The 144179-nt window shown below is 41.0% G+C and overlaps 3 protein-coding genes across 7 annotated transcripts; 2 read left to right on the top strand and 1 right to left on the bottom strand.

The window, feature by feature from the left end:
- Positions 1 to 23502: 23502 nt before the first annotated feature.
- On the top strand, positions 23503 to 42501 carry NUDT4 (nudix hydrolase 4). 4 transcript variants are annotated; one of them, XM_054718799.1, is made up of 6 exons: positions 24185 to 24393; positions 30326 to 30452; positions 35290 to 35400; positions 36559 to 36603; positions 39105 to 39192; positions 39719 to 42501. In XM_054718799.1, exons 2-6 carry the CDS (start codon positions 30432 to 30434, stop codon positions 39916 to 39918), a joined length of 465 nt encoding a protein of 154 aa, XP_054574774.1. In that variant the 5' UTR covers positions 24185 to 24393; positions 30326 to 30431; the 3' UTR covers positions 39919 to 42501. The 4 variants fall into 4 exon arrangements, with proteins under 4 accessions (XP_008141984.1, XP_008141985.1, XP_054574774.1 ...); XM_008143762.3 differs by lacking the exons at positions 24185 to 24393; positions 30326 to 30452 and adding an exon at positions 23503 to 24018; XM_008143763.3 differs by lacking the exons at positions 24185 to 24393; positions 30326 to 30452 and adding an exon at positions 23504 to 24018 and having other exon boundaries at positions 39108 to 39192.
- Positions 42502 to 50245: 7744 nt separating this feature from the next.
- Positions 50246 to 100549, bottom strand: UBE2N (ubiquitin conjugating enzyme E2 N). The gene is made up of 4 exons (XM_028148558.2): positions 100186 to 100549; positions 51996 to 52242; positions 51668 to 51808; positions 50246 to 50965 (listed from the first exon to the last, which is right to left on the bottom strand). The coding sequence occupies exons 1-4, from the start codon at positions 100213 to 100215 to the stop codon at positions 50925 to 50927; spliced, it is 459 nt and encodes a 152-aa protein (XP_028004359.1). The 5' UTR covers positions 100216 to 100549; the 3' UTR covers positions 50246 to 50924.
- Positions 100550 to 120981: 20432 nt separating this feature from the next.
- MRPL42 (mitochondrial ribosomal protein L42) lies at positions 120982 to 142417 on the top strand. 2 transcript variants are annotated; one of them, XM_054718798.1, is made up of 6 exons: positions 120982 to 121060; positions 123049 to 123209; positions 127234 to 127297; positions 130555 to 130639; positions 134608 to 134771; positions 135050 to 135133. In XM_054718798.1, exons 2-6 carry the CDS (start codon positions 123140 to 123142, stop codon positions 135111 to 135113), a joined length of 447 nt encoding a protein of 148 aa, XP_054574773.1. In that variant the 5' UTR covers positions 120982 to 121060; positions 123049 to 123139; the 3' UTR covers positions 135114 to 135133. The 2 variants fall into 2 exon arrangements, with proteins under 2 accessions (XP_054574773.1, XP_008141983.2); XM_008143761.3 differs by lacking the exon at positions 135050 to 135133 and adding an exon at positions 142303 to 142417 and having other exon boundaries at positions 120983 to 121060.
- The last annotated feature ends 1762 nt before the right edge of the window (positions 142418 to 144179 follow it).

Genomic DNA, 144179 nt, shown 5'->3' with positions numbered 1-144179 from the left:
TATAGATCTCTCAAATCATTATGTTGTACATATAAAACTAATAATTTGCCCCAACCGGTTTGGCTCAATGAATGGAGCGCTGGCCTGAGGACTGGGGGGTCCCGGGTTCGGTTCCGGTCAGGGGCATGTGCCTTGATTGTGGGCACATCCCCGGTGGGGAGTGCGCAGGAGGCATTTCTCTCTCATGGATGTTTCTGGCTCTCTGTCCCTCTCCCTTCCTCTCTGTAAAAAATCAATAAAAAATATATTTTAAAAAAACTAATAATTGTTATATGTCAATTATATCTCAATTTTTTAAAATGGATGGAATGGAATGAAATCTATAACAGGTAGTCATATATTAAGGAATATCAGTCCCATTGATATTTTTCCCAGACTTATCGCAACACAGCCAAATGCCTGGCACATAATAGACAAAAAGTAGTTGTTAAATGAATTAATGTATGCATGAATGAACACACTTCTCTGTCATTTATATCTTGTTTAGTCCATTTTTCCCCAAGAAAGACTCTTTTCTTTCCCTCTAATCTATCAATATTGTCTTCATTTATAAAAACGCACTAATCTCACAGAACCACTTTTTGATAATTAAAATCTAATATAATGGTATCCAGAGATCTATGTTCAAAAATATATTTTAACTACTTCTTTTGTTAGTTGTGGTTCTAGGAAGTAGGTCCCTAATACAAAAATTAAAACAACCAATTAAGCTCAGAGCAAATAGTTCTGTTCTCCTATCCTTGGGTTTATAGCTGAACTCCATACAAAACATTTTCATCGTCATTCCCCTAAATCCTTTGAATGTTACTCTAAGTCTTATAGTTTCCCCATTTACTCCCACTTGCCAATCCCATGCACTATTCATAAAAGGAAGAAGTAGTAAAGAGGTGCTGCTTCAAAATGAGGGCATACTGAATTTTCCCCAAATTCATTTCACCCAGACATAAACATCCAAACACTGACAAAAAGACATGAGAAAATGCAGTATGATTGAGAACTACATCTTATAACGTTTGTGTGGCAAAGTGCCTTATATCTGTGTTTCTGTGCTTTTTGGAAACACAGCCTTAGGAAATGTGAAATATAATTATGTCTTCTAAATTCAATAAGCCTTGCTGTGGCAAATGGCTAAAACTAAACCCAAAATGTGATTGAAAGCCAATTTTTTCTGTTTTTAAAAATGTAACATTCAATCAAATTAGAGGTTGGTTTCAAAAGAAATGTAATTTTTCTTCTTTGAATTTCATAAAACACACTCCATGGAGAATACTTAACAAGAACTAACCTCTAAATTTAAGAATCTGTAGAAAATACAATGATGCACCTAAAAATAGTTTTCATGCTCTCCTTTGTGTGAAATTCAATTACATAAAAGCAAACAAATGGAGCAAACAATGAAAATGGCACAAGGGCTTTGTCCCCCCAATTACTATAAACTGCACTCTCTAAAACAAAAGGACCATTTACATAGCCATTGCATCTAATGATGTGCATTGTTATCCTGTATTTCTGATAGCAGATGCTTTCTCTTGGAGCCTCACACCACTAAACCCAGTCATTAACTCCTTTATAACTCTCTCCCCCTCAGTGCAAATTTAATAATAATCTTTCCTTTTTTTCCACTTTATTTTATATAATCTTGCTCTTGATATTTTTATTTTTTTTAATTTTTTAAATTTTGACAATACTAAGAAAGACTCAATATGGTATTTAAATTTTCTGGAAATACTGCATTGAGTCCGCTAAGCATTGTAAAGCAGGAAAAATGAAAGTGTATATCATCTCATTGCTTTAATACTGATATATTGTTTTAGGATATATTTTAAAAGCTGCTCTAATATGCACATGCAGCCTTCAAAAAATTACCAAAACATATCGCTACCAGATTAATCTTTTAGAAAATTCAAATACTAAAATTCTTCTTTGGATTCCTGTAAATAGCAATCTCTTCTCATATTTAAAAGATGACTCATGAATAATTACAATTTTGCTACAAAAGACAAAGCAAAGAAACAAAAAACCAAACACCTAATTTAACAGATCTCCGAATAACACATGTCCAGGAGAATGCCACCAAGAGAGATAGTCTTACTTTAAAAGATTAAATTAGATAGATAGATAGATAGACAGACAGATAGATAGATAGATAGATGTAAGTGAAAGGATTTTAAACTGAAGTGGAATCAGAGGATACGAAATGGAGAATCTTACACATGCACCCTCAGAAGAACAGAACTTCACCCTAGCCGTTTGGCTCAGTGGATAGAGTGTTGGCCTGTTTACCAAAGGGTCCTGGCTTTGATTCTGGTCAAGGGCATATACCTTGGTTACAGACTCCTCCCTGGCCTGGGGCCCTGGTAGGACTTGTGCAGGAGGCAACCAATCGATGTGTTTCACATCGATGTTTCTGTCTTTCTCTCTCTCCCACTCTCCCTAAAAATCAATGGAAAAATATCCTCAGGTGAGGATTAAAAAAAAGAAGAAGAAGAAGAACAGAACTTAAGAACCAAGAAATTGGACTCAAAAATAGTGGTGGAGTAAGTGGAAGCTACACTGACATGCTTCTAGGACCAAACTGGAATTACAATTAAAATATAGAAAACCATCCTAATAATCAACTGAAGACTAGCTGGAGAGAACACTGATAAGCAAGGGTGGAAAGTGGAGACTGCATAGAGACTGGTAGGAAGGGCAGAGGCACGAAAGGGCTGGCCAGAGATATCTCAGCTGTGGGGTGGGGGGTAGGGGGGGATTGTCGCTGAGAACTCTGGAGTCTAATCCCCAAGCTGCCTCCCCCCACCCCAATAGAGAGCACCAGAACTGAGAAAGGTGCCCACATAACACCTGGCTGTAAAAAGCATCAGAGTTACTGTCTGCCAGGGAGAGATGGCTAGAAATTCAGGCACCCTCTTAAAGGGCCACACACAAAATTTCGTGTGCAGCCACTCACCTTGGGCTCCGACAGAGGGAGGGCAGAGTGGACTGGAGCTGTGTGAGCAGAAGCCAGAGTAGGGGGGGGGGGGGTTAGATTAGACCTAGGAAGGCAGACACCCAGGTTTCCTGTGCTGAGTCATTCCCTCATGCTGAGGAGGACATCTTTGTCTGGCCTATCTTTGCAATCCAGGCAGTTTTTACCTCAAAGAAGGCAGTTGCCCCACCCCCTTGTCCCACCCTATAGAGTTTCTGAGGTTAATTAAGAGATTGAGAATAATAATCAGCATCAGCCTACAGGCAGAAGCAATTGCCCAATCCTGGTGGAAAACCTCTCACCCCACCCTGTGATTGATAGCCTGAGGCTAATCAGACTGCAGGCAGAGGCAGGTCTCTGGAGATTTTGAGTTTTGGCCAGATCCAATTCAGAGCCAGGGGCTAAGAAAAACAGACCTTGGTGCACATCTTGGTCCTTTCCAAAGGCACCCAGCCTAAGCAGAGGGAGCCACAAGCTATAGATTGCTGATAGTTCCAAACAGGGGATTCAGGGCCAGTTAGAAACAGAGTCTGACACTGTTCTGCATTAGGGATTGGAAGGCAAAGCAGATCTACCTAATACACAGTCACAAACTCAAACAGGCAGCCAAAATGGGGAGGAAAAAAAAAAAAAAAAAGCCCCAAAGGAAAGAACAAGAGAATTCTCCAGAAAAAGAGCTAAATGAAACAGAGATAAGAAATTTATCAGATATAGAGTTCAAAATAATGATGGAAAAGATGCTCAACAGCGTGAGAGAAAATATAGTAACTATGAAGAATCACATAGTACTAATAAAGAACACAGTGGAAGGAATACACAGCAGATTAGGGGAAGCCAAGAATCAGATCAATGAATTAGAAGACAGGGTAGAGCCCAGCTGGCATGGCTCAGTGGTTGAGCATTGAACTATGAACCAGGAGGTCACGGTTTGATTCCTGGTCAGGATACATACCTGGATTGTGAGCTAGAGGCAACCAATCGATGATTCTCTCTCATCATTGATGTTTTCATCTCTCTCTCTTCCTCTGTCTGAAACCAATATATATATATATGAAAATAGGGTAGAAAAAAAAATCACTCAATCAGAGAACCAAAAAGAAAAAACAATTAAAAAACAGCACAGCTTAAGGGCGCTGTGGGACAACATGAAACGTAACAATATTTGCATAATAAGAGTGCCAAAAGGAGAAGAAAGTGACAAGGGATAGAGGACATGTTTGAAGAAATAATGGCAGAAAACTTCCCTAACCTGGTGAAGGAAAAAGTCACACAAGTTCAGGAGGCACAGAGAGTCCCAAGCCAGAAGAACCCAAACAGGCCCATGGCCAGACACATCATAATTAAAATGCCAAAAATTAAAGACAAAGAGAGAATCTTAAAGGCTGCAAGAGAAAAGCAATTTGATACCTACAAAGGAGCTCCCATAAGGCTATCAGCTGACTTATCATCAGAAATCTACAGACCAGATGGGAATGGCATGAAGTATTCAAAGAAATGAAAAGCCAGGATCTGAAACCAAGATTACTATATCCAGCAAGGCTATCCTTTAAAATAGATAGTGAAACAAAGAGCTTCCCAGACCAAAAAAAAAAAAAAAAAAAAAGCTAAAGGAGTTTGTTACCACCATACCAGCCAGCACTGCAAGAAATGCTAAAAGATTGCTGTAATGAGAAAAAACAGAAAGAGAAACAAATGGGACTACATTAAAATAAAAAGCTGTGCAGCAAAAGAAACCATTAACAAAATGAAAATGGAGCCCACTGTATGAGAGAACATATTTGGCAATGATACATCTGATAAAGGGTTAATATCCAAAATATATAAGGAACTCATACAACTTAACAAAAGGAAGACAAATAATCCAACTAAAAAACAGGCAAAGGACCTAAATAGATACTTCTCTTAAAGTGGATATACAGATGGCCAAGAGACATATGAAAAAATTCTCAAAGTCACTGATCATCAAAGAGATGCAAATTAAACCAAAAATGAGTTATCACATCACACCGATCAGAATGGCTACCATCAACAAGCAACAAATGACAAGTGCTGGTGAGGATGTGGAGAAAAGAGAACCCTAATACACTGCTGATGGGAATGCAGACTGGTGCAGCCATTATGAAACACAGTATGGAGTTTCCTCAAAAAAATTAAATATGGAACTCCCATTTGATCCAGTGATCCCACATCTAGGACTATATCCTAAGAGACCTGAAACACCAATCAGAAAGAATGTATTCACCCTTGTGTTCATAGCAGCACAATTTACAATAGCTAATATTTGGAAACAGCCTAAGTGCCCATCAGCAGACGAGTGGATAAAAGAGCTGTGGTACATTTATGCCATGGAATACTATGCAGCAGTAAAAAAGAAGGATCTCTTACCCTTTGAGGAAGCATGGAGGGACCTGGAGAGTATTATACTAAGCAAAGTAAGCCAGTCAGAGAAAGACAAGTATCACATGATCTCACTCATATGTGGAATCTAATGAACAAAATAAACTTGAACAAAATAGATCCAGAGACATAGAGCATGGAACAGACTGTGGAATCTCAGAGGGAAGTTACCCCTGAGGCGATAGGACAACTAGATGACAGACCTCACCACGTGTCAGTCCCTCTTTCTGGAGACAGTGTAGTATGATGAAAAGAACATGGGGCTTTAGAGTCAGACAACCCTGGAATTCAATCCATTTGCTAATATTTAGTCTTGGGCTAGTTGCTTCATATCTCTCTGAGCTTGAGGGGAAAATAAAACCAGCCTTTACGGTAATAGTGAAGATAAGATAACACAGACAGAGCTGCAGGCAGAGGGGATCCTCCTGGTGGGGGAAGTAGAGCACATTCCAATGTTTGAAGTAAAAATAAGTATTTATGAAGTCTTTGAAAACTTTTTCTTGGGCAAGTCCTGAACATCACTATGAAGAATGGGAATTGTTTTGTTTGGGCATTCATTTATCATGTTTACTGAGCTTCTTATCTAGGTCAGCAAGGAGACAGACTCATATGTAATTAACTTTAGCTATCAAGTACAGTGCTATTGCTCTGGTGAAAGAATTAAGGGAGGGTTGGAGATAACAGTTAGCAAGGTCCCCAAAACAAAAGGGGTAAGTTCAGGTTGAGTCACATATGGTGTCACAGGATTTAGTAGGACATTGCAGGAGAGTTTCAAGGACATACGAATGGTTCGTACCAGTCTCTCTAGGAATATGTAGTGGGGAGCAATTGCACCCCTCTGGAGACCTGCTGTGGTTTCACCATCATCATCATCATGGCCAGGACTCAGAAGGAAAATGGTCTGGGACAATGGTCGGCAAACTCATTAGTCAACAGAGCCAAATATCAACAGTACAATGATTGAAATTTCTTTTGAGAGCCAAAAACCGACTTCTGCACATGGGCCACAAAGTTTCAATCGCACTGCACGTGCGCGCCCGCATGTGGTATTTTGTGGAAGAGCCACACTCAAGGGGCCAAAGAGCCGCATGTGGCTCGTGAGCCGCAGTTTGCCGACCACTGGTCTGGGAAGTGGGTGCATTCAGGTTACAAGGATTTCCAGGCTTCCTTCCAGAAGGAAGCTGGACCATCACATCATCAATCAGAAGCCACCAACTCAAGAGGGCAATATACTACCTGCAGGGAGTAGAGGAAGTTTCCGGTTAATATATCCTTCCAGATGGGAAGCGGGAGTCAGATTCATTGTATATTAGATAATACAAATAACCAATCTAAAACTTTCAAATATAGAGTAGATTGATGTCATGGTTTCTTCTGTTTGATTCTATACAATCCTGATTGTGGTGGTGATGGTGATGATGATGATCACATCATAGAAGCTACCATATCCCGGGTATTTCCTATGTATCAGACAATTATTTAAATGTTTAGCATTTAATTTTTACAACAACTTACAAAATAGTATTATTATCCCCACTTTACAAATGAGCAAACTGAGAAACTGGGAGGTTAAGTAACTAGCTGAAGGCAAACAGAGAGTAAGGGTGGACCTGAGGTTCAGACCCAGATATGCCTACAACTCCAGAACCTGCATTCTCTCCTACTGCCTACATGCTTATTGCATCTCTAAATAGCTCTGTGGACATTCCAAAAACACAATCTTATTAAAGTGCTATTTATTTATTAATCTCTATTATCACAAAAATATTACCAAAATTTACTATAACAATGATAATTTTCTATATCTAAAGGTTTATATCCCAAAGAGACCTTTTAGTTAAACTTAATTAAGCCCCTCAATTCTACAGATAAGGAACTGAGGTATTTCAAGTTCAATGAGCTTCAAATAAAACACCGATGGTCCTCTTAAAAATATTAAACAAAGCTGGACCTCTTTTTTAAATATTTTTTTATTGATTTCAGAGAGGGAGAGGGAGAGATAGAAACATCAATGATGAGAGAGAATCATTGATTGGCTGCCTCCTGCATGCCCCCTACTAGGGATCAAACCCTCAACCCAGGTATGTGCCCTTGATCGGAATCGAACCAGGGACCCTTCAGTCTGTAGCCAGTGATGGCGAACCTATGACACGCATGTCAGCACTGACACGTGTAGTCATTTCTGATGACACGCAGCCACTGAGGCGGCCGCATGCCAAGGATAAAACATTTGCTGCTCCTGAGGATGAAACATTTGCGAAATAATGTTTTTTCCTCAAAGTGACACACTACCCGAATTATGCTCAGTTTTTTGGTGAAGTTTGACACACCAAGCTCAAAAGGTTGCCCATCACTGCGTAGGCCAATGCTCTACCCACTGAGCCAAACTGGCTAGAGCAAAGGTGGACCTCTTTGTATAGATTTGTTGCTGATGGTGATAATTACAGTTCAAAATAAAATGATGATGTACTAAGAAAATGGTGTCACCCTACCCTGGGATTTGACACAAAACTCACTAACTTGGTTGTTAGGCAATATGACAAAAAGTAAATGCTTCCTGGACACTAGCTATTTGTCTCTTCCGTAATCATTCTTAACATCAAAGGTATGTCCTGGTTTAAAGGGATCCTTAGTGGATTAATTTTTTAAATATTTTTTTTATTGATTCCAGAGAGGAAGGAAGAGATAGAAACATCAATGATGAGACTCATTGATCAGGGCTGCCTCCTGCACGCCCCCCACTGGGGATTGAGCCCACAACCCTGGGCATGTGCCCTGATCGGGAATCAAACCACGACCTCCTGGTTCATAGGTTGACCCTTAACCACTGAGCCATGCCGGCTGGGCTCAGGCTGGGCTGTTTTTATTGATTTTGAGAGAGAGAGAAAGGGAGAGGATAGAGAGATAGAAACATTGATGAGAGAGGAACATCATCAATCAGATGCCTCCTTCACACCCCTTACTGGGGATCAAGCCCACAACCTCAGCATGTGCCCTGACCAGGAATCGATCCGGCAACCTCTTGGTTCCTGGGTCGACACTCAACTGTTGAGCCAGCCACACCAGCCGGGCCTCCCTTGCTCTTAATCCAGATATTCCCTCCCCCTTCCTCAAAGGTTAGTGTGTGGATTACCCAAGCTTCATGGAACCACCCTAGGGTTCAGTGCCATATGTTTCCATAGAGGAATATAACTGGGGTGTGGAGGCTCTCCATGGTATGCACACGTTGGTCATTGGTTTCATCTTCTAGACGTCAAAGTTACACCATGAATTTGGTCATTTTCAGGCATTGCTTTAAGTAGATTTTTTTAAAAATATATTTTATTGATTTTTTACAGAGAGGAAGAGAGAGGGATAGAGAGTTAGAAACGTCGATGAGAGAGAAACATCCATCAGCTGCCTCCTGCACACCTCCTACTAGGATGTGCCCGCAACCAAGGCACATGCCCTTGATCGGAATCGAACCCGGGACCTTTCAGTCCGCAGGCCGACGCTCCATCCACTGAGCCAAACCGGTTAGGGCTAAGTAGATTTTATTTATAGAACCCAAAGCCACCTCAGGTCCAGAGGAGAAAGCTTCAAGTTACTGAAGGCAATGCAAATGCTTATGGCCTGAGCGTTAGCTGTTCGTTTAGGTGTATCACGACAAGTTTCTAAGAATGGTTTTGCCGTTAGTTTCAACCCCATAAGCAGCATAGCCTGAGCCCCACCCATTCAGTAGACCTATTACAGATAAGTCAGCGGGTCTTCATGGGATAGGAAAGCCTGCTGTGCCAGATGTGCTCACAGCCAAGGCTGGGTGTCTGCCACCTCTTGCTAGTAGTAGCTCATATTCATATGCAGCCCCCACAAATCTCGGCAGGGGCTGCTGGGTGGTTAGATATGCAGGCACAATTACCTGCTGACAATAGCGACACAAACAACCAGGGGGCAGTGAGTTGATGGGTAGGAGGGGAAGGGAGCAGTTACAAGAAGATAACACATAATTACACTCCTCCTTAAAACCCCTCAGGATGGTTACAGATTGAGAACTGAGGTAGGTAGGAACAAGTCAGAACAGAAATTTAGCTTTTCCTTGGGATACAGCCAAAGAAGCTGATGAACATAAACAGTGCTAAGAGAAGCTTAACCCAAAAACCTTGCTTGCATCTGGACGAGGGGTGAAGCCAAATGCCCATGGGATCCCTATCTCCAGCCCATTGGGCAGCTTGCCAAAAATGTCTCACAGGACTTAGGAAAGCCCCCATCTCAGAGAGGGACACTCCAATCCACCCCTTTACTGGAGCAAGACCTAGAAGCCTTTTCGACCTCCTCCTTTATTTTCCACATACGATCAGTTACCAGGTCCTGTAGGTTCTACCTTCTAAATATCTTTCTGATCAGCCTTTCCCTCCAGTTCCTGCCACCAGCTGTCACAAAACCTATTCTCCACTTTACTGCCTGACTGACCTTCCTAGACTGCAAATCTGATCATGCCATGAGCCTATTCTAGTCCTTCATTCTCCATTGTCTATCCAGAGGCTTCTTGAGACAATCTCAAATGCCTTCACTACCAGGTATTTAAATATGTGAAGTCACAGGGTTTACTATAGCAACGTAAGAGGCAGTATGGACCTGAAAAAGACCTGTCCCGTTTAAAGGCATTCAAATCTTGAGAAAGAAGAACAAAGTTAGAGGGATCACAATACTGGATATCAAACTATACTACAAAGCTATTGTAATCAAAACAGCTTGGTACTGGCACAAGAACAGGCATGTAGATCAATGGAACAGGAAAGAAGCCCCAAATATTGACCCACACCATTATGGTCAATTAATATTTGACAAAGGAGGTATACAATGGATAAAGATAGTCTCTTTAATAAATGTTGTTGGGAAAAATAGGCCATGTGCCCTGACCAGGAATCAAACCGTCACCTCCTGGTTCATAGGTTGACTCTCAACCACTGAGCTATACCCGCTGGACTCCTCCATAACATTTTAAATGGGATTGAGAAAATATTGTTTGCATCACAGAGAGTGTCCTTTAAGAGCTAATGGAGATTTAGGGAAGCCTTCAAATATGTTACTACTCTATGTCCTTAGACAGTTTCTATCCACTAAACTTTTATTGAATATGATAGTGCAACAATCCTATGCCAGAAAAGCTACTCTGGGCCTTGATCAATTTCACAAAATTGCTAACGGGGTAATATTAATCATTATCATGACTTTTCAGTATTCTAAAGGAAGAAAGGGGGGAGGGGTGGGAAGAAACTGTTACATGCTCCAGTGCCTTTTAAAAAGTCACTCTAAGAAATAAAAGGGAACTCAACTCCACTCTCACAACTGGGTCACAAGCTACATTGGCTGAGGTAGTTGAGTGCTCAGTCACATGAAATAGTTCTTTTTCTCAGAACTTGTCCAAAGGGACCTTTCCTGCCTGCAGAGATAGAAGAAAAAAGGAATCTTTCTTATACCTTTAAGTCTGGACTGCCTCATTTTTTCCTCCCTTCCTGTCCATTGATTTAAGCCTTCGGGAGGTATGGGAAGTAGGAAGGGGAAGAGAGAGTAAAAGATGAAGGGGAGGGCAGTAAAAGGGACTATCAAGGTATCTATGCCTGGAGTGGCTGAGGTTAAATTAAGTCAACCACAAAGTTACAGTAACCTACCACTTCCTATTTTGCACACTAACAGGCCAAACTCTAGGTCTGAATTAAAATTGAGTGGTCCAGAGTCAACTCATTCGTTATACACCAGTTCCTCCTAGAATATTAAATATATATTGTATCATTATTGTTGGAATTATAGGTGCTTATACTCTCATTAACCATTATGAAAGCAATTTACTTGATATTGACTGGGAAAAGCTCACAGAGACTCCATTCTAATTTAAAAATGAACATGCTCATAATAGAAAATTTGAAAAATACAGGAAAATGTAGAGAAAAAACCCCGCAAAAGAAGGAAAAAGAAATTTAAAAAAAAAACACCTACCTATACTCAAAGACCTTTATTTGTGATTGTATTTACTTTTTACACTTAAAAAACTAACTTTGTAACAAACTCTTGCCTTGTTTTTAGAAACTGCTTAAGCCCTGTTTTTACAGCTACAAAGTACTCTTTATGTGGATATATTGTAATTTATGTAACCATCTCTACTCAATACCAGCAAGAAATGAATGAGAACTCTCCAAAGAAGGTGTAGGTAGCAGGAGACAAGTTTAGGAAGCATTTTAGTCATTGGTTTCCTTTAGCCAAGAAAAGCAGGTACAATATCACCAAGGGATGGACAAAAGCAGGAAATACTCTGAAATTTCCTCAAGAATAATGTGTTTCTTTATTTTTCTTTATTTGTTTTCTAATATTGTATTTCTTAAGCTTCTGTTAACTTGATGGTGAGACCAGTTCTAGGAAGGCTTTGGGGGGAAGAGAGTATTCAATAAATGTGAAGGAGCACAAATATATGTGAAGTGGTATAAAGAACCAAAGTTGGGCCCTGGCTGATTTGGCTCAGTGGATAGAGCATTGGCCTGAGAACCAAAGGGTCCCAGGTTCGATTCTGGTTCAATTCCGGTCATCAAGCCCGGGCCCCAGGTGTTTCACATTGATGTTTCTCTGTCTTTCCCTCTCTCTTCCATGCTCCCTAAAAAAAAAAACAATGGAAAAATATCCTCGGGTGAGGATTAACCCAAAAAACAAAACGAACCAAAGTTGGGAAAAGATTAGGATTCTTTGTGGGGTTTTGAGGGAGGTTGGGGTTCTTAACGTGACACCTAGCACAGCAGCTTTTATTGGTGACTAGGCTCTGTCTGATAGGCTTGCTACAAGTTCTTAAATCTCAGAACACTTTCTTTTAATATATATATTTTTTTTATTTTGGAGAGGAAGGGAGAAGGAGAGATAGAAATATCAATGATGAGAGAATCATTGATCGGCTGCATCCTGCACACCCTCTACTGAGGATCAAGTCCACAACCCTGGCATGTGCCCTTGACTGGAGTAGAACCCAGGACCTTCAGTCCGCTGGCCGACCCTCTATCCACTGAGCCAAACCAGCTAGGGCAGAAGAACACTTTCCTAAATAAAGAATTTTAACAACCAGTTGTTAACAGTAATCTCCTATCTACTAAGTGTCATTTCACCAATTCATTCATCTTTAGACTTTACTAGCAACAGAGTAAGTGGCCAGATTTCTTTCACAAAATCCACACGGCTAGAATCCTCACGGTGGGAATGGTATTTTTTGCTGTTGTTAATCCTCACCCAAGGATATTTTATTGATTTTTAGAGAGAGTGGAAGGGACGGGGAGAGACAGAGAGAGAGAAACATCAATGTGAGAGAGACTTATCGATTGGTTGCCTCTCACACACGCCCAGACCAGGGCCAGGGATTGAGCCTGCAGCTGAAGTATGTGCCCTTGAACAGAATCGAACCTGGGGCCCTTCAATCAGAGGGCTGATGCTCTAACCACTGCAAACCAGCTAGGGCGGGAATGCTTTTAAAGTGATAGTTTAGAGTCTTACTAAGATTCAATTTCCCTGGATTTTTATGGCAATCTGGGGAAAACACAATGCCATTTGATTCTCATTTAAGTGAATTTTTTCTTAGAAAGTTACCTTAAAATTTTGAATTCACTCTACATGCTTTGCCCAAAGTGTTTCCAAATATTTATGATCAGAGTTTGTCCTCACAAAACCCTGAGAGATGGGTAGGGCAGCTATTATTATCTTTGTTTCAGAGACAAGAAAACAGATGGAGAGTTCAGGTGTTGCCACCAGCACCCAGATGTCCTGTGTGTCTTCTCCCGCAGATTGTCACAGAGGCTTTGGCAGATGACATTGTTAGAGAGTCTACAGACATTGCTGTACTTCAGACACCTCAAAGCAGTCTTATACTTGTTTTAAATTTTTCATATAAATCCTGAGTGTTTTCCTGAAGCACACATAGATATATTGTCTTAAAACATCTCCAAGTTTCTTCAAATATAAATTTTAAACATTTATTATCTAATTGACCCAAATAGAAGTAAAAATCAAAGATAATTTTAGCATCGATTTTTCCAAATAGTTAGAAGGAATCAAGATGAATGTTTACACACTGTAACGTATTTGAAAAATTACAGTTGACATTTAAATGACAAAACTAAAAAATGCAAGTGTTTCTTCAATGTAGAAAAATCTACACTCACGTGTAGTTTAAATTGAATAAGGTCACATTTATCTTAATACTAGAGGCCCGGTACACGAATTCGTGCACGGGTGGGGTCCGGTCGGCCTGCCCCTTTTGGGGCCAATCGGGGCCAGGCCAGCCAGGGGCAGGGGCCATGGACGGTTGGGAGGGGCTGATCGGGGCCCCGATCGGGCCAGTTGGCTCCCACAGTGTGCATCATAGTGACCAGTCATTCCGGTCATTCCATCGTTCTGGTCGCTTGGCTTTTATATATATAGATTACCAAGCTTTGTCAAATAAAGTAGAAAAATACTTTTCTTGATAATTATATATGTAAGGGCTTATTTTCTACTGAAAAAGTCAGTAGAAAATGCATTGGTATATGGACATTTGCCTTTTTAAATAACGTGACTTCTCTATAAAACTGTATGATCATTACTAGAGGCCCGATGCATGAAGTTCGTGCAAGAGTAGACCTCCCTTCCTCCGGCTGCTGGCACCGGCTTCCTTCTGGCACCCTGGACCTGGGCTTCCCTCGCAGCCCCTGCTTTGTCCAGAAGGTCGCCTGGAAGGACATCTGGTCTAATTAGCATATTATGCTTTTATTATTATAGACTAGAGGCCCAGTGCATGAAATTTGTGCACTCAGGGGGTCCCTCAGCCCAGCCTGCACCCTCTCGCAGTCCAGGAGCCCTCGGGGGATGTCCGACTGATGGCTGTCGGACATCCTTAGCACAGCCATGAGCATGGCTTTTGGCCAAGTAGTGCTACCCCTGTGGGAGCACACTGACCACCAGGGAGCAGCTCCTGCATTGAGCATCTGCACCTGGTGGTCAGTGCACATCATAGCAACCGGTTGTTCCACCATTCGATCAGTTTACATATTAGCCTTTTATGCCAAAACCAGCCCTTTGACATCCCCCGAGGACTCCTGGATTGTGAGAGGGCACAGGCCAGGCTGAGGGACCCCACCAGTGCACAATCAGGGCTGAAGAGGGACGTGGGAGGTCGGACAGTCGGGGAGGGACCACGGGAGGGGTCCAGGGCATGTCCGACCCATCTTGCTCAGTCCCGACTGGCTGGACCCCAGCAGCAAGCTAACCTACTGGTTGGAGCATCTGCCCCCTAATGGTCAGTGCATGTCATAACGAGCGGTTGAACGGTCTTAGCATATCATTAACATATTATGCTTTGATTGGTTGAACCAATGACCGGACGACCGGACACTTAGCATATTAGGCTTTTATTATATAGGATTGTTGTGTAATATAGAAGATATATAAGACTCTTGGAGAACATACAATTGAAAGAGAACACATCTTCTATATATCATACTTTAATGTATTAATTCTTTTTAAAATTAAAGGAAACATGACATTGACAACTACTTTCATTAGGAATGTGTGTATATGTGAATGTGCATGAATATGCATGAGTACACACATGTACACATGTGTTACTCTCATTGAAGAGCAATTTCCAAGAACCTTCAACCAGCCTCTGAATGTGGTTACAATTTGGTACTTCACACACTGAAATTAAAACTTTATATTGTTAACACTGGCATTGTTTTGTTTCCTGAAAAAACCATAAATATCGAGGTTAAGAAGTCTGTTGTCTTGTATTTCTTTTGTATCCTCCACAGTGCTTGCCACAATGTTTATATTGAATTCAAAGAAATTAGTTCATCCAATGTTCCAAGAAAACCAGTTCTACTAACCATCCAATCTTTGAAATAAATTGTTCTCATTCTCTAAAGTGTAAAACAGAATGTTAATATTATTTTGTGGTATATCTTGACCTTACAATAACTTGCCTTTATATGATACAGTTGGGAATATTATTGTGAAAAATAATTGTGGTGGGTTTTTTTGTGCTTGCTCCCTGAAGATTTTTAAAGCCTCAGATATAATTTTATAAATGTAGTGAACAGGGGCAAGTAAGTAATAGAAAGCAAGGAGTCCATCATCCCCAAATCTCCTGTACATCAATTACAGGGTATGGAGAAATCCCTTTGGAAGGAGAGTTGGAGTCGTCATTTAGTTAGTTATCTGGGACCTCAGGCACATTAACTCATACCAGGATACATAACTATTACTAGAACACTTCTTGTCTTACCCAACTCGAAATCAAGCTACTTTCATTAGTGATGGTTGTGCAACAGGTATTTATTAAGACTACCTTTGTTGTTGTTTTCTGTTCTTTCCCAGTTCCAGATAGTTCCTGCACCTGCATCTGGATTCTTACTTACAAGCTTATGATCTGCACTATAACTATAATATCTTATTCTTGAAACTTGCACCTGCATTGTTGACAGTGTCACCTGACCCTAATTTCCGAAAAACAGAGCAGACTCCTATTGGCCTTGTTGAGGATTTATAGGTCAATCCATTTCAGGTAGTGGTTCTTAATCCTTTTGAAGGGTTCCTTGAAAATGTATGAAAGCTATTAACTGATTCCCTCCAAAATTGTATACAGGCACACAAAAACAAAATATTGGCATACAATTTCAAGAAGCTAATGATCCTTTAGAGACTCCTTTTGAGAGTCTTCTGCTAGTAGTAACATAGAGTGTAATTTACAAAACTACAAAAACAATGCACATCTATAAGACTCTAGGATCAATTTTTAAAAATATATTTTTATTGATTTCAAAGAGAAAGGGAGAGGGAGAGAGAGAGAAACATCAATGATGAAAGAGAAACATCAATGATGAGAGAGAATCATTAATTGGCTGCCTTCTGCACGTCCCATACTGAGGATCAAGCCCACAACCCAGGCATGTGCCCTGACTGTGAATCAAACCGTGACCTCCTGGTTTATAGGTCAACACTCAACCACTGAGCCACTCCAGCAGGGCTCCATGTCACTCTTTTAAAAATCCATGCTACTTTGTGTGCTTCTAACTGGTTGCTTCTAATGTTGTCTAGACCTTAGCAGTGAGCACCTATCTCTCTGACCGCTGTATAAAGGCCCTTTTCACTTCTGAATATAGAAGCAAAAATCCTCCTAAGCTACATCTGAAAAAAAAAAAAACACAAAAGGTTAATGCAAGTTCTTTTTCTAATAAGTGGTGCTTTGAGTAATGTTTTATCGCTGGTGCAAAGAAGATGTGATTCTTATAATATTTTAATGGGAACTTAAGCACTTGGGAACAGTCAATACTCTGTCTCTATTTGAATATGTATTGCTTTTTCCTTCTACTTGTGAATCATTTATTGAGGAAAGGGAAAGCTAATTTAATTAACTAGGGAACAGAATCTATAGGAAATAACTAAACTCATTTTACTCATTGGGTAATAAAAATAAGAAATGTAATTATCATTTGCATAAGTTAAAAATACATCCACATAGCCCTGGCCAGTGTTGCTCAGTGGTTAGAGGGTTGGCCTATGCAACAAAGGGTCACAGGTTCCATTCCCTGTCAAGGGCACATACCGGTCGGTTAGTGTGCATTTGGGAGACAGCCTGCGGATGTGTCTCTCTCCCCTTCTCTCCCTTCCACTCCCTCTGAAAAGCAATGGAAAAAAATATTCTCAGGTGAGGATTAAAAAAACAAACATAAAACAATATATAGTTTGCAATCCTATCTAATAAAGATGAAATATGCAAATTGACTATCATGCCTTCACAAAGATGGCGGTGCCCATAGCCACAAGATGGCGGCACCCAGTCCCCTCAGCCCTGCCAGAGTCCCACAGTCCTTTCAGCCCAGCCGGGGGGGAGGGGGAGAAGCGCAGCAGGCACACGGTGCGGCTGGACCCGCCCTTAGACCCCAGCCATCCAAGGCCGGCCCGAGGCACAGGCAAGCCTCAGATGGCGGCTGCCCAGCTGCCCAGGGCCGCCCGAGGCTCAGGTAACCAGGGCCTGCTGAGGCTTGAGCTGCTGGCAGTGGCAGCAGCAGAGGTGTGATGGGGGTGTCACCTTCCCCTGATCGCCGGGTCGCCTCCTGCCCCTGAAGGCTCCTGGACTGTGAGAGGGGGCAGGCTGGGCTGAGGGACCCCCCCTCCAGTGCATGAATTTTCATGCACCGGGCCTCTAGTAATATACACTGAGTGGCCAGATTATTATGATCTCTGAACGCATAATAATCTGGCCATTCAGTGTGTGTGTGTGTGTGTGTGTGTGTGTGTGTGTGTGTGTGTGTATTAGAGGCCCAGTGCATGAATTCATGCATGGGTGGGATCGGCCAGCCTGGCCAGGGGGAGGGGACATAGGCGGTTGGCCAGCCTGCCTGCTGGTTGAACTCCTGGTCGAGGGGACAATTTGCATATTAGCCTTTTATTATATAGGATATGCTGAGTGGCCAGATTATTATGTGTTCAGAGATCATAATAATCTGGCCACTCAGTGTATAAGAAAAAATGTATACATTTACCCTAAGAAATACTAGTATAATCAACTCAATCCTTAGCGCCTGAAGTCCACAAGCCAAAAACAAAACAAGAAGCAAAAATCAAGGAGATTTTAAAATTGTATAAAAACAAAGAGAGGAGAGAGAGGGGGTGGGAGGAGACTGTATTTTGCATTTGCTCTAGAGGAGTAATATGATACATTATATACTATAGTAACTATGTTAGGAGAAGAAATCAGCAACAATGATCTATGGCCTCACAGCCTAAAACACAGTGGGAACACAACAGTGTCACTGGACCACACAGCTCTCTACCCTCCTGGGGCTTGTAGTCTATAATGAAATTTTATTTCACCAGGCAAGGGTGAATGCTGATAACCTAGTCAAACACCATTAACTTTTCACTTAGAAATGACTGTTAGGAAATGTAATAATATTGGTTAAAATTTTAGGAAGGGGTTAGTGTCTTCTAATTTGTCGTATTTTTATATTTTATAAAAAAACATTGTGTAATCGCAAACTGCATTATTTATTATTCCAACCATTCTAGACTCTAATGCTTGTATCATAAGTGTGTACAACTTATATTCTAACAGTGAGGAGATTCATTTCCATGGCCCTATAAAATGTGGCACATTTCTCTTTTCCTTTTTCGCTCCTTTTCCTCTCCAATTCTCCTAATTGCTTACAACTTCATTAACAATCAACATATAGCTATCTAGTTTCCTCCACACTCCCACCCATCTTCACTGCTCTGACAATCCAGATTATTTTGAAGGAAATCTCAGATATCATATTACTTCAGCTCTTAATATGTTAGTAGATATCTCTAAGAGGTAAGGACTCCCCTTTATTATAAACATTATCTCAGCCCCCAAAGGAAGTAACAATTGCTTAATATACAACATTCAGTCAGTGTTCACATTCCATGATTGTCTTATAAATATCCTATTTGTTTAAATCTAGATCAAAATAAGGTCTACACATTGCAATTAACATGTCATATGGACAAACATTCTTTTTTTCTTAGTCTTTATTCTCAAACAAAAAGAAAATGCAGAATTGTTATATAGCAAAAGCAACCCTCTCTGATGAAGCCAAATGCTGTCTTGAAGAAGTGGGTGAAATGTCGAGTCATTGCCTTGACCGAAGAGATAACCACTAAGCACACACCTATCCCGGAATGATAACGAAGGGAAGGAGGCACCGTGCTTCCTGGTAAACATTTTTATTGGCCCCAGAGAACTGCATATAGACATGATGCTTGTGAAACAAAGTGCTCTGCAGTAAGTAGGAATTGAGGAAATGGAAAATGAGTTGTAAACCTGAAAATCACATATTTATTTCAATGAAAGAAAAGTTTGTAAATGACCACATCAATCAGTCTGCTTTTAAAGTTTTGCAAATGCTGGTTGGATTGATGAATCCTGTGTAGGATTTTTTAATCATAAGGCTTTAATTTAAAGCTTTTCCATTTTTCAAACTTTGCTTATTCCATTCTAGTCTATGCCTTTGGTAATAGAAAAGAAAATCACTTTAGGTGATAGGAAATCAGACGCTCACCATAAGGAACATCTCTTAAGGATCACACCTTAAACAAAACATCTTTTCCACTTCAAAACTGAAAACCCAGTGTTAGAATACGACACAATGCAAACAATAATACACTCACAGACATATTACATTGCCACCCAGCAGAGGAAGCGGGGGGGGGGGGGGAGCTCACAGTAACAGGGTAGGAGTTAAGAAGGTGGGTTACACCTGGCCAGTGTGGCTCAGAGACTACAAGTCGACCCACGCACTCCGAGGTCACCAGTAGGATTCCCCGTCAGGGCACATGCCCCGTGTTTCAGGTTCATCCCTGGGAGGGGAGAGGGGCTGTGAAGGAGGCAGCCCGTCATTCTGATGTTTCTCGTTGATGTTTCTCTCTCTCTCCCAGATACTCTGCTACATTGTTAAAAGGAACCTGGGAAAAGCAGTACCTTGCCTGGGCAATGTTCCAGTTTCCCTTGCTGAGGTTCCAAATATTTGAAAAAAGTACAAGAAATGATTGTGTATATTAAGTTCTAGGTAAGACAATACTGTGGTAAATGAACTAAACGGAGATTAACCTGAAACTGGACTCTGATCCCCAAGGGAACCGACTGGTGTAACCCAGTCTTTACCAGCCCCGCAGAAAAAAACAAGCTTCCGTCTGTCTATCTCAACTGTGATCTGGCTGGATCTGATCTAAGCTTTGGACGGTGCCTAAGTGCATTTTTTATGCATGATATGTGCTTGACAATACTATCTGGGAACTTACACAGGAAAATGAAGACCTAGCATTTATAATTCCACCTTTCTCTATTTTCTCTCTTTTTTTAAAAAATATTTTATTGATTTTTTACAGAGAGGAAGGGAGAGGGATAGAAAGCTAGAAACATCGATGAGAGAGACACATCGACCAGCTGCCTCCTGCACACCCCCTACTGGGGATGTGCCCGCAACCAAGGTACATGCCCTTGACTGGAATTGAACCCGGGACCTTTCAGTCCGCAGGCCGACGCTCTATCCACTGAGCCAAACCGGTTTTGGCTATTTTCTCATTTTGGTCAGACAAGTTTCCTTTTCTGTTGGGTCCCTCTTAAATAATAGCAAAAATCTAATAAATTAGTTAATCAACAAAACAGGGGGGAAAGTGGTTATTCAGTTTAAATCATTTGTTGCAGAATTCCTTTTAAATTAAAACCTCCTCCCTCACAGCATGAAAATTCATAGCTCTCCCCAAGCACCTGGTCCTCTCCATTACACCTCTCTGGACTCCTTGAGGAAAGGGAGAAGAGGGAGAGGTCTCCAGTGAAAATATTCTGTTAATAACATCTTATGTTGCCCGGCCAGCATGGCTCAGTGGTTGAGTGTCAGTCTACGAATCAGGAGGTCAAGGTTTGATTCCCAGTCAGGGCACATGCCCAGGTTGCTGGCTCAATCCCCAGTAGGGGGTGTGCAGGAGGCAGCCAATCAATGACTCTCTCTCATCATTGATGTTTCTCTCTCCTACCTTCCTCTCTGAAATCAATGAAAAAATATATATTTTTTAATCTTATGTTCCTTTAAATCAGGGGTGGGGAACCTTTTTCTGCCAAGGGCCATTAGGATATTTATAACATCATTCGCTTAATATAATTCACTTAATAAAAATTTGTTGCTATGAAAAAAAGCTCCTAGATTTATTGAATTTCAAGTCCCACCTGCAGTTGCCTTGGCAGGGCTAGACCAAATGATTTATCCGGCCTTGTATGGGGCTGGATGTTCCCCACCCCTGCTTTAAATGCTTGATCCTTTTAAAGCACTTTCAGACCCACTGTGTTCTTATACCAGATGGTATAAACCACACACCTATTTGAGAGGTGAGAAAAGCTACATATAGTAATTGATACATGTCTTTTGAACTACATCCAATGGTCTGGAACCTGAAGCAAGTGGCCCCTGCTCATGCTCACTGGGATACTGCTGCTTACCGCCCCGCCCCCCTCCCCATCGTGGAGTTGGTTCCAGGCATCTTCCTCTTTCTTCCTCAGTTAATTCTGATTCGTGCCTCACCTCGTGTAAGTACTAAATGGGAAAGACTTGAGTGAACCAACATTTAATCAACTAGTATTTATTAAATGTCCACTAGAAGCCAGACCTTTGAAGAATTTTTTTTGTTTTTTTTTTTTTATGTTTTTATTGATTTCAGAGAGGAAGGGAGAGGGAGAAATAGAAACATCAATGATGAGAGAGAATCATTGATTGGCTGCCTCCTGCATACCCCCCAATGGGGATCGAGCCCACAATCCAGGCATGTGCCCTGACCAGGAATCGAACCGTGATCTCCTGGTTCATAGGTCGATGCTCAACCACTGAGCCACACCGGCCGGGCTGAAGAGTTTTAAGGAGAAACTTAATCTTCTTTGTCACTTACTTCACTCTGTCACTATAGTGAAATTAATTACTTTTATCAGTTGCAACCAATTATCTAAAAAGAATATTTGCACATTAGCCATACTGGAGTGCACAGCTAGACGTGTTGTGTTCCTGTTTGTAAATGTGGAAATAAACTTCAGTGGCTTCTATAAGAAAGCTAAGGCTTAGAAAATGCCTGCACAGAGTTGATAAGATTTCTAAGTGTGTTGTGGTAAAACTTCATTTCTTAAATCACTTAATTCAACATTAACTCATTTTACAAAGTTGCATCTGCTAGGCTCCGGGGGTAAGAAATTGAGTTAGCACGTAAGTCCTGAACTTAAAGGAGGTTGGAGTCTAGAACAGAAAGACAGACCAATGCACTGCTCCAAGCTCTCCAAGAGCCTCCAGGTTCTGAATGGTCAGGCCTCACACCCCTCTGGGACAGAGAGGGACCCCAGCTCTCCCCACCCTGTCTGCTGACTTTTTCTTTCATTTCTACAGGCTCCCCTCACTCCCTCCTCTACTGGACATTGCACAATTCCCCGTTCCCTCAGCCTTGAGAGTTCACCAGGCTCTTCTTGGTCTGCTTAGCTCCTCTTCCTCCTTCAGCACTCGGCCACCACCAGGCTGCCTCAGGAAGCCTTTTCGGACTTGCAGATCTGGTCATATATCCTTAGGACACCCTCTACCACCTTGACCCTTAGGACACTTGTCGTTTAACAGGTACTGGTATGATTGTTTTAATATTTGACTATCTGCTCGCAGGTGCCTACGATCCTGGAAGGGTAGGGGCTGGTTTTGGCAGTCAGTGCTTTGCACAGTAGGCCCTCCAGGAATGAGAAAGGAACATTCAGATGCGCCTGGATCTAAGCGGCCTGGGCCTCCGGGAAAGGGCAGGATGGAGTGGATTAGCTTCATTAACAACAGGCTTGGTGGCGCCTGCCTTAGCCCCCGTGTGACACTCTGAAATCTAAAGGTTGTTTGTCCCAAGGCCCTGGGAGATTTACGCTCTCAAATAGCAGGCATCCCACTATATTTAGTGTTGTGGCCCCAGGATCTAGCTTACCTGTTCCTCAGCATAAGACACACAAGAAAAACCACTTAGTAAATATTAGCCATTGCCAGCATTAAGAAATGCATTCTGGAGAGGGCAGATTATTTGAAGAAATGTTTAAGCTTGAGCCGACGTTTCACAGAATACAAACGACTGCTCAACCACAGATTTAAAAAAAAAAGGGGGGGGTGATGGGAGGGATTTTCCTTCTCCCTTTCTTCTGGAAAACAAACAAAAACAAGAAAACCTCTTCACCTCTCTAGGCCTTCATTCTCCTCTCTCCCCACTTCCCGGGCGAATTCTGGACGCGTCTCCCCAGGCACTGCGGAGCCCGCGTTCGCCGCGGCGCCTCCAGGCCCGTCCTCCCGGGGCGCAGCTCGGCCGAGGCTGAACGTAGTTAGGGTCCCTCTCACGGGGACGGTATTTAAGGTCCTTCCGGGCAAAGCCGCAGCGTTTATACACAGGGAGGAAGGGGTCTTTGCTTCTTTCCATTCACTGGCATTGCAGCGGGCCCTGCCCTCCCGCGCTCGGCGGGAGCGCCTTCGCCGAAGCCGATTCACGAGCGGCGAGGCGGGCCCGCTCCCGTCTCCCCTCCCCCGCCGCTCCGGGCGGCGCGCAGGCGCGTTGCCGCGCGGGGCGGAGCATGCGCGGGCCGCTTAAACAGGGGCGGGGGCGGCGCTGCCGTCGTCCAGTCCGAGCGAGTCTCCGCAACTGTCTCCTCGTGGTGCGACCCTCGAGCGTCGCTCTTCGCGTGGCGGCGGCGGCGGCGGCGACAGGAGGGAGCAGAAGCGAGCGGGCGGCGGGCTCCATGGAGAGCGGCGGACGCCGGAGCAGAGGCGGCGCTTCCTCCCCGGCACCCGGGCTCCAGTGACCCGCGCTCGCGCCTTGCCCCGCGTCGGAGCGGCCGCCGGCTCCGGGACTGACCGGCTTTGCTGCCCACCCCGCGCCGCCGCCTCGCCTCCCGGCACCCCTGCGCCCGACTCGCCTCGGCCCCACTCCCCGGCGGGGTGGCGGCGGCCGGGCCCCCGCCGCGGCGTCTGGAGGAGCAGCGGCCGCCAGAACCCGCCTCTATGATGAAGTTCAAGCCCAACCAGACGCGGACCTACGACCGCGAGGGCTTCAAGAAGCGGGCGGCGTGCCTGTGCTTCCGGAGCGAGCAGGAGGACGAGGTGAGGCCGGCGCGCACCGCCCGCGGGGCGCCGGGCCGGAGGGGGTGCCCCAGCTCTCCCCTCGCCCCGCCCGGCCCTCCGTCTGGCTGCCGGGCTGGGAGGGATTAGCCCCCCTTCCGCCCGCCCGCCCGGCCTCCCTTCCTCCCTCCCTCCCTCCTTCCTTCCTTCCTTCCTTTCTCTGGGCTGATAGAAGAGACAAAGGGGCTCGCCCAGCCTGACCTCCTCCCGCCGGGACGCGGTGCGCACCGGAGGCCGAGCCGCCCCGGCCCCGCCGAGCCCCGCCGTCCGGTCGCGCCTAGCCAGTCACCATCTTAACGTGCGAACCGAGCGTGAAGCCCGGTGAATCTGAGTGCTAATGGAGGGAGTGGAAATGGCGTGAGTGCTGCCGCTCTAGCCTTTCTGCCCCTTACATGTTCCTTCTGCCTGACAACAGTGTGCGGTTTCTCGTGAAATCTAGGCTGGTTTGTGGAATAGCCTAACAGACCCCGAGCTTTCAGATAAAAGCCCATTCGGTCTAGTTCTGTTAGCCTCACGTTTAAGTGGCTCGTTGAACTCCTATGCACTTGTCGTGATTATACTTGAATTTTTTTTTTTAAGTTGTCTGGTTGCAGAAAAACGGTTAGTGAAGTACGTGGAATAACGCCAGAAGGGAGATGGACTAGAGGTGGGGGCAAAGTTGCCATTTTCCAGACAGTCTCTGGCTCTCGGCATATTCATCAAAGCTTTTTTACTTGGCCGTGTTTGGTTTGACGTCTGGAGAGGAGCTGTCTTTCTTGTCCTAAGAGTAAGCAGTCAATCTAGAATTGGTCCAGCTGCGTTGGGTTGATAGTGAGGTCCTTGAGTTTTCCCTCTTGGGCAGTTCTTACTTATTTCAGTTACATCTACTTATTTTAAAAATGGCTCGCTGCTTTAAATTTGCTAAGGGCAATAATATTTTGCTTAGGGCAAGAATTTTTTTAGCATTTCCACTCTAAAATGATTAGAGAGGGGGGGAAATAGCATTCTGAGTTCTGCTCAGAATGTGCACAATAAAATACCAGGCTAAAGCTGGAGATGGGAATCTAATGGCTTCCTTATTGCTAGTCCGTGTAGTTAGGCCGAGTGTGACATTGTGTACACCCAGTTCTTAGCATGTTAACAAAAATCAAAGTGCTTCAAAATGGTTCTCTTCCAAGTCTTGTTTTGTCTTTATTTATTTATTTATTTAAAAAGCAAGCTTTTTAGTGATATCAGTGCTCAGTTGCGGGGTCTTTAAGTGTTAAACCTACATTTTCAGAAGAAATTGGTCTGTGTCTGAGCTGGGCCTACTTAGGAGAGCTCGAAAGTAAAAGGGGAAAGGTGTTTTAACATTTACAAAGTAATAAAATCAAGCATGAAATGTATTCTATTAAAAAAGATAAAAGATTAGAAGGTCCTTGAGGGAAGGACCACATGAGGATAAATAGCCCAAAGTAATCAAAATAGGTTAAGGATCTTGTCTAATCTGCTCACTATTGTGTAGTCACATTCTTAGTTGAGTGATAATATGGAGGCATTGCCTAAAGACTTTTAACTTTGTTACATTTAACCCGCTTAGTGTTGGTTTATAGGTGAGAAGACAGTTGCAGAGCATAAGTACTGACTAATTAAGAAGAGGTAGTCAGATCACTGGGCCCAGCTCATAGCAATTGGGTGCACACTATTTGCTGAATGAGTGAGATTTTGTGAGGCTGAGCTTGGAGGTTTTCCTGAAAGTACTGACTTTGAAGTCTGGTCATAACCTGAACTTGGAATCCAGGTTTTGTAAAACACAAGCTCTAGGGAAAATATGGGAAATGGGAGAAAATTGAAATGGTCTATAGTGTGTGAATGGGTAAAGCAAAGTGTGAGAACTTCAGAAGTTGCCTTAGCAAATAAACAAGGTCTTTTTGTGATGGGGAATTATTTTTATTGTAATAAATGCTAAATTACTAGCCTCTATTTGAGTCAAGAGACTGGTGCCATTAGATAAAATGAAGTGTAAGGAGCAAGATTTGGAGAATTTATTAGATCAATCCATTACATAAAACTTTGTAAATTTGATCATTTCTGAGTTGAGAAGCCAAATGAATCACTTTGTTAGAGAATATAGGAAGGCTCTGAATTCTCTGAAATGCATAGCCACTTTCAATATTTGGTTTAGTACTTCAGGATTATCTTCATTTCTGTAGTTGTGTACAGTTGGGGGATCCTTCTATAATACGATATTTATAGAATGAACCCTGTTAGTTACCTTTCCTGGGCATCTTGGTGCTTTGCTATGAATTTTTCCCATTCTGTTGAAATTACATTGCTAGCTTTCCAAGACTAGAATACAAGCCAGCCTGAACTCCCCTCTCTCCATCTGATAGATGAGATTTCGTTTCCCCCACTGGGTTAAGAACACCTAGATCCTGGGTGGGAGATTTATTTATTTATTTATTTATTTTTTTTTTAATTTATTTATTTTTTTAAATTACTTTATTGATTAAGGTATCACATATTTGTCCTCAACCCCCTCCCCCCATTCCCTTCCCAATCCCCCTCACACGCAAGCCCCCCTCCCCCTGTTGTCCGTGATCATTGGTTAGGCTCATATGCAAGCACACAAGTCCTTTGGTTGATCTATCTCCCTTGTCCCCACCCTCCCCTACTTTCCCTCTGAGGTCTGACAGTCTGATGGATGCTGTTCTTGTTCTTCAGTCTATGTTGTTCATCTTTTCCCCTAGATGAGTGAGCTCATGTGATACTAGGAATACACTTATAGGGACTGAAAATGAGACAAGCAATAATGGTTATGCTGAGAGGCAAATGAATCAGTCTGTAGTGAGTTTCTTTCTGGGCCAACAGTTCTTTTGAGTCCCGGTTTCTATGTCCAACTGTTGTTAATGTGTTCATAACAGCAATGATATTTCAGTTCTGGATGGTGGACAAATGGTGGTATTGCAGGTCTGACCCTCTCTGGTTTGGTCCTGGGCAATCTGCAGTGACGCATATCTGCTGACTGCTAGTATGGCAAGGCATTGTCAGCGTCTTCCATCTCTGGACTGTTTCTCTTCTGACTTCATGGCTGGAGCACTCCTGTCAATTCCTCTCTATTGCAGGAATCCACATGTCTCAGAGTTGTTTTCTGAAAATATACAAACATATTCTCGACCAAAAGTTAATAAAGGAATATTTTCTATGAATTTGATTTGCGATCCTTTTTCATTTTTTTGCCCAAATGATTTTCCTTTGGCTTGTTTTGACACCATGTATGTTTTACCTGGGTGACTTGCTGTTAGCATTACAAATGAAAGTTAATTTTCTAAAGTAAAAATTTTCTAGATGTAATTTATTTGCAGGATATTTTTCCTTACATGATATTCTTCTACTATCCCCCCTTTTTTGGTTTAAATATTGGGAGGCTTTTGGAAATTTTATGCTGTAATCTTGATAGCTTTTAAATTTTACTTTTTTTGCACTAAAATGTGACTGCTTTAGGTTCATTATATGTTATGCAATTTTACCATGAGATGAACTACCAATAAAAATTTTAGTTAACACTTTAGTAACAGCTTTTTTGTCCAGTACAATTGATTTTTCTAGAGTATTTGCTTATTTTGATTGGCCAATTTAAATTAGTCTGAAAACTTGACTACTATTTTACTGTCAAATTTAATATTCTAACAACCATCTTGTTTTACCCTGTAATTATTAGTGGAGAGGATTATTTGCCTTCTTGAGTAGGCCCTGAGCATTCCTGGTGCTAGGCTGGATTTAGATATCCTAGACCCCAGTTCTCTGGATCATGGGTGCAAGACATGTCCATCAAGTCTTGTTGCGGTGAGAGGGCATCTGCTGTCGGCCAAGTCTCTGTTACCTGGGTCCCGATTTGAGCTGGGCATGTGAAGCTGAGCAGCCATGGGGGCAGGAGATCTCCTTCAGCAGGGGTAAGGGTTCAGGCCCCTGCAAACTTGGGGGGGTGAAGGTCTGTGCCCCACCTCTGTTGACCCCCAAGTTCTCTCCTGATGGCCCCTGTGCGACTGTGCCTGTCTTAGGTTGTTCCTTCCCTGAGGAATCTTACCCGTCTCTGGCTAACCAGCCATCCTCCGGGGCCAAGCAGGGTGATGTGAGGTTTAGTTCTGTCTCCTTGGTCGCCTATGCCCCCATGGCCTCCGCGCCCAGCACCTGTCTTGGGATCCCCTCGCCTGCTGGCAGGGTCCCAGCACTGATCACATATCTTGTGGAACCCAGGTTTCTTCTCCAAGGAGGCTGGGTGGGAGATTTAAATGTATGCTGTATTTTATGATATGTTTACAGAATGTAAATTAAAATAGTAATTGCTGTTTGACCCAAAAAAACTATGCAGTGCAATGGTATGGTTGTCCCTATACTGAGGAGTTCTCAAGTAGCCCTTACTTTTGAACAGGTTGTTGTAGGAAAGAAGGTTCTTCTAACAAATCAGTCTTCTTTAGGGTGGTTTTATGTGTTTGTTCATTTTATGTTTTTCTGCTTTGTGAACTAAGTTATAAACATTACATTTTTATAGGAAGAAATTAGGCAGAAGTAATTTATCAAGGTCACAGAAGCTGGCAGATCATTTTGACCTCAGGTTCTTCTAAATCTGTGTTCATTTGATCATCTTCTCTTCAGCTAGTTGCTTGTGTGTGGAATCACCCTAAGTTTTGGCAGTTGGGGTTCTGGACAAGCCCACAAGTACATGTCCCATAGTGTAGTTGGGATACTGTTCTTTTGTGAATACATTCACAAAATGTAAAAAAAAGATTCCTTTGAACATACTGTATTTATATGTTTGGTAGTTTTAACAGGGATGCAAAGATCAAGTGTCTGCTCCTAAGGAACATAGTCTATAGCAGGAGGTTAGATAAATGACTGATAAAAGGGGAGGGTGGTAGAGTGAAAGTGCCGGCAGCTACTCCAGGGTTAAGTGTGAGTCATTTGGAGTTGTATTGCAGCTAGTGGGTAAGGAAGAACCAAGCATCACAGAGCAAGACTTGGGTGTTGCTGTGGTCTGGTTGGACTACAGTTTAGGACAGCATAGGACAAATAGTTGAAAAACAGAGCATCTTAAATGTAAGTCTGAAGAATATCTAGGTAAGAAAAGAACTTTTAGTTTCAAACAAGTAACATTGAGCTTTTAGATGTATTCAAGGTTGAGAATGATCTGGCAGCAAAATAGGATAGAGTGCTAAAGGGAGAAATGACTTGATTCTGGTTGGGATCCAGGCACAGTTGTGAGTGGAAAACATTGAGAAAATAGTCTTAAGAACTGGCTTTTTTTAAAGAGAGGGCAATTTATTGTTGGGAGCAGGCAGAGCTGAGGGAAGGGGAATGCACAGCTACTTCCCCCATGTCCCAGAGACACACTGTACCAGTACTTCCACAGAGTGGGGAGGAGACTCACCTGCCTTCTGGGCTGGCTTCCATTTTTATTTACTGCTCTCAATAGCTTTTAAGCTCCCTAAACCAGGGGCAATGTCTTCCAGAATCCTGAAGGTATATGTCCCAAAATGTCTGAGTTCTATGGAATCATACACTGAAACTAAGGCTTATGGGGAAAGTAGAGTCTAAAACCTATACAACTCTTAATAAAAACAATTATAATAAAAAATATCAGTGCAGTTAAGTCTCTACTAGCATTTTTACGTGTAGAATCTTCAGGTGGTCCACCTTTTTCAGAGGTATATTCTGGGACTCATACTTCCTCAGAGATTTAAGTCTTTGGAAATACCTGATTCAAATGGAGACCACTTCATCAAAATGAAATAAAGATCCAAAAGTAGCATTTTCTAAACACAGGGAAATGTCACTAACCTCTACATCTATGCCTGCAGATAGCAGGTGAAACATAAAGGGCAATTTGGAGCCACTGGCTGGAGAGGACTAGTTATCCCATGTACCTCCAGCCTCTGGAGGCATAACTGAATTGCATAGAATTTGAACTGCACTTAGTTTATACGCTCTTTATTTTTAATCCAAACCCGAGGATATTTTTTCAATTGATTTTTAGAGAATGGGAGAGAGACAGGCGCGGGGAGAGGGGAGAGAAAAACATCTATGTGAGAGAGAGACATCGATTGGTTGCCTCTCACACATGTTCTAATGGGGGGCTGGGGTTCTAATCTGTAACTGAAGCATGTGTTCTTTACTGGGAATCTGAACCCTTGACCCTTTGGTCCTTGGGCCAACCCTCCAACCACTGAGCCAAAGGGGAGTTGACATGCTCTTCTTACATCTCCCCAGTGAGAAGAATTTGTGGGGCAGTGTAAGGCACAGACTCAATAATATAGATCATTTTAATTCACAGACTCGGGGCTGTTTCCAAGTTGACCACTGTCACTACTTAAAATGAGAAATACTTCTATTCCAAATGTTTAAAACATTAGCATCTAAGAAAAAGACAAATGTGAGAAATGTCTTTTCAACAGTGCCAGGTGAGTGGTGTTTTATTCTGATAATCATCGATACATGCAAAGAGGGGTAAGGGCTATTAGTGTAGTAGGAGGAATGCTTATATGGAGGTGGTTAGGTTGGATCGAAGAGGAAGAATGTCTTCACTTTTCACCACTCTACCAGCATTGGCTTTAGAGTTTGAGTGTGATTCAAGTCTTAATTCTGCAGGCTGGTGGGTTGACAAGCCTCTTTTTTATAAACTTTTCTCTGGTCTTGGCTCTGGCTTATCCAGAACATTGAATGCCTACTTTCCTCTGTCTTCTTGTCACTTTAGTGACAAATTGTCATTATTTTGGCTATACAAAGTGTAATATACCCAGAAAGATAGTTGAAAAGAAATTTAAAACCTATGAATTACATGTATGGTTCTGTTAGCTGTTGATATATCCTTACTGAATAACCTTTTATAGCCTTTGTTTCTTCACTAATACCATTTTCAGAGCATTAGTTGGCATGCTAATGTTATATTATAGATCCTAGTAGATTGAGGCTATTCTAGAAAAGTTTAGATGGCTTTGGGGGAGAGACTATTGAATAATAATACTTTGGGATGCAGTTCTATAGGTTTAGATTCTTCCAGTGCATTGGAGGGTTGTTGTTTTTTTCCATTAAACACATTTTTATTGATTTCAGAGAGGAAGGGAAAAGGAAGGAGATTTAGAAACATCAGTGATGAGAGAGAATCATTGATCGGCTGCCCCCTGCATGCCCCACACTGGGAATCAAGCCCACAACCTGGGCATGTGCCCTGACCCAGAACTGTGACCTCCTGGTTCATAGGTCAACGTTCAATCACTGAGCCACACTGGCCAGGTGTGTTAGAGGGGTTTTAATTGTTCTTGACTTTGCTTATGCTGCTCAGATTGATTTCTTCTGCCATGGCAAACCCATGCCATAGTTCTATCTACTCTTGTCTGTGGAGTATATCCCTCAGTTCTTGCTCTTGCATTACCACCCTCCCCTTGCCCTCCTCTGCTCTACAAAACGGTTCTGGCCATGACCTCATTTGAACTCCCAGTACTGAAGATGAGTAGGCAAGTACTTAATGAAACATGCTGGTTTTCAAATCTGTACCATCACCAAAGACTCTTTAGCAAATCTCTTAAGCTAGTAATTCAGACATTGATCATTTCTGTACACAGGTATTATTAATTTAAATTGATTATTTTTTTTAAATTAAAGTTTTTAAAAAATATATTTTATTGTTTTTTTACAGAGAGGGAGAGGGATAGAGAGTTAGAAACATCCATGAGAAACATCGATCAGCTGCCTCCTCCACACCCCCTACTGGGGATGTGCCTGCAACCAAGGTACATGCCCTTGACCAGGATCGAACCTGGGACCCTTCAGTCCGAAGGCCAATGCTCTATCCACTGAGCCAAATTGGTTAGGGAATGATCATTTTTTTTGAAAGATGCTTTTTAAGTTAATAGTTTGATCCAATTTAATCATTTATGGAATGTCCGTGCACAATAAGTTCTTGGTTTCAGCTAAATCATTTGTCCAAAACATATGGGCCTGTTTTCTTGAGGCTTTCTAAACAGTAATTTATGAAGGGAGATGTTGAACCATACAGGGGTTCCATGTCACTGACTTTGGAAGAGAAGTTTAGTCATGTTAATGATGTCCTGTAGATAAAGATTTGGTATTAAATTGGAAGCTTAAGTGTTAGTTTCAGAAAAGCAGATGCAGACTATACTAATGGGGTTTTCCTACATTATTAATCTTATGTAATTTAGCTTTTATCTTAGACAAATCCTATATAATAAAAGCCTAATATGCTAAGTGTCCACCATTCTTTCGCCCTTTCGACCAGTCACTATGACGTGCACTGACCACAAGGGAGCAGATGCTCCAACCTGTATGTTAGCTTGCTGCTTGGGTCTGGCTGATAGGACTGGGCAAGATGGGGCTGGACACGCCCTGGAGCCCTCCCGTGGTCCCTCCCCAGCCCCGATCATGCACCAGTGGGGTCCTTTGGCCTGGCCTGCACCCTCTCCCAATCTGGGACCCCTCGGGGGATGTCTGCAGGCCAGGCTGAGGGACCCCACTGGTGTACACCGGGCCTCTAGTTTGGAATATAACAGTCATTGACATAGATACATGACACTGAATTTTATGTTTTTAGGACTCAAACATGAATATCTATGGTTTTGAAACCATCTATTTACTAAATGAAGATGTACTTTTCTGGTGGCTAGCCACCTGTACAATTCTGTCCCATTATGAAGGTAATCAAGGACGTTGCTTAGACTGCATAGAATTGTGTAGTAAGAATTTCATCCAGGCAATAGAAACCAGATTATCCCTAACCCAGACGAGGAAAAGAGGCCTCCAACTCTGCAGCCAAGACCAGTAATTACCATTTATTTTTCCTTTGTTGCAAGATATAATGCTTGTGTGTACCTTAAACATTTTTGTTTTAACTTAAAAACTTACATTCATTTGCCAGTCTTGATAATAGGGCGAAAGCCTTTTTTGTTGTTGTTAATCCTCACCTGAGGATATTTTTCCATTGAATTTTAGAGTGGAAAGGAGAGCGAGGGAAACATCGACTGGTTGCCTCCCACATTCATAGGGATCGAGCCTGCAACCAAACTATGTGCCCTTGACCAAAATCGAACCTGGGACCCTTCAGTCTGCAGGCCAATGCACTATCCACTGAGCCAAACCGGCTAGTGCTAAGGCCAGAGCCTTTGAATACCATAGGTTCTTGCTCGATTTGCTTATTCTGGCTCTTTAATTCCAATTTTGATATATAAGCCCTATTTGCTAATACTTAAGAAAGCTTAGCCTGGCCAGTGTGGTTCAGTGGTTAAGGGTTGACTTATGAACCAGGAGGTCACGTTTGATTCCTGGTCTGGGTACATGCCTGGTTTCATCTCTATCCCCAGTGGGGGGTGTGCAGGAGGCAGCCAATGATTCTCTCTCATCCTTGATGTTTCTCTTCCTCTCCCTTTCTCTATGAAATAAATTTTTTAAAAATGTTTTGTTTGTTGTTTTTTTTAAGAAAGCTTACATTTAAGACATTTCATTTTATTTCACCAAAATTGCTGTATTTGGACATGGTGGTACCCTCAATGTCAGCCATTAGTATTTTCTGTTTTAGCTAAGGCTTTGTCAACCATTGTGTCAATTTACAGTGCTCTCTCTCTGGATTTGCCACTGTTCTGTCAGTTATTTACTTGAAGGGATGATGCAGGTGGGAGCAATAGAGTCCTATCCAGATCAATGAGAGAAACAATGTTCAGACCCCTTCAGCATTAATTGATCACTGTTCTGCAGTGATGGTGTGTCCATAGGCAAAGTTGTCTGCTTTATTCAAATTGAAGTTATGTGCCTGAGTCGGTATTACCATATCTTCTACTTCAACATTTTAGAGGTTCTAGGGGAAAGCTGGGAGTTGCCGAACTACTGTCAGCCTGGAACTTTACAGTTGGGGCAGGTTGAGTTGCTGGCAGCTTACTCAAGTAGGAGGTGAATATCGTGCTGTCTGTGAACTCTTCAGGCCATCAGTTCCTCTGGTCGGAGGGAGGGAGCTGGGCAGAGAGAGCAACTGGCATGCATGTCAAAATATCAGGACCCACACAGGGGATTAAACTTTGCTCTAAATTGATTTATCTTGTGAGAACTGTTTATATTTACTTGAAGGCAATATACTAAGGTAACATTTTCAGGTCAGTTAAGACATCTGTTATCTTAATAAACGTCATTTGGTTATTTATCATAGACCTTTTTTTTTTTTTTTTTTTGACGGGTGAATTTCAACCTAACTTAGCTCATAAATTTTTCATTTATAACATGGATATGTAATACTTGTTTCAGGTACTACATACTTGAAAATTTAAAAAATAGTGAGCTTCTAAGATACTCTGTGGTAATAGCTATTGTGTGTTTTTTAAGTGTTTGCACATCTCAAGCTTAATGATGTTCTTGACTGGAGTCCACAGACTTTTCCTGTAAAGGGCCAGATAATATTTTCGGCTTTGCAGGCCATATAATCTCTGTCACTACTACTCAATTCAAGTTGTAGCACAAAAACATTCACAGATAATATGTAAAATATGAATGACTGGATTCTCATAAGATTTTATTTATGAACATTTGAAATTTGAATTTCATATAATTTAAAAATGTAAAAATCATTTGTAGTTCACAGACTGTATAAATCAGGCAGTAGGCCATAGCTTGACAACCCTTTGCTAGATCATAAATTAAAACTGCCTGTTATCAAATGGAGCAACTTTTTCTAACTTACATAGATTTAGAATATGAAGGGGGCCTCTGTCTAATCTTAAGCAAAAAAGCATAAAAGGTAATAAAAATTCTTTACCCAGCATTGGCTTTACATGAATTTCCCTATTCCTTTCTCACAGCATCTGTTATCTTATGAATATTCTTACATTTTATAGGTGACCTGCCTATGGTTACATATCCTTACATTTGAAAAAATAGTAAGATAATGTAACTGAAGAATAATAGATCTGACCACAAACCTCAGGGTGTACAGCTCTGGTGCTAAAATACTAAGTCTCTTGCTTTTATCTTTGTTGATATCTAAAAATTGGAGAGTTTTACTAACTGAATCTAACAGCTTACATGATTTAATTAGGTAAGAATTATTTAGTGGTGAGATCTTGTTATTGTTGAATTCTGAATTCAGAGATGGTGTTTACAAAGACTGTCAACTGCTTTTTTGTACTATAATGTGTTCTAATAATTTTAATGAAATTTAAAAGTAGGTTAGTCTAGAAGAGATTTACAATCTTGTAAAGGATTTAGAATGTTGTTTATATATGGTTATGGTGGTTCTTTCAGGTGCTGTTGGTGAGCAGCAGTCGGTACCCAGACCAATGGATTGTCCCAGGAGGAGGAATGGAGCCCGAGGAGGAGCCTGGCGGTGCTGCCGTGAGGGAGGTTTATGAAGAGGTGAACAGTAGTTTGTATTTTCTCTTTTCACGTAAACTATATTTTGGAGTTTTACAGACAGCCTTCTGGTTCACAAACAAGGGACTTTGTTATATACACTGAGGAGAAGTCAAGGAGGCAAGTCACATAGGTGATTTTTGTTGATGTTGCCTAGTTTAACATTTTAAAGCATGTGACTATATCTAGTATTTTACTAAGCATATATTTTTTCTACCTGATAAAATAGAGCTAACATCAATGTGGAACATGGACTTGCATAACAATAAGTCTGATCAGTGATCAATATATAACATGATGGCCTTGCCCAGAGCATAGTTAGTATTACACTGAGCAAAAACATAAAGAGATATTAATCATATGCTATGATTCTTTTTCAAGTAAATAAGTAACAAATTTGTTTTTATTTTACTTGTTTTGTCTGTAAGTTCAATAAAATGGTGCACGCACACGCTCAAAAGCATACATGGCCTGCTTGTCTTCTTACACGTGATGATATACCACTTGCTTTTACTCACAAGCAAAACAGCATAGTAAGTGCCACAAAAAGTTATTGAACAGCAGTTAAGAGTATAAATGGGAAAATAATGTTAAAGCTTTCATTGGGCCTTGGTGTGTACTTGGAGGTTTCATAGAGATGGGTCTTGAAGGATTAGTGGCTTCCTAAGGGAAGAACACATTTGAGATAGAGAAGACAAGCATGTACCAGTCTATTAGTTCACACTGACATTCCAATCACTCCTGGTAACCGTAATAAGGACTCTGCCTGTAGAAGGACTTGTACCTCCTGAGGTGTGTGACTTAAGGAAAATTGGCCTAAATGTAAGAAGGGGGAGGAGTGTTTATCAGTTCCCAGAGAAAAGTCTGTTTTCATTCAGGAAGTTTGTCCAAAATTTGTAGGGAGTTAACTTTTGATCAGCTCTTGCCATTTCTTATTTAATAAGTGGCAATAAGTCTGATCAACAGGAAGTTGCATGTAGAGCAAATGAAGTCAGTGTGTTATAGCAAACCAAGGTCGTGAATCTCAGCACATCAAAAAAGTCACAGAAGCAGGCTTAGTGTGGAAGGGGCTAATGTGTTTAGATTTAAAAGTTGAAAGTAATTTTCATATCAATTTTGTTATAAAAGGTAAAATTTTTACATTTCATCTTTTTTCAATAGGCTGGAGTCAAAGGAAAATTGGGCAGACTCCTAGGCATATTTGAGGTGAGTTATGAAAGTAATTCTGGGGCCGTGGCTGGTGTGGCTCAGTTGGCTGGAGTGTCCTCTTGTGCATCAAAAAGTGGAGGGTTTGATTCCCAGTCAGGGGACTTACCCAGATTGCGTGTTTGATCCCTGGTTGGGGCACATGTGGGAAGGAAGTAATCATTGTTTCTCTATCACATAGATATCTCTCTCTCTTTCTCTCTCTCAAAAAAGTAATCCTTGGTTTGCTGATAAGAGAATTAACAAGTAAGTCATAAGCATTAGGAGGGAGGGAAGTAAAAACTAAACTTGCCTGTACCATTAGTTATATACAGCATATTATGACAATACAGTGGAGTTGATGGAGAAACACTTATCTCTTGGTTCACTGGATACTGTTTAGGTATAGACTTTTCAGGAGGTACAGTATCACCTAAGGGCTTAAGTCTCTTATGAAGAATGTCTGGAAATGTACCCTTACCATCAGCATATAACATTAGATGATATACAGAATGACTATCCTTAAAGGGCTGTGTGAGAATACATAGAACAGGTGCTAAAAGCATAGAATTCTCACCTGTATAATCCTTTATTACTGAATGCAGAATGGAATTATGGGGAGGGAATTTGGAAGTGGTCGTCTGTGGAAAGTAGGGGGAAATGTGGTCAAGTCATGAGGCCCAAGCTATTCTCAAATAGATATTCACCCAAGATTCAAGCCTAGATACATGGTATACCGGATACAGTGTGATTGTTTCCCCCAAGACAGTATTTAAGGGTAGCTTAGTCCTTCTGATAGAACCATAAAATTTTTATTTGTGAGCCTTTTTACAGGAATTTAGAAAAAATTCTGATTATACAGTACTTGGTAGAATAATTGTTGAGTAAAGTTCCATCATGTTGACCAGTGTCACCCCAATCAATTTAATAACAAAAAATAGGAGTAAAGTTCTTAAGATAATGTTCAAACTTTCCCAGAATTCAGCACTTGCTTTGCCCAGTTAAGTAGCACTTTCTCCTGGTTAAACTAAAAAACATTGAGTTTTCTATAATTCTGAATAGCCATGGTATAAAGAGCACATTTGTCAGTATGCTGACAAGATTTTAAAAACTTCTCACATTATGTTTAATTTTATTTTTATTTCATTTTTTTGTTAATCCTCACCCGAGGATATTTTTCCATTGATTTTTAGAGTGGAAGGGAGAGGAAAAGACAGAGAGAAACATCGATGTGAGAGAGACACATGGATTTGGTTGCCTCCTGCACACACCCCAACCATGGCCAGGAAACCTGCAACCAAAGTACATGCCTGACCTGAATTGATCCCAGGACCTTTCATTCTGCAGGCTGATGCTCTATCCATTGAGCCAAACTGGCTAGGGTGAAAACTTCTCACATTATAAACAAATATTTCTATAACATGGGAAGGTAATGGTATTAAATGCTTTTACTGTTTTTATAGAGTACAATTTAAATTTTATAGAATTTGAACAGAAAATGGTAATCAGTATACTTTCCCATTAGGAAATATAACAAAATTAGAATGGCCCTACTCATTCATCCTGGTGATTTCAGTGAATTTGTGATCATAGATTAATAAAGATATTGATTTGCCAGGCACAGAGTTAACAAGTTCTTAAGAATAAGGAACAATAATGTTTGTGAGAGATGCCTCTACTTTATTGCTGTTCTTATTCCTTTCCAAAGACAAAATACATTGTTTGAGTGGATTACTCAGGTTATTTGTGGTAGAAAAAATTAGGGCAATTATCTCTAGTCTTAGACTGTACCAAACAAGGCTAACTTTAGTTGAAATGTGGCCTTGAGCCCCTTTGTCTCAAGGCCAACTTGTGTTTAATTTTGAACCTAGAGACAAGACTAGGTGGCAGTTTTAATATGGGTAAAGTTGAGGTTTAATATAGGACTAAAAATGTTCCATGATTGGGTTGACCCAGGTATTCTCAACCTTAGCTGTCCATAGTTCATCTGGAAGCTTTTAAATACCTAGGCCTGATCTCAAACTAACTGAATTGGTGTCTTAAAAAAACCATTTGCTCTGGGTGATCTAATGGGCGACCAAGATTGAGAAGCCCTAGTCTAAGTTAGTAGAGCTGTGCTCTTGTGTGTCTTGTAAACCTCTGAGGGGAATGCTCTGAACTAACTGGGCATACTGCTCTACAGGTCATGAGGGAAGCAGTTTTCTGTGGTGTGGAAAGGCTATCAGTATTAGCCCCACGGAATAGGACCTTAAAAAAGGATAGGAATGTAGATCTTTTAATTACTTATCTGATGGACAGAAATCAGAGTGCTAAAAGTTTAGTACTGGGAGCTAATTGCACCACTTTAATATTTTGTCTTACATAAACTCACTTCTGTGCTGGATTATACAACTGTGTATACTTTGCCCATGTTGGTGAATAGGCTATGCTAATCAGCAGTGTGCCACAACTGATTTTTCCCCTTAAAAGTATGTACATGACTAGTTCCTGTAGATTAAAATGCTTTTCTTTTTACATTCAAGCAGAACCAAGACCGAAAGCACAGAACATATGTCTACGTTCTTACTGTCACTGAAATATTAGAAGATTGGGAAGATTCTGTTAATATAGGTAAGTTTCCTTTTCCTTCTGCTATCGCAATTCTCTTAATTAAAATACTGCATATATGCCCTAGCTGGTTTGGCTCAGTGGATAGAGCGTGGGCCTGCGGACTGAAAGGTCCCAGGCTCTATTCCAGTCAAGTGCATATGCCTGGATTGTGGGCTCTATCCCTAGTAGGGGCGTGCAGAAGGCAGCCAATCGATAATTCTCTCTCATCATTTTCTCTCTCCCTCTCTCTCTCCCTCCCCCACCCCTCTCTTTCCCTCCTTCTCTGAAATCAATAAAAATATATTTTAAAAAAATACTGCATACTTATATCCAATTTTCATCTTAAATTATTTTTTGTTACCTTTCTTTAAAGAAGGGAAGATCAATACTTGAATTATTTTAGAATTCTTCAACATACTGTTGTCCAAGCCATTCCAAAAAAATAGTCATTTGTGAAGGAAGAGTGAGGAACATTTTTAACAGGGTATGGCTTACTTTTTAAATTTGACTTTATTGTATAGTAACCAATGTCATTACTGTTTTCCAGGAAGGAAGAGAGAGTGGTTCAAAGTAGAAGATGCCATCAAAGTTCTCCAATGTCATAAGCCTGTACATGCAGAGTATCTGGAAAAACTAAAGCTGGGTTGTTCTCCATCCAATGGAAATTCCACAGTCCCTTCTCTTCCAGACAATAACACCTTGTTTGTAACTGCTGCACAGACCTCTGGCTTGCCATCTATAAGATAGAATGTGCAATCTCATGGGGAGAGGCTTCTGTTTTCCTTGGCAAACATCTGAATGACGCTTGCAAACTGTCTGAATTTGCCATACAAGGTTTTCAAACAATTTGCATGTTTTTCAGATGCTTTGAATCTTTTTTTTAATAGTGTAAAATATTTTAATAAGCCAAAGCCATGTGGAGTTTTTTTTTAGATGCCTTAACTGTGCCCCGACCCTCCCACCCTCCGTGTTATTTTGGTTGTCATTTTTTTTTTTTCCGGTTTTTCGTCCATTTGATGTCAGTCTGTGGTTTCTGTCAGATCACCTTACTTGTGGGTATGTTTTACCCCCCCAATTAGTTTTCTCATTCACAGCATTAATGTATTCAACAAATCCTTCTGTTGTGGGAATTTACAAAAATAATTCTTGATATTAAAGGAAAACTTTTTCAGAGTATCACAATTTTAATTCATAAATTTCATATTTGGAATATTTCTGTATGGCCCAATATTTTGACAAAGGACCTAATTTGCTATTTTCAGGAATTTGCCAGCTAATTTGTTTCAATTTTTACAACTGGTATTATGTCACTAACATAATTCCCCTATTGCTCAATAGCCCTTTAACACAAAATTTTAACTCTATAGAGTTGGCAATTTTTAGGGAGGTATTTATTGTAAGCAAAACACATGTAGCAAATACATCATCTTATCATGAAATCTGGATTCATGGCATTTGAGTTAGCACACCCAATTGCCAATTCCCTTTATCCATAATCTCTTTACACCAAATATCTGAGAACCAAATTTCAATGTAAATTGCTTTTTAAAAATATATTTTCAGTTTTTGAATTTAGTGACACCTCTTCAAACTTGTTGATCACCGATAACCAACCCACCTAGGTTTGGAATCTAGAACCTCAAATGCCAGTCAGTGATGACGGCTTCACAATTAAAATGGCCTTCTTACTGTTCAGCTGTTACAGACTTAGATTGCTAGGGTACCTTCAGAATGTCTAATCTTTTATAGGTTGTCAATAGGTACTATTTATCGTATCACATACTTTTGGGGCACTGGAACATACCAGAACTAAGAATTATTTTGTCTTATATTTGTCTTTATATGTATTAAAATCAAGAACCCTATCTAAAATATATAGGTACCTTTTCTGAAACTCCTGTATTTCCCCCAAATAGGCCAGGAATAAGGTGGGAGGGAAAACCTTTGAATAAGATGTGGGGTGGGGGATGAAGGCAAGATCATTCTGTATGTAGACATTAGCCTTTTGTAAATATTGTAACTGGTGAGTATAAAGTAGAAAATAAGTATAGTTATACATTTGTCCTACAAATTATTAACCTTAAAAATATAATTGCTGCTAAAAATAGTGTGCTGTTACACTTGAGGAAAATTGGTGCCACTTTATAAAATGAGATCTTGTGCCATAAATGCAGATGAACTAGATATAAACATTAGTTCACAAGTTAATGCTGTCAAAGGAATGAGTAAATTAACCATTGATACTTCATTCTAAATTATGTGGTGTGGTCAAACACAATCATCCAGAATTTTTGTTTTTCTTTGTACAGAGGTTATATATTCTGGGTGTTTAAATTCCACAGATTGACACTTTCTATCAATCTTCAATGGACTAAGATTTTTGTTCTCAGTAATCTCTGAAGTTTCTTTAAATTACATACTTAACACAGCAGAGAAACTGGATTGTTTTTGTATATAGGACTGTGTTCACCTGAAATGCTGTCACAGTGCTTGTGGGGAGGGGAAGTGGGTATCTTGTACATGACATTCTGAGAGTTAACAATGCATGAAATTATTTTATAAACTCTTAGACTATGTATTTGACCTGTAAAATATGTACAGTATTAATGTCAGCCATCTCTTAAAAGTGAGCCTATAAATATTGTTGTATAATTTTCTTTGGTCAGAAACATTTGGACGAAGTAGTGCCATTCGAGTCAGGATTTCTTCAGTGCCATTTAGCAAACCAGCTGTCTTTAGTCTATGCAACTAGCAGAAATTTGAATGATGCAACAGAAGATTTACAGTTGTCACGCTTTAAATTTCATATGAAATTCTTTGCTATTCTTCTAGAACCCAGTCTAGCAAAATTAAAGGAAGGGCCCTAAGGATTTATTTCTGTTCAGAGAAAAAAACCTACGTTTTCAGGCTCAACAGTTGAATCTACTATGGATAACAAAAAGTGTCTACTTATCTCAACCCTCTAAAGGGAGTGTTGGGATTGTCATTTGTGCTTTCTGTGGGGTACTTGGATAAAATTGGACAGCTAAAATTTTCAGTCCCATGTACCTCCTAATTAAAATAAGTTTGTAAAGTGACTTGTAGACACAAAGTAGCAACTAGCCTGCATGTTGTTGGGTTTTTGGTTTTTGTTACAGGTGACGTTTTCCAACCAGACATCTATTCAGTTTTCCCGTGTTGACCACACAGTTGTATAAAGAAGCAAAACTGAAGGGGGGTGATTGTTGTATACACTTGAATTGCTTTGCATGGTCTCATTGAGATAATTGGTGTAAGAATCTTGACTTTTTTTTATATTTGGAAACATCAAATAAAAATGGAAATAAAGTACCTTTTTTTTTAATTTTTTTTCTTATTTAGACCATCCAAGAAAAAACTTGTCTTGCATCCCACAGTAACATTACTCTTCTCCCACTGATGGTCATATATGTTCTCAGTAAAAGTACATTTATACACTTCCCTTTATGATTAACTGGGTTATAAAAGGAACTGGTCACCAATAAGATGTTGCCATTACTCTCCCAATGGATATTTCCCATCTTCTTAGTAGCCTAATGGTGCAGGGCGGCTATGGCTGTCTTACAGCACTGTTCCCCTGCCCTAAGTAATTATTTCAATGATTTTCAAGAGCTCTTGATGTACTCTATTTTGCTGTAAGGTGTTACAGATGCTTTCTACACAATACCATCATTTTAATTATTTTACTGTTTAAATGGGTAGCTGGCTACAGGTACCCTGTCAGCCTTATTTCCTCAACCAATAACAACTTTAAGAGTCCTTACATAAAAGTTCTGCTCAAATCTCGTTTAAATTGTAGGAAAGGAGCCCAGGAGGTGTGGCTAAGTGGTTGAGCATTGACCTATGAGCCAGGTAAAGATTACGGTTCGATTCCTGGTCAGAGCACATGCCCAGGTTGCAGGCTTGATCCCCAACCGATCAAGGATTCTCATCATTGGTGTTTCTATCCTTTTCTCCTTCTCCCTCTCATAAATTTTTTTAAAAATTGTAGTCAAAGAGAAAGTTTGGCATTTTCCAGTATTGTTTTCACACTGAAATATAAGAATTCTCCACAGATCTCTTTAAGCAGAATTCTGTGGACAATGACAGGGCTAAACAGTTGATTAAAGTATAATCTTTAATGAGTTTGTTATAGCTGGAATGTTTCCATAGTTGGTTTTGTCTCAAAGTTTCCAGCCAACACTTCCATAAATTCTTAACCCATACAATATTCAGGATCTGCTTTATGCCTGGCGTTGATGCTATAGCACAGAACAGTTTCTACCCCCAAGGAACTTCTATTTAGTGGAGTAGAGATTAAGCTAGGTGTTTACCCATCAGAAGTTCTTAAAATGTCTTATTTTTAAAAGACATGCACCATCTTCAAAAGTAATATTTAAAAGTAAGATTTCCCCCACCAAATACTTTGCTCCACAGCTCCATATAAAATGTTGCTATTTGGTAGAAAAGTGATTTTATCCTTGGTGCTGCTTTGCTTTTCAAAACTCTTATTTTCAATACCTTCCTGACTAGTGCCATTGGCTAAGTTATATGAGTAAGATGAGAAGGCCCTCGCCTCTTAGAGCAAAGGCCCAAATTTACTCAAAGGCTCCATGTCTTTTTTGCCAGAAACTAGTCTCAAATTCCTCTATTTGATATAATTTTAACTGTGACCCCAAAAGTTACTCTTCCCAATATGTGGATTACTACCTTCTGGACATCACATTTCCTGGTTATTAAATGCCAGTGCCAGGCACATATATATATAAATATTGTGAATGTTATTTTTTCAACTTTTACTCAAATTCAAATTAGTGAAATAAAAATATTATTTGGCTATCAATGTGTACCAAGAAACTTAAAACATTTGATGAATCAACTACACAAAATCTCCAAAAATCTTAGTTAAGATTTATGTACTAAGGCAACTAAAATGGTAAGGTGTGAAAATAAAATGCTCAGGCCTGCCTAAAGGGATAATGGTTAGTAATATGTCCATATAATGGACTATCCTACCTAATAAAATAGTAATATGCAAATTGACCACACCTTCGCTACACCCAAGCCACGCCCACCAGCCAATCAGATTGAGTATGCAAATTACCCAATAAAGATGGCGGTTAATTTGCATATGCCGAGGGAGGTTGGAGTGAAGACTGAAGACAACTTAGAAGGAAGAGGGAGGGAAAGCGGAAAGCAAGGTGGCTGCCAGAGGGAAAGCCTGGGCGGGGCGGGGCAGAGCAGGCGGAGCAGGGTGGGGTGGGCGGCAGCGGCAGCACACACGGCCGCAGCGGCCGCTTGCAGGATTCTTCCTGCAAATGGGCTACTAGTTACAGACATAAAATGTAACCCCTTCGCCCAAAAATTCCATCTTTGGGAGATACCTCAAGTTGCACAATCAAAATGTGATCAAAGATGTATATAGCAGGATTTATTAAATTCATCAATTTGAATTGCAAATGGAGGGTGTTAAAGTTATGGTCCTCTAGTCGATATCACTATCAAATTATACTGCCACAGGTGGAGGTCCCTTTAGTAACAGTGATTTTAAAAATCACTCCACAGCATTACCTGTTAAAGCTCACTTTTTAAAAAGGAGACTGTACATATTTCAGATTTTATTTTTAAATTAAATGTTGAAACTTTCTATGTGACAATGTTCAATAATCTTACATGAAAAAAATGGGCTTAACGACCTGATCTATACATTTATCAAAAAATCCAAAGGGGAAAGAAGAAACTTATACAAATGTTTCATCTAATTGTTATTGGAGTAACAGTAATGTATCACTTTTTAAAAGGGGAAGTATTGACACATTTGCTTCTAAAACTATAGCAGTGACTTAGCAATCACTGCCAAGGAGGAAGTAAGCTGAACCTATAGGTCAAACCTAGCCCCAACCTGTTTGTAACAGCCCAGAAACTTAGAATGTCAACATTCAGTGATTTAAAAAAAAAACTTTGTGACATGTAAAAATTAAAGTTTTATCAGAGTGCAGAAGCCTCTTTGTTTAAAACTGTCTATGGACATTTTCTCACTACAATAGCAGAGCTGAGTAATTTACTGTAGACATATCCATGGCCTGCAAAGCCCAAAATACTTAGATTTAGAAGGGAAAAGTAGATTGCAAGAATGTGGCTCTTGGTTTCCTGCCAAAACTGAAGGGAAACAGCACAAAATCATAAATTTAGTGCAACCAATCTAACGGATCTAAGCTGCTTTTGACTGGTCTAAGTCTTAAGTAGTCTACTTTGTAAACTTGCTACTTTAGGTTATAATGACATTTAAGCTATTGGAATTTACTAACCTAGATAGTGGAACTATTTCAAAAGGAATCATGTGGCGGGTGAAAATGGCTCAGGAGTGTATAAAAAGTAAATACTTATTCTTGGTAAGAACATGAGGTTATCTTCTAATTTCTAAAACATGTTTTGACCCAATGATTAGAAGAGGTAAAATGTTAAAGCTCCTTAATGAGCACCATAAAATGTACTTTTACAAGATAATAGAATTTCAGTCGCTCTGCCAACTGGAGACCATTAGCAAGGTCCAAATATTCAGGCAATTACTATATGCTTCTACAACCAGAAACTGAAAGAATTCTATCAAGTCAGTAGAGACTCCGCTTGGTAGCAAGTCTACATTCACACACTTTAAGTGTCTCAGGCCCATATGAAATGAGAGCAGCTGAAGGGTGACAAAGGTGAAATTGGGGGCAGGAGGGAGGACCCAAACTCTTCATGTTGAACTCTACACTTAACAGAAAAAACTTTAGTCCAACTCCTAGTTTTGCAGCCAATGGGAACGTGCCCAATTTGTAACAGCTGCAGCAAAGCCAACTCTTGGAACCAATCCTACCAAATTCCAACCTCAATGATAAAATGGAAATTAATGCAGGGGGTATAATTACGAAAACAAAGTATCATCAGTCTTTATATTCTTTCTATTTCTTTCAAGTTATTACATTCAATATGTTTTGCTTTTGTGATCAAGTCTTTTAAAAAGTAAATCCTTGATTTAATTCCTTAAACTAAGCAGCATGCCAAATAGCTAAATGAAATGTTGCCCCCAGGCCCCAAAATACATTATTCCAATGAATTATTACATTTCCTTTAAACAGATTGATTAATTAGCTGTTCTATAAATCGTGGTATTTGGGGGAAAGGGGTAGTTTTTTTAATAAAGACTATTTTTAAACTGTTTGCTACTGCAACAAAAATGGATGTAGCTAGAATAGCCAAAAGATTCCTGGGCTATCAAATCCTATATAATATGCTAATTAGGCTGAACAGCAGAACACCAGACAACCTTCCAGACGAAGCCGGGGCTGTGAGGGCCAACCCCCTTGCACGAATTTCGTGCATCGGGCCTCTAGCAGAAATATAAAGCCAAATCCCTGTCATTCCCATGACATCATTTAGTTCCATTTAGCAAGAATTGTGTTCATAATGTCTTGTAGACTGCCAGCTTTCCTTCCCCCTACCTTACCCTTAAACAGTGCTAAACCATAGCACCACCTGTGCTTTTGTATCGATTTGTATTTAATCTCGGTCTAGAGCAGGGTTTTTCTGTATCAGACAAAGATCTTATTAGGCTATCTCAGAGAACTACTATGGAAGCAAATCACAGCAAAGTAGATTACAACAAAATTTAAAATCAAGTAACACAAAGCTCCTATATCAATACCTCAGAGTTTGGGCAGAGTCAACTCAAGCCACTTATCAATACCAGGTGTACCGGTTAATAATTCAGGTTTTTTTTTCAATAGATGGAGTTACACATATGTTGATATATATGCGATTTGATATGTATGCTATTTTGTATTAACAGTTTTGTATTCAAAACTTCGTGTCTCAACTTTTCTGAAGGTGTTAACATATTTTTACCCTTAAAAATGTCAAATTTCATGTAAAAAAAGAGCATTTGCGAGAAGTTTTAATTCATTATTTTGAAGAAAGGTGCTGCTGAAAGTTATCGTATACTTCAGGAAGCTTATGGTGAACATGCTCCATCTCAAGATACTTGTGAACACTGGTTTAAATGCTTTAAAAGTGATGCATTCGATTCAGGAAAGACAAAGAATGTCGAGGGTCAACCAAAAAAGTTTGAAGACCAACAATTATAAGTATTATTGGATGAAGATGCATGTCAAACTCAGAAACAACTTGCAGAAAGATTAAGCGTTGCTCAGCAAACAATTTCCACTCACTTACAAGCAATGGGAAAGATTTTAAAGGAAGGAAAATGGGAGCCACATCAACTGAATGAAAGACAAATGGAAAACCGAAAAGTCATCAGTAAATTGTTGCTTCAATGGCACGAAAGACGTTTTTGCATCAAATTATGACTGGCGATGAAAAGTGGCTATGAGAATCCCAAATACACAAAATCATGGGTTGATCCAGGTCAACCATCAACACTGACTGCAAGGCCAAATCGCTTCAGAAAGAAGACAATGCTCTGCGTTTGGTGGGATCAGGAAGGTGTGGTGTACTATGAGCTTCTAAAACTAGGTGAAACCGTTAATACTGATCACTACTGACAACAAATAATCAATCTGAACCACGCTTTGCTCGTGAAATGACCAGAATGTTCCAGAAGACACGGCAAAGTAATTTTGCTTCATGATAATGCACCATGACACACTTCAAAACCAGTTAAAGACACGTTAAAAAATCTTGCCTGGGAAGTATTAACCCACCCGCTGTATTCACCAGACCTTGCTCCTTCAGACTGCCACTTGTTCCGATCGATGGCACACACACTTTCTGAGCAGCACTTCAAAACGTACGAAGAAGTGGAAAATTGGGTCTCTGAATGGTTTGCCTCAAAACAAGAAAAGTTCCATTGGGACGGTATCCACAAATTACCCGAAAGATGGGGAAATGTGTATCTAGCAATGGACATTACTGGGAATAAAGCACTTTTGATGTTTCTCTTGAAATTATCGTGTTTTCTTTGATTACAAAATCCGCATTATTAACTGATACACCTGGTATATGCAGATTCTCCTTCTTGCTCCCAGGACTTCGCACATGCTGTTCCCCCTGCCTGGACTCCAGAAGAACAGCCTTCCCAAGTACTTACTTCCCTTCTCCAAGACAGCTGCAACTATGTATCCATTGTCCTCCCTCATTAGATTCAAAAGGCCATGAGGGAAAGAAAGCCCTAATCATCCGCAACAAGTAGTCAGGTCTTGAGCACACATTAAAGACTTTTATTTGTCAAATAAATTGTTTCCTTAAGCTTAGGAGTTACAAAGTCAAAGGCTTATAAGGAAACAGGACTGCATAAAGAAGCAGGTGTGCTGAGAGGCAGGAGAGACTTGAGCCAACTGCAGAGCCACTGGATAAGAGGACAAGGCTGCCACTCGGTTCTTCCCAGCCAGTGACATGCAAAGGTGGGTCATGTCCTCTGTTGCCAGATAGTAAGATCAAGTTACCAAAATTCTGGATTTTCATTAAAATCTCCCAATTCTTATAAATGTTGGCAATGAATTTAAAATGTTTAACCAACCACACTGTGGAGGCCAAGAAAAATAGGCCCAAAATCCAGACAGCTGCAAACCCTGCGTAGGCCTCTCCCTGAAATCCTCTGAAAGCTCAGTGAATACACTGACTCTTGTTTCAATCCGAAGGTTGAGAAAGCAGATTTTACCAAACAGTCCGGACTCATCAAATTTACAAAGGAAAAAAACATGCCATGACATTAGGAATTTATATATTTGAAATGAAAACTGAATTATTCCATTTCATTACTTCTATTACAAACTTAGTAGACATGTCCTATTTTAGACAGATTTTTATAGTGCAATAGATTTAAATGTATAATTTTATAATTATAAATCACTATATGAGACTAGCTATCATCATGAGCAGTGCCACCTTGAATATTCATTTTAGCCCAAGAATAAGATTATTTCCTTAGTTCTAAAACACTCTCTAAATAGCCTAAGAATAGTTTTTAAATTTACAATATTCGGGTTATGAACAATTTTATTCTGAATTAAACTTATATTTGTTTCCAAGCAATGCATTTACTCAGTAGGATACCAGTTACCAGTCATAAAAAACTTTTGTATGTTGAAAATGTAATTTTAATAGATAATTCTTCATCTTACATAGGAGCACAATAAAATACACCACATTCTGAAGAAACTCCAAAAGTTACGAGATTAAAAGTAGGGGCAATTCAGATGGGCTACAATATCCATTACCTTGAAACTGCAAGAGATAAGGGTTCCAACCAATAGGTTAACATATACATACTTAGGACTGGCTACATTGATGACTTCAAAATAACAACAATCAGAATTAGATATGGAGAGGTGTGGGAAAGAACAGTTTTGTGGGGCACAGGACTCTGTCAATGATGAAAAAAATTACTGAATATCAAATTAAAGAATAAAAGGAGCTCCCATATCAAATACTAAAGGGATAAATATAAGAATAAGTAATTGAGAATTTGACACTCTCAAATGAAGCCTTTCTGATGATACTTCTGCAAACTGGTAGCTTAAGATTTGCTCATTGGGTCTATTAGGAAGACTCAAATTTCTCAGCAAATCCCAAATGCTTATCAGATTGGTGTTTCCTAATAATACCCATCAGTGATTACATGAAGTTTTCAGACAAGAACTAAGGAAAGGGTCATAACCCAAATGCCTGTCACAAATGTGGCACAACATGGGAAAGTCCTACACAAAGTCAGTCACACTGCTGATTTGCTGGGACTCTCATGTACAGTAATTTTCAAACATTGTGGCAAGACACCAATGCTCATTTAGCTAATCAGACAACACAAACACATTTATTTCAAATTTCAAGGAGGTAAAAAAATGTTAAGATATGGATGTTTTATGCATGCTCAGGGCCAACTTAAAAATACTCCATTCAGTGATATCATAACACAAGTTTGCATCAGTGGAAAGAAACTGGCATAATCCACCTCTTACCATTCAACTTGTCAGATGGTGAAGACCAAAACAGAATATTTCACTAGTTTTAATTTTTAAATACAATTGTCACATTGGGAAAATGAAATAAACACAGTAAAATAAACTGTACAAAGGCAAAGTAGAATAACAAAAAATATTTTACTAAAACATAAGATTTACAGAAGTTTCCAGACAAGCCATACAAAATGGTCACAAGCTTTTCTTGAAGGGGGGGATTCTACATTTGACAGCAAAGTCACAATGTTATTTGTGAGGGCCATGGTGTTTGTTTAATGTTCCCATTTTGGTTCAAACAATCAAGCTTGTCCACCTACAGCATCTAAATAAAGTTAGACTTGGCTAGAGAGCATATTCTAAAGAACTGGTTAGCTGCATTTAACCAATGCAATTAGATCACCATAAAAAGGGGGAAAGGAGCCCATAAAATTAAAATTAAACTACTTACCCCCTCAAAAAAAAACACCCACACCCCTGCAGCTAACCCTGACAACTACCTTCATTCACAGTGCTTTATACTTAAACCATGATGGGGAGAAGTGAATAAAAGCAGAGAGGGGTCACTGCTTTTAAACGTTTCACAACAGTCCAGATGGTACTTCTAGCCTCTGCTCATGCTTTATAACAGTGAATCAGGACAAGACATAGATTTGCTAATGTGCATTTAATCACCAAAGGACTGAAGATGTCTGGGCTTTTATTCTGTAATGTTTCTAAGACTGTGTCCATTAAATGCAAACAAAAAAGGAAGAAGTCTTGGCAGAACAGGAGAAGTGATGCACACTTGATGATCAGATCGATTTAAATATTATTCATGGCATATAGCCTAGTCCATGCTCTAGCTGTAGACAAAAACAAACATGCAATTATTTTACTTAGTTCAATGTTACTTTCCAAGCTCTATAAAAAGTAAGCAAACACTCTGATATTAATTGTGGAAATATCATGTTATTATCTCTTAAATTCATGCCATTTTTCATAATCGACCAGGGCAGAAAGATTGTCTACTAGTATATGTTTAATTACCAAAAGTTCTACAAAATTCAACAGGATGAAAAGAATTATCTCCTTCTGTCACCTTCATTTCTAGATATATAATGTCCCCCCACTAATTCTGTTATAATCTGTAGAAAAAGCTTATTGATTTCAAAGTCCCTAGCTACATAAACCAATGTAATTTAATCAAATGGCTTGCAAAAACAACTCAAAGAGTTCAAAAGTTTTCCATTACCTTTGTGTATTTGCTAGATGAATGGTAGACACTCAGTATTTGTTAAATTAGGCGTGGTTACACAAGAGTCCAAGATCTCCCAATTACATGTTGTCTTTAAACTTGGGGGTCACGGAGTAAGTAGGTCATAAGATGGAGCGTGAAGATCTTTTGTTAAGAGGTATTTATTTACATATTATAAGCAGGATCTGATTTATTCCCTTTAATATATATTTCCTTTTTCTTGTTAAGACTCTAAAAGAAGTTTTTTTAAAGGTAGCACAGGTATGTTTAAAAAGTGGAGACGGTGTAAAAGAGAATGAATATTAAATACCTGTTTCTATGGCTTGGGCTTCGTTGGTCTTCCATTGCTCCGCTACATCATTTGCTAATGGGTCATCTGGATTGGGAGCACTTAACAAAGCCTGGATCGATAGCAGAACTGTGCGAATCTGCAGTGCTGGGGACCACTTATCTATGAAGGCAATAGGCCCAGAATGATCAAACAGGGAAAACCAGCCCCAGAACTGCTGCACTGCCCTCCCACAGACCTCTGTGGTCTTTGGATAAGGCAAGATTATAATGTACAGATTCTCAACATGGAATGCCTAAGACAATATGAAGAAATCTTAATAGTGCATAATGATAAAGGTAACACTTACCTTTCAAAATATCTAAACATATTCTTCCCAACTTGTCTACATTAGGATGATAAATTTTGGTCATGAAACGTACTTTAGGTGCTGCCATTGGGTATTCTTCTGGAAGGAATAGTTCAAGTTTAAAAGTCCCTCCCTCAAAGGGGGAATCCTGGGGGCCAGCAATGACCACATGAAAATAACGGGCGTTGCTCTCATCTGGTTCTGCTTTAATGCCGGGAACTGGTTCTGCCAGCAAACGCTGGGTTTCCTACAACAGAAAAACAGAACACATTTGTGAAACAAATGTCATTTAGTTAGACACCTATATAAAAATTAGAAAGCTCATCTCTTAAAATTGAACACAACTGAACCTTTCCTATCTCCTGATGGGGTTTTTATATAGCTTATAAAACACAAAGTTCACAGAAAAGGCCATCCAAATAATCAGTCAGCTAATGCAACTACAAGTAAATGCTGGTGACATATACATTCCAGGTACAATGTCTACAAATATGTTGATGATAAATTAAGACTAATGAAACTGATTTTATACTTAGGAGAGGGGAGAAGAAAAAAGGGGAGGGGAGGGGAGGGGAGGGAAATAACACTAGGATTACCACATAGCTAAGGCAACTTGCCCTTTAAAACTCTACCAAAACCAAGTTGTTTAAAAAGTAAAATTAGTTTTAAAGCCACTGAAAATCTCTCCTCCTAATCAGGTCTAGAGAAATATAACATACAACCATGCCAATTAAGTCTCTAAGATTGATGAAACTTAAAGGGACTCTTACTGGTCCCCAACTATCATATTAGTTTTCCATCTTTCTCCCTCGGAAAAAAACTGTAACATTCTTCCTCCTCGCTCCAAACCTCTGACATCTCCATCTTCATCCTCACTTTTGGCTAATGACTCTGCTTTCAATAGTTCATGAGAAAACAAAACTTGCTGAAGTTTCCTCTGTAGCATTTGTACACCTCCCTAAATTTGTGCTCTGCCTTTTCTCCTGTCACTACGGATGGAATGACTATCACTCTGGGCTAAGGCCAACCTCTCCTCTTAAGAACTAGATCTTAACTCCTCCTCTCCTACTCAAGGACATTGCTCTAGCATCTCTTTCCTCTCCTAAATCATGTTTTTCCCCTTTTAGTGGGTCTTTCTCTCTTGTTTCCAATCTCTCCCCTCCTATCTTGAACACAATTCTCCAATCAGGCTTAGCCACTAACCTGCTTCTTAAAGTCACCAATGATTCCCCACATGGTTAAATCAAATGACCAATGTTTTAATCTTCATTTTTCTTGACCTAAATATAACATCTTACCCAGCTGGCTAGGCCTCCTCGCAAGACTTTATCTAGCTTCCTGTAGCCACAACTCTCTGGGCTCCCTTTTCAGATTTGTCTGGCAGCAACCTCCTAGCTGATTCCTCCCTAATCGCCCCAACACCCTAAAGCTGAAGTGTGCCCAGGCTCTATCCTAGGGCTTCTTCCCTGTCTATGCATTTTCGTAGTGATCTCATCTAGCACAATCAATTTATACTAAATACACTCTATACTTGAAGTTTCTCCAAAATCATATCCAGCACAAATCTATCCCGATCTTGCCTCTTCTATCCATAACTGCCTGCTTGACAGCTCCTTTTGAATGTCTAAATAAGCATCCCAAACTTAGCATGACTGTCACCTTCAACCTGTTCCTACTCGAAAAGCCTTCCTCATGTCAGTTAACCACAGACCCATCATTCCAACTGATCCATTTTTTCCCTTCATACCCCACATACTTAACCTGATCAACCAATTTTGTTAGCTTGAACTTTGAAATATACCCAAAGTCATTATAATACACCCCCCTCAAGAGGCTTTAAAATTTAAAGTTTAAATGATCCTTTCACTCATCTTCAGCTATGCTTTCCACACCTTACCCCCAACCTCACCCGCTTTGTTCCAGCCAGACTAGCTTCTTTGTAGTTCTTCATCCTGCTAGGCACACTCCTCCCTCAGGGGCTTTGCATTTGCTCTTCTTTCCAAATTTATCTATGGCTTACTTCCTCAGCTCCTAAGATCTTCATTCTAATGTGTTTTCTCAATAAAATCTCCATGATTGAAGCTGCAAAAGCCTCATATTACCCTATCCTAAATCCTCCCTATCCTTGCTCCCCTACTTTATCTCCTCAGCACTACTAACATATTACATATACTAGTAGCCCGGTGCACAAAATTCGTGCACATTGGAAGGGAATTAATTAGATGAAATATTTTAATATTGCTATTTGCCCTTTCTCTATAATAAAAGTGTGAGAGATAAAAGGAAATGAGTACAATGTATATGAAAAAATACATAATTTTATTAATAACTAAACAATAACAAAATGATATAACAACAAACTCATAATATAAAAACAACATTGATGCAAATAATGACTGATAAAGTGATTAAACTTATTCTAGTATCTCCCTGTATACCACATTAAGAGTAAAAAATTTCAGAGTGCTTGACTAATTTCCCTTGAGATAAAGTATTTACAACTTTAACGTAACATGCTCTTTGAACTCAAGAGAAAGCAACAGCCGTAACTGGTTTGTCTCAGTGGATAGAGCGTCGCCCTGTGGACTGAAAGGTCCCAGGTTCGATTCCGGTCAAGGGCATGTACCTTGGTTGCGGGCACATCCCCCGTAGGAGGTGTGCAGGAGGCAGCTGATCGATGTTTATAACTCTCTATCCCCCTCCCTTCTTCTGTGTAAAAAAAAAAAAAAAAAAAATCAATAAAATATTTTTTTAAAATACTTAAAAAAAAAAAAAAAAAAGAGAGAAAGCAACATATAACTGACCATGTCCAAAAACGGGTTCAGGTAGGAATATTCCTACTCTGTCTAGAGTTTGTCCTTGTGATTTATTAATAGTCATCACAAATGTTGGCATAATGGGAAACTATCTTCGAATTAATTTAAATGGGTGGCCAGTGTCAGATGGGGACAAATCAATTCTTGGAATCAGAATAATCTCTCCCTCTGCAGATCCTGTTAATATTTCAGCTTTGATAATGTTAGGTTGCAATCTTTTGATAATAAATCTGGTACCATTACAAAGACCCCATTTACTATTAAGATTTCTCAATAGCATGATGATTGCACCCACTTTCAATTTTAATTTATGACACGGCATTCCAAAAGGAGTAATACTATTAAGAAATTCAATAGGAAAATTTTCCTTTTCAGCATCATCTGCTGAGTCAATGGAATCATCACTCAAATAGGTGTGAAAATCTCCATCAAGTATATCCAAAATTTCTTCATTTAATTTTTGAACGTGCTCATTTTTTGGACAAAGAATTGCACGTTTAGATATATTTTTAATATTATCTATAGATATACTATTTCCAAAGGTGGCTTTAATAATAGATCCATTAAAAATAATTTCATGGGGAATTTCAATAATATCCATTCCTAAATGAAACTGCTATCAAGTTTGCCATCTCCAAGTTTTACTAACCATTCACTATAAGCAGAATCCTCTGATCTCATATTTGTTTTAAGAGACAACTGTCTGAAACATCCCCAAACATTACAGTACTTTAAACTCGTTTGTACTAGGGCCAATCGTATAGCATGGTGACACAAATATCCCTTCTGAAAAGAACTTTCCCACCAAATGCAACATTCAAATTAACGCCAGCGAGAGCTTTATATGTATGGCACATGTGCGAGTCAAAGTTTATTTTTAAATTTCCAGTGTGCGTCATATGTACCAGTTGGTCGGACGGATGGACAAATGTCAGTCACTTAGCCTTTTATCTATACAGATTATGAGTCGTGATTTTACCTTTTTAAAAAAATTATCCTTGAGGAACCAAGATGGCGGCAAAGTTAAACAACTAAACTGCCGCAGCGCACAACAATTTCAAAAATACAACTAAAAGACAAAGCGTCTACCACCCAGAACCATGGGAAAGCTGGCTGAATAGTAGATTTACAACTAAGAAGGAAAAAGAAAGAACAAACGCGGAAGGGCTGAGGTACGGAGGCGCGAGAATCGGGCTGGTGGCAGGCGACGGGACGCGCAGCTTTTTTTCCAACCTGAAGGGAGATAAGCTCCCAATTACTCTGAAACCCAGTTTCTGGGGATGCACGGGGGACCCAGACACCTATGAGGGGAAGCTGGACTCTCGGCCATCGTGTTGGAAAGTGAGAGTGACTTTCTTGCAGAGGTGCGCCCAGCAATCAGTGTTTACTGCGCTGGAGCGTGGGACGCAGGGACCTGGAAACGTAGAAAGGCAGGGACGGCTGATGGCAGCCATTGCTGTTTGCCACGCCCTAGCTTAGTGACACCCTGAGGCCCCGCCCCGCCCAGAGACCCATCCCGCACATTCTACAAACCCGCCCAGGCTCCAAATAGCAGCTTTTGCATATAAATGGCCTGCCCTGTGGCAGCTTAACCAAATAAACTGCAGCTTCAGTCAGACTGCTCCAAAACCACTCAAGCAAAGAGGAGAAAACTGCAGTTTTTGCCGTAACTCCTGCTGAGTGGCCTCAGACAGTAGCTGACCTGCACCCCATTGGAGATCCAGAAACGAGGGCATCTAGTGGTCGGTGTGAGACGACACCAGATTTCAACCACTCGCATAAGGGACACATTCAAGAGGCAGACTCAGTGAGCGCCAAAGCCCTACTGGAACAAGTCCCGGCCCATAAACGTGTCTCCAGCACAGCAATTCTTCTTTTATAGACACAGCGGGTCCTCACAGCCAATTGGCCTGGAGGTCAATTCCTCCCAGTAACACCAACAACAATCAAGACTTAACTACAACAAGGCTGTACACACAGTCCAAAAAAGGGTACACCAAGAGCGTCCACCTCAGGTAACTGGGAGGCTGACCCGTTGAACCAATAGGACACAATAGGACACAAAGCTATCCTACCAACTCAGGGAAGCAGGGAAAATGAGGAGGCAAGGAAACAGATCACAAACAAAAGAAATGGAGGAGAACAAACGACTGGACATAGAGTTCAAAACCACGGTTATAAGGTTTTTCAAGAATTTCATGGAAAAAGCCGATAAATTTAATGAGACCCTCGAGGATATGAAAAAGGTCCAACTAGAAATGAAACATACACTGACTGAAATAAAAAATATTATACAGAGACCCAGCAGCAGACTAGAGGAACGCAAGAATCATGTCAAAGATTTGGAATACAAAGAGGCAAAGGACACACCTCCAGAAAAGCAAGAAGAGAATAGAATTCAGAAAGTAGAAGATAGTGTAAGAAGCCTCTGGGACAACTTCAAGCGTATCAGCATCCGAATTTTTGGGGTGCCAGAAGAAGAGAGAGAGCAAGATGCTGAAAACCTATTTGAAGAAATAATGACCAAAAACTTCCCCCACCTGGTAAAAGAAATAGACTTACAAGTCCAGGAAGCGCACAGAACTCCAAACAAACGAAATCCAAAGAGGACCACACCAAGACACATCATAATTAAAATGCCAAGGGCAAAAGACAAAGAGAGAATCTTACAAGCAGCAAGAGAAAAACAGTTAGTTACCTACAAGGGAGCACCCATACGACTGTCAGCTGATTTCTCAACAGAAACTATGCAGGCCAGACGGGAATGGCAAGAAATATTCAAAGTGATGAATAGCAAGAACCTATAACCAATACTACTCTACCCAGCAAAGTTATCATTCAGAATTGAAGGGCAGATAAAGAGCTTCACAGATAAGAAAAAGCTAAAGGAGTTCATCACCACCAAACCAGTATTACATGAAATGCTGAAAGGTATTATTTAAAAGGAGGAAAAAGAAGAAAAAAAGTAAAGATAAAAATTATGAACAACAAATACATACCTATCAACAAGTGAATCTAAAAGTCAAGTGAATTAAAAATCTGAAGAACAGAATAGACTGATGAACATAACAGAATCAGGGGCACAGAATGGGAGTGGATTGATAATTCTCAGGGGAAGGGGGTGTCTGTGTGGGGGGTACGGGAAGAGACTGGACAATATCATACACCTATGGATAAGGATAGAGAGGGGGGGAGGTAAGGGCAGAGGGAAGGGTGGGAACCAGGAGGAGGGGAGATACGGGGGGTGGGGGGGAAGAGAAACAATTGTAATAATCTGAACAATAAAGATTTATTTTAAAATAAAATAAAATAAAATTATCCTTTAATACCTCCAGAGCACAATGAGTAAGAATCTGAAGGTTTATGTGGCTTCTACTTGGTTTCTTGGACAAAGTTCTTGCCTTTGCCCACCACTCACTTCTCTCCTTTTACTCTTGAATGTTAATTCCAACATAATTTTTGTAACACCTCTTGAAAAGGATCCCACCAAGTTTTTGATAGTCCACATGATAAAAATTACAGAAAAATACAGCATGAGACTTTCATTCTCTCACTAACTTCTTCATATAACTGTAATTCCTCAGTCTCTACAGAATGAAAAAGGAAAATAAAAGTGCCTTTTCTCATTCCAAGGCCTTTCTCAGTCAGGCAACCACAAAAAGAAAGAGCCTACAATTCATGCCATGTAATCTCTATCAGGCATAATTCAAATCAAATCCCATCAGGCAAAGTCTGGGATAATTAAAATGTATAAGAGAACAGTGGTGACCTGGGGGAGAACTTATGAAACCTTGTCTCCTGCTTTTGCTGAATATTCTTTTTGTTATGCTAGACTCCAAGCCCCTATCCGGGACCTGGTCAGGCGGCTGCAGGCGCTAACCCACGCCGCCTGCCCTGGTCCGTCATCCCTGATAGGGGCTTCGAGTCAGGTGCCGCCAGTGGCGGCTGACTCGAAGCACCTATCCAGGACCTGGTCAGCCGGCTGCCGGCGCTAACCGCCTGCCCCAGTCCACCATCATTGCTTGGATCCCAACCCCCCACCATCTTTGCTGGTTTAATGTGTATATTTGCTCCTGATTGGCTGGTGGGCGTGGCTTATGGGTGTAGCAAAGGTATGGTCAATTTGCATATTACTGGTTTATTAGGTTGGCTATCACTTAAATAGAAATGAAAGTGCCATAAAAGGAGAGATTTGCATGGTTTATTTACTGCTTTATTCCTCAGCATTTGAAAGAGTGCCTATAACCATAGATGTACAATAAATACTTGAATTATGGATCTATTTGATATTATAAAGAACAAGGAATAAACTCAGAATGTCGTCTTCTTTTTAAAATATATTTTTATTTCAGAGAGAAAGGGAGAGGGACAGATATAAACATCAATGATGAGAGAGAATAATTGATTGGCTACCTCCTACACACTTCCCACTGGGGATCAGGCCCACAACACAGGCATGCCCCCTGACCAGGAATCGAACCATGACCTTCTGATTCACAGGTCGATGCTCAACCACTGAGCCATGCTGGCCGGGCGAGAATTTCATCTTTAATATTAAAGCAGTGTTATTCACAGCAGGATGTGCACTTCATAGGAAGAAAACAAAAGGATAATTTCAGGTGTGGGAAGAAATAATCTAACGTCTATTTATAAATTATTTCTACCCAGAAAAGTGTTAACATCCAATATACAAACTGACAACAGTATGTGTATTATATATATTAGTAATAGATTTTCAACATTTTAAATAAGCAAAATGTAGTAATAAACATTTAGAACACTACTAAACCTATGCTTTTAGGTATTAAAAAAATGAATGCGAACACTATATTTACACTGCTTTTGCTTTTAAAAAAAATTATACACCTTATACCATTTCATTCTACAGCCTACAGTTCATATACTTAAAAAAAAAAAACCTGTCAGCAGTCATACTGAAAGTCACAAGATGCAATATAAAATCAACTCCTTCCTCGGAATGTGTTAAAGCCATAGCCATTTAAAGTAATGCCTTTAGTACTTTAATTCAAGACTAGATTTTGTTTTAATTGTGGCAATGCAAGGGTAAATGAAAGCTAAAATACTGTAAACCACATTCAGGAAAATGTTCTTTATGTTTAAAGTAAAACATTTTTTTAGAGCATTAAAAATCTCAAGAGGCCAATAATGAAGCCTCTTCCATCTTGGGAAGTCCTCCAATATGTAGCTAGAACAAAAGAGGCCGGTCTTTTTAAATGGATGCTAAAATTCCTTTTATTTTGACCTCTCACTTCTATCCTTTTGTTTTGCCCCAGGTCTTCATATTTTTAGAATGTCATAAAGAGTAAAACTGGAAAAAAAGATAAAGCTGAGTTCCAAGAGCCCCAAAACACCACTCCCTGATTACACAAAATAGTAGCAGCTCTGTTCAAAGCTATAAAAAGCTGCCAGAAGGGCCTCCAAGATCATACCCCAAAATAGCTTCAACATCACTCTCAGTCAGCGAGATAGATACAGCAATCATTTCATCTTCAGTTCACCCTCAAAATCAGATGGTCTTTCTAAAAAAATGTATATATTAAACATTTCACGTGGCCTGATCAAATGTTAAGATTTAATTGGAACACATTCTAGAATAAGCTTTTAGGTATGGAAGACTTTTTGAAATAGTCTGATATGCTCTCAAGTTCTAATGGACTTTGACACAATAAAGAGGCGCATAATTACTTGACTACATGGCACTGTAGTCAAATAACCCACAGCATAAATTATAGGAGGGAAAAAGAATAAAATCCAAACCAAATGGACAAGTCTCACCCACAGAAGTTGGTGTTGATTTCCCTCCCCTAAAAAGGCAAAAACTAGATAGGAAATAAAATCCTTCCTGCTACTATTCAACACAGGGTTAACTGTAGAACACCTTCTAGTTTTATATTTCTCTTTGGTAGAAAGACAGTGAAATACAGTTTGATTTCTTCAAGTCTAGAAGTAACAAGTTCAAATTCCTAACTGCATTGTTTACTTAACTATTTTTGAGCAAGTAATTTACATTTCTCAGAGTCTCAGCTTCATCTATACAGTTAACATTACTTCTCATGCAGAGTTGCTATGAAGATCCAATGAAATAACAACATTGTAAAGGACTTGACAAATGGATCATATAAGAAGGCCATAATCTTATATAACCAACTAAAAAGGAATGTAGGTTAAGAACAAAACACAACAACAAATTTCAAGATTTATTAAGTAATAGCATTTGTTTTAATGAAAACAGAATAACCCTTAGTTGCATTTTGTAATCCTAAAACTGAATCCCAGTAGAACCGAGCATAAGTCATGCAGCAGAAAACACTGTAGACTATGTTAAGGAAATTTTATTACTAAGAAGTAGAAAAGCTGCCCAGCCAGTGTGGCTTAGTGTCAACCTATGAATCAGGAGGTCGCAGTTCAATTCCTGCTCCGGGCACACCGTAACTGTACTAGGGGGCTTGTAGGAGGCAGCTGATTAATGATTCTCTCTCATCATTGATGTTTCTCTCCCTCTCCCTTCCTCTCTGAAATCAATAAAAATATATTAAAAAAAAGAAGTAGAAAAGGAAGTACACAGAGTATGGATTTAAGTGGCAACAAGATTAAGTCTCCAGGAAACTGTCCCATCTCACAGAATGTATACAATGGTTCATGTTGCAAATACTTTAAAAAGAAATATCAAACTGATCTGATTATCAACAGATTTATTGTGACTGGAAAAGCAAATCTCAGAATTATACTAAAGTACACTACAACACTTGTCAACTAAACCCCATTAACTAGTACTTTTCCCATTTTTAAGTTCATTAACAATTGGTAGCCCTTGGTGCCAGATGAGGATACAATGAAAAATCTGCAACGCAGAAAAGGGCAGGGCCCTCCTCCAAGCATGGTAGCACCATGATCTGACTCCCAGCCTTCAGACCTGTGAGAAATAGATTTCTCATACATTTTGTAAGGTAATGATTGAATTAAGTACAGTGACATTTTAGGTAAACAATTACCAGTCTTATGAATGGTAATTTCGTATAAGAAAAGTTGGTCCAGTTTATAACTAATATATATATACACAACACATCATCTGTATAGCAATTAGGTTGTTCTCCATTTAAAATATTCTGAAAAAAAGGTGAAGGGATTAGCCAAAGAACATATATGCATAATCCATACACAGACAATAGTGTATGGTGATGGCCAGAGGGAAAGGGGGGCAGGAGCTGGGTGGAGGTGGGCAAAGGGGTAGGGGTTGAGGGGAGAAATGGTGACATCTATAATAGTGTCAATAAAAATAAAAGTAAAATAAAAAATATTCTCTGAAACAAAACTGCAATATATGACTAATATAATGCCAAATGTAGATATTTTAGTTCATCTCACCCAAGAGCTGACTCAATAATTATTAATTTTATAATAAAAATAAGTCAAAATTGAGAGATGCCTCAATGATACCTACTCTGTCTACTCCAACCTCTGTGACTACATCTTTGAAATGATTCTAAAATATTAACAGGGACTCCTTTACAAATAAAGTAAAAGTCAAATTTTCATTATATACACAACTGTAAACTATTTGAAAGAATCTAGAAGTTCACCCTGTTATATGTGAGTGGGCATTTTTTAAATGTTACCAATGACGTTTTTGAGTACCCCTAACATTTTTTTTTAATAACACAATTTTGCTTAACACAATGAATTTTAGGAACACATATATCTCATTATAGAATTGACTGTATGTACTCTGGTTGGGATTAGAAAGAGAACCAAAGTTGTCCTCAATTTCCTAACTATACTACTTACTTATAAGTCATAAGGCCAGCAAGAGGTACACCATGACAGAAATGGTTGATGAATGCTTTACTCTATAGCAGTGTTATCCAACAAAAATATAATGCAAGCCACATATTTTACATTTTCTAACAGTCACATTATAAAGTAAAAAGAGATGGGTAATTCAAAATAGTATCATTTCAACCTGTAATCAATATAAGCATTCAAAATACCATGTGTAATTTATACTTACAGCACTTCAATTCCAACTAGCCACATTTCAACTGCTCAATAGCCACGTGGGGCTAGTAGCTACCAGTTAAACCACACAACAATCCTGTTATAATGAAGTTACTTAGAGGTCATTAAGAAGAACTTAGCTTATATAGTGAGAAAAAATTTGTTAGAAAAACTTTAAATTATCACTATTTTCCCCTCAAAAAATTTCTATACAAAAAGTAATGTCAGCACATCTGAATCACTGGACAGAGATGAGTATATTTGCTTTTGTTTGTTAGTCACAAATATTGAAAATATTTGTAGCAATTCAAAAAATGCTTGGACAAAAATTAACTAAAACAAGGCAACCTCATGATAAAATTAAGGTGTAAGGGTTGAGGACTAATTTTAATTTTTACAGTCCACACTACCCCCTAGTGGACATTAGACAACATCAACTTATTTCAACCCCATTTCCTTTGCAAATGAAAAAACTGACACTCATAAAAGTTATTTTACCCTAATTCACTAACTTGAACAGGAAAGTACCCTGTATTCCAAGAGACAGGATAGGACAACATGGGCTAGAAATCTCTATGTTCTAATTTACCCCTCACCCCAAAACCAGATCAATGCTCCTGTGAAGTTCATGAAAAGAACGGAGACGTGGAAGTCAGAGAGGGACTTCCAAAAGACTAAGTATCTAACCAAATTGTTTCTCAGACCTGAACTGTCTCCCCTGTACGTCCAGTTTACTGTGCATTACCACAACTCCTAAAATAAAACTATCACAATAATTGTTGGTTTACTTGTCAGACCCTAAACTATTTGAAGATGGCAACTCCAGCTAGCATATGGTGGTGGTAAGTGCTATAAATGTTTGTTCAATGAGTAAATGCATGCATGCTTAGGTACCACACAGAGCTGATGAGGATTACTATATATCTGCTGTGTTAGTTGGTTAACTTCCAACCCAGGAATGGCACTTAAGATTATTCCAATGACCCACAATGGACAAAAATCTGAAAATCCTACTAACAAACTGTGCCTTTAACAAGGAAAACTGTTAGGCTGAATTCCTTGATTTCTTTGTCTCTCCCCCTTCATCCTCCCCCCACCCCCAATTATTCTGCCCTACTGAACACATCAGGTTATATTGTACTCTGTGTTTCTTTTCCTTCCCTTCCCAGTATTAGTCTGTAAATTCCTTTAAGTCAGGGTTTCTATGCAATTATGAAGTACTATTCCCAGATATGCAAAAAAATCAACAGAAGTCCAAGTAATAATAAAAACAGTGCCAAACACTGACTGACGTGCTCTACATGTATCATTAACTTTTTATTCCTCATACCCATTTTACAAATGAGGAAAAGAAGTAAGAGTGGCCACTTAAGAGTATAATCAAAGTTAGCAAATGGCAGAGCCAAGATGGAAATCCAGGCTATTGGGCTCTATTCAGTCTGGCTTCAGAGCTTGTTTTCCTAATCTCAATGGGATATAGAAAGACAGTTAACAAAAAGACAGTAAATGTCAAATGTTTGGCAGGACAGTAACAGCACAGAAGTTAAGGAAGGGCTATTTTCAGTCCTTCATAATCACAATTAAGTGCTTTATGAAAGAGGTCAATTAATTTAAGTCACAATATCATCCTTCCCCTTTTCTTTTGGGACTGCAACTGAAGAAGTATACAGTTTTATTAAGGTAAGTAAAATATTTTAAAAATCTGCTTTTTTTAAAAAAATGTTTTTTATTGATTTCAGAGAGAGGAAGGGAAAGAGAAACCATCAACGATGAGAGAGAATCACCCATCAGATCAGCTGCCATCTGCATGCCCCCTACTGGGAATCAAGCCCACAACCCAGGCATGTGCCCTGACCAGGAATCATCATAGGTCAATGCTCAACCACTGAGCCACATGCCGAGCAATAATGTGAAAATTTAAAGTAACGTATTTTTCCGTGTATAAGGCACCCCCCCTTTTCTAACCCAAAATTAAGAAATCCGTATTTTAAACATAAAACAGAACAAATTTTTATTTAGTAATTACTGCAGATAATGTTTACATACTACTGCTCTCTTCATCACTATTAGTTCCAGACCTATCAAATTCTTCAACTTCTATTGTATCACTGCTGTCTTCCGAGTCACTGTCTATATTATGTGAGATCATCCTCATAAACTGGTGACACTTTCTGAGCTAACTCTGTTCGTGTTCCCATGCCAATCCTTCTCCCCTCATGAAGTTGAAGCACCATTTTGCCTTTCCTGTAAAATCAACAATGTTCATTTCACTTGCAAACATTCTTGCCTGATATTGAATAAGCTTGGTTGACACACAAGCCACTCTGGCACTGCTCCATAGTCCAAGTCTTAAGCCTCTGCTCCAAGTTTGCCCATTTTGCTGGTTTTCCTCTTAAGGACTTCTTCTTTGTTGGCATCCTAAGGAGTTGTTCTTCCTGTTTCCTCCACTGTCTGATCATACACTCAGTGGGAGGAGGTCCAAATTGTCTCTCTGCAGCTCTATTTCCATGCTCTTTTGCATAGCTGATTACATTCAGTTTGAATTTTGCAGAATAATACAATCGCTTACCGGTAATTATCTTTTGACATCTTTATGGACTCAGAACACTCCAGTCCCTGTTGCATCTGTGCACTCTCCACCTCCACCTCCAATTATGGCATCAGCTGACATCAGTAACAATAAGGCTGGTGATTGGAGGAAGCCTCTTTGACAAGGTGTGGGCAGCTTCGCACCTGTGCGACTCCCTCATTGGCTGACTTCTGTGTATAAGACGCCCCTCAATTTTCAGTCTAACAATTTTAGAAAAAATAGCGTCTTATACACGGAAAAATACGGTAATTGCTTTAGGAAACAGAAAACTTATCAGAGGATCGTCTGGCAGCATAAGGCAAAATGAGGTTCAAAGTGAGTATTTGTCATTTCTTTGGCCACCCTATAGCTAGAACACCCTTGTTTGGAAATAATATCCCTCCTTCCAATCTTTATGGATTCTCATCTCCTTCACTAGAAGCTTTAGTTGTATTTCCTAACTCTCTTGCAGGTACACATGTGAGACCTAGGCTCAGTCAAAACCTGTGTATCAAAAGCTAAACTACAAAAGAAGGCTCCATTCTGGAGAGAACAGCCGTAGTTACCTTAGACAGCACTAAGAAGAGGTTCTAGGTCCTCAACAATTCTTTCTAAAAATACAAAGTCTAAACTAGTTATGAAAGTGAAGAAACAGTAAGAGATAATAGTGTGTGTGTGTGTGTGTGTGTGTGTGTGTGTGTGTGAGAGAGAGAGAGAGAGAGAGAAAGAGAGAGAGAGAGAGAGAGAGAGAGAGAGAGAGAGAGAGAGAGAGAGAGAGAGAGAGAGAGAGAGAAGGGGTTAAGAAGCTAAATTATCTTTGGGATTAAATGGGGTCAGAGGAGGAGAGCACTAAAGCCAGCTGACCACTTTATCAAAGAACTACCTAGTTTAAGAGTCATTACAGAGGGAGCTAATTTCACATTAGAGGGCTAACTTCCACTAGGCAGCCCGGTGTACTTACTAGGGAAAAAAGTCAGAGCTAGGACATCTGACTGTAATCCCAATTCTAATTGTACCAATTTGTTACCCAACCACACAAATTCATTTACATCCCTAGTCTTCTAAAATTTAGTACCTTGAGCATTTCAAAAGTTCTGTCTGGTACTGAAAGTGACTGAACATTTTATTACGGGAATGAGTTAAACCTTACTACTATATGCTTCTTTCTACTGGAAGGTGCCTTTTTTGTAAATACTCTTTGATCTTATAATTAACTGTTGAATATTTCATCTTCCTGGTTAAGGGGAAGAATTTACACCTGTATCCCCAGCATCTATGTTAATGTGCAATTTTTTTCCTTTTGTGCAATATTTAAAAGAAATTTTTGCTAATGGTTCCCACTTTCTCCCCAAGTTTTCTTTTCACTTGCTGATTACAGAAAAATAGAAGATCAATTTAAGATTAGCCATACTCCTAGTAACCGAAATCTGGTTAACATTCTAGTATGTTTTTATTTTGTTCTAATAAAAACAAAAGTCCTTATAAAGTTTAATATATGTACATTTGTTTGTTTTTTTACTTTATCACTGGTTGCTTTATAGGTAAACTAGTGACCCGGTGCACGAAATTCGTGCACATTAAACGGGGATTAATTAGAGGAAATAATATTGCTATTTGCCCTTTATCTATAATAGAAGTGTCAGAGATGAAAGAAAATTAATAAAATGTATATGAAAACCTTCCTCCTGTCAGAGTCTGGGGCTCACCACGGGACCGAGAGTCAAGTCCCCGCCCACCCACATGTACCTCAAAATCACATGAGACCCAGACCCAGCCGGCCCCCCCACATTGGGCTAGGTCCAGACCCAGCCAGTCCCACCCTTGTCAAACCCTGCCGGGCAGGGGGTGTAGCCTCAGGTCCCCTGGCCCGGTGCCAGGATGGGGGGCGTGGCCTGATGTCCCCCAGCCCAGACTGGGGCAGGGGGCTTGCCTTGAGGTCCTCCGTCAAGCCCCGCCAGGTGGAGGACACGGCCTGAGGTCCCCCCGTCAAGCCCTGCCAGGCAGGGGGGCGCAGCCTCAGGTCCCCCGGCCCAGCACCGGTCGGGGGCGCAGCCTTAGGTCCCCCGTCAAGCCCTACCGGCAGGGGGTTGCAGCCTCAGGTCTCCCGTCAAGCCCCGCTGGGCAGGGGCGCGGCCTGAGTTCCCCCGACCCAGCACTGGGGGTGCACCTTGAGGTCCCCTGTCAAGCCCCGCCGGGTGGAGGGTGCGGTCTGAGGTCCCCCGGCCTGGTGCCGGGGTGGGGGGAGCAGCCTGAGGTCCCCTAGCCCAGCACCAGGACAGGAAGCACACCTTGAGGTCCCCTGTCAAGCCCCACAGGGAGGGCCTAGCCTCAGGTCCTTGCTGATTGTTCGTTAAGGCTCCTTATGGGAACTTGGCCTCAGCTGTGGGCGCAGCCATCTTTGTGATGGAGTGATGGTCAATTAGCATATTCCCTCTTTATTGGATAGGATGAATCAATATACTTTGCAAACCATATGGCAGGAACAGGCACTTTTCCTGGCCTACAAGCTAGAGGCTACACTGCTACAGTTACCATGTGATCTTAGTCTTTTTCCTTGATCACTAGTTATTTCAGGTTCCCAAAGGGGTAATCACAACAAATTTAAGTGCTTAATGCCTGAGGACTCCATAGGAAAGGCCTATATGCTTATATTAACAGACAAGACAGATGAAAGCAGAGCAGTTGAAATTTTTGGAGAGGCAAATAAAAACAAGTTACAGTTGTTCCATATTTGGAATCCAATTGTGCCAATAACATAATTTTGTCCAAAATCCAAGCCACCAAGAAGGAAGAATTTGTTTTCTTCACACTCTGCATACTGAGATAAATTGGGAAGCAATCAGATATCAGGGTTTCTGTCTCCTCCAACATAAGCTTCCTTGAACAAGTCTGCCAAACTAGACAGCTCCAAGAGAGTACCATTCACACCATAGTCTGCATAAATCAGGCCCCCTCAAGTTGTGCAGTGCAAGATCCTAAAAAAGTGGGATTAAATTTCAGTCTAGCAGCTATAAAAATCAGCTTTATTATTGTCTAACTCATGGAAAATTGATTACATATGATAATTCTAATAAAATGGAAACATATTACCCCAAATATCCCATTTTCCAACCCACTGTAGATAAATGGGCATTCACTGTGCTTTAAAAATCTATGCTCCATGCCCTACCCAGTATGGCTCAGTGGATAGAGCATCCGCCCACAGACTTAAGGGTCCCAGGTTCAATTTCAGACAAGGGCATGTTCCTCGGTTGCAAGCTTGATCCCTCACACATTAATGTTTCTCTCTCTTGTCTCGCCCCTCCTTTCTACTCTTGTTCTAAAAAAAAAAAAAAAATCAATGGAAAAATATCCTCAGGTGAGGATTAACAACAAAAATCTATGCTCCACTTCTGAAGGTTATGTTTTTTGTTTGCTTGTTTTATTAAATATATTTTTATTGATTTTAAAGAGAGGAAGGGTGAGGAGAGAAACATCGATCGGCTGCCTCCTGAACGCCCCCTACTGGGATTGAGCCCACAATCTGAGCATGTGCCCTGACTGAGAATTGAACTGGTTCATGGGTCGACACTCAACCACTGAGCCACACCAGCAGGGCCAGAGGGTTATGTTTAATGTTATCTATTTTGTGGGAATAATACATAAATGAATACAGTTTTCACATCACTAGTAATGTGAGCTGGAAGACATTAATTCTTTTTATATTTATAGTGAAGCAGCATCTTTGCAAAATCAGATATTAAATATGGTTCAGTGTTATGTTAGAACCTATTTATTCTCTACACCAAGCATGTCAAACTCACAGCCCTGCAGCCCACAACGAATATTTTTGTGGCCCAGCCAATATAACAATATGCAAGAAACATTTTAATAAAAATTTCATAACTTAATTTTTTTACAATATCCCGTTACACCTTATTAATAACGAACTACAACATTCGCTAATGACTGATTACTATAATCATGTTGCATTCATTTCCCTTACGCACCTTACACACAGGCGCACCATTTCTCTCCACTACTACTAACAGCAAATATTTTAGCAGCCGATTGCCACGTTGTTAGTCTTGGACTGACTTGTTTGGTGTGCGCAACAGGAAATATTTCACTTTCAGGGAACAAGAAAAATAGGTTTATTTGCGTTGTGCTTATTAATTTGTGCAGTTATTTAGTGTCTGGTAAGTTAATGTTCAAGAAAAAAGTAATTTTTATTAAAGTGTTCTATTATTTTATGTTAATAATTACTCATTTATTTCAGCCCTTTGTATTCAGCACGTCTCTATCGAAAATTGAAGCTTTTGTTTTTTTTTGCGGCCCACATAAACTTAAACCTTGTTTATTTGGCCCGTGTTAGCCTTTGAGTTTGACATGCTTGCTCGACACTAGTACCGTACTTTCCGGCATATAAGATGACAGGGCGTATAAGATTTTCCTGGGTAAAAAGTCATTTTATACGCTGGAAAATACGGTATATTGCACTATATTGATGGGATTAGGTATACTGGATTAGATATAATGGACTACCGTATTTTCCGGCGTATAAGACGACTTTTTAACCCAGGAAAATCTTATACACCAGTCGTCTTATATGCCGGAAAATACGGTATATTAAGCAGAAAAAGAAGCAGGGAAGTCAAGTGATGATGTCTAAGCCAGTGTTTGGCTAGAAGTCAAGCCCAGAGATCCTGGCCCCAGATTCTGTGTTCCTACCACATAAAACCACACACACCCATCCACATACCCCAAATTATTTTGCTCTTGAGAATTAGAAGACCTAAGCCATTTAAGCCATAAAATATTATTTTGCCCACAAAGCAGCATTTCTACCATTCTGAAAGCCAACTGTTACTTAAAAAGTAAGCAACTGACTAAATGCTACTGAACACTGATGAAAAGTAGGGGTGCACCTTCTATAGAAAAGACATCCCTTACATACTGTGCTACCCCACTGTCTGCTCCCCAACAATACTAATTCCTATAGGCCAAGGCCCAGGTCTAAAGTTTTCAGCCCCAATGCTGAGCTCTACAGAGTGTCATACATTCCATATCAGTTGAATGAATAGAAATAACTTCAAGAACTTCCAAAAACACTAGGCCCAAAGCTTTACAGAGCCAGATGGTGGCTGTAAATGGCAGGAGTATGTAGAAAAAAATGACTTTTTAAAATCCCATACCCAATATTCACAAATATTTCATACTTTTGCTCAAAAGCCTTGGCTTTGATATCTTTCCTAAAGGTTGTACACTTAAAGACCCAAAAACTAGGCAGTAGAGATACCAGGCTTGAGGTTCTTTTGTCCCCTAGCAGCTTTGATGATGATCTAATAGCCATTTCCTTCTATTTTAATAATGATCATTTGCTCAGTACTGACTGGTTAGCATATTAAAAATTAGTCCTTTACCTCAAGGTTTTTAGAAAAATTTGAAATGAAACTGCTCAAGAAACCAAATTAACACAAGCTTAGAAATTTTAATATTTTACAGACTATCAATTTGGTTTGAAAGTTAAATAATCTTAAGATCCAACTGGAGTATATAACTCAGATTTTTTATTCTTCTGTAATTTCAGAGGATTATTTTGTCCTGTGCTACTGATTCAGAGGAGGAAATGACCCAGAAAACTCAGATTTTTTAATACAGTATACGTTGGAGATATTGTGAGTTCAATTTCAGACTGCATCAATAAAGTGAGTCTCTTAATAGAGCAAGTCATAATCTTTTTGCTGGGAGGGTCTTGCCTTCAATTTATAAAAAACAACGCAAGTGTTTTGTAAGTGCAATAAAACATGGTATGCCTGTATAACTGAAATAAACACAAATATACATACTGAGGCAGACGTATTATGTGTTAGAACTCTGTGTACAGTAATACTGAGTCAAATTCATCCACTTCATGTAATGGCCGGAGTCCCTGAAACAATACATTTAAATAATATGAATGCTAGACTTTGGGCTTACTAGTAATGTGAGCTGGTAAGATATTATGTAAAACTGCACCTAAATAAAAATAAGAGGTTACAAAATCATTAAATAACTGATTTAAATGATCCAAGTAAAAAGAGGTTTTCTTGAGGAAAAGAATGAGGTAACTGGGACACAGGTGTGGAAGACACTTGGGTTTTTTTGTTTTGTTTTTTTAAGAGAGACAGAGAGGAAGGGAGAGGGACTGAGAGAGGAAGAGAAACCTCAACTGGCTGCCTCCCATATGCACCTAGACCAGGGAATGAACCTAAGCTGGGTACATGCCCAAACTGGGATTCGAACCAGCGACCTTTCAGTGCTCGGGACGACGCTGCAACCAAGCCACACAGGCCAGGGTACCCTTTTGTTGAATTCTGTAACATGTGCAAGTACTACTTACCAAAAAATTAACAAAAAGTATTTTTTAAATAAAGTCATCTAAGGAAGCCCTAGATCAGTTTGGCTCAGTGGATAGAGCATCAGCCTGTGGACTGAAGGGTCCTGGGTTCAATTTGAGTCATGGGCACATGCCCGGGTTGCGGGCTTGATCCCCAGTAGGGGGCATGCAGGAGGAAGCCAATCAGTGATTCTCATCATTAATGTGTCTATCTCTCCCTCTCCCTTCCTCTCTGAAATCAATAAAAATATCCTACCTTATAATAGAGAAACATGCAAATTGACCGCACCTCCGCTATGCCCATGATTGGGCCTGTGAGAGGCTGGGGGCGGGACTCCGGGTGGCTTATCCGGCGGTAGAGAAGACCAATATGGCGGCGCCCAATCCTCTTAGTTCTGGGGGTCCCAGGGGCAATCGCCACCCTGGGGGGGCTTGGCCGGGCCGAGCCAGGTGCTCCCAGGGGTGCCGGGGGCGATCGCCACCCTGGGGGGCCATGGCCGGGCCGAGCCAGGTGCTCTTGGGGGTCCCGGGGGTGATTGCCACCCTGGGGGGGGGCGTGGCAGGACTCTCCCAGCCCCTCCCAGGGTCCCTGGGAACATTGCAGGCATGTGGTTGCTGAGACCCAGACCAGGCCTCTGGCCACAGATTCATAGCTTTGCCGAGACCTACGGCAGGGACCTGCCTCATCTGCAGAGATACAGAGGTTCTGCAGTGCCCCCAAGATGTGGGTGGGCCCAGCCAGGGATCAAGGGGTATGGAAGGACTCCTGGCAGAGGGGCAAGGACCCTCACGCCTGAGGCGGGGGTTGAGGGGTGGAGCCACCTCAGTGAAGGGGTGCTGCACTGCAGGGTACTGGACTGACTGATGTGATTCAGAGAAGCTCCCAGTGCTAATGGGACTCACTCAGGAGGCCTTCACACTTCAGAGGCAGTGACTACTGCTCCTGCCTTGACCCAAAAGCAAGCTCGCTACACCCTGCCCCATAGCAGAGCATGCCTAGGCAGTGAGTGGGAAGCCTTCCACCTGCTTCAGAGAAGCGGGGGCAGTAAAGAATGGGGGGAGAGGAAAGAATGTGGAGCATCAGCAATGAAGAGGTGCTTGAGAAAGAGGCTGGGAAGCCTGACTGGAAGGTTTGTTCTGTTTGCTGGGCCGCTGCCCCTTAGGAAGCGCAAAGAGCATGGCTCTGAGGGCTTCCTGTGTGCTGAGTCAAGTTCCACAGCCAACTGGAATTGGCCTCAGTTTCCTGGTCTGTAAAATGGATGAGGCGTGTCCCAGTGCCTTCACTGAGCTTTGATGGCCAACTGAGATACTATATAAAGAAAATGAGGGAAGAAGTGAGAAAGAAAAGGAAGGATGAGAAACACAAAAGACTGAAAGGAACCTGTAAACCCATTGTCACTTAAATAGGGAATATAGTCAGTAGTGTTGTAATGATGGTATGATGCCAGGTGGGTACTAGAAATATCGGGGAACACTTTGTAAAGTATATGATTGTCTAACCACTATTCTGTAACTAATATAAAACCTGAAATCAATACAATATAATGTTGAATGTAAAGAAATGAAAATTGGAGTGAAATTTTTATAAATTTCAAAGTTTAAATAAAAGCTGTAAAGGAAGGAAGGGGAGAATAAAAAGTGTTTTTCATTTTGCCACGTCATTAAAAAGACAGTTGTCTTTATATGGTGCTTTTATACTTTTCTAAGTCATTATCTCATTTTAATTTCCGGGCAACTTAAAGACAAGATAAGTATTCCCTCCACTATTCAAAGAAAGGAAATCTTGGTGTCTGGTCCTAATGATTCAATTGTCAAGCCTTTATTGTAAAGCAGGGTTAGTAAAATTTTCTGTGCAGGGTCATATCTATACTAATAAAAGCCTTGGGAGTGATCAGGCCAGCAGCGGAGGGTATTTGGGGGCAATCAGGCCCGCAGAGGAGCAGTTAGGGGGCAATCAGGCCAGCAAGGAAGCAGTTAGGGGGCAATTAGGCAGGTAGGTGAGCGGTTAGGAGCTAGCGGTCCCGGATTGTGAGAGGGATGTCCAACTGCAGGATTAGGCCTGATTCCACAGGATCGGGCCTAATCCTGCAGTTGGACATCCCCCGATGGGTCCCATATTAGAGAGGGTGCAAGCTGGGCTGAGGGACACCCTCCCCAGTGCACGAATTTCGTGCACCGGGCCTCTAGTATACATATATTTTTAGATCACCTAAAGAAACTGAATAAGCATTTTGAGTAATTCTATTTTGAAAGTGACAATGTCTCATTATCATCAAGAAATTCTTAAAACTCAGAACAAAGATAACAAAAACAAATGCTATTTAGTGTTGTGGAGAAAACTGACTATATATACATGGCTGACCTAACCTTTAACAATTCCACCTCCTGGAATTATTCGCAGGAAAAACTGGGTATGGGCTCAAAGGTACACCTCCAGAAATAATGATCACATCAAAGCCAATGGGAAAAAGAGACTGTAAATATAATGTGTAACACCAGAAAAAAAATCCCTTCTATATAAAATGAAAACATCCTTCCAACTGTATAATCTTTTAATTAGTGTTGTGCTGGAATAAATGACATTTCTAAATCTTAAATGGATACACTTAATTATATGTAAATTACACCTTAGTATTAAGTTAATTTAAAAGGAAAAAAATGTGTAATGTGCATCTAGAGCTTATTGAGGGCAGGCACTGGGTCTTCATTTGGGAAGGCAGGGAGGGCTCTTTATTCACCTGAATACTTGTTGAGATTTGAGGGCAGGAGCTCTACTGTTTGACCAGGAATTCGAATTTTTGAGCAATAGAGCAATGCAGGAAAGAAATGGGAAGAGAGGAAAAAAATACCTAGAGCCAATAAGGTGGCTTATGGCCATTTATTGCTAAACTCCTCTTAATAATCACTAAACTTGCAAAATGCTTGCAATTGGTGGACTTTTTAAAACTTTTTATTACTATTTATTTTATGTTGAATTTACTCCCAGGACACATAAGGGCTCAATTCCGGTTGGGGGGTGTGTGTGGGAAGCAGCCGAACGATGTTTCTCTTTCTCTCTCTCTAAAATCAATAAAACATTTTAAAAAAAAGAACTCCAAGGTTAAGGACTGACACGTGGATTAATCCTTAAAACTGAGTTGAATGTTCACATACATGTTTCATTTAATCCTCAGAACCACTTCTGAAAACACTATCTGGAAATATGCTCCAAATTTTATCAAGTGGCAGAACACAGAATAGAAGCCCACTAGAGTCAAGAGCTCTTTTTACATTTCACAGCTAGAACTTGGAATCTTCAGCATCCAGCAGTGTTTATACCTATGTATTCATGTTAGGTGAAAGACCAAGGATTATCACTAAAAAAGGTGGATGAGAGCTAAAAACAGAAAAGGTTTCTTAATTTGTTCTGATAGTATAAGTGTCCTTAGAGCTAATGCAGAGGGAGTCACCAAGGATAGGGGGAAGGGTAAACTCTTAGGGCACCATTTGCCTAAGTCCCTTGGCCTTTTCTCTCTCTAATCCTACTTTCTTCTCTAACATCCTAGCTTGAAGGCACATAGTTCTGTCTTGAGATTTGAGAGCTGGCCCAATCAAGTAGGGGAAAGATTCAACTGATCTAGAACAAAGACATTTATTTATAATATACACTAGAATTCACTTTAAAAAACAAACAAACAGCTGACAGTCAACCAACGGAGTGGGGGGAAGGGTCCTTCCCCTAAGCTTAATCAAAACAAAAACAAACATTTTTAAAAACCCTATAAAATTTCTAATTCTGCAGGACTGAAGGCAAGTCAAGTACTGCCACATCTCAAAGGTGGGGTCAGGTGATCAGACAGCTTTCTATCTTTAAAACTTCTACACTGGGCCCAACCGGTGTGGTTCAGTGGTTGAAAGTCAACCTATGAACCAGGAGGTCATGGCTGGATTCCTAGTTAGGGCACATGCCCAGAGTTGGGGGCTCGGCTCCCTACTGGGGGCGTGCAGAGGCGGCAGCCAATAAATGATTCTCTCGTTGATGTTTCTCCCCACCCCCGTTCCTTCCTCTCTGAAATCAATAAAAATATATACCTTTTAAAACCCTCCACATTGGGAAATTTATATCTGTGCCAGATGTAAAGTAATGTAATTTTCTCTCACTTATGACTCTGGGGGTGGTACTCTGCAAACCACATTTCTGCTTTGCCATGGACTTCCCGCTAAACTCTGCAGATGTGTGTGTGTGTGGCGGGGTGGGGGGTGGGGGGGCAGGCGGTTGCTAAAGGGAAGCTGCAAGAGGGGACTTGCATCTTCAGGGCTTCTTAGGCCCATGAGATGCCTGTGCGCATCACCCAACATCCCTGTAGCACATTCACCCATATTGCAGTTTATCTCACACTGAGAGACACAGCTTAAATTAATCATCACCACACTCCCTAGAGGTCTGGATCCCAGCTGGGGCTACTTCTCCCGGGTTTCTAAATTTTAATAAGTTCAACCTTTGTTTTGTCTCAGGCGTGATAGCTGCTTTCTATAGTTACTAACTCCAAAATACCATAATGTTCTCTTTTCTCCCATTCTGTCACCTAAGTAACAACTTTATATATGTGACTGTTCCCACATGTTCTCAGAATTGCCAGAGCAAGAATTAGCCAGCCCTAGCCGATTTGGCTCAGTGGATAGAGCATCAGCTTGTAGACTGAAGGGTCCCAGGTTCGATTCCGGTCAAGGGCACATGACTGGATTTCCGGCTCGATCCCCAGTAGGGGGTGTGCAGGAGGCAGCCAATCAATGATTCTCTTTCATCATTGATGTTTCTCTCTCTTCCTCTCCCTTCCTCTCTGAAATCAATAAAAATTTTTAAAAGAAAAATTTTAAAAAGAATTAGCCCAGTGGGCTGCACACCACCTAGTACTACCCTGCCTAAAAAGATGCAATACAAGGACAGCTGGGAAGTAGAAGGGGTTATTCCAGTAAAAGAAATGCCAACCCGAGAGGGTGCCCATGCAAACATCTCAGGTCCCCAGATGTCTAGGAGTCCTTCCAGTTGACAGAGGCAGAAGCCACAATGCCCAGATGCAACAACTTGAAAATAATAAAATTCAGTATTCAAAAAGTTGTTTACTGGTATGAATATGTGAGTTTCACAGAAGTCAAGACCAACCCTATACTAAGATCCATCCTTCCTCATCTTTCAAAGCAGCATAACTCGCTAGATGCTCTTCAGAGAATCTGATAATATGGTCAAACTAAGCCACACTCAAGGTGTGAATGACCCAAACCGAATTTCATAATCTAGGAAGATTTTTGAGACTTCCAACCACCACACAACCAACTTCTCCACAACCACACTTCTGCCATGCCCAGGGTAAAATATTGAGGGCCCAGCAATTGTACACACAGTTTAGCTAATCCTTTGAGGTAACACCTTCAAATATTTGAGTCATATGAAACTACAGAAAAAAGTAAGCTGCAAAAATCAGGATTAAAAAGGGAATAAACTCTGGGATCTTCCTGCCAGCGATATAAATATTCTTTCTTGATCTTTCTCACTTATAAAGTGTTTTCAATTGAGACATGGTAACTGATAACTTTCTTTTTTAAAATATATTTTTATTTATTTCAGAGAGGAAGGGAGAGGGAGAGAGAGATAGGAGCATCAATAATGAGAAAGAATCATTGATCGGCTGCCTCCTGCATACCCCACACAGGAAATCAAGCCCACAACCTGGGCATATGCCCTGAACTGGGAATCAAACCACAACCACCTGGTTCATAGGTCAACGCTCAACCACTGAGCCACACCAGCCAAGCAGTATGACTCTTCTTTTCTAATCCTTACCTGATGATATGTTTCCATTAATCTGATAGAGAGGAAGAGAGAGAGAGAAACATCGATCAATTGCCTCCCTGGGATGGAACCCACAAGCTAGGTAGGTACCCTGACCCGAAATCAAACCCGCAACCTTTTGGTGTATGGGATGATGCTCCAATCAAACCACCTGGCCAGGGCAGTAAGACTCTTATCTGAGCAAAATGAGCAACATTTCTGTTGTTCACACACATTTTTTTCAAGACACTTCTTTCACTTTCCAACAGAAGTATGATTAACTCTATCCTATATAATGAGAGGTATATGCTAATTAGCCAGGACACCCTCACGGATAACTCCAGCAGGAGTGGGTGGGCGTGGCTGCGTGCCGCACAAGGCTGGGCACGTGAGGCTGCGTCAAATAAAATAAAATGCAGTCCTAACCCGTTTGGCTCAGTGGAGAGCGTCAGCCTGCAGACTAAATGGTCCCAGGTTCGATTCTGGTCAGGGGCATGTACCTTGGTTGCAGGCACATCCTCAGTGGGGGTGTGCAGGAGGCAGCTGACCAATGTTTCTCTCTCAATGATGTTTCTATCTATTCCTCACCCTTCCTCTCTGTAAAAAAATCAATAAAATATATTTTTAAAAATCATTAATTAATAAAATGCGTTCACAGGCCCGAAGACGAAGATGACAGGGTTCAAGGAGGAAGGGCTCCAGTTTCGTTTTCTTACACCCAACTAGGAGGACTCTCTGGGGAGGCTCTCCCCTCCGAACCCTGAGCAGGACGGGCCGCGCCGGAAGCCCCAAAGGGAGGCGGAGCAAAGTGCTTCCCCTGGGAACCCGGAAATCCGCCTCCCAGGGCAACTGCGCAGCAGCCAGGCCTGGCAAGCCGTGGAGAGGGGGACCTACCCGGAGGCCACGTAGCTGCCATAGTTGAAGTTGCCCTCGATGGAGGAGCGGGGGTAGTGGGGATCAGAGTCGGCCATGTCAGCAATGGAACCCCAGATCCCTGCTGAATGACATGGACCTCAACGGTCCTCGGCCACTTCCTGAGCAGCAGTCAGCCGGGACCGGGGATCAAACCCGAAACCTAAGTAGGTAACCTAACAGAATGGAACCCAAACCTTTGCCGTAGCAGAGGAGCTCCAGCCCACAGCAGGGGCTAGGGCACGCCAGAGGGGTTTTGTTGAGGGGCCCTGACTGATAGGCAGCCCGCAGCGCAGTGGGTTAGAACCTCCTCCTGATACAGCAAGGTTGGGGGTTGGATCCCTGGTCAGGGCACAGACAAGAAGCAACCAAAGAGAGCATAGCAAGTGGAACAACACACTGGTGTTTCTCTCGCTCCCTTCCTCTTTCTAAAATAATCAATCAATAAAAATTGAAATAAAAAATAAACCCAGCCCTAACCGGTTTGGCTCAATGGGTAGAGCGTTGGCCTATGGACTGAAAGGTCCCAGGTTCAATTCCGGTCAAGGGCATGTACCCCAGTAGGAGGTGTGCAGGAGGCAGCTGATCGATGTTTCTCTCTCATCGATGTTTCTAACTCTCTATCCCTCTCCCTTCCTCTGTAAAAAACCAATAAAATATATTTTAAAAAAATAAAAACAAAAAATAAACCCTCTGGCCCTAACTGGTTTGGCTCAGTGAATAGAGCGTCAGCCTGTGGACTGAGGGGTCCTGGGTTCAATTCTGGTCAAGGGCATGTACCTTGGTTGAAGGCACATCCCCAGTGGGAGGTGTGCAGGAGGCAGCTGATCGATGTTTCTCTCTCATCAATGTTTCTAACTCTCTATCCCTCTCCCTTCCTCTCTGTAAAAAAGCAATAAAATATATATTTTTAAAAATAAAAATAAACCCTCTGGCTTGCGGAGTTGCTAAAACAGAAAGCAAAGTCCCATCCCTTCCCATTAATTCAACAAATACTTCATATGCTCCTTCAATAATCAGACTGGGAATGGATGTTTGTTTGTTTTGGTTAATCCTCACCTGAGGATATTTTTGCATTGATTTTTTTTTTTTTTAACAGAGAGTGGAAGGGAAGGAGAAACACAAACTAATGTGAGAGAAATCAATTGGTTGCCTATTGCTGAATCCCTGACCAGGGCCCTGGATTAAGCCTGCAACCCAGATACGTGCCCTTGATCGGAATCCAACCCAGTACCCTTCAGTCCTCCTGCAGAAGCACTATCCACTGAACCAAACCAGCATTTTTTTTCTTTTTAAGTCCTCCTCTAAGGATATGTTCTTTTCATTGATTCGAGAGAGAGAGAGTGAGGGAAAGAGAAAGGGAAGCATCGATCAGTTGCCCAAGCAATCTGACAGGGATGGAACCCACAACCTGTGTATGTGCCCTCACCTGGAATTGAACCCATGACCCTTTGGTGCGTGGGAGGACACTCTAACTACTGATCCACACTGACCAGGACCTGGAGGTACATTGAAAAAAATTTTTTCAGATCTGCCCTGGCCAGGTGGCTCAATTGGTTGGAGTCTCAACCTGTACACCAAAGGATTTCCTGTTGGATTCTAGGTTAAGGCACATACTTAGGTTTAGGTTAGATCCCGCTGGGTCAGCAGGTGCAGAGGCAGCCTACTGGTATTTCTCTGTCACATGGATGTTTTTCTCTCTAAAAATCAATTTTAAAAACATCCTCAGGTGAGAATTTAAAATCTACACTAATAAGAGAGAAACATGCAAATTGACCATCCCACTGCTACGCCCACCAGTCAATCAGGAGCGAGTGTGCAAATTAGCCCAACAAAAATGGAGGTTAATTTGCATACACAGGCATGGAGTGAAGACTGAAGACAGCGTAGAAAGAAGCCAAGCGCTGCAGAAGAAAGCGAAGCGGCCTAGAAGGGAGCGAGGCAGCAGCCTAGAAGGGAGCGAGGCAGCGGCCTAGAAGGGAGCGAGGCAGCGGAGAAGGGAGCGAAGCCTTCTCTGCTTCACTCCAGCCGCAGGAAGCCCTATTCTTGCAGGAATAGGCCCGAGGAAGCCCTATTCTTCATCTTTTTAATATATTTTATTGATTTTTTTACAGAGAGGAAGGATGAGGGATAGAGAGTTAGAAATACTGATCAGCTGCCTCCTGCACACCCCCTTCTGGGAATGTGCCCATAATCAAGGTACATGGTCTTGACCAGAATCAAACCTGGGACCCTTCAGTCCACAGGCTGACGCTCTATCCACTGAGCCAAACCAGTTAGGGCAGGAAGCCCTATTCTTGCAGGAATCTTCCTGCAATGGGCCTCTAGTATAAATGTATTAAAAATTTTTCAGGTCTAAAATTTTATTTGGTTCTTTTTTAAATTTCATTTTTCATTTACAGTTCACATTCAATATCCTATCCTATATAATAAAACCCTACTATGCAAATCAACCAAACGGTGAAATGACTGGTCGCTATGAACCGACCACCAGGGGGCAGATGCTCAATGTAGGAGCTGCCCCCTAGTGGTCAGTGCGCTCCCAAAGGGGGAGCGCTGCTCAGCCAGAAGCCAGACTCACGGCTGGCAAGTGCAGCGGAGGTGGCGGGAACCTCCGCGGCAGCACTAAGGACCAGCGAGCCGAGCACTAGGGAGCAGCAAGCAGGCGGGCGGTAAGGAGCGAGGGGTCCCAGACTGTGAGAGGGCACAGGCCGGGCTCAGGGACACCCCAAACACACACCTCAGTGCATGAATTTCGTGCACCGGGCCTCTAGTGATATAATAAAAGAGAATAAACAGCATGATAATGTAAAACAGCTACAAATTTATAATTATAAAGTGAATCTCTGGACTTAGAATGCAACATTTGTTTGGGGCTTCTAAAAAATATACAATCTTGGCTGGACCTGGCTGATATGGCTCAGTTGGTTAGATATTATCCCTTGCACCAGGAGGGTGCCAATTCGATTCCCAGTCAAGGACACATGCCTGGGTTTCAGGCTTGCAGAAGGCAGTCCATGGATGTTTCCCTCTCCATCTCTCTCTCCCTTCTCTCTCTCTCTTAAAAAAAAAAAAAATCAATAAACTATTCTTTAAAAAATAAAATCTTATTTTTTCTTAAATGAGTATTGGTGTGTTTCCACATTATCCCTCCCTTCTTGCTCCAACCATCTACATTTGCTTTCATCTACTAAAATCAAATACTTAAACTAAATCATTTTTTGACTACATATGCCAACCAATGCTAAAATGAAGTGGCTGATATATACCATGCAGAAATAACTTCAGTATTTTTCCCAATCTGCCATAAATAGGTGGAACTGTGTACAACCAGTATAAGGAACACAGTAAATAATCAACACCCTTACTAATACTTGTAATGTTTAAAAGATTAACATACACAGGTCATAATTTATAGACATAAATATATAACCATTATTGGCTTGATGATCCAACTCAAGAAATAAAGTATTATAAAGAAGTGTGTGTGGGCACTCTCGGAATATTAAAATTGTTGTACCTAATAACTCATAAGAGGAAACATATGCTAGTTTTACTTTCTTTTTTCATAGATAGTAAGCCTAAATATCTACATTTTTAAAGCACACAACTGTGGGTCATAGGAAGCTAAAGTCTGTTCACAGGCTAGGACTGTGTTCTTTGCTGATAGGATCATGTTGCATCCTAATACAGGAAAACAGGCTAGGGCAATCCTTAAAATGAAGGGGGATGACACTGGAGTTCTCCAATGACCCACCCCCACCCCCCGCTATATGACCCTCTTATGATTAATCCACAGTTATCAATTAAACAGTTGAAAACAAAGTGCTAGTGTATATGTGTGTGAACCATGAGAGCAAGGGTCTATAGGCTTTTTAAATTTTTATTTTTATTGTTGAGGGTATTACAGATGTCCCCTATTTTTCCCCCCTTCACCCAGCCCCCACCCCACCCCAGGCCACCACCACAATATTGTCTGTGACCATGGGCTATGCACACACGTATATAAGTTCTTTGGTTATTCTCTTCCTGACCATGCCCCTCCCTCTGAGATCTGTCAGTCTGTTGCATGCTTCCATGTCTCTGAACCTATTTGCTAATCAGTTTATTTTGTTCACTAAATTCCACATATAAGTAAGATCATGTGATATTTGTCTCTCTCTGACTGGCTTAGCATAATACTCTCCAGGTCCCTCCACATTATCTCAAAGGGTAAGAGAGCCTTCTTTTTTATAGCTGTACTAGAGGCCTGATGCATGGAATTCGTGCACAGGGGAGTCCCCTCAGCCCGATCTGCACCCTCTCGCAATCTGGGACCCCTCGGGGGATGTCCGACTGCCAGTTTAGGCCTGATTGGGCCTAAACCAGCAGTTGGACATCCTCTCGCAATCCGGGACGCCTCACTCCTAACCACCCGCCTGCTCGTTCCTAACTGCCCGCCTGCTCGCTCCGTAGCACTGTCACAGAGGCGGGAGAGGCTCCTGCCACCGCCACTGCGCTCACCAGCCGTGAGCTCAGCTTCTGGCTGAGCAGTGCTCCCACTGTGGGAGCACACTGACCACTAGGAGGCAGCTTCTGCATTGAGTGTCTGCCCCCTGGTGGTCAGTGCACATCATAGCGACCGGTCGTTCTGATCATTCCACCATAAGGGTCACTGGGCTTTTATAGATATAGATAGTATTCCATTGTGTCAATGTACCACAGCTTTTTTATCCACTTGTCTACTGATGGGCACTTGGCTGCTTCCAGATCTTAGCTATTGGAACACTGCTATTAAAATAGGGGTGCATAAATTCTTTCTGACTGGTATTTTGTAACCTTAGGATATATTCCCAGAAGTGGGGTCACTGGGTCAAAAGGAAGTTTCAGCCTGATCAGCATTTATCCATGAACCAGGTGGCATTCGATACTCGGTCAGGGCACATGCCCCGGTTGCAGTTCCATCCCCAATAGGAGGCACGCAGGAGGCAGCCAACTGATGATTCTCTCTCATCATTGATGTTTCTCTCTCTCTCTCTCTCTCTCCCCCCTCTCCATTCCTCTCTCTGAAATCAATAGACATATTAAAACAAAAAAAAGGAAAGTTCAACTTTTAATTTTTTTGAGGAATCTCCATACTGTTTTCCACAGAGGCTGCACCAGTCTGCATTCCCAACAGCACTTGTTGATTTACTGGTAATTATTATGGCAAGTGGGAGGTGATACCTCGTTGTAGTTTTAATTTGCATGTCTGATGATTAGTGACATTGAGCATTTTTCATATGTCTCTTATTCATTCCATGTCCTCTTTGGAGAAGTGTCTATTCAGGTCTTTTCACCATTTAATTGGGTTCTTTGTCTTCCTTTTGTTGAGCTGTATGAATTCTTTATATATATTGAAAATTAACCCCTTATCAGATGCATCATTGGCAAATATATTCTCCCATATAATGGGTTCCCTTTTCATGTTGAGGACAGTTTCTTTTGCTGTGCAGAAGCTTTTTAAGTTTGATGTAGTCTCATTTGTTTATTTTTTCCTTTGTTTCTCATGCCCTATGAGATGTATTGGCAAAAATTCTGCTATGTGAGATGTCTGAGATTTTACTATCTATGTTTTCTTCTAAGATTTATTGTTAACCCTTACCTGAGGATATTTTTTCCCAATTGATTTTCAGAGAGTGGAAGGGAGGGGGAAAGACAGAGAGAAAGAATACCAATGTGAGCGAGACACATTGATTGGTTGCCTTCCGCACGCACCCCAATGAGGACCAGGGATGGAGTCTGCAACCGAGGTAACATGCCCTTGACTGGAATTGAACCAGAGACCCTTCAGTCTGCAGGCCGACACTCTAACCATTGAGTTAAACCAGCTACGGCTCTTCTAAGATTTATATGATGCTCAAAACCTTGACCCAGGAAGTGACAAATATTTTATTTTTCTGAAGGTCAAAAGGAGCAAATTATTTTCCAAATCAACTTTTAAAAAAGGAAATCCTGACATTTGCATAACCTGAGTGAACCTGGAGGAAATTATGGTAAGTGAAATAAACCAGACACAGAAAGACAAATATGCATAATCTCACTTATATGTGGAATCTTCAAAACAAAACTAAGTCAAACTCTTAGTAACAGAGAGAATGGTGGTTACCAGAGCTGGGAGGTGGGGGAAAAGAGATTGATCAAAGGGTAAAAACTTTCAGTTATAAGATGAGTAAGTTCTGGAGACCTAATGTACAGCATGATGACTATCTATATAAATAATAGAGGAATATGCTAATTAACCGGGATGCCGTAACAGTTCGACCAGACAGGAGGTTGCGCGCGGAGCATTTGGGGTGAGATGGCAGGGGCCTCCGTGCGCCTGTGCTGGGGAAGGGCCTGATCAGCAGCGGCCATGGCTGCTTCAAGGGCCGGAGAGGGAGGCAGGGCGACTCGAGGGTGGGCAGCGCCGCGCTGGGCTCCTAGTAGTTAATAAATAATTATGTATTGGCCCTAGCCAGTTTGGCTCAGTGGATAAAGTGTCGGCCTGCAGACCAAAGGGTCCCAGGTTTGATTCCAGTCAAGGGCACATGCCTGGGTTGCGGGCTCGATCCCCAGTGGAGGGCATGCAGGAGGCAGCCAATCAATGATTCTCTCTCATCATTGATGTTTCTCTCTCTCCCTCTCTGAAATCAATAAAAATATATTTTTTAAAAAGACCCTAAAAAATAATTATGTATTGTATGCTTGAAGTTTGCTATGAGAAATTTCAAGTGTTCTAATAACAACAAAAAGATAATAGATATGTTAGTTTGTGGTAATTAGTTCATAATGTACACATTTATCAAAACATCACCTTGCCGAAACCGGTTTGGCTCAGTGGGTAGAGCGTCGGCCTGTGGACTGAAGGGTCCCAGGTTCGATTCCGGTCAAGGGCATGTACCTCGGTTGCAGGCACATCCCCAGTAGGGGGTGTGCAGGAAGCAGCTGATCGATGTTTTTCTCTCATCAATGTTTCTAACTTTCTATCCCTCTCCTTTCCTCTCTGTAAAAAATCAATAAAATATATTTAAAAACAAAAACAAAAAAAACACATCACCTTGTATACCTTAAATGTGTATAATTTTTATTTGTCAAAAGTAAAAAAACTTTTAAATATTTTTTCACTATAGTAACAGGACCAACATTTGTGTCCCAGAGTGCCTTAACAGGATCCTAGAAAATAAAGCAAATGACTTAAATTTTATCCCTGATTTTCTTTTCATGGCACCTATAGAAATAATAAAATATAGTACTTCTAGATCTTAAACTATAATTTACTTAGTATTAGAAATACAAACAAGGTGACTACAATCAAGGTTCCCCCAAAGAGCAGAGGAAACAAACCCACCAACAGAGTACCTGGGCAGTCACATTTCACATGAGAGGCGTTCCTCTGCGATCACAGCATAATTTAGGAGTTAGAAAACACATCATTTTGACTGGTAAACAATATCAGTATCAAAGGTTGTATGAAAGGGGAGACAAAGAAGGAGCCGTCAATGAAATTAATTAAGGTGAAAAGACCAGGCTGTGAAAAACCTTATATACCAAGTTAATGAATTTGAACAATCCTCTATACACAGTGGAGAGCCACTTGATGGCATCTGTATTTTCAGAAGAATGTGGCAGTGTCGAAAATTTGGGAGGAGGGCATGGGAAAGGGAAGAAGGAAGTGGGGGAGTGGGAAAGAAAAGAAGGGAAGAGAGGGAGGGTTCTGAAATTATTGCAAAAAAATCCTGAGCCCACATACAAAAATAACTGGGAGAAGGAAAGACAGGAATGGGTTAGGAGAAGCAGAGGCATTTCTGAGGTTGGAATCAATTGGACTTAATAACAAACTGCATGTGGAAGAGAGGAGTAAATCTTGGGCAACTAGATAATGTTGATATAATAATAAAGAAACACTACAAGTGCTGAGGCATATGAAGAAGACAGTAAAATGAATACATTCCTTGAAAATAAAAGTTGATTTTAAAATGTCTGCAAGATATTTAAAATGTCTGCAAGTGGTGATAAAAGTAGGCAACTGGAGAAACCTGAAACGCAGTGCTAGATTTTGGAATCAATGATCAATATGGACTAAAGCCAAGTAACTAAATGTGTTCAGAATACATAATGAGTTCTAAGGTCTGAACCCCAAGAGAACATGAATATTTAAAGGCTTTAAAATTATTGCAGCAGATATGACACAGACCTTCTACTGGAAAGCTGTACTGCTACTGCTCAGCATTTGTGTAAATTTTTTTTCTTTGAATTGCCTAACAGCCAGTTTAAAAGCCAAAGGGGAAAATCAGTTCCAGGATTGTATGATAATAGCTTCTAATTATTTTAAATTATGGCCAAAGGGATCATATAACCATCAAGTTAAAATAGAAATTAGAAAAACTGAGGCCCAGGAAAAGTGACTTAGCCAAGGTAGCAAAGTTTCTTAATCCTAGAGATAAAAGTCAATTTTATTCACCAGACGTGGCTTGAATTTCTCAGTGTCCAGCAATTAAATGTAATCTTTAAAGATAAAGATTTACTACAGCTGACAAATCTTTTAAAGGTGTATGTGTTTGTGTGTGTGCGCGCGGGGGGGGGGGGGGGGGGGGGGAGGTAGACAAATGCAGCATATGAAATGGAACACCTTTCTTATATAAGATGCTTTCTCAGCTCTGGCCAGTGTGGCTCAGTTGGATGAGCATCATCCCATGCAATAAAAGGTCCCTGGTTCGATTCCAGGTCAGAGCACATGCCCGGGTTGCTATCTCAATCCCCAGTAGGGGACAGGGGACATGCAGGAGGCAGCTGATTGATGTTTCTCTCATGATGATGTTTCACTCTCTCCCTCTTCCTTCCTCTCTCTCTCAAATCAATATTTAAAAAAATAAATTGCTTTCTTAGAACCACATTCTATTAAACCAGTCTTTGAAATCCCCACTTGCATATAATAAATGTAGTCTTCTCCCGGGGAGGGGGGGGGAGGGGGCTCACAAGACTGAAGGACATTTTCTTTTTTTTTTCTAATATATTTTTTTATTGATTTTTCACAGAGAGGATGGAAGAGGGATAGAGAGCTAGAAACATCGATGAGAGAGAGACATCGACCAGCTGCCTCCTGCACACCCCCCACCGGGGGATGTGCCCGCAACCAATGTACTTGCCCTTGACCGGAATCGAACCTGGGACCTTCCAGTCCGCAGACTGACGCTCCATCCACTGAGCCAAACCGGCTTCGGCAGAAGGACATTTTCTAAGCAATGGAGATTTCAAATGTAACTAGTTTATGAGAGCCAATATGAATTATTTACCTGCTGAAACTTCTGCTTTGCTTCATTCAGCATTGTCATTTCCTAAAAGTATTAGAAAACTCCAGCTAAAAAATTTTAAAGAGAATGAAGTTTGAAGCATGCTACAATATGGATGATCTTGAAAACATGCTAAGTGTCACATGCTAAGTGACACAAAAAAGTGACACATGCTAAGTGACACAAAAACATGCTAAGTGACATAAAACATGCTATTAGACACAAAAAGCCATATATGATTCCATTTATATGAAATATCCAGAAGAGGCCAATGCATAGAAACAGAGTAGATAAGTGGTTGCCAGGGGTTGAAATGGAGAGTATAGGGCAGTGATGGGCAACCTTTTGAGCTTGGTGTGTCAAACTTCGCCAAAAAACTGAGCATAACTCGGGTAGTGTGTCACTTTGAGGAAAAAACATTATTTCGCAAATGTTTCATCCTCAGGAGCAGCAAATGTTTCATCCTCAGCATGCGGCCGCGTGTCATCAGAAATGGCTATGTGTGTCAGTGCTGACACGCGTGTCATAGGTTCGCCATCACTGGTATAGGGTATAGGGCTTCTTTTTGGGGGTGATGAAAATGTTCTGTTTAGATGGTGGTGGTTGCACAATTTTGTTAATATGTTAAAACGAGTGAATTGTACATTTTAAAAGGGTAAATTTTATGGTATGTGAATTATATCTCAAAAAAATAAATGAAGCATTTAGATTTTCCTTTCATATTCAGTAAAATAGTATTTTACCTATAAATTACAGGTTGGAATAGCAAAAGAAAGTGAAAGGGAAATAATTATCTGTACTACTTGGTTATTTTCAGTAAATAGCATATTTATTACATTAACTGAATTTTTAGTAATGAACTCATAAATTCATAAACTAGTACTTCCGAAGAAAAACTTTTCAAATTGAACGATCGCATTTGAAGTGTCTGTGGTACAAGCAAAGACGTGCTGATTCATGTTGTAGTTTTAGCACTGCTAAAATATCTTCCTAGAGTTTGCTGTTAATCTGCAATGGCATTATACTCCTCCACCCAACTTTTCTATTTATCTTTCAAAATTTAGCTCAAATCTCAGACTTCTAAAAATATCATTCCCTAAACCAATCTTGAGGGTTCCCCCACCCAGATAGCCACATCTTTGGTGTTCTCATTATCGCCTTTGTTTTCTATATATGAGAAGGTACCGGCTGTATGATTTTACTTATTATTTCCACATTCTACCCATCTTTGCACTAAAGCCAAGTACACACAAAGCCATTGTTTCTGCAAGGCACACAATAAAATCATCTGGAGATCTTAAAACAAAACATAAAAAACCATGTTTGGGCCAGCAACTGTTAAATTTATACGTGTTCCAGATAATTCTGATACACACCATGAACTAAGTCCTCTGATTAAAAACAAGTGTTCACAGGCGCTCTTCCTCCCAGGAGCACACCGGCACCCTTCCCATCCCCCTCCTCTTACCCCTAAATGCTTTACACCTTTACCTTTCTCTCTCCTAAGCTCCAAGGGCCACCCCGTTTTTTACCTCTGTAACTTTGTTTCCAGAGCCCATTTCTTCTACCACTCACTTCTACCTCTGTGACTTTCTAAGTAAACTTTGTCTTATAGTTTGAAAAATAAAAACTAAAAACAGTATTCACAGAAAATATCTTCTAGTTCCTACCACTCAATACATCAACATCCCACAAAATTAAACTGGGAGAAGATTCTGATAAGAAATATGCAAGGTTTGGCCAAATACTCACTGATCTCTAATCACAGTCAGTGGCAGAACCTCAATGGAGTTTGCAGCACTTTCAGTTTAACCCTTTATCTGAATTGCAACAATAAAAACAGGATGGACAGATTGTTGTATTTGAAAAGATACATATAAATAGGGGTACTACCTCTTACACATCTAAAGAAATTGCAAACTATGTAAATCATTGTGCCTCAACTGTAAAAGCCAAAGCAAAAATTAAGTTAAGTAGTAGGTACATATACCATCCCTGAGTGAAAAACACAAAATTCAATTTAATTCTAATTCATTTTTAGGCTTACTAAATGAAAAAAAAAAAAAAAAACTTGTTTAAAATTAACATTAGAGTAGTATAGTCTAACACGGTGTTACCTAAAATGAATTTTGCTGGTAAGAAATAGCAAGTGAGCTATCAAATATAAGTAGGAAGGAAGGAAGGAAGGAGAGAGAGAGAGAGAGAGAGAGAGAGAGAGAGAGAGAGAGAAAAGAAAGAAAGAAAGAAAGAAAGAAAGAAAGAAAGAAAGAGAGAGAGAGAGAGGAAGGGAGGGAGGGAGGGTCGAGCAATAGAGAAATAGCTGCTCTTTAGTTCCTTCTCAGTGGAACCCCACATTTCCCCAAATCCAGACATCCAGGAGGGCAGGTAAGGAATATGCCCCTAGATTGCAGAGGCATACCATATTAAGGCAAACGAAACAGGGACTTCAATTAAACTACAATAAGGAGACCTTTGATTTAAAAAAAAAAATAGAAAGCTAAATAAGCACTATAGACTCTGCACATGAACATATTTTCACTTCATGTATCCAAATGATCTATATTATAAAAGGCCAGTGGCCATAACTCCGTAATGCCCAAACGACCGGTCACCAGGAGGTGCATTGATGGGTCTCGCGGCATGGCGGGAGTCAGTCTGGGTCCCGCCGGGCGCGGTGGGTCTGAGTCTCACGTGATTTTGCGCACTGAGCCTCTAGTAAAATATAAAAATACATGTACTCAGTTATCACGTTGGAGCAGATATGTTCTGGCACAGTGGTAGGCAAACTCATTAGTCAACAGAGCCAAATATCAACAGTACAACGATTGAAATTTCTTTTGAGAGCCAAATTTTTTAAACTTAAACTTCTTCTAACACCACTTCTTCAAAATAGACTCGCCCAGGCCATGGTATTTTGTGGAAGAGCCACACTCAAGGGGCCAAAGAGCCGCATGTGGCTCGCGAGCTGCAGGTTTGCCGACCACGGTTCTGGCACATTCCATCCACAGTACCCACAGTCTACAGAATCAAATTGCCTGGGTTCATATCGCAACTCCATCAATTATTTAATCCCTCTGTGCAGCTGTCCATATCAATAATCTATAAATATAAAAGCCTAAGTGACCGTCTGACCATTCCTCTGGTAGCTATGATGCACAATGACCACCAGGGGGCAGACGCTCGACGCAGGAGCTGCTCAGCTGCAGTGACTTGGCAGCTGTGGTTCTCAGGTGACACACCTGGAACCAGAGAGAAGGGATCCTGATTCCAAGGTTCGTCACCCAAGAACCACCCTCTAGCAATCTGGGACCCCTTGGGGGATGTCGGAGAGCTGGTTTCGGCCCGATCCCCAGTTTCGACCCAATACCCGCAGGCCAGGCCAAGGGACCCCACCAGTGCATGAATCTGTGCACTGGGCCTCTAATATAGAGATAAAACTGTACCCACATCATAGGATTGCTGTTAAAATAAATCAATGCATGTAACATGCTTAGAACAATGCCTTGTACACAGTTAAGTGCTCAATAAAAGATTTCTATTGTGCCGAAACCGGTTTGGCTCAGTGGATAGAGTGTCGGCCTGCGGACTCAGGGGTCCCGAGTTCGATTCCGGTCAAGGGCATGTACCTTGGTTACGGGCACATCCCCAGTGGGGGGTGTGCAGGAGGCAGCTGATCGATGTTTCTCTCTCATCGATGTTTCTAACTCTCTGTCCCTCTCTCTTTCTCTCTGTAAAAAAAATCAATAAAATATATTTTTTAAAAAAAAGATTTCTATTGTTTACATAATAAAAACTGTAAGACTAATCCCACTTAGAGAATAGTTGCCACACACTGATAAATATAATTCAAAGACTAAGTATTAATTTAACAATTCAAAACCCCAACAATGCTTTCTTTACCCAAGAATACTAAATGCGAACTCTCTGAAGTTAGTAGTTCAACAGTAGGCACCACACACACTGGATTTCTGGAATATGCTATGCATTTATATATATATTCTCATTCATATTCATTCATTCATTCATTCTCCCTCTCCTTCCAATTTTTACATCTGCTATTCCTTTTGCCCAAAACTCTCCCTCCTCTTCAAATTTAAAACACTTGCTCAACAAATATCTTTCCTTCATCCTTAGACATCCTTAAATCCCATGTGTATCTTCTTTCATAACACACCTCACTATAGCTTCTTGTTTCATTGTTTCACAACTGTGTTTTCTACTAGGTAAGGAAGCCATCTTGTTCACCTGGCTTCGTGCTGAATACATATTATGTATTCAATAAATGTTAATTTAATTGAACTGAAACACATCTCATGAATGCGTAATAAAAAGGCATACAAATCACAATGTTACAAAAGACCCAAATTTGGCTTTGGGCTCTTACTAGTTTACTAAAGCCACTTGTGCCCCACCCCATGGTAAAAGGGGTAGGGAATGGTAATCCCAATAGTCCTTAAGAGTCAGTAAAAATAGCAACTTTACAAGGTCAACATTTTTTTTTAGTATGAACTATAAAGAAATCTTAAAAAGTTATCATACCTAATAAAATGGTAATATGTGAATTACCATCACTCCGCTACGATTGGCTGGCAGTAGAAGGGGGAGGGGGAGGGGGGGGGAGGGGGAGGGGGGAGGAGGGCGGGGACTCGCGAGTCCCCGACCCCCACTCCTCCACTCCTCCCACGGCTTAATCGGCCAGCGCTGCTTAGGCCGGCGCTGCGGAAGACGCTGGTGGCGGAACTCGGGGGTGGCTGATTGCGTGGCTGCTGGCACCAGTTTTCCGCCAGCAGCAGTTTTCCTCTGGCCACCCACCTGGCACCAGTTTTCCGCCAGCAGCAGTTTTCCTCTGGCCACCCACCCGATCGGAGCGCCTCCGGATCGGAATTCCTCTCGGGGTGGCTGATCGGCTGGTGGCCAGAGGAAAACTGCTGCTGGCGGATAACTGGTGCCGGCAGCCAGGTGAAGGAAAAGTCTATTGCATGAAACTTCGTGCAACGGGCTCCTAGTAAAGAAATAAAAAGCACCCATGATCTCAAGACACAAATAACACTTATTATATTTCTTGGTAATCATGCCTTCAAATCACTAGATTATAAAAACTTTGAAAATAAAAATTGATTTGCCCAAAATAGACCAAACCTCGAATAGTGACATATTGTGATGGTACTGAAAACTAAGTTTAAAAATCTGAAGAGGAAATACTTAAAAGGTAAAATATGTCAACATTAGATTCTGAAACCAACATCTAAAATACTTTAAATTATAGCTGAATCCAAATTATTTAGAAACAGCTGAATTACAGGCCAATTCAAAATTAAAGTATCCTTAGAAGATTTTCGAATAGCTATGTCCAGGATTTTAGCAAATATACGATGCCTGGATGACATGGTGTAGCTCTTAAAAGAATGACTGAAATCTTTCTGTTGATTCTCTGAGGGCTCTTAACCAGTTATCCAGTTCTTCCAACCACATACTAAGGGCTTCTGCCACCAGAGACGCTAGGGCCACGGTTCTCACTCTCTTAGACTATGGTGACAGTAATCCTACATCCTATCTAATCTACAAATTAAAGATGACTATATTTAACATTAAAAAAAACAAAAACACTTCGCCTTGGCTCAGTGGTTAGAGTGTTGGCCCTCCCACCAAAGGATCTCCAGCTAGATTCCGACGGGCTGCAGGTTCAACCCCGGGCCAGGTCAGAGTGCATGTGGGAGGCAACCAATCGATGTCTGTGTCTCTCACTCCCTCTCCCTCTCTCTACCACTCCTCCCTCCCTTCCTTTCTCTCCGAAAATCAATGGAAAAAATATCCTCGGGTGAGGATAAAAAAAACAAAAAAACACCACACACACACAAAATCTCATTTGAGAAGCATTTTTAAAAGCTGCTAAGATTGCCCTGACCGGTGTGGCTCAGTTGGTTAGGTGTCATCCTATGCACCCAGAGATTTCCAGTTCAATTCCTGGTCAGGGCACATGCCGGGTTTTGGGCTAGATCCACAGTAGGGGGAGTGCAGGAGGAAACCACCAATGTTTTACTCTCACACTGATGTTTCTTTCTCCCTCTCTCTCTCTAAAAAAAAATAAAAAATAAAAATAAAAAAATAAATATATATATACACACACACACACATATATATATATATATATACATATATATATATATATATATATATAGCTGCTGAGATTTTAGCTGAAGTTAACTGTCTCCCCATTATTACATCTCCTAATTTGTATATCCATGCTGTCCTTCACTCACTACATTTGCAAAGAAAATTTCAACTATATAATATCACTGATTCATCTTTCACACACAAAAAATAATGTTTATTTTTTGATTATCACATTACTACATATTCTATGCCTTTTAGATCTATTTTGTGTTTAGAAAGTAAAATTGTAACAGTGATCAGGCACCTACATCACAATTGTGTTGACTACAACTGTAATGTTCAAAGCCCCTGCTGGATGCTAGCCTCATTTTCTCATTTCTGGCATATGCACTCATAACTCACAATAAATAACAGATTTAAATGTAAGTTCAGGATCCATACTATATGAATCTATAGGGTAAATTATTTTCTTCTTAAACCCATTTACCCACAGGTAAACCAAACTACTAGGTATAAGAAAAAAGCAAAGGTACTAACTTGCAAGTGGGGACTCCTAGTGACCCAACTCCTTTGGCCTACAGACTCATGGGAAAAGAAAAAGGATGGTGTTCTTTACTGTGTAAATCTCTATGGCTATAAATGGTCACAAGTGTGAAAATAATTCAGAACTTCCACAAAGTAAACACATAACATTTCTGATGCTTTCATCATTTAGCATGGTGGGCACTCAGAAAGTGCTTCATAATTTCTATAGTGTGGGAGTTGATCAGTCTAAACTGAAGCAAGTGCTTGACACAGAGAAACTTAAAAAATAACGCTCAACTACTATTTTAACTTCTTTTCAATTAGCTCATATTTAATAATAAAAACATTAGGTAGTATATTAAACAATATCTTTATAAGCTTGGAGGTTTAATCATTACCAAAAGTAGTTTAGGGATTCTTACCTGGAATCCATGGAGACAGGATCCCTAGAAGTCATATGCAAAAACCATGGTTTATTGTCCTAAGAAGGTCAGAAAACTCAAATGGAACAACCAAAAGAGTTAAGAACCATACTGTCTCTAGTCAAATTTTTACTATGAGTTTATTTTGTTTCCTAAAGATGCTTTATCTAACTGGTTTGGCTCAGTGGATAGAGTGTCAGCCTGCATACTGAAGGGTCCCAGGTTCGATTCCAGTCAAGGGCATGTACCTTGGTTGCGGGCACATCCCCAGTACGGGGTATGCAGGAGGCAGCTGATCAATGTTTCTGACTATCTCTCTCCCTTCCTCTCTGTAAAATATCAATTAAAAAAAAAAGATGTTTTAATTACAATTTATAACAAGTCCATCATCATCATGGTAAGTTTTTCATATCTTTCTTTAAATGGTTGGGGAAGGGGAGCCGCCGGATGACGGCGACGATATTTGACTCACCAATGATTTTCAGTGCTTAAAAAAAGGCTCAGTTTGTCCTCTCCAGCGTGGCTCAGATGGTTAGAGCATTGTCTAGTCTAGTATACAGAGAAAGGTCAAGGGTTCGATTCCTGGTCAGGGTACATACCTAGGTTTTGGGTTCAATCCCCATCAGGGAGCTAAGGGGAAGCAACCAATTAATATTTCTCTCTTACATCGATGTTTCTTTCTCTCTTTCTCTTTCTCTCTCTCTCTCTCTTTCTCTCTCATATCAATAAAAACATATCCTCGCTGAAGATTTTTTTTAAAGGCGCAAGTTTTCTGAATCACTTTTCTTACTAAAAACTGCCTTATATATTTTAAATGAGTGGCTTTTAAATAGTGATAGGAAAAAGTGCTATCTGTATTTTTAAAATCAAAATTATTGAAGTAAAAAATAAACAGAACTCAAGTCTCAATGCAAAGTCAGATCATATCAGGTTTTTTTGTTTGTTTGTTTTTTGAGTACTGGTCATCTGCAGCCTCAGACCCTGGTCAGGGCAGTGCTGAGTCTCAGCTACCTGGGATGTGAGGAAAGAGAGGATTTGGGTGTGGGAAAAATCACAGCAGAATTAAAACAGTCCAAAAGCCCAGAAGCAAGGTGAGAGGGGAGTCCCCTCAGAGCCTCTCAAGATGAGAGTGTGGAAGATGGCACCGGGCCTGAGACTCCCATATCAGGTTTTTCATAATTTGAAACTAAACCTCACCAAACAGAAAAGTAAATTTTAGGAAAGACTGATGAAATTCTAATCTCAGATTAGTTTGCTAAGTTTTAACCAAGTAAGTTAACTCCTTGAGTAAGTTAACCAGTTTCCTAAGGTTATATTTTATTGTTTTCATGATTAATTTTGAGAAGACAAAGGACTGTCACTGTCAGTGCAACATGTAAAGCTGAAATAAATTTGTTTTTGACCAAGGCGACAACTACTGATCTCATTTATTTGTTCCCAAAATAACTGGTTCTTTTTTATGACAGAGGGATTAGGAAAGACCTCTTACTTTAGGTACCCTTTAACCTATATGAGTTTAAGCTTTAATTGCTCAGTCCCTTTTAGGGACTAAAGGAGCTTTGGCCCTGGAGGGAAGAGAAAAAAAATTTAACTTCTAGCTGAACATGGAACTGCTAAGACTCAGTATTAACTTGCACATGTGCAAAATACCACTATATATAAGACTATTCATTGCAGCATTGTTTGTACAGCAAAATTTTGGGAACAATCTAAAAGTTATCAACAATTAGCGGAAACTGGTTTGGCTGAGTGGATAGAGTGTCGGTCTGCGGACTGAAAGGTCCCAGGTTCGATTCCGGTCAAGGGCATGTACATTGGTTGCGGGCACATCCCCAGTGGGGGGTGTGCAGGAGGCAGCTGGTCGATGTTTCTCTCTCATCGATGTTTCTAGCTCTCTATCCCTCTCCCTTCCTCTCTGTAAAAAAATCAATAAAATATATTTTTAAAAATAAATAAAAGTTATCAACAATTAGTTAAATAAAGGTCTAACCACAAGGTTCCACAAAACCCACCTTTAAAAAAATTACTCACCTCTATATAATGGGGGAAAGCAGGGAATCAAGGTATTTGCATGAGGAAGGGAATGGGATTAACATATATGCATGCACTAAGTCTCTGGTCTTTCTGGAAGGGTATACAATCAAAATAGTGGTTGTCTGGGGAGGATAACTGGAATGCTGAAGGACAGATGAGAGTCTTAAATCTTCCTCTACGACCCTTTGAGAACCTTAAATCTTCCTATGTACCTTTCAGAACCTTTCAATTAAAATATTTCCTAGGCAACAAAATAAAAAATTGGCTTGTTTTTTGTTTTTTTTTAATGATTACGGGTGGAAAAAGAGACTAATTTTTAGCTCAATGATTGGTTCAGATAGAATCTACTAAGTAGTAACACTGTCAAATTATGATATAGAATAACTTTCCTAAAACTTTCTTCCAAAGAAACTGAAGGACATCCATTCATCCAATCAACATATCAGTGCTGCCTGGCCGGTGTGGCTCGGTGGTTGAGTGTCGCCCCAAGAACCAAGAGGAGGCAAATATGAGAAGGAAGAGAAACTATGGGGAGGGGGAGAGGAAAACTGTGTTTTAGGAATCTTAAGGTAAAACTTTCAGAAGATATGTCATGTGAGTCAAGAACTGAACAATAAGCGATGCAATAAACAGGAGGAAAGCCCATGATCTATATTTTTAAAAAATCTCCTTTTAAGCCAAAAGGAGACTGATATAGTAGGCCAGGCAACAAATGATGGAATTTAAACAATGGTTTCAGAAAGATGATGAAATGAGTCTGATTCAGGATATATTTTGAAAGTGGAGCCTACAGGATTTGCTACTGGATTGGAAACGGAAATCCAACTGGGTGAATAGTAATTCTTATATTTGTATAGTTACTTACAGATCTCAAGGTACTCTTACATACTAGTACATTATTTCATTTCATAATAACAAGACACTGAGGAAGGTCATACTGAATCAATATTCAAATTCTTCCTCTTGCCAAAAGTGATTTCAATGGGTTTTTAGACTACAAACTGTATTGTCTACATCACAAGATTCCTGCAGGTATCAAATAATTAGAGAATTTTGCAAATGTAATGACCATTTTGAGATAGTTAGCATCATATTACAGTTGTCCAATGAAGGATAGTATGTTCCTATCATTCAGGACAGTAGAGTTACCCATACCACCACCACCACCACCATTAAATTCCACAAAGAAATTTGTACTGTGGGTGTGAGAGAAGCAGCAAACTTTTTAAAAAAATTCTGATATTTAAAAATAGACATTTTCATTGATTATGGAAAAACCTACATCATATAAGCATGGGCACTAAAAAACACACACAGCATAATCTTTTAATCCTTCCTACGGATTGGAGAAAGCAGTTCTTTTAAGCTACAAATGGCATAAAGTAAGAACCACCTAAGTTTTATAAGATAAAACCCAAATCACAGCACCGTTCATTAAAGAGATGATACCAACAAAATACTGTAAAATTAAAATTATGCGTTATCGCTGTCTTGGTTTAAATAGTAGAATATAAATGCCTAGTGTAAACAAAATTATTGTGTGTCAAATGAACTGAATTATGAAAACTTGAACTTATTACCTTAAGTCATTATCACTTGTTAAACAAGGTTAGACAGAATTTATTTTTCCATCCAAGGCTTTCATGTTACTGCACAGTATCTTAAGAATCAAGCAAAAATGGAAAAATATGTTAAGAATTTAATTCATTATGTATTTTGAAGAATTATCTTGAATGCCAAATTATATTATGCACTTAATGAAAAACCTGAGTAGTAAATAATAATTCGAGAATATCTGGTGTACAGCTCTATCCTCCCTCCACCCCTCATTTTCAACTGAGCCCTCAATCAACATGACCATTGGAGCCGTGTGATTGCATTATAACTAAAACCACACTGTAAGGATCCTCGCAATGCATAGAGCAATTAAACTTCCTTGGACAAAGTCCAAGATAAATCTGTAATACAGTACAACAAATTTCTCACTATGAAGGTCCACATTGTCATAATTTCTATCTCATAAAATGTCCTGTTTCTCTAAATAAAGCACCTTTTAGATCAGAGACACCCATACATATTTAACTGAAACTGCACGAAGCACTACCCAACACATCATCCTTCAACAGGTCTTCCTTTCTTTTCACATAGTAGTTTTCTCCCCCAAACTTTGAAACAAACGCATTCACCTGGTTTTATCACGTTAACTTACATACAGGGTGGGGGCAAACGGAGGTATTCCTAAGGAAAACACCGTAGTTAATAAAAATAATACAAGAATAAAGTGCTTCTCGTACTCACAATGGTAAACCTACTTTTGCCCCACCTAATATTAAACAAGACAGATTCAACTTATTTCCTTCATTAAAATTGACCCAAAAAAAATGCAAGGTTTTTTGTGAGTTCAAGTAACATTTCACATTTGAGGACTTATGCAAAGAATTCACAAAACCGAGATTCCGAATTTTTACAGGGTTCAATATGTACTTCTCAAAGTATGCCATTAACAAAGAACAGAAGAACGGTCTAATAATTAAAAGTGTACAAAATCAAAAGCCAAAAGTTTTCATAAGGCCCCCAGACCTGAACCCCTCCCCCCCCCCCCCCCCAGTCCCCTATTAAAACTATTTCCTCTGAACAAAAACAGGTCTGAGTTTGCAAACCAGAGTAAAATCACTTCGCGGAGACAACGAGCGGAAACGTATTTAAGGAAGAGATCGCGGAAGCTACGGCAGTCGGACGCGGAGCCCCCAAGTCCCCGGGACCCAGGATGCCAGGTGCGAGCATGTGCCAACGGCGGCAGGACGCGCGGCCCTCCTGGGTGCAGGGCCCGGCCCGGCCTCGCCCTCCCGGTTCATTCATTCTGAACCTGCGGCTGCTGCGCCCCTGAGCTCCTGCCCCGGCTGAGAAGGGGGATCCAGGATCGGGGAAAACCGTGTCGGGCCACAACCCCCGCCCAGAGTCCGGGCCCCGCCGCGATTCCCGCGCGCCCGCGGCCTCCGCCTGGGGGTGGTCTGAAAGACGGCGGAGGCCCGCGCCCAAGACCAGAACCCCACAACCCCACCCTCCACCGGGCGCAGGCCGGGCCTTCCCGGCTCTCAGGGGGCCGCCTGGAAGCCCCGGGTGTTCGCCGCCCGGCTGCCCCACCGCGGCCGGAAGTCTCCCCGCGCCCCCTCCCCAGCGCAGACTTCGCTCGCCGCCTGGCCAGACCCTCTCCGCCTGCCTCCGGCCTCCCAGCGCGGGCCGGCGGGAGCGAGCAACCACGCTGCCTGGGCTGCCGAGCAGGCAAGAGCAGAGCAGAGAGCCGGAGGCCGGTCTGGGCGGTTACCTTGATAATCCTGCGGGGCAGCCCGGCCATCTTGTCAGATCCCAAGTTCGGCCTCCGGTCTAGTCTCCGGCTCCGCTCGCCTCACGCACGAGTGGAAGTCCCAGGCTCCACTTCCGGGAGGACGTTGCCGCGCCCGCCGCCGCCGCTGCCGCCGCCGCCGAGGCCCCTCGGGAAATGTAGTCCCTGCTCGAACGCGGATGCGGGTGGGGTTCCCTCAGACCTGGGCCCTCCCCCGCGCTCCCCGCCCCAGCCCCGGCCCTGAGGTGGCGGAAGTGACGCAACGCGACGGGGCAGGGATTTGGGGGGCGGGGGAGGCGCGCAGGGCCGCGGGAGCTTCGGTGCTCCAGGCTGAACCTTCCGGGCGAGGGGGGAGTGGGCGGTGCGCTCCGCGGCCACGCCCGCGCCCGGGGCAACGTCACAGAGGCCCGGCCGCCGACGTAGCCCATTCATTCGTTCGTTCGTTTGTCCATTCAACGTTCCTGCACTGAGCGCGGCCGCGGCTGGCGCTGCAGAGAACGGCCTCGGTGTAGTTGAAACGCAGGCTTCTTTCCCATAGAGTGGGAGGACCAAAATTTGGTAGCAAATCTAATGGCTCGCAAGTTACCCAGGAAAACCCAGAGAGTTTTGATATCTAAAGTTCGCAAAAAATCAGGCGTCTTTGACACACCCTTTAGCATGGGGAAGGCTAAAACAGAAGGGTTTGGAGAGAGTTGGGAGCAAGGAAGAAGAATGGCTTCTGAACCCCTGGACCTAGTGGTTGAAACGCAGAGTTACTAACTAGAGGAAAGACCAAGGAGAGGACTAGAGAGCCCAGAGTAATCGCTTAGAGCAGTGGTCGGCAAACTCATTAGTCAACAGAGCCAAATATCAACAGTACAACGATTGAAATTTCTTTTGAGAGCCACATTTTTTAAACTTAAACTTCCTCTAACGCCACTTCTTCAAAATAACTCGCCCAGGCCGTGGTATTTTGTGGAAGAGCCACACTCAAGGGGCCAAAGAGCCGCATGTGGCTCGCAAGCCACAGTTTGCCGACCACGGGCTTAGAGGGATTACCCATAGCGTGCAGGGGCCACAAAGGAAGATTAGAGTGACGGTGCCCGAAAATTGGGGTTGTTGGGTAAGCATTTTGTGACATCCTGATGATTGAATGCTATGTGATGGGCTTTTTGCAGATATTATTTGACTTCATCTTCACAGCAGCCTTAAGGTGTAGTCTCCACCTCACCAATTAGGCCGAGATGTTAACGAACATTTTCCAAAATTTTGCAGGAGGAAGTGGAGTTGTTTTGTCTCCGGGGAAGCCTGTCAAAACTTGGACCCCTTAATTGCTTACCAACAGTGTTTCCTAGCACAGTAGTACAGATATAGATAGTGAATGAGACGTGCCAGGTACTAGGTTAGAAGATGAGATTATAAAGACTCTGACCCTGCCTTCCAGGAACTTAAAGTCCAGTGGAGAAGAAACACGGGTAAAAAAATTAATTACAACCCAATGTGTTAAGAGCTATGAGAGAGGTTCTTCCAAGGTGCTATTTGAGCACAGAGAGGTATTAATTACTAGAGAAGTCAGAGAAAGCTTCCCAAAGGAGAAGTGGGAGTCCTAAAGGATGAGGTAAGAGTCTAACTGATCTGGTAGGGAAGAGCAAGCCAGTCATAGAAAATAGCCTGTGACATGGCATCTGTAATAATAAAAGCGTATTATGCTAATTAGACCGGACATCCTTCCAGACAACCTTCTGGACGAAGTTGCAGTGCTGGGGGCTGAGGCAGAGGCAGCAGCTGTGGGTGTGGGGGGGGGGGGGGGGGGGGGGCCAATCCCTTTGCACGAATTTCGTGCATCGGGCCTCTAGTTAAGCTATAAGGAAAAAAAGTGCAGTAAAGAAATGAGGGATATAAATGCAAGAAACCTATAAGAAAAATAAAAGAAAACATTTTGTGCTGGGCACAATGCTAAATGATTACATGGATTATCTCAATTATAAAGTCTAAAACAGGGGTCCTCAAACTTTTTAAACAGGGGGCCAGTTCACTGTCCCTCAGACCGTTGGAGGGCCGGACTATAGTTTAAAAAAAAAACTATGAACAAACTCCTATGCACACTGCTAAGTCGGCTGCCAAGCAGGACAGGCAGCGGCGGCAAAAACACCCGGCGGGACGGATAAATGTCCTCGGCGGGCCGCATGTGGCCCGCGGGCCGTAGTTTGAGGACCCCTGGTCTAAAAGATAGGCTTTCTTATTTACCAGTGCTTTTCAGATGAGAAACCAAACCTCAGACGTAATAATGAGAACTTCAAATAACCAGAAGTCTGAACTGTGTGATTCTGTGATTAGAAGAATCTGGGAAAGTAAATTAAATTGGACAAGGATACTTTTGAAACCAGACAACAGTTGGGTACAGGCCGCCTGTCACCACTTGAGCCAATTAAGCAGAGACAGGGGTGAATCATGTATGAGCATTTATTCCAATAATGCTGGCATTGTGGGAAATCTGTTCTGCACCCTCCCCTCCCCCCAGAAGCCAGCTCCTTATATTGGGTAGAAAGACAAAGATTTGTTAACGTAAGAAACATTCAAACCTGTGAAGAATTTTTGTGAGTTTATTTGAGCCAAACTGGTGATAATTGCCAGGAAGCAGAATCTCAACAGATTGAGATAATACTCCGGAGAATGGCAGTTTTGCACTCCGTTTTATACATTACAATCCAAAGAGGAGACGTAAATGGGTTACATGAAATCCATTGGTGATAGACTAGGGAGGCAGGAGAAAGCAAAGCCGGAAAACCTCTGGGATTAGATACAAAGTAAAATGATAGACATATTTCTTTTACTTAGGTGGTGTAGAAAGTGGGCCTCTGTGATCCATCTTCAGCACAGTCAACTTTTAATGGAAATGGTTACTGAATTTCCCCAGGGCAAACAGAATGTAGGGAGGCGGGAAGAGGATATAAGAACAGAGGATATAAGAACAAAGAACTGTGTACATGAGCCAGCAGCATGGTGAGAACCTCCCCCACACACACACACACACCCCCAACCAGGCACTCACCTCAACTAGACAGGGGGAGGTGAAAACAACTAGAAAAGGCCTCGGCCCATTTTTTAAAAATATCCCAATAAGAGACAAAAACTTATGAGGAAACTGTTGAGGCAACTTAGGAGGAAACTGTTAACCCTATAGTACTCAGCCAATGAGGAAACGGAGGAGGGACTCTCGCACCTTAAGGATTAAATAGCCTATGATCCGCTACTCCATGTGTGCCTATACAACCTGAGAAACAACACCTCTTGAACACGTATTAAAGGTCTCATTTTCCCCATACTTCTGTCACCGAGTACATTATTTTAATTCAAACAGCTGAGCATTTCTCACAAGTGGGTGCAGGATAGTTAACAGCCAACAATTAACTCAATAACAATGAGGGGATTTGTGGTCTCTGTCGCCTGTGTTTTGAGGAGTCTGGAAAAAGGGAAAGTACTTTGACATTCCAATGATATGTTATTGTAGATGCAAAAATACAATAGACAGACTCAGTTAAGATAAAGATTGAACTTTGTCAGGGAAGATACCAGCCATAAACTGCTTTTTAGTTTAAAAGTTTTTCATTTCAGACCATCCTTTGTGGTTACTTTAGGTCTCTGAGTTTGCAAGGCTGCCACACAGGCCTTCCCTGAGCTAGTCAGGTTAGCATGTGGCCCCTTTTCGTCTACAGATGACATGGGGAAGTGGGCCAATGGAATTACAGGCATGGGGAAGTAGGCAAAAGGAATAAGAATGGGTATAATGGTTATAGGTTACTGGCAATGTGGGCTGGGGCATCTCCATGACTCCATTGTTTAGGTCATAAGGTTGTTAATCTTTCCATGATAATAGGCAGTTCTCAGAGAAGGAGAATGGACTGTATTCCTTAACTCCCATGTCCAGGGGCATACAACTCAGCCAGGCTAGAATGTGCTTTCTCTAATTAGAATAGAGCAATCATAGTTAACAGAGCATGATTAATATTTCTTATAATGATTGCTAGTCCCCACTATTCTATTTATACCTCTAACACTATCAGAATATTTAGAGAGAGCCCAGGAGAATTCATCCATATAGGAAGAAAGGCAGAATGATTATTGGGTTAGAAGTGTATTATTGCCTAACAAACCAGCTCACTTAGTGCTTAAAATAACAGCAAGCATTTATTTCGCTCTTGAATCTTCAAATTTGGGCAGGACTTGGCAGGAAGGCACATCTCTACTCCATGCTACATTAGTCTGGGCAGCATAACTGGGGATAGATCCATTTCCACCACGGTTCACATAGCTGGCAAGTTGGTTCTGGCTGTTAATTTCTCTCCAAGTAGGTCTCTCCCTGAGGCAGCTTGGGCTTCCTCACTGCATGGTGGCTAGATTCCAAGAGTGATTGTTCTAGCTAGCAAAACTAGAGTCAGAAGCTGAATCATCTTTTTGGCTTAGCCTTGGAAGTCACATAGCATCATTCCCAACACAATCTACTGATTAAGTAACAAAAGCTCACCCAATTCAAAGGTAGGGGGCATAGCTCTACCAATTTGGCTCAGTGAATATTATTGCCTAACATTATTGGCCGAGGACTGAAGGGTCTCAGGTTCATTTCTAGTCAAGGACACGTACCTCGGGGCACATACAGGAGGCAACCAATCAATGTCTGTCTCCCTCTCTCTGTGTGCGTGTGTGTCTCTCCCCCTCCTTTCCACTCTCTCTAAAAAAAAAAAAAAAAAAAAAAAAAAAATCAATGGAAAAATACCCTCAGGTAAGGATTAACAAAAAAAATCCATGAAAAACTTAAAAAAAAAAATAGGGGGCATAGACTCCACTTCTTGAAAGTAGAGTGGCAAGACCACATGTACACCGCACAGACACATATGTGTACCCATGGTTAAATACATGTACCAAGGGACTCATCCTATATAATAAAAGGCTAATATGCACATTGTCCCCTCGGGAGTTCAACAGACCAGGAGTTCGACCACTTGCTATGACATGCACTGACCACCAGGGGGCAGCGCGGAATGAAGGAAGGGGAAGGAAGGCCCCAATCGGTCCTGATCACCAGCCAGGCCTAGGGACCCTACCTGTGCATGAATTTCATGCCCCGGCCTCTAGTTTATATATATAGAGAGAGAAAGAGAGAAAGAGAGAAACATAATCACAGGCAGTGTCTGGTCTCCCAGGCTCTCAGTAAGCTTGGCCCAGCTCTCTGTGCTGTACCTGGCACCCATGCCCCTGCCAGAAAAGCAGCTGCCATCTTCCCTGACCACCACTGCCTCTGTTTCCCTTTGGGCCTCAGTCTCCCAGATGCTGACTTTCCCCTCCCTCCCTCCACTCACCCCACCAGAGAGTCTAATTCTTTAGGTCAGTGCTGAGACCCTGGGTATGTGCATTTAAACATCATGGGTAATTTTTTTTAATTGAATTTATTGAAGTGACACTGTTTAGCCAAATTATACAGGTTTCAGGTGCACAATTCTACAACACATTATCTGTGCACTGTATTGTGTGTTCACCACATCCCATCCCTCACAATCACCACACTGTTGTTCGTGTGCATAAACATCATGGGTAATTTTAATGGATCCTAATATTTGAGTGAAAATTTTTGAATAAACAAGAACTATATAAACAGAAAATAATGTCACCCGCCTTCTTTTGGCTATTCTCTATTAGAATGGTAAGTATCCTGCAGATTAAGAATGAGAGATTTGCTGCCCTAGTTGGTTTGGCTCAGTGGATAGAGCATTGGTCTGTGGACCAAAGGGTCCTAGGTTCGATTCCGGTCAAGGGCACACACGTACCTTGGTTGCAGGCTCCTCCCCAGCCTGGGCCCTGGTCTAGGCTCGTGCAGGAGGCAAGCAACTGATGTGTTTCTCTTACATCGATGTTTCTCTCTGTCTTTCCCTCTCTCTTCCACTCTCCATAAAAATCAATGGAAAAATATCCTCGGGTAAGGATTAAAAACAACTACAAAACAAACAAAAAGAATGAGGGTTTGCTTGGCCAGTGTGTCTCAGTGGTTGAGCAGTGAACCTGTCACAGTTCAATTCCCAGTCAGGGCACATGCCCGGGGTTCAGGCTCTATCCCCAATCGGGGGTGTGTAGGAAGCAGCCCATGGATGATTCTCACTTATCATTAGTATTTCTGTCTCTCTCTCTCCCTTCCTTTCTCTGAATTAATCAATTTTTAAAAAGTGAGGGGTGCCGAAACCGGTTTGGCTCAGTGGATAGAGGGTCGGCCTGTGGACTCAAAGGTCCCGGGTTCGATTCTGGTCAAGGGCATGTGCCTTGGTTGCAGGCACATCCCCAATAGGGGGTGTGCAGGAGGCAGCTGATCAATGTTTCTCTCATCGATGTTTCTAGCTTTCTATCCCTCTCCCTTCCTCTCTGTAAAAAATCAATAAAATATATTAAAAAAAAAGAAAAGTGAGGGGTTTGGAGCCCCTGCCCAGATTTCAAATTTTGCCTGTCCTTGGTTTTCTTCATCTATAAAATGTACTTTATGTTGATTTTTGTGAAGTTTCAATTATATGTGTATAGAAGATGACATAGCACTTAGCATGGCTATTATTTTGTAATATTGATAGAACTAGGTATAATTTCCTTAGGAAACCACATTTTTAAAACTTGACAGTATAACCTAGTTTGGCAGAGACTGTTTGATGGCAGAAATTCTGTTCGGGTATTAACACTGTATATGTTCATGTCTCTGCTAGGTGTTTTTCCCACTCTTCCTCCTTGAGAACAGCTCATATTGTACTCACCAGGAAAATAAAGTCTGGACTTCTGATTCATGAAAGTTTTGTCGAACAGGATATATTCCAGGACAGGTTGCCACAGGGCCAAGATGAGGTTTATTCTCACATTGGAAAGCTGCTTTAGAGTTCTACTTACGATATCCATAAAATATGGATTAAAATAAGGATATCCACAAAACGAATTGAATGGATTTTTTTCAGAGGAGAGGTGATGGACAGCTGGAGACCAGAGGTAAAAGGAAGAATTTTCACTCTTTACTCCTGTACCCTTTTTAGTTTGAACCATGTGGATACCTATTCAAAAACATTAACATAAGAATCCAATTCACTAATTTCAACAGTCTAAGAGGTATTCAAAGTTCTTTGAACACTGCTCAAAAAGTATTATATCCTCAAAACTTATAAAAATGATGCTGGTCCATGGCATTTGAGTAAATTACAGTGATTGAGAGCTTCACTGAGCTGAACAGTGCTAGGCAGAACTCTTAGCTAATTAATCTTCTTCAGCAATTTGTCAGGCCTCACTGTCATCCATGTTTTTTTTCCATGTTCCTTCCCGGACTCAGATTACAAGTGCCTTTTAATTATAATATAGGGAAAGAGAAAGCAAGAATGCTGTGTTGGAGCCCTGGCCTGTGTGGCTCAGTTGGTTGAGCATAGTCCCATGTACCTAGAGGTCGCCAGTTCCATTCTGTCAGGGCACATGCCTGGGTTTCGGGCTCTGTCCCCAGAAGCGGTGTGCAGGAGGTAACCAATAGATGGGTCTACCTCAAATCCATGTTCTCTCTCTCCCTTCCTCCCTCCATCCCTCCCTCTAATTCCCCCCCCCAAAAAAAAAAATAAAAATCAATGGAAAAATATCCTCAGGTGAAGATTAACAACAACAATAATATATATATATAAAAGAATGCAGTGTTGGAGAAATTAGAGGAGTCCTGTTCTATGCAAACCTTTTACTCCCCAGAACATTATTTCACTGCCTCCTGCTACTTCCCCACCCTCTACCCTCTAATATTCCAGGTTCCTTACTTTGGTCCTAAAATAGTGAATGCATAACCCTGCAGGTAATATCTTAGGGCATTTATACTTGAGCTCCTCAGAGTCATGGATTTCTTCCAATATGGTCACCACTGTACCCCTGGGGCTTCAGTGTAGGGCCTGCAACATGAGATCTCCAAAAAAAAATAAATATTTGTCAAGGGAATGTATCAATAACTGCAGGCTGGACTGTCAAACCTCAGAGGGAAGGTAGGGGAGGGTGCGGGAAAGGGGGAGAGATCAACCAAAGGACTTGTATGCATGCATATAAGCCTAACCAGTGGTCACGGACAACAGGAGGGTGGGGGCCTAAGTGGGGAGGGGTTTGGGATGGGAATGGGGGGATGAGGACAATTATGTGATACCATAATCAATAAAGAAATTAAAAAAAAATAACTGCAGGCTGAAAATAAATACCTGTTTGAGAATGTTGATATAGATTCATGATCCATAAGTAAATGCTTACGGAAAGCATAGGATGTTTATGTTCATCCCTTAACTTTTCAACTTGACTTCCTGTACAGCAACAGAGGTTTTTTCACAAACTGCCTAATGCTTTTCAGAGACAACATGGAGTAAATCAGTCACCTTTAATAGAGGCCCTGTTTCCATTCATGAGCAATAGCCATCTGGCAGAAGTATTTGTTTGCAACTACCCTTATCATTTCCTGCAACATAGGAAAACTATGAGCGATCAAGACAGAAGTATCTGTGAGAAGAGCGTTCATGAACACTGACTCAGGGAGGAAGTGGGTGGCGGAGGAAGAAAAGATTGCACGCTGCCCCACCCAAGATGGTCTGAGTGGTAGTCATAGGCCCCATGCATCTGTTTTTAACAGCTTCCCAGGTACCACTGAAGTGTCTGAAGTTTGAGAGTCACTGCCCTACATTGTCTGATCTGCTCAAGGAAACAAAACAGTTGCAACATCAACCTTGACTTATATTTTCTCGTTCCTGTTTTTTTGTGTTTTTTTTTTTAATTGATCTTAGAGAAAGAGAGGAAGGGAGAGAAAATAGAGAGGGAAGGAGGATAGAGAGGGTATGGGGGAGGGAGGGAGGGAGAGAGGGAGGGAGGAAGTAACTTCTATCAGGTTGCCTCTTGAACACATCCTGACTGGGGATCTAATCAGAAACCTGGTATGTGCCCTGACCTGGAATTGAATCCACCACCTTTTGGTGTACAGGACAACACTCCAAGCAACTGAGCCACACCAGCCAGGGTTCTTATTCCTGTTTTTTTTGTTTGTTTGTTTTTTATCCTTTTGATCCCTATTTCCTCCTGCCTAGTCCAATTCTCTTGTTCCAAGTTTTAGATATTTCAGATTGTTGGGACTTCAGTTGGCCCAAGTGTTCAGTATTCCAGATTATTCAGTATTCCAGGTTTTGAGAAGGCCAATGTCAAATGAACTCAAAAGAATTTGGAGGTTTTGCCTAGAAATAAATTATAAAAATTTCTTTATATATTTTTATTGATTTCAGAGAGGAAGGGAGAGGAAGAGAGAGGTAGAAACAATGATGAGAGGGAATCATTGATTGGCTGCCTCCTGCATGTTGGACTGAGCCCGCAACCCAGGCATGTGCCCTTGACTGGAATCGAACCTGGGACCCTTCCATCCTCAGGCCAACGCTCTATCCACTGAGCCAAACCGGCGAGGGCATGGTAAAGATTTTTAATAGGGTTTTAGTTTCCAAAAAGAACCCCAGAAGTGTACCAAAGAAGAAAGAAAAGTTAACAGTTCTTATAGTTAAAAAGTGCATTCTTGACAATTATCAGTCTGCATTCTTCTTTGTGTGCATAAAATGTTTGTTTGTTTTTTAAATATATTTTTATTGATTTTTTACAGAGAGGAAGGAAGAGGGATAGAGAGTTAGAAACATCGATGAGAGAGAAACATCGATCAGCTGCCTCATGCACACTCCCTACTGGGTATGTGCCTGCAACCAAGGTACATGCCCTTGACTGGAATCGAACCTGGGACCCTTGAGTCCACAGGCCGACGCTCTATCCACTGAGCCAAACCAGCTAGGGCTGTGCATAAAATGTTCTTATTACGTAATAATTTCATATACATATACTTGTACATGTGTAAGCTGTAAGTTGTGAAGCATAATAATACATTGACACCTGTGAACCCAGTCCTGCATTCTTAGCCCTAGGATTGGTTCAGGACAGTTATCAGTCAGATGTCAGGCAGTCTGGATGATGGGTGCCAGGAGGTCCGGTCACATCCTGTGGTCTGAATAATGGATGCCAGGTGATTTAGTTACGTGAGTCCTTCAGGGGAGTATTCAGAGAGTTATCTGGAGTTCTGGCGCATGTCCAGATGTATAACCAGGCATTGACACAGGACTGGACAGTTCAAAAAGTTTAAGTTCCCAGGCTAGTTAGAACAAAAACAGAATCATTTCCTCATGCCTCCACTTTCATAATGTTAATGATTTTGGCAGCTTGGTTAAAGTGGCCCCATTTTATATATTCCCTGTTTTCACTTGTTCCTCATCACTAAATAGCCCCCCCCCCCCCTTTTCCCCTCCTCAAATTATAACCAATTGAAAGAGATGGAGACAAAAATATTGCCTTCATTACCAATAAAGTTGATTGGAGAACACAGCTCTAAGTCAGCAGTAATTTGGGCATACTAATATTCCTCCATCAGCTCCCCAATTTTAGGCATAGCCACCCAGTCACTTAGAGGAAAAGGGACAGAGATAATGAGAGGAGGGAAACAGGCAAAGCCGAGCAGACCCAGCGACCAAGCTCCTTATTTTAAATTCATCAGACAGAAAACTTACTCCTCTCCCCTTCTAATCATAAAAGCACTTGATATTTTCTTAACCTACTGCTTACTTTCCATCTCAGAGGCCACCTCAGACCACAGTCTGGACAATCTTGTTGCTTTGGATATCCTGTGATCAATCATACCTGCACTCTAACACCATAATTTTCACATCTTGACTTTTCACCCACCTCATTTTGCCTTTTCAACTGCAATTCCCCACTCCATCTGCCTGCTGGTCTCTCACCCCGCTCTGAGAAATCTTCTCTATCCTCTGTAAAACATCTTGCACATGATGCTCTAAAAAATGTTAACTGTAATAATCTGTTTACCTACTTCCCTCACCACACTGCCCACCTTTCTAAGCCAGGGACCATCATATTCTTTGTGCTGTGAGTCCAGCAGTAACATAATGCCTGGCACATATTTTGTCCTTCCTGCCTCCTTTATTCTCTACCTAGCATGTACTGGACCCTCCCTAAGAACTGGGTTTTAAAAATAAACAAGGTTGGGGTGAGGGTAGGCTAGAAGGGGTCAATGGGGGAAAGAGGGATATATGTAATACTTCCAACAATAAAGATATAATTTAAACAAACAAATAAATAAAAATAAACAAGGTAAGATCTCTGATCTTGAGCTTATTTTCTAATAGGGAAAGCAGGGTGGGCTCATGGGTATGAGAGTTTGAGGTCTATTCGTATCTTACACTGACTTTTAAGCATTCCGTAAATTTCAGCCCCCTACTCACGTCCTCTTCTTTAATATGTGTGGTGCCACCAACTATTTGCGCTTTGGTGGAATCTGTAGGCTTAACTTTCCTGTGTTCTGCTAAGTCAGGTGCCATACCTACATCTGCTGGCTACCATCCTTGTTCTCATTGTTCAGGTGTGATTTTTGAGAGAAGAGGGCAAGAACATCTTTATGCTGATATGAGTATTTTGGTGTCTTTGAGGCAGCTTTCCTGCACAAGGAGATTATTCACAGATTAGTGTTTTATTTTAAATACTAGAGGCCCAGTGCATGATTGAATCATGCACGTGTAGGGTCCCCTACACGCTTTCACTTTTCGCGGTGGAGCTGGGTGCCTGTCCGCTGGTGCACCAGGCCTTTCAGAAGCCTCTGAAAGGCCTGGTGCCGGAGCAGACAGGCACCCAGCTCCCACGTTTTTGATGGTCCACGGCCGCTGAGGGGGACTACCCTGCTGTTCAGAGGCGCAGGGGGCGGGACTCCCGTCCCCTGCGCCTCTCAACGGCTGCTGAGGGGGGCTGCCCTGGACACCTGGCTACCCCGCTGTTGAGAGGCGCAGCTGGGTGTCCGCAGCAGGCCCCCTCAGCAGCCGGCTGCAGATCTGGCTGTTGAGAGGCACAGGGGGCGGGAGTCCCGCCCCCTGCGCCTCTCAACAGCAGAGTAGCCCCCCTCAGTGGCAGCGGATCCGTGCCTCTCAATGGCCAGATAGGCCACCCCGAGTCCCGCCCCCCAGCCTCCCGCCGCCCAATCGTGGGCGTAGCGGAGTGATGGTAATTTACATGTTACTCTATTATTAGATAGGATATTTTTATTGATTTCAGAGAGGAAGGAAGAGAGAGAGAGAGAGAGAGAGAGAGAGAGAGAGAGAGAGAGAGAGAGAGAGAGAGAAACATCAATGATGAGAGAGAATCATTGATTGGCTGCCTCCTGCATGCTCCCCACTGAGGATCCAGCCTGAAACCTGGGCATGTGCCCTTGACCAGAATATCCATACTGTTTTTCCATAGTGGCTGTACTTTAGGAAATGGGCCTCTGTGATCCATGTCCACTATGGTCGACTTTTGATGGAAATGGTTCCTGAATTTCCCTAGGACAAACAGAATGTAGGTCGGAGGGAGGAGGGAGGAGGGAGGAGGGAGGAGGGAGGAGGGAGGAGGATGTAAGAGCAAGGAACTATGGACGTGGGCCAGCATCATGGTGGAAATCCCCAGGCTCCTGCCTCAGCTAGACAAGAGGTAGGTGGAGGCAACTAGAAAAGGCCTCAGCCCAATTTTTTAAAGCGGCCCAGTGGGAGACAGCAATACCTAGGCGACCTATGAGGAAACAGGTGACCCCATAGTACTCAGCCAATGAGGAACTGGAGGAGGGACGGAATAAATGGGCTGTATTCACTGCCCCAGGTGTGCCTGTACAACCGGGTGGACACCCATTCTCGAGGATGTATTAAAAGTCTCGTTTTCACCATACTTCTGTTTCTGAGTTCGTTATTTGAATTCAGACAGGTGAGCATTTCTCACATGTACCAAAGTACATTCCCACCAACAGCGAGCAAGGATTCACTTTTCTCCACACCTTTTCCAACACCTGTTATTTCTTGTCTTTTTTTATAATAGCCATTTTATATCTCATTGTATTTGGATTTCCCTAATAATAAAGTGATATTGAACATTTTTCATGTGCCTGGTGGTCATCTGTATGTCTCAACAACCAAAACCCAAATAATCTGATTAAAGAATGGGCAAAGGATATGAATAGACATTTTTTCAAAAAAGACACAAAATCCTTTTCAGTGTCACCTGTCATGTGTGAAATATTTTTTAAAAACATACAATAGATCTGCCTCCATCACCAACCCAATTGTTTTTTTGCTAGCCCTCTGTATTCTAGTTACATTGACCTTATTATTTTTTAAAATATTTTACTGATTTTTAGAGAGAGAAAAAAGGAGAAGGAGAGAGAAAGAGAGAGAAAGATCATCTATTGGATTGGTCGCCAGCCGGAGGCTAATCCTAGCATGTCATAAATGCAAGAAGTTTCATCAAAAGGTTGATGGAACCTTGAGGCTTCAGCAGGGCTGAAGATACAAATTATTGCCTGTTGGAATGGCCAAAGGCATTTCCCCAAACCTAAAGATCTGCATATATTATTGCCTGTTATCAGACAGCTGAGGGCATTTTAATCTACATGTTATTGCCTCCTGCTGGCCAAACAGTAACAGCCAAAGGTAATTCTCCCAATCTAACAATGCCTACTGTATACTAAACCTTAACCTTTGATATGTATATCTGCTTTCCTTTAGGGCAATTTGTGTTAATAAAGAGCTAGGGGTCCAGAGACTCAGAGAACTTGGTTCCTACAGTTAAGCTTCTCTGGCTCCTCCGTGGATTACAAATTTATATTATATTTCTAGTCTCTTTATTAATTTACGCCGCAGCACCTTCTCCAGATTCCTGACCCTTCTAGATGCTGAGAAACACCCACCGGCATTAGCCACCTCCTGTATTCCTGTATGCACCCTACTGGGGATCAAGCCCACAACCCAGGCATATGCCTTTGACCAGGAATGGAACTGGTGACTTTTGGGGCCAGGCATGACATCCAACCAACTGAGCCATGGCACATTGACCTTATTTTTGACTCTTGAAGGAATCATACTACTTCCTATCTTAGGGCCCTCACACAGACTGTTCCCTCTTGCCCTCTTCCTCTTTCTAATTTCTACCCTTCTTTCAGATTTCAGCTTAAATTCATATGCTCAGAGGAACCTTTTCTAACCCCAACAGACTAGTCAGATGCCAGTGGACTAGTTATATGCTCCATGGCATTCCTTTCCTCTGAGACACTTAGTGCAATGATAATAAGATAATTAATTATATAATTATATACTTAATATCTGTCATCTCCATTTGATGTACAATCTATGAAGAGAGAAACTGTGCTGGTGTCTTGTACATCTAATATGTGCTCAATAAATATTTGTTAAATGAATGAATATAGAATAAATTTAAAATTTAGGAGTTGCAGAAGTGCACCTAATAATGAAATAACTTTAAAATGAAAACTATGGGGGGCGGGGGTGGGGGAGGGGGAGAAAACTATATTGTAAGGATCTTTAATAATCTAAAGAAGTCCTGTCCTAGTCAGTTTGGCTCAGCGAATAGAGCATTGGCCCTTGCACTGAAGGGTCCCAGATTCAATTCCAGTCAAGGGCACATGGCTCGGTTGCAGGCTCAATCCCCAGCCCTGGTTGGGGTACATGAGGGAGGCAACCAATTGATGTGTCTCTCTCACATCGATGTTTCTCTCCCTCCCTTCCATTCTCTCTAAAAATCAATGAAAAAATATCCTCGGGTGAGGATTAACAAAAATAATAATAAAGAAATCCTGATGATGTGTAAGAGACTGATGGTTTGAAACTGATATTATTTAGGCTATTCATAGGAAAAATGTTCATGATACATTAAGTGGGGGGAAAAGATATACATATATATAGTTCTATAAAAAGAAAGTCTAGCCGAAACCGGTTTGGCTCAGTGGATAGAGTGTTGGCCTGCGGACTGAAAGGTCCCAGGTTCGATTTCCGTCAAGGGCATGTACCTTGGTTGTGGGCACATCCCCAGTGGGGGGTGTGCAGGAGGCAGCTGATCGATGTTTCTCTCTCATTGATGTTTCTAACTCTCTATCTCTCTCCCTTCCTCTCTGTAAAAAAAAAAATCAATAAAATATATTTTTAAAAAAAGGAAGTCTATGTGTATATGTATATGTGTATTTATATATATATATATATATATATATATATATATATATATATATCCTACCTTATAATAGAGAAACATGCAAATTGACCACACCTCCGCTATGCCCATGATTGGGCCTGCGAGAGGCTGGGGGCGGGACTCCGGGTGGCCTATCCGGCTGTTGAGAAGACCAAGATGGCAGCGCCCAATCCTCTTAGTTCCGGGGGTCCCGGGGGCGATCGCCACCCGGGGGGGGACGTGTCCGGGCCAAGCCAGGCACTCCCGGGGGTCCCGGGCGGCGATCGCCACCCTGGAGGGGGCGTGGCAGGACTCGCCCAGCCCCTCCCAGGGTCCCTGGGAACATTGCAGGCATGTGGTTGCTGAGACCCAGACCAGGCCTCTGGCCACAGATTCATAGCTTTGCAGAGACCTAGGGCAGGGATCTGCCTCATCTGCAGAGAGACAGAGGTTCTGCAGTGCCCCCAAGATGTGGGTGGGCCCAGCCAGGGATCAAGGGGCATGAAAGGACTCCTGGCAGAGGGGCAAGGACTCTCACCCCTGAGGCGGGGGTTGAGGGGTGGAGCCACCTCAGTGAAGGGGTGCTGCACTGCAGGGTACTGGACTGACTGAAGTGATTCAGAGAAGCTCCCAGTGCTAATGGGCCTCGCTCAGGCGGCCTTCACACTTCAGAGGCAGTGACTACTGCTCCTGCCTTCACCCAAAAGCAAGCTCGCTACACCCTGCCCCATAGCAGAGCATGCCTAGGCAGTGAGTGGGAAGCCTTCCACCTGCTTCGGAGAAGGGGGGACAGTAAAGAATGGGGGGAGAGGAAAGAATGTGGAGCATCCGCAATGAAGAGGTGCTTGAGAAAGAGGTTGGGAAGCCTGACTGGAAGGTTTGTTCTGTTTGCTAGGCGGCTGCCCCTTAGGAAGTGCAAAGAGCATGGCTCTGAGGGCTTCCTGTGTGCTGAGTCAAGTTCCACAGCCAACTGGAATTGGCCTCAGTTTCCTGGTCTGTAAAATGGATGAAGCGTGTCCCAGTGCCTTCACTGAGCTTTGATGGCCAATTGAGATACTATATAAAGAAAATGAGGGAAGAAGTGAGAAAGAAAAGGAAGGACAAAAAACACAAAAGAAAGATTGAAAGGAACCTGTAAACCCATTGTCACTTAAATAAGGAATATAGTCAGTAGTGTTGTAATGATGGTATGATGCCAGGTGGGTACTAGAAATATCGAGGAACACTTTGTAAAGTATATGATTGTCTAACCACTATTCTGTAACTAATATAAAACCTGAAACCAATACAAAATAATGTTGAATGTAAAGAAATGAAAATTGGAGTGAAATTTTTATAAATTTCAAAGTTTAAATAAAAGCTGTAAAGGAAGGAAGGGGAGAATAAAAAGTGTTTTTCATTTTGCCACTTCATTAAAAAGACAGTTGTCTTTATGTGGTGCTTTTATACTTTTCTAAGTCATTATCTCATTTTAATTTCCAGGCAACTTAAAGACAAGATAAGTATTCCCTCCACTATTCAAAGAAAGGAAATCTTGGTGTCTGGTCCTAATGATTCAATCATCAAGCCCTTATTGTAAAGCAGGGTTAGTAAAATCTTCTGCGTAGGGTCATATCTATACTAATAAAAGCCTTGGGGGTGATCAGGCCAGCAGGGGAGGGTATTTGGGGGCAATCAGGCCCGCAGAGGAGCAGTTAGGGGTCAATCAGGCCAGCAAGGAAGCAGTTAGGGGGCAATCAGGCAGGTAGGTGAGCGGTTAGGAGCCAGCAGTCCCGGATTGTGAGAAGGATGTCCAACTGCAGTTGGATCCCATATTAGAGAGGGTACAAGCTGGGCTGAGGGACACCCTCCCCAGTGCACGAATTTCGTGCACTGGGCCTCTAGTTAATAGAAATAAAGATAATGTGTTTGCGTGAAAGAGCAGTAGATTGAAGGAGAACCAGGCTGTGTCTGATTCATGTCTCACCTCTGCCAGTTACTGACCATAGGACTTTAGAATAGTACACATAATGTGTCCAATAAATGTTAATTAGTATCATAATCCACATATATAAAAGCCTAAGCAATCATCCGACCTTCCAACCGGTAGCTATGATGCACACTGACCACCAGGGGGCAGATGCTCAACGCAGGAGCTGCCAAGCTGCGGTGACTTGGCAGCTGTGGTTCTCAGGTGATGCACCTGGAACCAGAGAGGAGGGAGCCCGATTCTGGGGTGCGTCACCTGAGAACTGCCCTCTTGCAATCCGGGACCCCTTGGGGGATGTTGGAGAGCCGGTTTCAGCCCAATCCCTGCAGGCCAGGCCAAGGGACCCCACCAGTGCACAAATCCGTGCACCGGGCCTCTAGTATAGATATAAGAGTTAAAAATGAAAAGTTACACACCAAAATGTTAATAGATATTATCTCTGGGGTTTTGTTTTTAAAATCTGTATGAATTTGGATTATTTTTAACTTGGATTTTTTAAATCTACATTTTCTATTTGGAAATGAGCATGGCACAGTCTAACACAGTGGTTAAACTCATGGGTGCTGGTATCAGAAGTTCTTGGATTCAAATCCTATTTCTACTGCTTGTATTTGACATGGCTTTGAACAACTCCCCTTCTGTTACTTCATTTGTCTAATGACAGTCACAGTAATTATACCCATCTCCTAGGGCCAACAGTAGGAATAGAAAAAAAAAACAATACATGTATAGTGTTTGAATGTCTGGCACATAGTAAATGCTCAAAATTGTAGCCAATTTTATGTAATAAAAAAATGTTTTTAGAAAGATTATCCCTAATGGTTTGGCAGTTAGATTGCTCTGAAGTCTTTGATCTCTGCTTTATATAAAGAGTGACTTTATTCTGTGAAGTTAGAAAAGAAAAAAGCTGACCCCCTTTCAACTGAAGCCATTTGAAGCCAACTCCAAACCTCTACGATTTTATCTGTTTTGTCATTTCATTAGCATGAATTACAATGGCTTTTATGTAGGCTAATGTAAGTTATTTATTGGTATTTCAAGTTTGTATTTTTGGAAATAATAGTTTTAAACTTGTTGGCACTGGATGCTAAAGTTATGAAATACTTCGTGACATGACATGCCTCTCTTAACTACTCTCTCACCTTTTTCTTTTTTTCTACACTCTCTACCTATATGCACTCAACATTCCCATGGCTTTAAATCTATATCTAGCCCAACCTCTATTTTCTAGACACATTTTTTTCCCATCAGCTACCTCATTTTATTACCTCATTTTATATCTTTAATCTCTACTTGGATATTTCAGAGGTATCTCAAACTCAACAACTTCCAAATGGAGTCATTAATTTCCATCCTCATCAGACCCCAAAATCTGCTCCTCTTTCACTCTTCCCTATCACATGAACCATACCACCTTCAAGCTAGTCAGCAAAGCATCACCTGTAGTGTCTTTCCTCTCTCTCAGCTTCCATATCCAATCAATCCACCAGCAAGTTTGGTTATCATTTCCATTTTCAAAATATATCTGGACTCTCTTCCCTTCTTTCTCTCTCTCTCTTTTTTTTTATTGTCTAAAGTTTTACATATGTCTCCTTTTTCCCCAGTTGACAACCCCTTCCCCCCAGCCATTCCCACCCCGGGCAAGCCCCTACCGCCCTAGTGTCTGTGTCCATTGGTTATGCTAATATGCACGCATACAAGTCCTTTAGTTGCTCTCTAATCCCCCTCCCCTACCATTTGTCTCTAGATCGATCTATTCTTGTTCATCAATCTCTTCCCCTCGATTCATCTCCACTGGTGCTACCCTACATCATATTATCACCTTCATCTCTTAATTTGACTGCAGGATAGCAATAGTCTCATTAGACTTGCTTGCAGTCTTGCCACTCCTCACAATGCAGCCAGAGTAATCTTTTCAAATCATAACTCATATGTCCCTTCTTTTGTGTTAAACCCATCCAGTGACTCCCTACTGCATTTAGAATAATCTACACATAAGGCCTATGTCCCAATTACATGATGTCACCACCAAGGCCTACAAAGCCCAACATGACATGGTTCTTAGTTACTTCATCTCCTGCCACTCTCCTCCACACTGTACTCCAGCAGATGGTAAGTTATTTCCACCCCCTTTAGACTTTTACGTTGTTCCCTCAGCCTAAAGCTAGCTCTACTCTCCTTTCCATGCACGTGATTGCTTTCTTTTCTGGTCTCAGTTTCATAAACCTTTCTGATGAGTCTCCCTGTTGGTCAGTGGTCCCTATTCTGTCACAGCCATCAAGACATGTCCACTGGTGCCTTTAATCCATCCCCCTTCTGCTTTGCACAATGAATGTTTCATAAATCCAGTTGATTGTTCATTCAATTCTGTTTTTCCTTTCTGTCTCTTCCTACAGCATAGTCCAGAAAGGCATTATGGAGTGATTTTGAAGGATGGACAAGATTAAAAAGACAGAGATGGGTCCTCATTGTGGGCTTCCACAGAAGCAATGATTAGCAGCAGAAGGAGCCTGTATTCTGTGGGAAATGAGAGAAACCACAACAGCCCACATTTATTTTTCTTTACTGTCAATTTACATTCACTTATTTTTAATATTAATCACTCAGGATGGTCATTAACATTTTGAGGGGTTTATTGACCCCCTTGAATACATCATAAAAGCTATGAATCCTTTTCAGAAAAATGTACACAAATACAAAATTTGCAAATCATGAGGGAAAGGAATTTCCAGGTTACACTGTTGCTTTAGCAGTCAACCTGCTATTTTCGATGCCTGCTGTGTTCTTTGCTTCATTCATTCAACAAATACTGGAGGCCTTCAATGAGGCCAGGCACAGTTCTAGATGTTGGGTTTGCATATACTATAGAACAAGCTAGATACCTGCCCCTGCCTTTGCGGAGCTTGCATTCCAGCATGAAACAGACATTAAATGAGGAGACAAATAATATGATGTTATATAACGGTAAGTGTTATGAAGAAAACTAAAGGAAGGCAACAGTATATGGGTGAGTGAGGCTATTTTAATGGTGTGGTCTTCTCTGAGATGGTATTTGAGCAATATGTATAAAGTAAGGCAGTGGTCATAAGAGCTGAAAGAAGAGCACTGATGGCAATGAGAACAGAAAGTGCAAAGGCCCAGGGCCCTTTTCTCCATGCAAGATAAAAGGCAAAATCCGGGATTCTGCACATTTTCTTCCTCCCATAATGAATAGCTAGCACAGTTCTCAGAACACAGTGCTGGGTTCTCGGATTGCAGGCCCTCCTCACTTCCCCATTTTAAATCCTTAGGGGTGGGGTTGGGTGTGAAGTTTAAAATGGGGAAGTGAGGAAGGCCTCCAATCCGAGAATCACCCATCAGCTCCCTCCTGCAGGCTCCACACTGCGGATCAAACCAGAAAACCGCATCCTCCCCCTTCCCCCTCCTCCGCAATGTGCCCTGACTGGGAATCGAACCTAGACTCCTGATTCACAGGTCCATGCTCAACCACTGAACACACCGGCGGGACTCCAATTATTAATATAAACTTAAAAAAGAATACCGCTTGTTAGTTCCTAAGGATGTGTGCGTGGGGCAGTGATCTTGTGTTTTTTGTTTGTTTGTTTGCTTTTTGAGTGATGTGAGTCAAGTTGCTAGCCACTAAATGGAGCATGTTAGGTGGCTCCCAGTACGCCCCCTCCACCCCTCAGAGAGCTCTTTCCCGCGAGACTACATTTCCCAGAATGCCCGGCAGGCCGGGAAGGCACGTGGAGTGGTGTTTCCCAGGACCCGGCTGGAGGCAAGATGGCGGGCTCGCGGTGAGCAGACGTCAAGGTAACCGGTGCCTTTTCCTCCTCCGGTCCAGGAGTCCCTAAAAGCTAGGTTGGGCAGGCCCGGAGGGTTTGTCCGCGGTGGTCGCGGCCTCCTGCCTGTCGTTCGCGGCTGGATAAAGCCTCTGGCGTCACCAGTCCCGGTCCGTCCTGCCGAAGGGCCGGCGTGAGGCCGGCGTGTGGCCGCGCATTTCCTATGGGTGCTAGCGACGCGCCTGTGCCCAGCGTTCGGAGACTCCTCCAGGCCTAAGGCTTTGGGATCTGCTCCGGGATGTTGGTCCCCGTGCTCCTGGTAGCCTGTTCCTTAAACTTCGGGCCCCCCGAGGTTCTCTGCAGTTTTTGCTTCGGGGCTGAGTTCCGGGCCCAGTGATTTACCCTCAGAATTACTCTCCCTTCCTGGGGTGAAGAATCTGACCCACTTCTGGGTGAGCTGCCTCTGGGCCTCGGGCAGAGGAGACCGCTCCCCCTCCTTGCCGTGTTTTGTTTCTGGGTTTGTGCTCAGAAGACGGGTTTGCGTTCCACTCTGGCCACCTACGAAGCAGAGGTATAGTGGGCAGAATCGTTTGACCTCTTTGAACCTCTGAATGCTGTGAAATGAAGATGCCTACTTCTCTGACTTGTGGAAGAGCACACCAGGTGTAGGAAAGGGGGTGTAAACGGTAAAAAGCACGCTGTGAACTCCAGGATAGGAGTGCTAATGTACCGACAGGGTGAGGAATCGACCTGCGTAGTGTAGTCCAGCAAACATAACTGCGTGCTAATTCCATTTTGTCTGTACGGGGGAAGGGAAGAAAGCCATCAGGGCCAAAAAACAAGGGATGTGGCAATGCTTATATTTTTTTATTCACAGTCGCCATGCAGGTTGTGGTTTTCCCCATTTACCATGGAAGAAACTGAGGGTCATTTAGTTAATAACTTGCCCAGTGTTTCCCAGTTTGCGACTGACTCTTGGAAGTTAGTCATTTAAACTTTGTACTTAGTTTCTTTCTTTTTTTTTTTAATATATTTTATTGATTTTTTACAGAAAGGAAGGGAGAGGGACAGAGAGCTAGAAACATCGATGTGAGAGAAAAACCCATCAGCTGCCTCCTGCACACCCACTACTGGGGCTGTGCCTGCAACCAAGGTACATGCCCTTGACCGGAATTGAACCTGGGACCTTTCAGTCCGCAGGCCAGTGCTCTATTCACTGAGCCAAACCAGTTTCGGCTGCACTTAGTTTCTTAATGAATAATGAATCAAAATAAAGATACCTCTCATGATTAATAGAGAAGTGAAATGGTAATGAAGGTGCCTTGGAAAATTAAAAACCGTAAACATACAGGGTGGAGCAAAGGTAGGTTTACAGTTCACATGGAAAATAATACAATAATTAATAAATAATAATACAAGAATAAACTGTTTCATGTACTCACAACTGTTGACCTATTTTTGCCCCACCCTGTATATAAGATGGTGAAATTATCTTTGGCACTTCAGGGTGTTAATATGTATTCGTCTAAATCAGTATTTTTTTTTAAAAAATCAGTGATAGGCCAAGGATAGGCCTTGTTCAATATTTCTTTTAGTCAGAAACTGAATACTACTCTCAGAGCTGTAATATCTATGTATGGTACCTGGGACGTTGTACACAGACATTAGCATTATTATGAAAGAGGATGCTCTGTGTAGCATGTGTGAGTGCCTGTTTCTAAGGGTAATCCCACATTTACTGAGCACTCATTAAGTGGAAAGAACTATACTATGTGCTGAGAAATTTGCATTTAAGAGAAATTGTCAAGGACATAGTTCTGGGGTTTCTGATCATGTGTTTTGATAATGTTGCTCTTATGTAACATGGAAATGGAAAGTTGTTTAAAAGTTTTGCTTTAGGTGATTGTGGTTCTAGGGTAGTGATGTCTATCTTGTCTTTGTAATGGTCAGTATATTGTGTCATTTTAATTTACCATAGGTATCAGTGATTGATTGATTTATTTTTTCTCTCTCACTCAGGGATGAAAATAGGTATGCCTAGAAGCAAATTTTAAAAGCATTTTCTCTTCAAATCTTTTTCTATACCACCTGATAAGCATCTTGATTCACCATGGCCGTATCAGCAGTGAAATGGGCGATATCAAACAGAACTATTTTGAAACATTTATTTCCAATCCAAAGTAAGTGAGTTTTTAATGTGTAAAAAGAGTCTTAAAGTTTTTCAAATATAGAAACATGTATTCATTCTAGAAAGTTTAAAGCATTCACTTATTGTATGTCTTAGCAGGAGGACTAAGTGGACTCTGTCCCTGGTAGGGGGTGTGCAGGAGGCAGCTACTGGCACTCGATGTTTCTCTCTCACATTGATGTTTCTTTCTCCCTCTCTCTTAAAATCAATAAAAATATATTTTTTAAAGTATGTCATAGAATAGTATCTATTGTATGATCCCATTTGTACATATAAAAGATATTCTACCACATATATGTGTGTGTATATATGTACAAATGCAGAGTAAAACGTATGGACCAAATGGGTTATCTGTGTAGACCACAAGTGGGATTTTAACTGAGGGCAATTGAAAGATTGATAAAGAGAAACAAACTTTCTCTGATTTGAGTCATATTTATTATATTTTCACATATTATTTTTTAATATATTTTTTAGTAGTAGTAAACATCCTATCTAATAAAAGAGTAATATGTAAATATGTAAACCACCACTTTGCTACACCCACCAGCCATGCCCACCAGCCAATCAGGAGTAATATGCAAATAAACCCAACCAAGATGGCTACAGCCACAGAGAGCAGGAAGGGAGGCTTGGGTTTCCCCGGCAATGGAGGAAGCCAAGCTTTCCACACACCCTGGCTGGCCTAGGTCTCCACTCAAGGCTACAAAGTTTCAATGATAGAAGAGACATAAATCCAAAGAGAAATGGCGGCAGCCATGGAGCTGGAAAGAGCAGGAGGCTAGGGTTGCCCCCGGCAATGGAGGAAGCCAAGCTTTCCACACACCTTGGCCGGCCCAGGCCACCGCTTAAGGTTACAAAGTTTCAATTATAGAAGATACGTAAGTTCCAACAGAAATGGCTGCCACCGCAGAGCAAGCAGAAGGCTTGGCTCCGCTCCAGGCTACAAAGTTTCAATTGTAGAAGATAAATAAACCCCAGATACCAGGGCCTCCACTTGGGTCGCCAGGGGGCGTGGCCGGCCTGCAAACCACCACAGGCACCTCGCCCCAAGGGAACCCTCACCCTGATCTGGGACACCATTCAGGGCAAACCAGCCGGCCCCCACCCGTGCACCAGGCCTCTATCCTATCTAATAAAAGAGTAATATATCAGATTGTACCATCACTCCAACACACAAGATGGCTGCCCCCATGTGGACACAAGATGGCCAGCAGGGAGGGCAGTTGGGAGGGATCAGGCCTGCAGGGGAGAGCAGTTCGGGGGGGCCAGGCCTGCAGGGAAGGGCAGTTAGGGGTGACCAGGCCAGCAGGGGAGCAGTTAGGCATCAATCAGGCTGTCAGGGGAGTGGTTAAGGGGTGATCAGGCTGGCAGGCAGAAGGGGTTAGGGGCAATCAGGAAGGCAGGCAAGCGAGCAGTTGGGAGCCAGCAGTCCTGGATTGTGAGAGGGATTTCTGGGCCTAAATGGGCAGTCGGACATCCCTCGAGGGGTCCCAAATTGGAGAGGGTGCAGGCTGGGCTGAGGGACCCCCCCCCCCCTTGTGCACAAATTTCATGCACCGGGCCTCTAGTCAGTAAATAAAGGGCAGAATTACAATCCCATCTTACAAAGATAATCAGTGTTAATGTTTTGGTGTATTTTCTTTGTGTTTTTATCTATATATTTAGCCATTTAAAAAATGTAATTTTAACCTACCATTTCTAAAGAAATGCAACATGGTGTGTTTTTTTCCAAAATCTATTAATACATGTTTGAAAGCCAAATAGCAACCCGTTTAAATAAGTAGATAATTAAAGTTTTATTCCCCAGCCAACCTTACTTTCACCTTTTTTCCCCACTGTCTGAACACTATTCTCCCATTTCTAAAGTAGACATAGTGAGAGGGTTCCCTATGGTTTGCTTTTGCATGTTTAGCTACATCAGCCAAATTTTTTAATTTTATTTTATTGATTTTTAGGGGAAAGCGGGAGGGGGGAGAGAAACATAAATTGGTTGCCTCCCATATGTACCCTGACCCGGGTAACCCACAACCTGGGTATGTGCCCTGACCCTGGAATTGAACTGGCAGCCGTTCCAAGCATGGGCAGACGCTCAGCCACGTGAGCCACACGGGCCTGGGCAGCCTACCTTTTATGCATTTCTGCCTCATTTGAATCTCTTTGTTTGTTTCCTGTTTACTCTCATTTGCAATAGAATGTTTATTGAGTTAAGGGGGAAAGAGTTTGAAGAGTAGGATTAAAAGTATAAGTAAAAGTATAATGAACTAAGTAAAAGGAGAAGATTGCTAAGAGACTTTTGATGTAAAAAATCAGAGTCAAAACAAAATAATAGTCAGCCCTTGATTGCCTGGGAACATTTTTGTTGAGAACTGTGAGTGAGATCCCTGCTGCTTAGCCTCCCCTTTGCCCTGACAGAAACCCAGCCCCAAGACTGATGGAAAATCAGACCTAATCAGTTTTTACCTTATCCATGTCCGGAAACAGCAGTTAGTCCTCACTCAGGTTAATCTGCCCTAGGATAAGTGAAATTTGTCTATGTGTACTTTACCCACTAGATTGTAAATTTGTGCACTGTCTAATTTATTTAGGTTTCCTCAGTGCCTCTCATTCATGGTAGGTGATAAATAATGTTGAACTGATCTGAATGGATTGGAGTTGTCAAAATATCAACTTAACTAGAAATTAATGTAAGTTATCCCAGAAAATTGTTCCATTATCACTTAGTCATCCTGGTACTCAGTGACTACCCGGCTTCTTGTATCCTGAAGCCCCTTATTCTGCATAATTTCTATTACTATTATTGGAGTATAGAATTACTATTATTGCTATTTTATACCAAAAGAAGAATATTGAGATTAGAGGCAAAGCAAAACCATGATTAAGTTCAATGAGCAAAAATAAAAGGGCCTCCCTATATTTCAGAAGGAACTTCTTAAACCTTCCAAAATATACAGTCAGCATGAGATGTGAAACATTTTACACTTTTTTAGCATATTACGTCGTTTGATCTTTACAACTTTGAAGATGAAGGAACTTGAGTTCTCTGGCCTTCAGAAATGTACCCAGGGTTGTATACGTGGTAAATGAGAATTGTGATCAAAACCTAGGTCTCCCCATCTTACTTTGCCCAATACACTTCCTGCTGTACCGCCTTTCCTGTAGTAACTTAAAATATTGAACATTTGTAGATTAAGTGGGGTTATCACCTTTTATTTTTTTTAATTTTTTAAAATATATTTTATTGATTTTTTACAGAGAGGAAGGGAGAGGGGTAGAGAGTCAGAAACATCAATGAGAGAGAAACATCCATCAGCTGCCTCCTGCACACCTCCCACTGGGGATGTGCCCGCAACCAAGGTACATGCCCTTGACCGGAATCGAACCTGGGGCCTTTCAGTCCACAGACCTACACTCTATCCACTGAGCCAAACCGGTTTCGGCTGAAAAGGCATTCTTGAACCTGTACAGTTTTGTTTTGTTTTTTAATCCTCACCTGAGGATATGTTTTTATTTATTTATTTATTTTTAGAGAGGGAGGGAGGGAGGGAGGGAGGGAATGACTAAGAGAGGGAAGGAAAGAGAGAGAGAAACATCAATAGGTTGCCTTCCAAACGCTCCCTGACCAGGGATAAAATCTGCAAGCGAGGTATGTGCCCTGACTGGAATCGAACCCACAGCCTTTTGGTGTACAGTAAGACTAACTAAGCCACTTGGCCAGGGCTATACAGTTATGTTTTGTAACTTTTCTGTGTTCCCTTCTCTTTCCAAATACTTAATCCATCCTAACAGGGTTTATCATTTTTATTGGAAATTGTTCACTTGTCTGTCTCTCACCAGACTTGCACCCTTTCTGAGGGCAGGGACTGGATCTTACTTGTTGAATCCAAGGCCCTTAATACATCCCTATTTCATAGTAAACAGTAACTATTGTTTGAATGAATGAAGCTAGCTTTACATCTATGTGAAAACATATCCTCAAATTAACAAATCCATTTTATTTTTTGGGGTTTTTGCAGATGGAGCTTTATACTGTGTTTGTCATAAATCCACATACTCTTCTCTTCCAGATGACTATAATTGGTATGTATTAAAATTCAGTTGAAAAAATAACAGTCTGTTAGCTGTATCTGAATGGATTTAATTTTATTTCTTATTTGGGGTTTTTCTGCTTTTTTTATTCTTTCTTTAATTTTTTTTTTTTAATGATTTCAGTGATCATGTTTACCCAGTCTATGGGCTTATAACTATTTTAAATAAAAATCATTATCATTGTATTTCAGTAAATACTTTATTTTAAGACAGACATGCTGTTAGAAATGCTATCTTTTCTCCCTGAAGCATGCTTTAGAAGTTTCTTGGAAAACTTAATTAGTTTTTATAGTTTAGTCTTAGGGTGTATATCTATTAGCTTATGCAGTTATTTACCTTATCTTTTGCTTGACATTGAATCATTGTAAATCACAAATATTTAATTCAACCACAGTTTATTCTAGTCACTCTGCTAAGAACTGGGAATAATATGAATAAGATGTTGTCTTTTTTTCTCTACAGCAGAGTCTGATGTGCAGAAACCAATGTATTTTCTTAAGCTACATTTTTTATTGCAAATTTTAGTAAAAATATATTTCCTTCCCTGTTGACACTTTTGGTTTAAAAAATTTTTTTTTTTTTTCAGTTTTAAATAAATTTTTATTGATTTTAGAGAAGAAGGGAGAAGGAGAGAGAAATAGAAACATCAATGAGAGAGGATCATTGATTGGTTGCCTCCTGCATGCCCCCCACTGGGGATTGAGCCTGCAACCTGGGCATGTGCCCTTGACCAGAATTGAACCCAGGACCCTGATGCTCTATCCACTGAGCCAAACTAGCTAGGGCAGAAATATATGTTTTTATTGATTTTAGAGAAAGGAGAAGGGAGAGAGAGGGAGAGAGAGCGAAACATCGATGAGAGAGAAACATTGATTGGCTTCCTCCTGCATGGCCCCCACTGGGAATTGAGCCCACAATCTGGGCTTGTGCCCTGACTGGGAATTGAACCTCCTGAACATCAACCTTCTGGTTCATAGGTCGATGCTCAACCACTGAGCCACACCCACAGAGTGACACTATGTAGTTTTAATTGTACATTTAGTAAGTGTCTAAGATAGTGATGAAATTAGGGTCTAATTTGAGCCTGAAAAGAATGAATCTTATAGGTGCATTATGTAAAACTGCATCCTTCATTAAAATCATTTGATAGACTAAATGTTCATTGTATTTAATCTTAAATGTTCATGGTATTTAATCTTAATATCATGGTGAAACAACCTTATCCTGTGTTAGCTAAAATACACTTTATAGTTTAATTGCTGGTCTCGCTCAAATCTGGTTGGTGTTGAAATTCTAGTAACTTAAATTTATCGATATCTAGAAAACATATATGTTGAATAAAAGCTGAATGCTGTGCTCCTTAGAATGTCTGTAGATCTAAGTACAATATTAGTTGCCAGAGTTTTTGAAAAAGAAACTTGGTAAGTTGGTACCTGAAAGAATGAGTTCCAGTCAGAGCATTCTTGGAAGTGTTTAGAGGAATACTGCCAAAATGTGTTCTTCTGAGGAAATGAATGGAGAGAAGGGATAATATTCAGTAGTTCCCAAATTTGTTTGACCTATAGAATTCTTTTATTGGAAGCTTCTTACAGTTGTACTGTTCTGCCAAAGGCACTTGAAATGCTGATCTAGACAGATGTTTCTTTATAAATAGAAATTCAGGTGATCCTTTACCTGGAAGATTATGTACTTTGCTGATCTTCAGCTTTAATAATTCAACCAAGTAATGTCCTCTGACAACTTTTTGAAGTTGTTAGATAAGAAAAAGAAGTTCTAATAATAGTGACAAACATGAAGGTCTCTTCCAAAAATCTGGATAGTCTAAAAAACAAATAATTTGAAGAATAACTTAGATGTAATAGTGGGTGAGGCCTTAGAGGTTTGTTGTGGTAGTAAACTGACATGTTTTGTGGGGTGGTTTGAGTTGTTCTCTATTATATGGTACTAGAGGCCCAGTGCACGAAAATTCGTGCACTTGGGGGTGTCCCTCAGCCCGGCCTGCCCCCTCTCACAGTCTGGGAGCCCTCAGGGATGTCCTAAGCCACAGTCTGGCCTCCCTCTACGGGAGGCAACCGGGCTGATCAGGGGAAGGCGTCGATCCCATCACCACGCTGCTGCTGCCTCTGCCAGCCGTGGTGGCTGCGAGGCCTGAGTGCCAGGCCTTGCAGCTGCCAGGGCTCACTGCTGCCTGAGCCCACAGCTGCCGTGAGCCCCGGGCTTCGCAGCCGCTGTGGCTTTGTCCAGAGACGTCCGCCCTAATTAACATATTACCCTTTTATTAGTATAGATCATATCAGTTTGCCAATCCAGTAAAGTGGCATCTATTCTTAGGGATTTATGAGTAATTAACTGTTGGTGCCCCTCGTTAGGGCGCCATAATTGTTGGTGCCCCTCATTTGGGTGTCATAATGCCGGGGTTCTTGTCCCAGCCTTACAAAGGGTTCAGCATTCTGGAGAAAGGGGCTGCGCGTAGATGATTAAGAAGGAGTCCAAGGACGAAAGATAGTTTTGAAAGGCATTGGGGGGTCAGAGTAGCTTCAGCTAAAGGGAGCTGAAGACTCCTTGTCTCAGGACCCCGTGCTTTTATTATAACACAATTTGTCCCAAGGCAAGGTGAAATATACACTTCAAAGGGTGAGGTACCAAAGGGTATTATACAGAAGCATTATCAGTTTGGGGAATAGCCTAGGGCTGTTCAGGTGTTTGGCCAACAGGAGGCAATAAAGTGCCCTGAGCTGTCTGGCAGCAAACTATTATCCTATTCAGGTTTGGGGGAAGTGCCATTTAGCCATTTCCAACAGGTAAACTACATATGACTCAACCCTGTTGAGCTCCCCAAGTTTCACCAACCTTTTGGTAAAACTCTTGTAATTATTACATGCTGGAATTGGTTCTCGGCAATTAACCCATTGTACTCCATAAGCATCTGTAGACGCAAGCCATGGACCTTCCCCACACACCACGTGCGTCTATTAAAAAGAAAATATTTTTCCTAAGTGACAGTCCTAACCAACTTTAAAATAATTTTTCGTAAGAATTTTCAGCTAAAAATATTCAAGAACACCTGAATTGTGAGTAATTTATTTTTATAATATTCATTGCAAATTGATTTTTTAAATTCAAAATATTGTGGCATGTGGGGATGGTTTCTGTTTTGGATGCATGGCAGTTAACTGGTTAATTTTAGCTTTAAGAGTATCATTCTGCCTTGAATACAGTGTAACTGTTTCTGAAATATTCTTTTTTAGCAAAGTAGAACTTGCTTTGACATCTGATAGCAGGACGATAGTTTGCTACCATCCTTCTGTGGATATTCCATATGAACACACCAAGGTATGTATGAAAAAAAATCATATAATTTTTAATTTGCTGTTATAAGTATTCACACTTCCTTGTGGTATCTAAAGAGAAGGATTTCCATGGGGAGGGATGGATTTTTTTGTTTGTTTCTCAACTAATAAACTGTAGATTGGACTGTACAAATAGAAACATTCTTGAAAACATTTTACTGTTAGAATAAAGTATGTTCTTTCTGAATGCAGATTAACAAATCTCATGATGATAGTATATAACATTAAATAAAAATCCTCAAACAAACTAAATAAATAATAAAATGAAATAAAATCCTCAAACATGACTTAAAATTTAGACCTGACTTACTTACCTCTTTTCTCCAAGAAGTAGGGCTGCAACTCCAGTGGGTCCTTTGATTCTCTAGACCCTGGAAAGCATATTGTATACAAAGTTCCTAGTCATATGTAGAAATACCAACTAAGACTGGCTTTAAGAAAGTTAAAATGATTTGTATCTTTGCTTTTCTGGTCATTTATATTTGAATCTAAAGCATGTTGATTATCTTCCATAGATCCACGTAGAAAGATCCTTCTTTTTCTGCTTCTGCCTGGTATATGTATTATTAAAAATACTAATATTCTAGCCTGGCCAGTATGGTTCAGTGGTTGAGCATTGCATTGACCTATGAACCAGGAGGTCACAGTTCAATTCCCAGTCAGGGCACATTCTCGGGTTGCAAGCTCAATCCCCCAGTACAGGGTGTACAGGAGGCAGCCAATTAATGATTCTTTCTCATCATTGATGTTTCTGTCTCTCTCTCCCTCTCCCTTCCTTTCTCTGAAATCAATATATATATATATATATATATATTTTAAAAAACTAATATTCCAAAAATGTTTTCCAAATTTAGTATTTCTCATTTAGGAAAATAAAGATATTCCACCAGAGGCAAAAAAATAATGATTGGAAAAATAAAGTAAAAATATAAGTACTAGGCAATTCTTTTGTGTTTTTTTTTTTAAAAATATATTTTATTGATTTTTTACAGAGAGGAAGAGAGAGGGATAGAGAGTTAGAAACATCGATGAGAGAGAAACATCGATCAGCTGCCTCTTGCACACCCCCTACTGGGGATGTGCCCGCAACCAAGGTACATGCCCTTGACCGGAATCGAACCTGGTACCCTTGAGTCCGCAGGCCGACACGCTCTATCCACTGAGCCAAACTGGTTTCGGCGAGGCAATTCTTTTTGGTGGTTGATTTAATGGAAATTTTTGAACATCACATTTTTAAAATTCATAAGAAATTAAGAAAATTCAGGATGACAGTTACAAATGTTTTATGAAGTTGATATTCAGTTTTATCTTAGTTTTTCCTTTTTACTGAAACATTCATGTACCCTTTCTTTGAAGTTGATCAAGGAGATCAAGTACTGCCTAATAATCAATTCTGAGTCTGCCAGAGGCTTTTGGTACAGACTTCGAAGAATCCAGTAATTCCTATGTCTTTTATCTGTATGCCTGGAAAACAGAAATCTCTTTTTAATCATATAAAGCAGAGAGAATTTGTGATGTATTAGGATTGGGTCTGCTTGGGAATAGGACCATAGACCATGAATATTTACTAACACTTGAAAATCACTTAACTTTTTGATAATATTTAAAACATTTGATCTTTAACAATACATTTAATAAAAGAGAGGAAACTGTAGGTTCCACTCCCATATTTGCTGATACCTCTCAGGATCTGATAGTAACTTGCAAAGACACTTACTAATATTTTACTTTACAAACAAGAGACGATAAAGTGTCTTAAGGAGCACTTTTTCTTTTTTTTTTAAAGTAGGTTTTTATTGATTTAAAATTCTTTAAAATAAATTTATATCACTTTATTTTTTCTGTTTGAGGATATAAAATAAATGTTAATAGCCACCTACCATTATTGAACTCTTAGGTAATGAGAGACAGCTAAGCATACTCTATATTATTATTTCACTTAATCCTCATCAAGTCTTTATTAGGTAGCTATTACTTCTTTGATTTTACAGAAAGGGAAATGAAGAGCTTAAATAACTTGCTCAAAGTCACAGAGCTAATAAGTGATAGAATCAGAGGCTGAAACCCAAGTTCTTAACCTCTTCATTATACTTCCTCCTTATTCCCTCCCACATTACATTGAGCAGTTCCTCATTTCTACTTCTGTCAAATTGTTACTTCTAAATCTAACTTTGAAGGCCTTTTATAATTTGGTTTCTTAAGATCCATTTTTTGTTTTGTTTTTAAATCATTAAACCTTTACTATTGTATTTGTTTTTTAAATGTTTTTATTGATTTGAGAGACAGAGAGAGAGAGGAATGGAGAGGGACAGACAAAAACATTGATGAGAGAGAAACATCAGTTGGCTGTCCCCTGCATGCCCCTAACTGGGGTGGAGCCCAAAACCCAGGCATGTGCCTTGACCGGGAATAGAACCTGCAGTTTTTTGGTGTAGAGGACGACAATCAGCTAACTGAGCCACACCAGCCAGGGCGAGATCTTTTTTTTAATTACCTCTTTATCATGTGTTCTTACCTACATTTCTTTACTCATAAGGTTTGGTTATCCCTTGTAGAATACATTCTACCCTCTGACAAGGGTTCCATTCTACTTCTCACTGATATCTTTGTTACTTTGCATTTCTGATACACTTGTGCCACCTTCATGGATTTATATATTGCCTTTTAAAGAGGTCTTATTGTTTCATGTACATAAGCTAAGTAAATGTAAGTGTATGCTAAAACATACTCAAATTACCATAAAGCATTATTTTTTGTCATTTCAGTCATGTAAACACATTGAAGTTTTTCCTGCTTCCATTATATATAAGAAATTTTTTTTTTTTTTTTTTACAATTTTTTTTTTTTTACACAATTTTCTTTTTATTTATAAGGAAATCAAGTATATACTCACCTTGTCCAGGCTGTCTATCCCCACCTAAGAAATGTAATCTTTACTAAATCAATCTTCAAACCCACCCCTTTCCCATGCTTTTTACTGGCATTGACTTTAAAAAAATTTTTTTTATTATTATTGATTTTTTAGAGAGAGGAAGGGAGAGGTACAGAGAGACAGAAACATTGATGAGAGAGAATCATTGATCAGCTACCTCCTGTACACCCCTACTGGGGATCAAGCCCGCAACCCCGGGCATGTGCCCTAACTAGGAATTGAACCAGCGACCTCTTGGTTCATGGGTTAATGCTCAACCACTGAGCCACTTTAGCCAGGCTCTTTTTTTTTTTTTTTTTAAATATATTTTATTGATTTTTTTACAGAGAGGAAGAGATAGGGATAGAGAGTTAGAAACATCGATCAGCTGCCTCCTGCACACTCCCTACTGGGGATGTGCCCGCAACCAAGGTACATGCTCTTGACCGGAATCGAACCTGGGACCCTTGAGTCCGCAGGCCGACGCTCTATCCACTGAGCCAAACCGGTTTCGGCAAGGCTCTTTTTTTTAATTGAATTCATAGGGGTGACATTGGCTAATAAAATTATATAGGTTTCAGGTGTACAATTGTATCTACATCATCTGTATTTTGTGTTCACCACCCAAGGCAAGTCTCGAGAAATGTCCTTTTCAATGAAAGATTTTGCATTGTATTTTACTTAAATTTTATTCAAGGTAGAGACTGTAAACTTTGAATTAAAAATAATAATAGGCACAATTTACAGTTTTAAGAAATAGAAATTAATGTAATAGGTCTTTTTTATTGAGGGGAAAACAGAACTTTAAATAAGAACTTTATTATTGGAAAAGAAACCCAAAACTTGATGTGAGAAGAAAAGTATTTCTTATTCTTTAGTGAATAATTCAACTAAGTGAAGCTCTGTTCTAGTAACTTACCTACCCACCTTGAAGTACTGTAATGAATTCTTGAGAATAATAATTGTTTTATCATAAACTCTATTAAATGCTGGCTAACATTCCTATATTTCGATGCTGTTTATTACTGATTATTTTTTAGCCTATCCCTCGGCCAAATCCTGTGCATAATTATGAAGAAACACAGGATCAAATACTGAAAACCAGATTAGAAGAAAAAGATGAACACTTAGAGCAAGGACCCATGATAGAACAACTTAGCAAAATGTTCTTTACTACTAAGCACCGTTGGTATCCTCATGGACAGTAAGTTCTGTTTTCTTTTCTTCAACTTGCACTAACACACTGAAAGAACACGTAACTTACCTTCCATTAACAAACTTTTGCATGGGGAAATTAACACACAGTATGATTACCTACTATATATTTAAAAATGCAACCAATTTCTGAGTATTAGTTTTGTATCCTGCTACTTTACTGAATTTATTTATTAGTTCTAGTAGTTTTTTTGGTGCAATCTTTAGGGTTCTCTATATACAGTATCTTGTCATCTGCAAATGACAGTTTTACTTCTTCCTTTCTAGGTTGGATGCCTTTTCTTTCTTTTTCTTGTCTCAATGCTATGGCTACTACTCCCCGTACTATTGAATAAAACTTGTAAAGTTGGACATCCTTGTCTTGTTCCTGACTTTGCTCTAAATTTTTTCTTGTCTCAGGAATGCATCTTCTGTTGTGATTTTCCGTAAGGCCTCTAACAAACACAATATTTTTAGTACAATGTGTGGGTGCTAAGTTATGGTGTGATGGAATATTATCTTACCTAATTATCTTCACACCATCTTAAAGTTGTTCAGTTTCTTTTGAAATAGTAGTTTATTTACAGTAGTCTTTGTGATGGCCCACTGGTAAATGTCCCAGTGATTCTTGGAAGGTTTATTCCCAGAGTTCAGCTATCAAGTTATGTGGGTTCAAGCCTAGCTGATGAGCTGCTGCTGTCCAGGTCGAGGGTCTCTGCCACAGAGAGGGGCCTTGGAGAGCTCTCTTTATTGCCTCAATTCTATAAACATCCTTGCCCTTTTGAAGGAAGGAGGCTGGGACCTGAAACTGGGCTCTTGTTTCCACAACTGAACCAGCCCAGGACCTAGAAACTAAGTCCTTAGGTTTTTGGCTTGTGGTAAAAAGAGCACATGTGTTATTTTGCATTTTCAGGAAAGTTACATTAATGTTTTCTTAAGTTGCATCAAATGAGCATGTAAGCGATGTCCCTGTGAAAAGAGGTTTAAAACCTTTCAGGTGCCCACCCCTGACTCTTCAGTTTTCTCTGCCCATTCATTAACTACTGTCCTTTGTATGCCAGTGTCTCTAAGATATCTCTAGGGGAAAGATGGGTAAGAGACAACTTTGTTGATACCATTCTTTCTTACAGTGCCTCCTTCCAAACCACAGTTAGGTTATTTGCCCAGACTACCTCTCATGGCTTGTTTTCCATTGGCCTGGCCTCTGCCGGGCAAATCAGAGTTGGGATTGGAGGCCCCCTACCTCAACTTTTAGCTCTACTTTGTTATATACGTTGGGTCTCCTGTTAAAAAGAGATTCTTTTATTAAACCTTTAAAGTAAAAAAAAAACAAAACAAGAAAATTTATGTGGGTTCATCTAATTTCCATTTGAGCTAGGAAGGTCACAAAGGTGTTCCTCATTATCTGATTCTTAATCAAGGTCAGCAAAAGACTTATGATCCCAAGGTGTTGCCCCACCTCATTCAGTCATAAAATACCTGCATCTAATTATTGGCCTCACCCAAGGTGGGTGGGTGAGAGTGTAGGTAGTATGATTGTACAGAATTGATGCTGAAATAGTGGCCATTAAACATTGGTGATTAGGTTATGTGAAGTAAAAACTGCGAAATCTGTGAATTGGATTTTGCTTTTTCCTGATTCTAGTGATTTATTTTAGGATGGCAAATCAGAGTCTTAGATTTGGGCTTTATTCTGAGACTGAGTGCTAGAACTGTTTGAATTCTTAGTGTGGGAAATGACTAATGAAGAAATCCAGGACAGTGGGTTTGGGTTTAAATTGAACTTTTAGTTTCCTACCCTCTGCCTTTGCCTGAATTACTTTTTTTAATTCAGTTCTGCAAAGATTGATTTGAAAAATAACATATATATCCATGAGGCTCCTGCTGTTTCCTGTTTGATGATATCATAGGTAATGAAAACAAATTAAACTGACTTAGCTATTACATTATATTTACTTGAAGTCATGGAACTTTGAACATGAACATATTCTTTGAAAGGTACCGCTTATGTACTAGTAAATCCATTTGAAATCCATTTGTTTTGTTTGCTTGCAGTAATTTGCTTTTTAAAAAAATATATATTTTATTGATTTTAGAGAGGAAGGGAGAGGGAAAGAGATATAAGCATCAATGATGAGAGAGAATCATTGATTGGCTGCCTCCTGCACGCCCCCTACTGGGGATCGAGCCCGCAACCCGGGCATGTGCCCTTGGCCGGAATCGAACCTGGGACCCCTCAGTCCGCAGGCTGACACTCTATCCATTGAGCCAAACCAGCTAGGGCAGTAATTTGATTTTGATAACCACTCTAAATGAGGACATGATTCTGAGCTGCTTTGCTCTCACAGCTACCTCTGAGGTATCTCTTGTTGGCCTTTAGTATTGCCAGTATCTGTGTACAAGTTTTTCTTTTCTTGAGTCTTCTTCAGTTGGCATGAAAGAAATCAAAAGCGATGGAGCATTCCTTACAGTATAAGTATTTCCAGAATACATCATTTTAGCAGTGTTAACAGAGTTCCTTCAGGTCGTATTTGAGCATCTGTTATTTTTCTCATTAATTCAACCTTAACAACTTTTTTGAAACTATTACATTTCTAAAGTTCATATATTACCTTAGTTTTTCTTCCTGTTTCCCTGATTCCTTTTCATCTTCTCTATCTCTAAATTTTTGAGTGCCCTAGGATCAGTTCTTGGATCTCTCCTCATTTCTGTTTGATTCTTATCCAGATTTATAGCTTTTAAGTACCATCAGAATGCTAATGGATTCCAAATCTCTCTGGTCACCTCTCCCCTGATCTACAGACCTGTTTATCAGCCTCCTAATAGGTATACCTAACTTATTGTGTCTCTAACTGTACTTCTGCTGGTCCCCCACAAACCAGCTGCTTCTGCAGCCTTCCCTATCTATGTTAACACCATATCCATTCTTCTAACTGCTTGGCCAGAAACTTTTGTGCCACTCTTGGCTGTTCTCTGTCTCACACTCCACATCTTGTTTATCAGCAAATCCTGTTAGCTTTGTCTCCAAAATGTATCCCATTTGACCATTTATCACCTCTTCCTCTGCCACCATCTTGGTCCATACCACCATCTCTTGCCTGGCTTATTATAGTGCTTCCTAATTGGTTTCCTGTTTCTGCTTTCGCTTCCCTCTAGTGTATTCTTAGTACATAGCCAGAGTAACCCTGTTAAAACTTGTTAGTTCTTATAATTTTTCTCTTGAAAACCCTGCAACTGCTTCCCATCTCATTCAGAGAAAAGCTATAGGCCTTAACTAGTACCTACCAAAACCTACATGATCTGACCCCATTACCTTTCTACCTTCATTTCTTACTGATCCCTTCCTTGTTTACTCTGTTCCAGCCCTATGGCCTCTTTACATGCCCTTCCTTTCACCTCAGAGCCATTGTACTTGCTGTTCACTCTGTGTAAAAAGCTCTTCCTGCTGTTATCAGCAAAGCTAGCTCGCTTCCTTCAGGTTTTTACTCACTATAGCCTTCCCTGGGCAACTTATTTATTTATTTTTTTCCTGTTTTCTGCATTGGAATGTACTCTTCATGATGGTGGGGGGTTTGTCTTGTTTTGTACACTATAGAATCCTTAGCACCTAGAAATAGTACCTCACACATAATAGATACTTATATTTAAAAATGAATGAACAGATTAATGAGTGAATGATTCTGATTCTTTTCTTTAAATTTATTGGGGTAACATTGGTTAATAACTAAAAGTTTATGTGTACAACTTTATAATACATCTGTATATTCCATTGTGTGCTCATAAATACATAAGTAGTAAGTGAACATAGCTCCACTAAATGTAAAGTGGAAAGAAAGTGGAAGAAGGCTATATGGAAGATAAGACGGATCTGGAAAGTAATTCTAAATTTCTGAAGTGTAGAGCAATCCTATAAATGTACAAATAGCAATACTATTTTATTTAAATAACTAGTTTAATATTTTCCATGGAGGAAACAAATATTAGCTGGTATCATTAGTAGGAAACGGATTTGAGAATTAGCTGCAGTGTGAACCAGGAGGTAAAGTTTTACTTTGGATTAAAAATTGTGGACAAATCTTCCAGATATCACTGAGTCATTATGTAATTTAAGAAGGGTAATGATGTACCTGTTAATTTGTCAGGAGCACTCTCAGCTTAACTCTTTTGTTATTAATAGGGTGGGTTTTATTCTCTATGATAAGTTATAAAGATACTCTAAAATTAATGTACTTATTTCTGGTTAGTGATTGTAGCACATATTGAAAATCCATGCATGATAAGACATCTATAAATGCTATTGGACTATTTGACATTTACTGAGCATGTTTTAGAACTTGACTTTGTTAGGTTTAGGGCTATCAAGATCTCAGGCATTTTGAAGTCACTCTTGAATAGTGAAAATAGTTGAGCAATGTAAAAGCTAGATCACATTTAATATTTTTAGGACCACAGACTTCATTGAGAATTCTGAATTGAGAAACATATGAATCCATTTCCCAGAAAAATGCATATTCTAAATTTTATAAATAATTTCACAAAGTTTATGACTTCCATAACCCCTGCTGCATTGAGCGAATACCTTTTGGGGAATCTATTGCACTAGTACTGTGCCAATATAAGTACATGTAGAAATGGTTACATAAATGATTTGCTATACGTATTTTTCTAATTTAATTTTTTTCTATTATAGTTGACATTCATAATTATATTAGATTCAGGTGTATAGCATAGTGGTTTGACATTTATATAACTTAACAAATGATCCCTCCTAATAAGTGTTGTAGTACCTACCTGGCAACATGTATAATTATTGCAGTATTATTGACTGAAATAGTGGCCCGGTGCACAAAATTGGTGCACCGGTGTGTGTGTATGTGGGGTGTCCCTCAGCCCGGCCTGCACCCTCTCCTATCTGGGACCCCTCAAAGGATGTCCTACTGCCGGTTTACAGGGCTCGGGCCTAAACCGGCAGTCGGACATCCCTCTCACAATCTGGGACTGCTGGCTCCTAACTGGTCACCTGCCTGCCTGCCTGATTGCCCCTAACCACTCTTCCTGCCAGCTTGCTCGCCCCCAACTGCCCCCCGCCGCCGGCCTGCTTACCCACAAATGCCCCCTCCACTAGCCTGATCACCCCCAACTGCCCCCCGTGCCAGCATGCTCGCCCCCAACTGCCCCCCCCTGCTGGCCTGCTTGCTCCCACCTGCCTTCCCCACTGGCCTGCTCGCCCCCAACTGACCCCCACTGATGGCCTGCTCACCCCAAACTACCCCCCCCCCCCCCCCCCACTGTCCTGATCATCCCCAATGGCCTGCCTCCCCCAGCATGATCACCCACAACTGCTTTCCCATCCAGGCCTGATCACCCACAACTGCCCTCCCCTCTTGACCTCTAACCACCTCTACCTCGGCCCTGCCACCATGGCTTTGTCCAGAAGAACGTTTGGAAGGTCTCCCAGTCTAATTAGCATATTACCCTTTTATTAGTATAGATTCCCTATGCTATACTTTACATCCCTCTTACTATTTTGTAACTGCCAATTTGTACTTCTTAATCCCTTCACCTTTTTCACCCAGCTTCTCAACCTTCCTCCCGTTCATTCTCTGTGAGTGTATTTCTGTTTTGTTTGTTTGTTTATTTTGTTTTTTTATATTCCACATACATATAAGTGAAATTGTGTGATATTTGTCTTTCTCTGGCTGACTTATTTCACTGAGCATAATACCCTCTAGGTTCATCCATGTTGTCACAGAGAAGGTATATGTACTATTCTGTAACTTAATGTTCCATGTTAGTATATATAGATGTACTCCTTTTCAAATTAATTTCTATATTTCACAAATTTTTAATTTTAAAAAATAGTTTATTGACTTTTAGAGAGGAAGGGAGAGAGGGAGAAACATCAATGTGAAAGTGCAACATTGATCGATGGGCAGCCACCTGCACGCCCTCTACTGGGGATCAAGCCCACAACCTATGTATGTGTCCTGCTCAGGAATCAAATTGGCAGCCTTTCAGTACACAGACAATCCCCACCTACTGTACCACACTGGCCAAGGCTGTCTTTCACAAATTGTTAAAAAAGTCAACATCAGAAAAAATGTATAGGAAAGTTGCTTAAAATAAGCAAAAAATGCTTTTGGTATCTTTTTTGTTGTTAATCCTCACCCAAGGATATTTTTCCCATTGATTTCTAGAGAGAGTGGAAGGGAGGGAGGAGAGAGAGGGAGAGAGAAGGAGAAGGATGGAGAGAGAGAAACATAGATTTGAAAGAGACACATGAGTCACATCCGGGCTGGGGATTGAACCTGCAACCCAGGTACATGGCCTTGACTGGTAATCGAATCTGTGACCCTTTGTTCTGCAGGCTGACACTGTAGCCACTGAGTAAAGCAGGCCAGGGCTGCTTTTGATATCTTAATCATCACAACTAAAGAGCATAGGATACATGTATCATCATTTATAGTATAGAAATCCTTATATTGTATTTTTTTCATATTAGATTTAAAAAGTTAAAAAAATAATTTAACTCAGATCAACTTGCCAAATCTGGCTTTAGGGGAATTCTTTTGAAGACAACTTATCACCAAAACTGCATGTACTTTGCAGAAATTTTCTTAACTCAATAAAAAAAATAAGGTAATGCAGAGAAACAAAAAGAAAAATTCTTCATGGTGAAATTACTCAAAGATGATCACTCCTAACTATGCATTTTATTTTACATACTTTGTATCTTTACATAAGTTGTGTTAGTTTGCTTTATATGGTTTTATTTATACTGTAATTTAAATTTGCATCCTGTATCTCCCCCTGCCCCAATTAAAATTTTAACTATTTTTCTATATTGCTTTAGGACAGATTTCCAGAAGAGGAATTACTAGATCAAAAGTTATGACTGTTTAAAATTTTTAAAAAATACATATTGCTAATACTGCTTTTCAAAAATATTATACCAGCTAATACTTTAACCAGTCAGGTCTAATAGTGCTTATTTCACCACTCCTGTGCTTAGATTGGGCAGTATGAATTTAAAAATATTTGTAATTGCAAAAAAAGTTTCCTCGCTGTTTTAATTTTCATTTCTTTCATATTTTATGATATTGCACATTTTTCCATAAATGTATTACTGTTTCCTAGTATATATTAAAACATACTTTTGCAGCTTGAGTCCTCCATTTAGAAGAAAAAAATCTCTTTTCAAATAAAATTTTAATAGAGCATGTTGATATTGTGCTTTCTTTATTATAAAGATAATTTTTAGTTAATTATTAGTTTTTAACAATCATCCAGGTTACCATATTGAAGTTATCGTCAAGATCTGAATGAAGATTTTCCAAAATGTTTAATTAATAGAAAATAATTTTCACTCTGGGGAAATGTGGCTTATTAAGAACTATCTGAGATATATCTAACACCATATGTATATAGTTTGATTTCATTGAGTACTAATAAATAGATGGCAAAATAATAATAGAAATTTGATATTTCTGTCAGAAACACTTATTGAAATAAATTATCTTAAATATTTTTTTCTTTTCAAGGTATCATACACGTCGTAGGAAATTGAATCCTCCAAAAGACAGATGATATTGAGGTTTTCAGTAAAATGCTGTCCTGTTCTCATTTGCCATTTGAGAAAATGCAATCAGATATATTCACTACTATGTTATATAGTAAAATAATAATAAAATGTCTTTTCATCTATTAGAATGTGTATTTCTTTATATTAATTCTGGATTTGACATTCTTATTTAGAGAAACCTATTTTATTTTCCTTTGAGATATCAGTCTTCTATTTATTTTTATGTGACTAGTATGATGAAATATTCTACATTATCAGCCACATATTGTTAGTAGTGTAAATATTAAAAATGTGCATGGTTTCCTTCTGAAGATTTTAAAATTGCCTTTAAAATGAAACTCAGAAAGTCTACTCAGAAAACATTTTATAATGTTTGGGAGCGAGGAGGTTGGCATCTAGGATATAATTAAATTAGTTACATGTTATTTTATTTATTTATTTTTTAAATACACAACCCTCAGACTTTTGTGATGTTTTTTTTGTTTTGTTGGTTTGTTTTTAAAAATATATTTTATTGTTTTTTTTACAGAGAGGGAGAGGGATAGAGAGTTAGAAACATCAATGAGACATCGATCAGCTGCTTCCTGCACACCCCCTACTGGGGATGTGCCCACAACTAAGATACATGCCCTTGACCGGAATCGAACCTGGGACCCTTCAGTCCACAGGCTGACGCTCTATCCACTGAGCTAAACCAGTTAGGGCAATTAGTTACATTTTAATCAGTAACCATTATCTACTAGGTCCTTTACATACATCATTATTAAATTCTCACAATAATCCTTGGAAGAAAGAGCATCATCCTCATTTTATAGATAACGAACACTAAGTGACCTACCTACCTAGCAAGTGGAAGAGCCAGGATCCAAACTGTCAGTCTCCAAAGCTTTTTTACAGTGCATTGTAACAACAAAGGGTGTTTTCTTTCACCCAGGAATGTACTTTGCTATAAAGACTATATTATGTGGGTTGTTTGAAATTATTTTTAACTTTTAAATTTATGCTAGCTTTGGAACACATGCAATTAATATCACTAACCTAGTGTTATGAGAATGTTAATAGTATATCCTGCTGTTTTTTGTCACTACCAGCTTATACAAGGGTGGGCAAAATAGGTTATAGTTGTTTGTATGGAAAGTAACACAGTAATCTATACTAATAATAGAGGAATATGCTAATTAGCTGGGATGGTATAACGTCACATCTGAACAGCAGGGACCTGAGTCTGCATGGTTCCTGGCCGGGGTGAGGGACCTCAGGCTGCGCCCCCTGACCAGCGGGGCTTGACAGGGACCTCAGGCCATGCCCCTGCCTGGTGGGGCTTGATGGGGGACCTCAGGCTGTGCCCCCCACCCCAGCGCCAGGCTGGGGGACCTCAGGCTGTGTCCCCCGCCTGGAAGGGCTTGACAGGGGTGGGGCTGGCCAGGTCTGGGTCTCCTGCGTTTTCGAAGAGCGTGTGAGTGGTGGGCGGGGACTTGACTCTAGGTCCCGCAGCGTGCCCCAGACTCTGACAGGAGGGAGATTTTCATATACATTTTACTAATTTTCTTTCATCTCTGACACTTCTATTATAGAGAAAGGGCAAATAGCAATATTAAAACACTAGAGATTCGGTGTACAAAATTTGTGCACTTGGGGCTTCCCTCAGCCCGGCCTGTGCCTTCTTGCAGTTCAGGAGCCCTCAGGGGATGTCTGAATGACAGCTTAGGCCCTCTCCCGCCACCACTGCTGCACTCACCAGCTGTGAGCTCAGCTCAGGGCTTCTGGCTGAGCGCACTGACCACCAGAGGGCAGCTCCTGCATTGAGCACCTGCCCCCTGGTGGTCAGTGCATGTC

This window comes from Eptesicus fuscus, chromosome 7 (assembly GCF_027574615.1).
Source record: "Eptesicus fuscus isolate TK198812 chromosome 7, DD_ASM_mEF_20220401, whole genome shotgun sequence".
Classification (NCBI taxonomy): Eukaryota; Metazoa; Chordata; class Mammalia; order Chiroptera; family Vespertilionidae; genus Eptesicus; species Eptesicus fuscus.
The sequence above is the reverse complement of the archived record's forward strand: the minus strand, read 5'-3'. Positions and strand labels throughout refer to the sequence as shown.

What these genes read in the sequence shown, in the direction of transcription:
- UBE2N (XM_028148558.2), bottom strand. Translation starts at nt 100,215, where the DNA reads ATGGCCGGGCTGCCCCGCAGGATTATCAAG. An exon ending in ATGTTTAGATATTTTGAAAG is followed by an intron (nt 51,809 to 51,995) that starts GTAAGTGTTACC and finishes TTGCCTTCATAG; the next exon opens with ATAAGTGGTCCCCAGCACTG. An exon ending in AGCCCAAGCCATAGAAACAG is followed by an intron (nt 50,966 to 51,667) that starts GTATTTAATATT and finishes TTTTGTCTACAG; the next exon opens with CTAGAGCATGGACTAGGCTA.
- NUDT4 (XM_008143762.3), top strand. Translation starts at nt 23,920, where the DNA reads ATGATGAAGTTCAAGCCCAACCAGACGCGGACCTACGACCGCGAGGGC. An exon ending in GGAGCGAGCAGGAGGACGAG is followed by an intron (nt 24,019 to 35,289) that starts GTGAGGCCGGCG and finishes TGGTTCTTTCAG; the next exon opens with GTGCTGTTGGTGAGCAGCAG. An exon ending in TGAGGGAGGTTTATGAAGAG is followed by an intron (nt 35,401 to 36,558) that starts GTGAACAGTAGT and finishes TTTTTTCAATAG; the next exon opens with GCTGGAGTCAAAGGAAAATT.
- MRPL42 (XM_054718798.1), top strand. Translation starts at nt 123,140, where the DNA reads ATGGCCGTATCAGCAGTGAAATGGGCGATATCAAACAGAACTATTTTG. An exon ending in CTTCCAGATGACTATAATTG is followed by an intron (nt 127,298 to 130,554) that starts GTATGTATTAAA and finishes ATTCTTTTTTAG; the next exon opens with CAAAGTAGAACTTGCTTTGA. An exon ending in CGTTGGTATCCTCATGGACA is followed by an intron (nt 134,772 to 135,049) that starts GTAAGTTCTGTT and finishes CTTCCTTTCTAG; the next exon opens with GTTGGATGCCTTTTCTTTCT.